This window comes from Phalacrocorax carbo, chromosome 8 (assembly GCF_963921805.1).
Source record: "Phalacrocorax carbo chromosome 8, bPhaCar2.1, whole genome shotgun sequence".
Classification (NCBI taxonomy): domain Eukaryota; kingdom Metazoa; phylum Chordata; class Aves; order Suliformes; family Phalacrocoracidae; genus Phalacrocorax; species Phalacrocorax carbo.
The window spans coordinates 26611874-26756052 of record NC_087520.1 but is presented as its reverse complement, the minus strand read 5'-3'; the positions used below and the strand labels follow the sequence as shown (position 1 = coordinate 26756052).

The 144179-nt window shown below is 40.1% G+C and overlaps 3 protein-coding genes across 3 annotated transcripts; all 3 read left to right on the top strand.

The window, feature by feature from the left end:
• The first annotated feature begins 42788 nt into the window (after positions 1-42788).
• MMP2 (matrix metallopeptidase 2) lies at positions 42789-78232 on the top strand. The gene is made up of 13 exons (XM_009511220.2): positions 42789-43128; positions 47504-47730; positions 49256-49404; positions 51544-51672; positions 53112-53285; positions 58791-58964; positions 61137-61310; positions 62472-62627; positions 64396-64549; positions 70272-70408; positions 72255-72414; positions 75759-75868; positions 77218-78232. Exons 1-13 carry the CDS (start codon positions 42985-42987, stop codon positions 77319-77321), a joined length of 1992 nt encoding a protein of 663 aa, XP_009509515.1. The 5' UTR covers positions 42789-42984; the 3' UTR covers positions 77322-78232.
• A 28884-nt stretch (positions 78233-107116) lies between these two features.
• LPCAT2 (lysophosphatidylcholine acyltransferase 2) lies at positions 107117-140959 on the top strand. Its single transcript, XM_064459368.1, has 14 exons — positions 107117-107444; positions 113712-113851; positions 114938-115155; positions 116470-116582; positions 119677-119737; positions 120946-121004; positions 122336-122370; positions 124753-124807; positions 128016-128098; positions 128665-128790; positions 129935-130088; positions 137021-137119; positions 138921-139062; positions 139336-140959. The coding sequence occupies exons 1-14, from the start codon at positions 107337-107339 to the stop codon at positions 139581-139583; spliced, it is 1641 nt and encodes a 546-aa protein (XP_064315438.1). The 5' UTR covers positions 107117-107336; the 3' UTR covers positions 139584-140959.
• Positions 130120-137008, top strand: CAPNS2 (calpain small subunit 2). The gene has a single exon (XM_064459369.1). It carries the CDS (start codon positions 131516-131518, stop codon positions 132383-132385), a length of 870 nt encoding a protein of 289 aa, XP_064315439.1. The 5' UTR covers positions 130120-131515; the 3' UTR covers positions 132386-137008.
• Positions 140960-144179: the final 3220 nt, after the last annotated feature.

The following is a 144179-nucleotide window of genomic DNA, read 5'->3' as shown; positions in this document are numbered from 1 at the left end:
TCAATGTGACTGTTAAAAATGCTGCTTTTGCTTGTTTTTCAGAGCCCACATAGTAAATACTTCAAGCCTAAGTTTTCAGTATTAAAAGGTAAATCTCTAAACAGAAAACATGCAAGCAGTTCTTAAAGTAAGTAGGCACTGCATTACTATGACAGAGCATCCGGGAAGGGTTTCCCTAGCTGGAGCCTGGCAGGTATACTGCCTGTTATGTGTCACAGTTCAGCTGGGACTCAAGCCACAGAGAAGTAAGAAATCTCCGTAGCTGTTAATGGCACATAACTCACAGAGGTCACTGAAAGCTTCTGTACCTGCCTTCTCTGGCATAAGCAAACTGGAAAGCATTCACTATTCACAATAATGTGTATCTCATTAAGCATTTTATTGTACTGACAACTATTACAAGAAGAAAACAGGCCCTTTGGCATCCCTTTAAAAGTGAGAGTGCGTTTTATTTTACCATGCTCTGATGCTGCTAAATATGCTTTCCCCTATCTATGCATGCATCAGCTGGAAGCACAGGGCTCACATGAGTAACTGCCTTCAAGCTGCACCCCTGAGAACAAGTTATTTGAAAGGCAGTAGAATTCAGAAGGGGATAAACCTGGAGCTCAGTTCTGGCACCATTGTCTGCAGCAAACACCACCTCTCTCCCCACACAGTCCATTCAATTCACTGGTGCCATTTCTCAGCTGAAGTACCCTCATTAAGCAGTTCTGAAACCATACTTCTCTTACACCTACACAAGTAACAGCGTCTGCTCTCTGACACCACAGAGAGCAGCAGTGGCACTGGAGAAAACGTGCTTTGGCTTTAGGCTTACTGGCAGCACCATGTAGCTTTGCAGGAACTTGGGAGCAACTCCATGTAAAGTGTAGTGCCACAACACTTCACCTTCCCAGTCTGATGCCAAATTTCATACCCAAATCAAAGTAGTATCTTTTTAAGCTGTAGAAGCTGAGGAAGTTGACAGCTATAGCTTTTTTTTTTCTTTTGCGCTTTCCTCTGTAACAGTCAGAACGTGACCATGGGGAACCTTTGCACCTTTAGTGGCTTAGTGTGTTCCTTCTGATTGAATCTAGTTGCGCAGATTTCTTTAGATGCTTCTTTTCATGTTATTTCCTTATATCCTCTCAAACTTCATCAGAAGAACACCTGGCAAGTATTAGCCCGTCCTGATATGCGATCCTTAAACCTGCCCTTTGTGCAGCTCTAGCTTTAATTAATATACCAGGGCAATAATGATCTCAGTCACTCTCAAAAGGTGACCGTATTAATGAAGCTTGCCTCCCTTATAGCTCGTTTAATTTCAGACGCCTCATCCAAAATCCCATTTGCCACTAGAGGGCACTTCAAACCAAGCTGTCACTTCGTATCCGTACAATTCATAAACGTGGAGGGTTATGCCTGGCCTAGAAAAAGTTCTTCAGGCTCCTAGCAAATGTGCACAGCATATCTAATATAACTTTTCTAACGTTAGACAAACATGAGTTTTAAAGAAAAGTCTCCTACATTTGCAGAGCCAAGCTGGGTCCAGACCATGTCTTGCAAGGCTCAAACGAGGCTGTAGGTAGCGTAAAACGGCTTGTTTTGTTTAACATAATTTGCACAAAAACGAGAACCAAACCTTTTTACTCACTATTGCTTAACAGATTCAATTTTACTACAATAAGCAGTAGTTTGTTTGCTGTTAAATTCTGAATTGGAGAGATTAAAAAGCACAAATCAGGACTGAAAACAGCTTAGAAATAAATCTTAGTGAAAGGAAAGCCTAGAACCAATTAAATACTACATGGAGCAAGACTAATCTGTTTATATTTAGATAACTGATGCCCTAATTCACCACAAGCACTGAGAGCTGCCTTACTTCTTAACAACTGTAAGTGAACCAGTTTTGTCCCATTTATTTGATGCAATATTTGTCAAGTTCTTTAAAAGCTTGGAATAGAAGTGCATGAAAGTCCTGCCCAAGGAGTGCTACAGTCAAAAACTAAAATCCTGGGAAAGCAAAGATTACTTTCAAAGTCTGGATGACATTTGACTTCTTGTCACTACATAAACAAGGAGTTTATTAATAAGACAGCAGGGTAGAGAGATCACCTTCCAGCCCTACAGAAGTGGGAGTGACCAGCTCCAGCTCCCTGAACAGTAGTTACCCAGTAGGCTGGAAATGTTAAGTAGGCTGGCTTTTACTTCTTGGGGGGGGGGGGGAGGGGGAACCACCCCTGTTTTTCTCCTGAAACTGATTTTCTAAGAAGCAGAAAGTACCTTCAGAAGCTCAAGCACACACTTCAGTAGAAAGGAGAACTGTAAAATACACTGAAGTGAAATGTTGGTGTGAGCACACCTGAAAAGCTGGAAGCTGGTGTCACTGTTATCTGACTGGCTTTCTCTCTTTATTTCCTAGGGGACCCACCATATTATCTAATGTCTGTACATAGAACTGGGAAGGGTTCTGTCATTGCTGCTTTTCAATATAGCAAATTTTGACACGACACCTTTACGAAAAAATAAGGGGGGAGAAAATGAAACTGTGAAATTGCAGTGACAATTTTCTTAAGTGATTATGAAGTCCTTGGACCCATCTGAAGTGAGTTCTTTTCAGAGGTACCTTACCTTAGTAGAACATCCTTGTTTCTCAACAGTGTATCACCAAAGCGCCAGTGCTGATCAAAATGTCATATATGACAAAACTCATATGAGATTTGAGAATATGTTCTGTGTTTCCACACTTAATCCAGAAAGTCATGTTCCCTAGAAGGGAAAACAACAAACTGTTATATTTTAAAACCATGCAAAACATATTTCCATAGATAAAACTACCATGTATTTTATACATTCTGTAAATCTGCTTTAAAGGGTGTTAATGTTTACCAAATCAATTGATTTCATTTCAAACACTCAGTCAACAAAAACACACTTAAAATTATTATAATTCCAGATTATTAAAATGTAAATAACTTTTTCAAACCTAATTTGTGTTTTGCCATATGCTTTGTAGATGTACTGTTCAGCCTCAGAGAATTCCAAAATTAGACTGGTCATTTTTACTCGCTGGCCTCAAATCCCAGCAAAACTGGACTGGGCAAATAAATAACCAACCCTGCAGAAGAATGGTTAACTGAAAAAAAATCTGTTCAATCTTTTCACAGCTTAGTTTATTTGGCTTGTCATTTGAAGGAAATCTGCTCATTCAGTTGCCAACACAACCTGACTATCACTATGGCAATATTTGTTTTCTTAACAAGACCTAGCTTCTGCAGCTGTGTAACTACAAGGCTCTGTTTTAGCTGGTTTTGTTATTTTCAAGGCAATTAAAATGTCAGTATTTGTGAAAACTTGAAAACATGCGTTGTGAGGGATCAAAACCTGGAAACAAGGTACAAGATATAAACTCTTACTACTTTCAAAATTCCTTGATTTTTTGAGGGCTGAGTCTCAATTTGTGAATGCCCTGGGTTGGCAATATTGATTCCACCACAATGTTTTCAGCAATTAGCCCCAGGATCCACCTACTGTGGATATATGGGATACACTCACACTTTGCAACAGAATGTGCTCCTTAAGGATATCTAAATGACTGTTCAGTACCAAACTTCCAGGATCCACTTGGTTACATTCAGGAGTAGATTTATATTCAGATTAGCTTCTACAAAACCTACTGCCAGCTACATGACTTCCATCAAACTCAAAAATATTTTAACTGGACACTTTCTGACAGTGCCCCTTTAAGTAAGCGTTGCCTGATCACAAGTAGGAAACAATGAGCAACCCCAGGCAGGGAGATAGCAGTCTGCTTATCTGATGAGGCTTCATTAGAATAGGTAGCTGCATTTTGTGGCAGAAAATCTAATTCCAATTCCAAATGAAGTAATTTGAATGAAAAGCAAAAAATCAAAACATAGGGCTCAGGGGAAGATGTGAAATATTTTCAGTGTTAAACCAAAGAAGTAAAATTTAATTTTGTGTCAAAGTTTGCCAGTTTGCAACTTGAAGGCCGTTGAAAGTGACAACAAAAAACAGAATGTCTGGCTTAAATTTCACCTTTTTTTGAAAAGGTCCTTACGGAAAAATATTAACCATCTCCCCTAAAATATCAAGCACAACTTGGCTTCAGAACCTATATAAACTTTCTATCAACTTGTCTTTGTTTCCCACTTGTCCAAGCAGAGAGTTGAGAACAGTGCCAGGGATCTGGAGACCTGTTAGCCGGCTGCCACCACTGTCTTCCCAGGGAGAGCCGCACAGCAGCCTGTTCCACTACAAGGGGTGCAGGTGGGGAAGCCTGGAAGGAAGCAGCTCTTCAGGAAAGAGCATGCAAAGTTCCTGCAGAAAGCATCTTCAGAAGGACCCTGGGAAGCCATAATGCTGAGGCTGTATTGCAAGGTTTCAGAAGTAACAGAAGGCCCTAGAGCAGAGGCAGCTCAGGCTGAGTCACCAGTCCTGAGGCCCTGAAGTACTAGATGTAGGGTTGCATGCACAGAGCAGTGAAGCTCCCTTCAACTGAGAAAACACTCAGAAACAAAGTTTAACACCCTTCCCCCCATTGCAAGTAATTCTAGGAAAAAAAATCTTAATAAACCTGCAACACAGGTTTAACCTAACCCATAAATTGTTTCCTTGCATTTTTTGTGTGTCCCATCTCACAAGAGTGAGACCCTGTGGTGCTTGATGGCAGCCTGGTCCACTACTGCTGCTTAAAGAGGTGTTTCACGTAGATAGCCAGGGGACTCACAATTCTTCTCTATGCAGATGGGGTTGAGATTGAGTGTTGTTCATTAGAAAGGTCATCACAGCATAACCCAGGTTTTATATTCCCACTCTAAGTGCTGGGGTTGTGAGTGGATGCAAGTGCTTTCACATCAGTGATGAGCCTCAGGACTGGAGTGAGCTAAGAGCGGCTGGAGTGGCTGCCTGCCAGTACTAATATGTACACAAAGGGTGTTGCTTCACCTTCATCACATGCAACTTTTACCAAAGATACTAAAACAACAGCACTGCACAGTCCTTCAGAGATTGGGCTAGCCTTGCAGAAATCTTTACAACAGTAAAAAATGCTTAGGGCCAACAAAAACATCACTGCACACATTTAAAACTTCAGAACACATTGGTTTATTGGCCAGAGGCCATGACCCAATTGTTAAGCATGGAAGAAGTTGTAGTTTAAGAAAAGACCCAAGCCAAGTTGTACTCAGGTCTGTCCAACTCTTGAGAGCAGCAAATAACAAGATTTGGGTCTAAACAGTTCCAATGTCTTTATGAACCCCACATTTAATGAAGGTTTCTGGGGAGTGCCAGTGCCCCACCTTGTTCTCTTTACTTCAGCAATGACACACCCATGGTATTCCCAGTTCTATCCTATGACCCAAAACAGTGCAATGATAGTGAACCACTTCATGTTTTCAAACCCTAGATAGGGTGATTGCAAAATGGTATAATTTTGTTTTTCTACAATACAGAAAAGTATGTGCTTCTGAAAAGCTAGCAAATTGTATATAGACAATTATTTAAAATATGTATTAGCCACTCTCCAAGCTGCAGCTTTGCTCCCGAGGTTGAGAAGGAAGCAATACACCAGGGAAATCTGATGTAGCTCACTTAACTGGTTTTTGCTTTGGGTTGTACCTAAAGGCACAGGCTTGCCTAAACAAACACCCGGGTAAGTCTCATTCCCAGATCTGCAGCACTAGATGTATGTTTCCACAGCAGATAGTTTTAGTGAAGCCTTATAAAGAAATTCTGAAATCAACTTGAATAAACCCCTAAGATTATTACCAACTCAAGCATATTCTCTTCCTGCCAAGAATCTGTTCTACTGCACCCAAGTTTCTCCCCAGTTTTCCTAAATTCATGAGAATATCACATCAGACACCACATAAACAATTGATCAGGCAAACTTTGCTAGATGTCCGTCAAAGATGTCCACATGTCACTAATCTGCTGGTCACTGAGCTACCTGAGTGTACAACTTCCAAAACATTCCTGCAATTCATCTCAAAGTATAATACCTTGCACTTTCTGCTATTAAAACCTTATCCATTTCTCATATTTCAGTTCTTGTGGTTATCCAAGAAATGGGTAATTTTCCTGTCTTGCCCACAGTAGGAGACTCACTGCGGCTTTGTCTGAACAGTGCATTACATTCTTAATTTCTGAATTTATGTTAGTTCTTAAAAAAAAAAAATATATATATATAGGGCAGATACTTGAAGAACCCTAGCCCTGTTTCTACCATACGCACCGGTGACCATGATCTTCCTGTAAAAGCTTTACATCATGCCCTAATCTCTATTCAGTTAAATTTACAACTTCAAAGGAAGTGAGCTTTTGAAGCTATTTCCTATAATCCCAACAAAAAGAGAACAGAGATGAGAAGTCTAAAATTTTGATACAAATTTGAACCAGGCCTCATTTGCAGTTGAAAATTGTCCAGCCAACGACTGTCTCCAATTTCTGTTCCTGGTTGTGGCTAACTCTATAAGAAAGACTATCAGGACTGTCTTCAGAAAATTACCAGATTACTCTGGAAGATCAAAGATATTGGTGCATTTCAAAGAAGAATCCCAAATGCTTGTTATCATACCTCCAAATCTGGTATTCACCTGTTATTAGAGAAAACAAAATAACCCAATAGATGAACACTTTGCAAAAGACAACTCCTTTAAACAAAACAAAAAACCTAAACCATGCCACGGCTGGCTTTGCAGATACATCTGTGATCTCATTATGGTTATTTAAGCTGAACATGTAAATTACGCAGTCCTTAACTTTCAGAAGGAAATCAAGGAAGAATAAAAATCGATTTAGTGATATAAATACTGGAAGCAATAAAGTCTCCATGTGATGTTTGACCTTCTAATAAACTGTGCTGCTAAATGATTCCTAGTTTCAGAGCAGTGGTTTGACAAATAAAAGATTGCTTCTATACCATACCCACGGGTAAAATAATTTAATCACTGTAGACTAAAGTCAGACTTTTGGGATAGGAGTTAGTAGACCAGAAGAGATCAGTTCCATACACATTTTTCTGAGTCTGCATTCATCCTAGGAATGCAGTGCTTCCTCTGATGTGACCCAACTATGCAAACTGATAAATCCAGACAATTTTATCCCTTGAAAATATAACTTAATAAAATCCCTACAGTTACTAGCTTTTTTAACAACACTCCGATCTTATAGGTAGTGGTAGAATATAGAAAGATGCTTTAGAGACTCTTGCAAGATTGGTGGTATCTTCTATTGTAGCCTCGGCATCATGCTTCTTGTCAACATCAGAGATAAAAAGGTTAGAGTTTTCTTGACCAAGTTGGGATGTGGGAATCAAAACAGTAAAAAAAAAAAAAAAGATGGGGGAAGCACTATCAGGTGCAAGTCAGTAAGCAACAGGACAGGAGAAATTGGGAGTTCAGTAGTACAAGGTCAGAAAAAGTAGGCCATAGGTCCAGTACTCTAGGGTTTCTTTTCTCCTTCAGATTTATGGAATCAGTAGTTTGTATTCCCCAGGAGGCCTGAAGTACTCCTTTCAAGTGTAAAAATAGCAATTCCAAAAGGGAATAGTTCAGGAACAAGCCCGTCCTACAGTTCAGTGGAGCACAGTGTGTGAACTCTTAAACAAGCTGGACCCCAAACTCGCTCTCCTGTGCCCACAAATCCTTTTATAATCCTGCCGTGGAACACAACTATTATACACATACATATGACAACCTCCAGTCAGGATTAATTTCTGGACAGAAAAACCCCACAAGCCAGCACAATCAGCATTGAGGCCAAACTTCCTCCTTGTTCTCAGATTATTTTGATTTCTATCTATTTCAGCATTTTTTGCACATGGATCTTATGTCTCTTCTTTCTCCAGCTGCATTTAAGAGCCGCATTCCAGTGGATTTCAACAGGGACTCAAAAGAAAATGCAATTTATCCCCAACAGAAGCAGCAGAAACAATCCTAAAAATATCCCTTAAAGATTCCCAAATATTTTCTTGTCTTCTGGAGGTCATAAAATAAAACAAGGGGGCAGTAGGGTCTTCACCCTCTTAAAATGTCTTTCTAGAAGTTGACCAGATCTGTCAGATTGAGACTATTTATTTATTTGAAGGTTTTTTAAATACTTTGAAACATCTTGTTAGTGAAAGCCCTAGAGGATGTGCAAATGAGAAATTGGGTTAATATAAAAAAAGTGAAACCTGTGCAGTTAACCTTTGATCAAATGCTGAAAGAGCTCAGTTTCATGATGTTGACTGAGGAATTAAAGCACTTGACATGTGCATGCATCAAATTTTATTCCCAAAGTTGAATGACTTATATATTGAATTTTACAAATGTTACAATCCCAATACCAACCTTCTCCCATACATGGCTGTTTGCCATGGTAAGAGGAAACGTACAGAGAGCTCCACCGGATCTGTTAAGGGTTATGAGTACCAGCCATACGGAGCCAACTCAACATAACGGAGCATCTCTTGTGACACTTTTTCCCAAATGCATGAGCACTGCGATGCTCCATGACTGTGTGTCACTGGGCTTTAAATGTCACTCCCTCTCTGCCCCTTGCTCGCAGATGGGGTACTCCAGAGCCATGTGTCAATACAGACCCTCACAGCAAGGTCACAATGCCATTGACAATTTGAGGTTTTTTTGCTGGGGGGTCAGGTATCTCACATAGAGGCAATTTGAAGAATGAGACATTCACACTACAAATCCTGATTCAGGTAAGAAGTGAAATCCCACTGACATCTTTGGGACAAGCAAAAGTTTAAGTACTCCTTCACACCACAGCACTATGCCTGAATGCCTCCATACTTGAGATCAAAAGTCTGTGCTGGTTTTCTAGTCAAGCTGTTTGCAGTTATGGATGAAGCATGAATATAAGATAGTGGGCGAGTGAGAGCAGGCTACTCACAGAAGGGCTTCCCTGTCACACTTGGGGCCAGAACTATGCCCATACAGCAGGGGCTGCTTCATTCTGCCGGCCTCCCAGCCGTACACACAGCATCACTGTCTTGGTGAGCCCAAATCTTACAGCCATGTGCTAAGTGCAGATACGATCAAACACCACCTAAAATGCAACATCCAAATCAGGACTTAGTTCAAGATCCGTGAACACTTCTACCAGCTGTAGCCAGGTGCCAATCTGAAAACCAGGAAAGCTGCTCATACCCAGAGTTAGTCCGGCCCCCAAAGCAATACTGCGTTATTGGGAGTTACGACTAACTGGGGCTACTAAAGCACTTCCAAAATCAGCCTTTGTTTTTCATGCTCATTCTTTCAGAGTGTTTCTGAAATATCACTCTGGAGTTGACTGCAGACATCTGACCTTAGGAAGGGTGCTTTAGAGCATTTACGATGTGTTAAATAACACTGTACAGACCTGCCAAGCCGTAGTTTCTCTGTGCCATGATAGTAGGGAACTCCAAGTCAAACGACAAAGCGCTAGCACTATTTCTTGCTCTCATTCAGCACTTACCCATCTGCCTGAATTTGGTATCAAGAGGCTTACGGAACAGAAACCAGCCATCATGACAAGAGCAAAGGAGAAACTGCTGCATTACAGCATTTCAAATGTGCTTTACTTTGCTTTTGTTTTTTTCCTTTTAAACAAAATCAAATGCACAACAAAGGCACTTTGCTTTTGAAGAGAAAATAAATACACAGTAAAACTCTTTGAAGGTCTCAGGAAAATACCCAAACATAAAACAACTTTGGATCATAAATATTTAGTAAAACAACTCTGTGGCTATAAAATGTCTTTCAGCCTGAGATTTCAAAGTACTGGTTCCCGTGGTGAGTATTGTACTCTGCAGTGTTTCTTTATGCTCAAAAACATCTCTTTTTGAACTGCCCAGTTCATACCATAAAGTATGTTAAGTTTAAAATGCTCTCTTATCTGCTTTAATAGTTTTTTTTTGAAACAGAGGATCAGAAGTTACATCAATCGCTGTAAGTAACAAGACAACATTTGGGTACAGAGCCCTCTAACTTTTTACTTCCATTACAATCTCTATGCCAAATATTTTCCTCTGCATTGTAGTAAAATATTTAAAGATGGCCTGTCTTTAAAATCAATTATACTTATAAAATAATCTTGCAGATAAACAAAATCCCTCTATCCCATACTAGTTTTAGACCAGAAAGTCCCATCTGACTTCAATTGTCTGATGGGCTGGAAAAACAAACTCCAGAAGCCCTAAGACAGGCCTAAATCACAGCATTTGTATTTGATGTTAAACAGAGCCAAAGTTTAGGGTGTCCATTACAGGACCCTGAACTGTCAGGCACTGACCTAAATTTCAGAGAAGAGAGAGCTGTAGTTGTACTGGCCAATTACTGAAAATACACAGGTATAATAAGACAACTCAATTCCTCTGTCCCCTTCACAGGTGAACAGCCATGGAAAAGTGCCGTTTAATTTCCTTCACACTTTTTTTTTTGTTGCTGCTGTTGATAATACAAACTTTTAACACTTTCCCAGCAGAGGTGTCTTAAATTGCTTTGCAATTTTGGCAAGTGTACAGCAATTTATCTAGCTAGACATTTGTTGCACATTGCCTGAAAGCAGCTTCCCACCAGAACATTCCTTCCCCATGAAATACCATCTTATGTCTCCCACCCCAGAAATCAAAGCACAACTGCAGGGGAGAAACACCGTCACCTCCTAACTGCAGCTGCTGTAAGGCCAGAAACCACTTTGCAGGCTTTCGCACAGTGATCACCTGCATTAACCAGAGCCTGGAGGACATCTTCATGTTACGAACTCAGAAAGAGTTTAAATTTCTGGTGAACTATTAGGGTCAAATTAATTTATTGTCTTCCTTTCCTCCGATTGTATATGTGGGCAGCTATTACCTAGAGTTTAGTTTCACTTGCAATGAAATATTCCAACTTTCTTAATGGATATGGCCTTTTGACAAATTAGGGTGGTTTTTTTTGTCCCCTTCTCCTTTTTCCTTTTTGAATATAGGACCTTCCTTTTTTAAAAGAGAAAAAAAAAAATCTACAAGACCTGTCACAGCACATCATGGCCACTTGAACTCCTCTAACATGCAGATCAGTCAAAAAAACTGCACAATAATGCACAACAGCAGATTAATTTATCAGCAAATTTAAATGGAGTCACATGCAAAAAAAAAACACCAAAAAAATTTTAAGGGCCAAGACAGACAGCAGTTACTGAGTTTTAGATTAAGGTACCTGTAATCCCTCTGTGCTGGAGCATACCAGATTTGTTCAGGTACATGATACAGGTGACCCACATAAGCTCTGTGTAGTTCCAGGTTGACTTCAGCCCTGGATGACCTTGTAGCATGGTGCAGGGTGAACAAAAAACAAAACCAACCTAAATCTAGTGATTGACTCCATGGCTGCAAGATTGGATCTTTTATTGCCTCAAAAGGCCAAAATAAAATAATTTATTCAGATTCAGAAAACTATTTGCAACTGTCAACTTCCAGAACCTGGAAAATTCTGATTCCCGCATTCTCTCCCTCTCCATCAAACAAATTTCATCACTTCTGGATTTAGGCAAGACCATTTTAAATGGTAAGGTAAACAAATGAGCTGTGCATTACATTCTAGTCCTATTAATGCACATTGCATCCATAATCAAACCACACAGAAACCACCCTTCGATTCGTTCACAATTAAACTAAGAAACATTCGGCATCTGCATAGAAATCCACACCCCAAGTTTAGCAGAGACAAACATTTACACACTGTAATCAGCAAATGTAATAGTAACAGTAATCTTCAAGACTATTTCCAAGACAATGCCAGAAGCACTCTCAAAACTTTCTGGTTTTCAAACTGAGCTGACACTAAATACCCATTTCAACTCCACAACTGTAGATATACCATTACTGACAGTGGTTTAGGTGAAGTTGGCTTCACAAATGAGCATGTTTTCCCTTATGCACATATAGTAAAACTGAAGATACAGTCAGGAATTCTCTCCATCTTGCCTACCTAGCAATGGCCATTTCATTTTGAGAATTTCGTCCCTTGCAGCCATTAAGAAATGCATGTTAAATCCTGAAGTAATTTATTACAACATTCTCTCAACAGAGTCCTGAGTCTGGAAAGCCAAACAGGCTCCTAAAGGCCCCATGGGCTAAAGGCAGAGGAGTCTACATTAAGGCTTGAAGCAGTAAAAAACAAAACAAAACAAACAAAGAAAAAGGGCAAACCCCCCCCCTCCACCAACCAAAAACATAAATTAAAAAAAAAAACCTCATCCCTGTGTCTTTTACATTGCCCACATAAGCAGCCCAGTGTTGATACTCTTCGTAATTAGAAGTAACCCAAATAAACTACTTAGAGGAAATGAGGAATCGCTGCTAATCAAAACACTTGGGTTCAGAATCAGCTGCTTCAACTAAACTTTGAACTCCTGTATGTTGAGATGACATTAATCCCCACAACAAGATACTAGATTTAAACAGGAACAAAATACTTGAGACATTACATTTCGTTAGAAAATGTTCCATCCTACATATTTGTTTTCTTTTCTTCTCCAATGTTGAGAAGTCCAGATACAGTGTCTGCAGTACCTCCAGGGTCTCTGGCAGAACTGCAATATATAATAAGAATAATAGTAATAATCAGCCCAGGCTCACTTATAAGTGTGTTAAAGAAACGCCACAATCATGATTTATCCTTAACCAGACTTGCACACCTCAAAATATTTGATTAACCTAATGAAAATACCCTGTAAATTTTCTAGGTGCCATGTCAGAAGTTTTTCTTTACTTTCTGAGGTTTGTTTAAGGTTGCCAAATGGTCAGATCAGTTTATCACCAAGACATCCCACAAGCACATAGGCCCAGAAATGCGCAGTTACTGGCCTCTTTTCCAGCATCACTGTTTTGTCTATGACCTGTTAGGTAAGAGAAAGATACAAGATACCTACAAACCTGACCCACAAAAAAATACTGCTTTTTGAGAGAGAGAGGGAACTACTACTAAGTTCCTTTGAGTCCCAAACATGGTTTATTATTCTTAGCCTAAAACTAGTAGTCCACTAGTTTTATAATGTTGGTCCATAAAGCTTACAACATCTCATTTAATGAAAGATATCTAGTTACTTAACTTCTGTGCTTGCTGGACACATCTGAGACTAGAATTTTAGCTAGCATAAACTATCACAGATCTGCTGACTTCAATGAAGGCATGTTAGGTAGTTTCATTTTCATAACATTTTTCAATATATAATATTGATACTATTCCCAGATATAAACAAAACCTTTTTTTCAATTAGCAACAGAAGAGCTTTTAAACAGAAAAATGAGAGTATCTGTTTGAAATGAAATTTTATAATAGAGATTTATAAAAGTCTTTTGTTCCCTAATGGGAGAAAAGAATGAGGAAAGTAAAACCACTTTGCAAAATTCAACATTACTCATGTTGTTTTTTAAACACACAGGAAAACTGATGCTAAAAATACCCATTATGGAGTAAAACTTACTTTGTAGCAGATAACACTTTCAACAAAGCCTCTGATACACTCCAACATTCATAAAGACTAATAACTCTTAAGTAAAAACAACTTTTCTGAAGTGAGGAAAAAGAAACCTTAGCTCCCTTTCAAATACAGGTTATCACTTAGATTTTCAGCTGCTGCAAATCTAGGTGGCTAAAGTGATTCCAATTCCCTTTGAATTTAATTGAGCTCCTTTTGAGTTACAGCAGCTGAGGACATCCCTGTAGATGTATTTGCTTATAGAGACCTAATGCAGCAAATATTTCAGGGAAAGGTAGTTTGTCTGAGAGAGCTGTGAGCTCTAAGTTAGATGTCTATCAGTGACCATAGGGATGGCTAGGAGCTGAAGACATTCATACAGTTCAGTTGTTGGTCATGTTGGGTTTATAAATATCCTGCCTGCTTAAAAATCAATGCTGTATTGCTTTGTAAGAGAATTGTTCTATTTCTCCAGAGAACTAGGTAGCAAAAGAAGGCACAGAAATTTTAAGTACATCTCTGTCCCCACTGATTACTGGGGATGCATAGCAGTCACCACAACAGAGTGCTCTTGGAGACATAAAGACTCTGTGTGCCTCTGAGAGGTTCACTGGTCCAGTTTCATGCACCTAGCCAAAACTCCTTACTGGGAATGCAGCTGCCCCAGGCTTCCAATGACAGAAGTGACTCCAGAAGTATTTGGTTTGCTCCATCAAAATGCCCTGCTATCCTTTACCCGGGAAAATAACTTTATTGCTTTCTTAAGTGACTTTAATGACGCTCAGAACACCTAGATGGTTTTAATGTTGGTATGAAACTCTACAAATAAAACTAACAGAAAAGATGTTTTGTTACATTTCAATAAACAAAAGACATCCAAGGCCAAGTGATCAATTCTGCCTACTACTATCCTGATGTAAATTAAGAAGTGGGGATATTTGTATGACATGAATAAAAGCCAGCCTTGATCTGATCAGATGTAACTGAGAACAGAATTTGGCCTACAGCTACAAAGTGTTCAAGTTTATAAATCTAGCTTTATCCTCACAAGCAGTCTGCACTGCACAGACACATGCAATAACATGTAGATTTGGCAAACAATGTACTACTGGAGAGGGAAATGTCCCACAGCAGCCTGTAATAACAAATTGTCACTGTTCAGGCTAATAAGAACAAGCACTTAGCAAAGTTGATGCGGAGAACTAGACTGATCTTTACATGGCAGCAGGTGACAGCAGTGACAGAGATTTTTGGAACAGTACATGGAACAAGGGGACAGCCGTCCTCCCACTGTGAGAGTGCCTTAGGCTGTACACAGAAGCATCAGGCTTTAATCTCCTCCATATTGCTCAGAACTGAGACCATAATCAGTATTAGATAAAGAGGCATTTTCAGACTTATTTACGTTCTGGATGGCAGAGAAATACATGCTATCATTTGAAGCCTTAGAAATCAGATGTGCTGGGGGTTTTGTGCATGTTTCACCAAGCATTAAAGAAACAGATCTCTCACTAATTTACTAAAAGATATGCTAGGCATAAAACAACTATATAATCATCTGTTTGTGGTGACTGCTTCTTTTCCTCTTTGATGTTGCATCCCAGAGAGTACCCGACTGCGGAATACCTAGCAGGATCATCGTTCTGCTGCATACCTAGAGTTCATCTGCTTGCTTTTCTCTCTCAGTTAAAAGCAGTAAGCCAGGCCTTTGTTTCATTAATTTCTTGCCCATGCTACACGGCCCTGTCTATTAATTTCACTGAGCTTAGATAGCAGAACGTACGAGTCAGAAAGAACATTTCTTACCACAGAAGACCTGAAAAGACCATTGCTTCGCCATATCTGAATGAGAAGTTGAGAAAGGGTAAGAATAAGGAAAAGAATAAGGGATGAGAGAGGAATGTTTTGTTCATGGTTAGACAAGCACAAATGGAATGGCTAGAGGTTATAAATGTTTGCATTTTTTAATAGAGTGCTGAAAGGCATTTTGCAGATAAATGCAGACATAAACTCCATGCTTTGAGGAGCTGAAAATTCAAACATTATGTTTTGGCCAGCTGTTCAGGGTGATGTTAGACTGTCTTTTAGGTTTCCCTAGAACAAAAAGATCCTTCTTAACAACTGTTGGCATGTCCAAAAACTAAGAGTTGATCTCTTCTATTGCCTCTCTGACCTGCACTAGTGAATGCAGGAGACTTGGATGCAGATGCTGTACAACAACGCCCTACCGCAGTGTGACCGAGGAAGCTCTACAGACTAGAAATCTCAGAGTTCCCTGTGTAGGGCTGACCCTGTAAGCCAGTCTGAAGAGGCCCAGTTAGTGCAGAATGCTTCTCTCAAACCAATATAGTACAGAATACCTATCCTTTCAGGTCTGCTTCCAATTTACTGATTGGTACAGCAGAAAATTATCTTGATCTAAAAAGACTAGTGCAGTGAGTTTCTGCTATGTCTGAGAAACTGAATCTCTCTCCAAAGTGGTGTCACTCCCAATGAAATTCTCTGGGACACACACAAAAACATTCCCAAATTCATGCCAAAAGGCATTTCCTGTTTCTCAGCCCTTGTATTCACATCCTTTCTTGGAGCTAAAGTTAACTTTCCTGGGTGCCTTTAGCTTAAGAACATAAGAAAGGCCATGACAGGTCCAAGAAGTCCCATCTAGCTCTCTTGTGGCTGTCCCTGGTGGTCAGGAGTACATGTCCAGAGAAGAACATAAGAGACAAGAAGCACATAGCATGATTTTTCTTTGCATGAATGTGACCAGCTTCTAAAGTCAGTGGGTCAGGAGCTGTCAGAGCTGGAAGATTCCTTTAGACCACTTTGACAGCAACTGATTGATCTGTGAATTCAGTGAGTTTAGCATGAACTTGGTAAGTTTAGTATTAGAAGTAGGATCAGATTTGGTATTATTTAGCATGACTGTATGCATATTCATTGACATTAACATTTCCTACCTCATCTGTAGGCTGTGAACATGAACTGCAGAGGGTCTATTTCACTGCTTAATGCAAGCGAATGATATATAGTCAGCCAGGTCACCTTGACACCCTTATTTTGAGGTAGTTCATAATCTCTCTTGCTCATAAGAGCTCACAGACCTGTACCATAAGAGTTTTCATCACCACATGTGCTCTTAATGAGCAACTCAAGCACCTGAGAAAACACAGCCTACTTGGCAGTTATAAAGAGCCATCACTTGGATCTTCTTCTCATGGTTCAGTGATGTGGTATCTGGCACACTCACCACATACAGTCAAAGGAAGCACAGATTTACCAATGTAGCATTTGGGTCACAGGAGAGCTTGCAAAACTGAGGGGTAGCACTGGCTGCCCTCCAGCTGTGTTCCCTTCACTGTGCACAGTATATGTATGGGACTCCCATATGCACTTCTACTATCAGTGTAAATGGAGCAAAGGACTTGTTTGTCTTGGATTAATTTTAAGTTTGGAACAAGGACAGTAAGTTGCAATCTCCTTCTTTCACCCTATTTCATTGTGTCACAATCCCATGCAAGCTTACCAAGTCTGATAACACTTAGCATGGATCCTTTCTCCTGGCACTTCAGCAAGGAACCTTTTCAGGAGAAAACCCGACTCAGATACCTCCAGAGTGGAAGCATTAATGCTTTTCAGTTACACACAATTCCAGGTGATGTGTACTGCGCCAGCATCTGAAAGTTACTGACAGTTGGCTGTAACAAACTTTGATAGATCTCAGTTTCTTAGATCGGATATTAGGAAAAACTTTTTTACTGAAAGAGTGGTCAGCAGGCATTGGAACAGGCTGCCCAGAGAGGTGGTGGAGTCACCATCCCTGGATGTATTTAAAAGACATGTAGATGTGGCACTTCAGGGCATGGTTTAGGAGACATGGTAGTGCTGGGTTGATGGTTGGACTTGATGATCCTAGCGGTCTTTTCCAACCTTAATGTTCTATGATTCTATGATTCACTTCAGACATTTGTGATGCCTTCAATAGCACTTGCTGCCTGCAGAGAAAAAAACTATCTTGCATTGGTTGACACAGAAGACATAAAAGATATTATAATGCCAAATCTTTAGAATATATCTTTTTCTGCCATTAGTACAGATTATTTTTGAGTAAATACAAGTCTGGAAAATATATATTAACTGTAACTTCAGCAAATTCTGTTGCAAGAGAACGGAGAAATTAACTTTCACCCTTTTTATTTGCCAGTTAACTTCACCCATGTATTGGAAGAATTTAGATGAATTTAACATTCTTGAATTATTTAGACTCCATATTCTTACAAATATTTATACTCAATATGAATCCAAGACAGTGTCTCCATCTAAAAATAGCATGCTGATTTGTGGCTTTGTAAACATGAGATGAGAAGTGAGAGCATTACAAACTACATACAGCAAGCGTGTGTAATTATGCTCATTAAAATACTCTAAGTGGAAAAATTTTCATTACCCTGGGATACAAGAGAAGCATGGCAGACACCCCCTGGATCCTGGCTGCAAGCAACTTTTACCAAGGCAATGTAATCCCATAGTTCTAGCAATTTGCTCAGCCTCTAAGGGACCTACTTCTAGCCCTAAAGCTAGAACCTGTCCATGCAGAGCTGGGGCAGATGTACAGCTGCTTTCCAAGAAAGCCCCTGCAAAATTACTCTGTGGGTTTCTGGGAGGCTAGTGGGGAAACTCTGGTCTGGACTTCCAAGTGTCAGAGTTGGAATTTGAAAAATGCCATGGAAAAACTCTAAACAGGACATTTAGGGTCCTGGTCTTCTAAGATTTTATTGTTTAAAAAGCAATCTGCTTGACTGCAAGCAGACTATTTAGTGTTGCCACTTAATGGATTCTGCCTACAAGTGGGATCTTCTGGAAGCAGAAGTATAAATGAAAACATCACCATCCCATAATTGCCATCTGTCTGATATTCTGTAGCTGCCTTCATTAGAATGGACATTCCACTTTCTTTCTAATACTGCCTGGTTTAGTTTTAAAAACATAAAACCTCAGTACACATTTTCTCTACCACACATTTAGAGTTTCCCATTCTCCCCTCCAAACACCTTCACATTGTTTCCCAAAGATGCCAGTATGATTGTGCCCTACAGAATGAGGGGGACCACAATCCTTTTCTCCTCTGAATGAAAGCACTGTAGGAAGAACTCCTGCAGTAATGTTTATTCAGCTGTGAAACAGTCTTTCAAAGGAAGTAGCAGAATTGCTAACACCTGAGTCATTTTATCACAGTGACCCAAAGTACCGCAGAATGTATGTCCTATACCAGCAGAGCAGAGGTGATCCCATATTGGCAAAAAACTGTAACCCCATGCTCCCTTGTTTGAAGAATGCAAAATCACATATAAATCAATAAAATTAAGGTTGTGCATCGGTTCTTCTTACTAGGCAATAAACACTTTGTTAAGCACCTGATTCTTGTTCTTTTCCAATCCATGTTGCATGGAAATGCACGCAGTTTCATGTCTTTCCTCTGGATAGGTGACGGTGCATAGCCAGCAGAAAATGGACACTCTGGAGAACACATACTTACTGAATGACTTAGAATAATGAAGTGATTGGAATTTAACAGTTTTAATGTAATCCCCCAATACACTCTCCCTCTAAGTATTTAGTTATAAACCTAATCTTCCTTGTAAACTACTCTGTCTTTGATTTCTCAGGATGTCAAATACATTTTCAGTATATTTACTCATTTCATTGGCACAGATATCTACCCACAGGAAACATGACATTTACAGTGAAACCAATCACAGTCCTAGTACACATGTTAACCATACCACTTCTGCAGTATCATAAGTATAATTCTTTGGCCTGGAGCAGAAGTAGAAATAAAAGATGGCAGAGAAGGAATCAAATTCAGATGGCTCCATAATGCCCCCTGCCTAACATTGTCTCATGGTCTTACCCATTTTCTGCACATGCATGACAGTAATCCAAAGGACTGTGCACTTATTAACTGGTCAACCTGTAAAAGAAGGTCCTGTTTGTGTTACTGAATTGCTAGCACTACAATGGAACAAATTTTAATCACATAAATATTAATTTTTTTAAAATTCATTTCATGTTGGTGTAAGTGCAGAAACTTTAGATTACGTCTAATTTTTTTTCAATTTGAATCTTCAGACAGAGTAAGAAATATCACCCCATTCTGCAGTTGCTGAACCAATTCAGGCTCCAAATGGTTAACCTCTCACAAAAAAAACCAAACACACACTAAAAGCCCACAGCATTTTTCCTTCTGGGCTTCCTCGCTCCAGTGAAACTGAAAACAGAAGTGCCAGAATACCACAATAAAGGCTGCTCTTACTGTATTTTTGAACTGACTAGAAGAGACACAAAGATCAAGAAACCCTGTGAGACATAATAAAAGACAAGCACTTGAAAACTGAATTGTGATGTGGCCACCAGAAATACTACTCTCAGAAGCAAAAGTACTTGCAAGGGCATCCCTAGAGAATGGACTGCCAAGCCCTGGCTCAGCAGCTCTTCACTTTTTTCAAGCTAGATTATGCAAGAATCTTCTGCGAGCGCATGGACAAGAAAAGCAGCAGTGGCTTTTGTCAAGCATCAAGCTATCATGAAAATCTAGGAATTACCATATTAGATTAGGCTATGCCCCCTATCAAGTTCCTTTTAGCCATCATTATTCCCAGATGCTCCAGAGGAAGCTGAGACAGTTCTAGTATATCATATTCCCCAGGAGACCTTTCCCCTGTTTCCCATAGTCAGCATTTGGATGAAGCACTGAAGCATCAGAGAACAACTGCTACTTCTGTGCTCAAAAGAGCTCAGAGGAAATGCATATAACTTGGCCCCTAACTGGTAGGCCTCTGGATCCTTTCAGAGTAATTCATGGCTAGCTCTAGTCCAAAGAGCATCTCATTCATAAATATTTTTAATAAAGCAATGGAAGCCACCCACATTCTACTGGAACGGTATGGTTTTGTGTTTCTGAGCTCTTGAACCATTTCAGAAAAAAACTGATGCACACCAGGATCTTCTTGAATCTCATATCAGGCAGTAAGTGATATTTTGCATAGTGAGCTGATTTATTTTTTAATAAAAAGGAGTCATCCAATTAAATTTCTTCTATGAACACACGGAACAGTAGCCCTGCACTCAAATGTTTATGTAAGATGAATACACAGCTCAGTTTTCTCCCCTATTACCTTTTCAGAGGCAGCAAGGCAGCCTCAGGCAGGCCTCTGTCTCCTTGGGAACGTCACTGGGGAGGTGTACTACTTCAGACTTCTTCAAAATAGGAAAACATTTCAAAACTAACCATACACTTTAATTACTTGAAATTAGAAATTCCTGGTTTTGTGTGTTTACAGCTGAAAAATGTTAATGTGTGCCAGTTGTGTCAGAAAGTTTGATTAAGCTGTTTAAACTGAACTTGAAAAAACTTACAACACTCCAAACACTCTATGATCGGAGTATCTTGGAGGGCTTTCCAAAGTGACATGTAGAAGTCAGAACCGCTTTAGTAGTCTCCTCACTGTTCCCAGTGGACCACAGCTTGCCTTGCAAAGGCACACACCCAACATAGTTGGCAGAAGAGGTTTCTATATGGCAGTTTTACAAAGACTAAGTAGCATCTTAATCACATCTAAGGTCACTATCTGAATGGTAAACTGGAGTTACAACTGAGGTTCAGATGAATATACCTGCTGTGTAGTGGGGTATATGCCTAACTGGCAGATATGAAATGAGATAAAGGTGAGGCTGTATGGGTTAGATTCTTTTTCAGTACGCAGAAGAGCTGTGTTAGTAGTTTTCTTAGAAAATTAAAGACTGAAAGAAAAGAGCATCAATAAGAAAGTGTTGTTCGACTAAGTTCATAAGCAAAATACAAAGAGAACAAAAGTTCTCTTTTTCTGGCCTAACAGAGATGATATTTCCATAGATATGTAAGGCTGATGATGAATGCTTGCTACAGAGCTCTCCATGTGTCATAAAATATGAGCAATAAAATAAAGTCAAAGAATTGAAGAGACAAATGACAAGTCTCTGTGCATCATTAATGAATGATGAGGGCAGAAAGGCAGAAGATAACCCTCCATGCATATAATAATGATGTCTTTGACTGGTGGTTCTTCTCTATGTCTGCACATTTAATAAGATGTGTTAGAATTAAAAATTTAAAAATCAAGCCCATGTGCTCTATAAAATATGAGGAAAGAAGCAACTCCAGCCTAAGTTAAGATCTTAGCATTGTACATCCTATTAAAGAATGCAATGTGTTGATTTATGCAAATACTCATAAATGAAGCATGGCAGTATTCTAATCCTGATAACAAAACAAGTCATACAGTCAGTAATCTCATGTCTCATTAAAGGAAGAATTTTGATACTTAGCAAAGAGTTGGTAGTCCACAGAAAACTATCTGTTATGTATCAAATGATATTTTGTCAGCTGCTTTATACCTGAAGCTGCTACAGACACCAAGCTAACTAGTAGGGCACTGTATTTTTTTCCTGACCTTCATGCATTACAGAGAAGACACTGAGAGTTCACATTTTGCTTGTAACACTGTCCACTGCAAAGGAGCTGAACACACTGTTTAATGAGCAAACCCATGTGGTACAGCCCTTCCAGTATCGCATGTACTTTCTAGAGGAGAAATGAAAGCACTACAAGTGACAACTTTCTTTTTGCACAACTTTAAGAAGTGTTTTTATGCTGTGGTCTCTATTCCACTGACATACAACCTAATGCTATGCAATCCAACGTGCCTCTACTGGGAGTCAAAGCTGCATTTCAAACTTCCTCCAGGACTAATGACATATCCACTATGTTCCCACACGCATCCTCGGACAAACACAGACAAAGTATTTTGGAGACATCTGAAAAGCCAGCCTTAAAAGGGTGATGTTGAAGAACTGGAGGGGTGGCAGTGGGACCTCTCAGCACTGGTCTCAAAAGGCAAGGAGATATCAGCAGCCACAGGAGATATGCTGGGGTCCCAGTGAGAGTTGGAAGGAAAGCCAGCTTTGTGCTGTTGATCGCAGGTGACCCAGAAGACAGTCAGATTCATCTGAGATTCCAAGTCATGGCTTCATGAAAGGGATAAAGACCTGCCTATTTGCCTGCTTTTTGCTTACTACAGTGAGGATACAACCACATATTCAAGTCATGGAATCCATAAAACTGTGATCTTAGGGAGACAACTGCACCTCTGTAACATCCAGGTTGAGAGGGATTATCAACTTCCTGAGTGTCGTGGTTTAGCCCCAGTCAGCAACCAAGCACCACGCAGCCGCTCGCTCACCCCCCCCCGCTGGGACAGGGGAGAGAATCAGAAGAGTAAAAGTGAGGCAGCTCATGGTTTGAGATAAAGACAGTTTAACAGGTAAAGCAAAAGCTGCGCACGGAAGCAAAGCAAAACAAGGAATTCATTCACTACTTCCCATGGGCAGGCAGGGGCTCAGCCACCTCCAGGAAAGCAGGGCTCCATCACGCGTAGTGGTTACTTGGGAAGACAAACGCCATTACTCCAAACGTCCCCCCCTTCCTCTTTCTTCCCCAGCTTTATACACTGAGCATGACGTCATATGGCATGGAACATCCCGTTGGTCAGTTTGGGTCAGCTGTCCCGGCTGTGTCCCCTCCCAGCTTCTTGGGCACCCGGCAGAGCACAGGGAGCTGAAAAAGTCCTTGACCTGTGTAAGTGCTACTCAGCAACAGCAAAAACATCTCCACATTATCACCACTGTTTCCAGCAAAACTCCAAAACATAGCCCCATACTAGCTACTACAAAGAAATTTAACTCTACCCCAGCTGAAACCAGGACACTGAGAGATTACCACCACTCACCACTCCACACTGGAGCTGGTAGCTCCCCAATTTACAAAGGGAGAGAAATAGCCTCTTAAAAGTCAAACAAGCCACGTGAGTACAGCAGCTATTTCATCATTCTGTTGACTAAGTATTTAGTTCTTTCCCAAATATTTCCAGTAAGACCAAACCGAAAGGCACCTGATGTTATCCTAACCACACCCCAGCCATGCTGGATTGTTTTTGAAACATCCAGCACCACTGTTTGTGGATTTTTTTCTTTTGTTATTGTTATGGGTAGGTTAAAACATGTGGGGTTCACATCCTACTCTCTCTTGTTCGTATCTACACAGATAGCTGAGGTCACTTCCCCACATGCCTTTGTTGCCTATCACATTACTGTCATCCCCATGTCTCCTTCACTCAACTACTGAAAGTACAAGAAAGAACAGGCAGCTATCTCCAGTAAAATATGCAACATTTCCTGTATTCCAGATATTATAGGCACAAATTAGGGTGCCAGTGTTACACTCTGGGACAGATTTCACCAGGCCTGGCTTCTCTGCCACCATAATCTCAGCTGAATTTGCTGGCTAAATGGCGTTGACAATTGTTTTGTGTTACCAGGCAGAAAAAACCCAAATCCCAAATTTGCCAACTCTAGCTCTGTATATTAAAGTTGTGCTGAAGAGCACAGACATGGCGGATATTTCCTGGCTTGTCCAGAATCTGGGAATGGCGCAACTCCCCTTGAAGTTAATTTGATTCCATGTTTTCAGACTTAGGACAAGTATTTTGCAAAGCATGCAGCAGTGTCTGTTTCCCGTGGGCTGGAGCCTCTAAGGAACATATACATTTGAGGAAGAAGAGAGGTAATTTTGGAAGTGTCTGATCTGAATGAAACAGTGGGTGCATGCTGCTTAGAAGTCTGGGATGTGGGTAAATCATAGGGTGGAGGGCCCCCGACTTACCTTAACAACCACTTAGCAGGTGTCTGACTTAAATCACAAACAACCCAGTGGTTAAAACACAACAGTGTGGATTTTGTTATTACAGCAGGTGCTAAATGTTCTGACCAAATTTGCAGAAACAACCAACTAATCTCTGAATTGTTTTGTACTATTACCTTGACAACAATAAAAAACTGAAATTAAAAAAGTACTGGTCACAGGAGTTTCTTTAGTAAAGTAACCAGAAGTAGAAACAGCATGATCATGATGGTACTCAGAAATGCCATAGCACTGAGTTTTACACTGAATGCCAAGCACAAGCTGTGCCTCGGGAGAGTGTGCTGGAGGGGCAGAAAGGAAAGCGGGTGTGTGCAACCAAATGATGGGGTGAGGCTGAAGTCCTGGAGGAGAAACACATCATAAAACAGGTAACGGAGTAAGATCATGTCACACCTTTTAAAAAGAAAGACTCACAATCCATCATGGTACCTCTCATACCTTGACATATTTTTTTTACAAACACCATTAACAACTCTTCTTCCCCGCCCCCCTCCAAGCTTTGTTAGAATTTAAAAATTATAAAAACGTGCTTCAATGAACCATTAGTGTCTCTCAGCATCTTCCAGGCAAAGTCTACTCAATTTACAAAGCAAGAGATTTTCTTTTCTCTTTTTTCTTCCGTGCTGCCAGCTCTGCAAATGCAACCTGGAATCAGGAGTCTAATCCTAAGTGCTCAAGTATCATTAGCAATAATAAAAATCTGGTAACTGAAATTTACCTGAGAGTGATGCTGTTAATGTGCCAGACAGAGCAGAAAACCAGCTCACTTTCCAACAACAATATTGGCTCTTAGTTCTTAGCAACGATGAAAGCTCACTTCTGTTAAGAAAACAGATACATCAGACATATGGGGAGCAGGTCTAGGGGGCGAGTGCCTTTGTTTTATAGTCATTTCCCCCACTGTAACAGCATTTAAGATGTTACTTGCAGCATATAAACTAGAAGTAGGATGTGCATGTGGGCATTGTGTGAGAGACAGCTGGACTGAGTAAAGCATGTGGCTTTTATACAACAGAAATCTTAAACCTTAAAGCAATTAAAGGTCTTTAACCTTGCCCTGTTCCCCAGTGAAGTGAATGGCCAACCTTTCAAGGTCTGCAAGAGGAAGAGTCCACCATCAAAACTTTCAGGAGTAAAACACCAGGTATTTGTTTTACTACACAAAACACAAAAGCTTTTGTTGTAAAGAACTCATAATGTTAAGGTTCTTAGTTATGCAATTTCCCTTAGGATCTAGAAATTCCAGTTTACTACATAATGAGAACAAAATTATTTTTAGCAGTACATTCCATACAAAAAAGACTATAAAAAAAAAAAACAAAACAGAATGAGGAGAGAGGACGGGCAGCACCTTTAGCCCACAGGGGCAGGGAGAGAGAGAAACTTTGCTGGGTTGTATGATGAAAGGTTCTGCCCATGCTTCAGGGGAGTATATTACACATCTTCTAAATATACATTGCTGCATAGCTCTCAGAATGAGAAGCAAGTAACAGACTTCACAACTAGTATTATATGCCAGTAAGAGGGGAATGATTTTTCCACATAGCCTTGCCTATTCACACTTCTATTACAGCAGTGTACTAACACTGAACAAGCTCACTTAGCCAGCCCAAAGTTACTGTTTGGTGAAAGTGCAAAGCAGAACAAATGCAGTAAAATTTAAATCCAAGCCTTGGTGTCATGGGAGAGAAAAAGGTAAACTTCTTATAAAAGGAATTTGGAGAATGGTGAGTAAGAGCTGTACTGAAATAATATTTTTAAATTATTTTTATCCAGCAGAATGACAGAGCTTGTCACTTCTATGTAGTATAAATGACTGAATAGTTGGGATGAACAATAATAGCATGGCAGATTGAGTCAAGCCAAGATTTTATTCTTAGCTCTGCTACCAATTCATGCAGATAAATCATTCAAAGTCTTTGTGCTTTGACTTTCCCATCTGAGAATGGAGATATTCAGCTTAGTTCACAGAGGTGTTGAAATGTTGATCATTTTTATGCACACAGCAATGTGAACTCATTGGGTGAAAGGTGCTTTAGAAGTATTAAATATTCTTCTTGCTATTACGCCTGCTTTCCTCTTCGTAGTGCTATTCTTTTGACTGAACTTCAGTCCATTAGAACTTGACAGTATAGAATTTACATTCTTTGCAATGATAAATGCACTTAATTCCCTTCAAGCAAGTACATTCCAATTCAGCGTTTAAGCATAAGACTAATCTCTTTTGTTTCACACGACTATTGAGTAAAAAAAAGTGTTCAAATGCTTTGTCAAACTGAGGCCATAAGTTTCTGCAAGAATAAGCAACAATTGGCAGTTGAACCCTGTAAATTGAAAAAATATCTCTTCCAAATCTTGAAGAAACTATCAATAATTTGGTTTCCATCCCACCAAAATGGATGTGGTATAGTAGCTCTACACACAGGTTTAAAATAAATAAATACATACATACATACAAATTTCCCATCATCATTTTGACTGTTCTTCTGGAGCTGCAATATCCCGTTACATCTTGCTCTGACTGTGGAGGGGAAAGCAGCACTAATTGCAGGTCTGAAAAGTTTGAGGGAAGAGACAGATTCTTCCCTTCATCACCCTTACAGGGACCAGGTTTTCTTTTGCATTTATATCAAGTGTGGTGCATTTCCTAAAACTATGAGGATCTAATGCACTAACAATGTCTCTGACCATTCCTGCTGGCTTCCTGTTTTACATATCAATATTTCTTACACAGTCAAACAATTGATCCAGAGTATAAAGAGTTTTGTGAGGCCTATGAGATATAAATTCATTAATTCCTCTAGGGGGGACATGCAGTGAAATAAGCTATATCAATGCATATTTCATTGATTCAGATCTGTATATTCACATTAGTAACAAGCGATTGTTATGAATCAATTCCCATGATACCTGCAATAAACCAGAAAGTAATATAAACAGTGCTTACTTAGACTGGTGTTCCTGAGACATTGTATTAGGTCAGAGACTCACTGTGATGAGGGCTGCAACATTAGAGATCATTAGGATTCCATCTGACTTCAATATAAATATGTTTCATTGATCAGAATTAAATCCAGAAGGCTGAGGATGATCCTTTTTTCCCCCCATATCAAAACTTTGAAATCTTGTGATATGACAAGCCAAGCAGTCCTAGCCCCAGCTCTACACACAATATCAGGGAACCTTAAAGGGCCTAATGAACTCAAGTGAAACAAATGAACATGGAATTTCTGTACACACAAGCTAATGCACCTATGAAACAGCCTAGCACAGAACACTCTACAGGTAAGTTGTAGTAAGACTGAATTAATGAGCAACATACACACAAATATTCCTTGAAGTGGTTAATTCTGGGAGGGTAAATCTGGGCCTGTTCTGTCTGAAGCAGAAAACCAGAAGAGATGGGTGAAAATCTCCAATGGACACAGGATGCAAAACCTAATAAAGCATTTGAGTAGTTGGGATACATAAAGAGTCCTCCTTCCCCCAAACTCAGGTATTATTAAGGTAATCAGAAATTAAATTCCACCATCAGGGAAGGTATTGGATCAGTTCTTTTAGAAATATGGTAAAGATTAACTTATGCACAATTGTCAGTACAAATGCTGCACATCACTATGCTGAGAAAGGGGTGGAGATGGAGGACTGGGTCTTGGACCAAGAGTGTGAAAAAGCTTCTAGTCTTAATTCACAGAATCACAGAATCACAGGTTGGAAGGAACCTCAGGGATCATCTAGTCCAACCTTTCTAGGAAGAGCACAGTCTAGACAAGATGGCCCAGCACCCTGTCCAGACGACTCTTGAAGGTGTCCAAGTGTCCAAGTCAACCACTTCCCTGGGGAGATTATTCCAATGGTTGACTGCCCTCAGTGTGAAAAATTTTCCTCGTGTGTCCAATCAGAATCTCCCCAAGAGCAACTTGTGTTCATTCCACTACGTCCTCTCCATGTGACTCTGTGTAAAAGGGAGCCTCCATCTTCCTTGTAGCTACCCCTTAAGTATTGGTACATGGAGATGAGATCCCCTTGAAGCCTCCTTTTCTCAAGGCTGAACAAACCCAGTTCTCCCAGCCTATCCTCATACGGCAGGCTTCCCAGTCCTTTGATCATCTTGGTGGCCCTTCTCTGGACCCCTTCCAGCCTGTCCACATCCATTTTGTGCAGCGGGGACCAGAACTGCACACAGTGCTCCAGGTGTGGCCTGACCAGCGCTGAATAGAGTGGGATAATGACTTCTTTCTCTCTGCTGGTGATGCCCTTTTTGATGCAACCCAGCATCCTGTTGGCCTTCTTGGCCGCAGCAGCACACTGTTTGCTCATGTCGAGCTTCCTGTCCACCAGGACCCCCAGGTCCCTTTCCACAGAGCTGCTCTCCAGCCAGGTGCATCCCAGTCTGTGCTGCACTCCTGGATTATGTTTTCCCAGGTGCATGACTTTACACTTCTCCTTGTTGAACTTCATAAGATTCTTGCTGGTGCCTTCTTCCAGCCTATCCAGATCTCCCTGCAGAGCAGCTCTCCCTTCTGGAGTGCCTGCTTCCCCACTCAACCTGGTGTCATCAGCAAACTTCATCAGGCTACACTTGATCCCATTATCTAGATCACTTATAAAGATATTGAATAACATTGGGCCCAATATCAATCCCTCGGGGACCCAACCTGTGACAGGTTGCTACTTGGAAAAGAAGCTATTTATCACCACCCTTTGGGTGTGGCCTGTCAGCCAGTTCCTCACCCACTGCACAGACCACTTGTCTAGGTCATAACGCACTAATTTCTCCTAGAGGAGACTGTGGGGGACTGTATCAAAGGCCTTGGAGAAGTCCAGGTAGACAATGTCCACTGCCTGCCCCATGTCAACCAGGCAAGTCACTTTATAGTAGAAGGCCACCAGGTTTGTCAAGCACAAGCTGCCTTTAGTGAAGCCATGTTGGTTTTTCCCAATCACGCGCTTCATTTGACTTGCGATGGCCCCCAGGAGGATTCGTTCCATAACTTTCCCAGGGATTGAAGTAAGGCTGATGGGCCTGTAGTTACCCGCATCCTCCCCCAAGCCTTTCTTGTAGGTAGGGGTAACATTTGCCTTCCTCCAGTCCTTTGGGACATCCCGTGTTCTCCGCGTCTTCTCGAAGATTATGAAGAGTGGCCTTGCGATGATGTCAGCCAGCTCTCTCAACACCCTCGGGTGGATGGCATCAGGGCCCATCGATTTGTAGGGGTCAAATTCCTGATATAATTCATATACTAACTCTTCCTTCACTGATGGTGGGTCGGTGTTTGGGTCAACTGGGAATTTCGTTCCCAAAGCCTGGGACCCAACAGTGTTGGTAAAGCCAGAGGTGAAGAAGGTGTTGAGGACCTCTGCCTTTTCAGCATCATTGGTGATTGACTCTCCTTTTCCGTTTAACAGTGGGCCTGTGTTTTCCTTCTTTTTCTACTTAAGATCTTTTTGAAAGATCTTTATGTGACTTATTGACCAGTTCTATTAAATTGTAGATTTTGTTTAATTTATTATGTTCTGTATATGTACCAAGTAGCTTTTCCTGTGGGTTGGTTTTGCTTGTTTGTTTCTGATGGTAAGGTCACAGACTGGCCTCCGTACACAGGATGGGGAAATTGAGCAATTCCAAACAAACACCTAATCCCACAGAAAGGCAGACCCATCCCTTAGTAGACCAGACTAGATGATAAACCTTGAAATACAACCCACAGTTGTAAAAACAAAGCCAAAAAAGTCCTCTGATTTTTTACCCTGAGGAGGCAGAGTAGCCAGCAAGACTATGAAGTCCATTCAAAGAACTTCATGGAAGTCGTTGCAGTAATGGGACAGCAGTATAAGTACTCTGGATAAAAAACATATTTCATAAGAAATTCAGGTGAATCAAGGTGTTCAGTAAGACGAAATAAACTGAAACAAATTCAACTGCTATAAGAAAACAATGCTCCCTGGTACAACAGATTTAATATACAGCAAATTATTCTGCTACATACTTGCTTAAGTCCAGTTATAACATAGGACAGAAAGAGATGTAATTGATCACTGCACCAGTCCGAACTCTTCAAAAATACATGAATTTCACCTGCACCGTCTGAGTGAAAGCACTGCCTCAGTTTCCCTTTATGTGAAATAAGAATTCTCCACTCCCTTGCCAAGAGTCCTGGAGTGACTACCTGATCCATACACAGCATTTTAACACCCCATCTCTACAAATAATAAATGAGAATATAAGTATCATACAAACTGTGTGTCATCCCCCCCTTTCATTTTCCCCCCTACCAATACAGATATTTTAAATATTTGAGGATTTTAGAAGGAAAAAAGGGGGCAGGAAGGTGAATCAACTGACTTCAGGCCCCTCAGTCTTACCATTTTTCCAGAGGCTCTGTTTTAAAAAAAAGCCCATTCTGTTCTCTGAATCTGCTGTAATGAAATGGAATTTGCATTCATCATACAGCACTAGTGGTCAAAGGGAATCACTGTCTCTATCAAAGATTGTGCACTTTAAATCCTTTGCTAGTTCTACTGCTATATATTTGATTTTAATTAAAAATCTGTCATGAATTATAAAAGACCAGATCTTCAAAGTAATTAATTAAGGCCCCTCAGTGTCTGAATACTAACATTATAATGACAAGAGAGATGTACAGTGCCTATCAACAAGCGGCTGCACAGCAGCAGCAGCAAAGGAAGCAGAACTATTATTCTGACCTGTTCAGGATTGCACTTGCCGATTGTTACAGCAAGGAGATCTCCCATGAATACAAACGTAACAGCAGTGGGGAGGAGTCAAGCTTTGGCGTGGCACTGTTTGTAAGTAATGTGCTTCTTCCCAGAATTTGAGAAATGGGTCGCTCAGTGAGGTACTGCTTAGGGTCTGTCTCTGAAATTTGAAAAGCAGAAATTCCATAGCTCTGCACTATGGGGCTTAGGAGCTGGTCACAAAATCATGTCAACTTAGCTCTTGCTCTTGCTATGTGTGTAGCAGTGGCTACCTTACTAGCTATGGGCTAGGTCCCATCATGCTTACTCTCCTCTTTCATTGCAAGGTGCCTCATTTAAGGGTAACAGGCTCACTGACAATACAACGCAAGCCAACATCAATATGGATGGCAGGATCTGTCCCCAGTGCTAATTACAATCATGCCGAGTTTATCAAGCTTAAGCAAATACAGAAGCATGGGGAGTTCATTCTTCTGCTGAGCCACCAGTGATCTGGAATTTCTTCTAAAGGCAAGTTAGTTCTGCACATTTTATCCACAAAAACCAGTTCTTTTTCATATAAAGAAGCCATTGACCGGATGATACTTGATAAAGTAAAATACGAATGAACATAAAATAGGTGTTTTTCACACATTGCAACCAGCCGGGCAAACTCTATAGGTAAGCAATAACCTTCTTTGTATATTACCGTGGAATTGGATGCTTGAAGATAAGAGGAGGAGTCAATATGTGAAAAGGGAGAAAAAGGAGAAGTATAAAATCAGATACTAACAGTCATGTTTTTCTTTGATGTAATACAAACTGATGCACTTCTTTATATTTAAGTAGTGTGTTGGGTTTTCATTGGAAACAACCCAAGTTTTCTGTGCCCTTTACAGACATGCTGTCCTCAGAGAACACTGATAACTCAAAACTAAAAAAATCCTTACTCAACATCAGCTTGACTCACTTTCCAAAATAAAGGTTTCCTCTTACTCCTCTGCAGCTGAAAGCTTGACACTAAAACTTTTTTCTCACCTCACTGCTGAGGAGCAGTGTAAACTTTGTTTTCTCTCCACAAACCCCAGGTGGTGTGGGCAGCCAGCCCTCTTGGAGCTAAAAAGCAAGGCTCTTGAGGAAGCTAAAGCCATCTCCTCACGCTTTTCTTTCCTTGAGTAGTTTATCTTGATAAACAGACCAACCTGATTTCCTTTAAATTCAACAGCCCTATAAGCCAGAAGGGAGTTCTTCAGACTCATTTAGAAAAACATTATCAAAACACACTTTCACAATATTCCACTCTAGTCGTCCAATTTATGATCTTCTCTATTATTAATTGTTCTTGCATAGAAACTATTTCTCTAAGTATTTTCACAGTTTCACCATAAGGAATTGCCTTATATTGCGCTCCATTTATGGCGATTTAGGAATATTTCCCCATTCACATCCCTCGCATTATTAAACTACATCATTTTTAGTGAAAGCACTATACTTTTCATTTTACTGGCATAATTTTCACTGAAGGAACATTTAAATTAGTGACCTTAATGGTTAATAGGTCAGGCATATGCTACTTACTATAATCAGTCTCTAAATCGATATACCTAAAATACATAATTTTTAAATTTTATGTATTCTCTCTCTGAAATTTAGGGGTGACCAGCAGGCAACAGACAACTTCAAAAAACAGAAGTGGTTGAAATTAGTTTCTAACCAAATTCACAAAGGCTTTATGATTTCTGAACTAACTAGCTAGCAGAATGATCAACAGCAATGAGTAATTTGAATGCCCCAAATTCAAGGTACAAGAGCTCACAAGATGTCAATTTATCCTACCAGATACTTGAAATAAAAATAGTTAAAACAGGTAAGAATTACATTGGGAAAATGTGTAGGGACAAGAGATAATTTTATCAAAGGACTCTGCATTTTAAACCTTCTCTAGACTACCTAGCAGTGTTAAGAAGCACAAAGAAGTTTTTCCTGGTGACACATATAAAGTTGGCCTGGGGTTTTGCCTGAAGCAGTTCAGCGTATTTCCTCTGAACTAATTCACCCAACAGAAGCTTTGCAATGCCAGTTAACACCAGCTGAGGACACAAGCAGGAATTCCTGGTTCAGGCAAAAGCATAATGAACAAATGCAATAGAAAATGCTTTGTCCACAGTAACAGATTTACTTAAAATTAATTTCTAATTCAGTAGTAAGCTAACAAATTAAATCCATCTGTCAACAGAACTTCACATCCTTAGGACCTATCTTCCCAAAACAGAAGGGATGAGAGAAGCAAAAGCAAAAATATAATCGCTACCTTAAATGCTGAAGATCACATCTGGTACCAACTGTTGACCCTTTGTACATCGTCCTGCTCTCACCCCTCTATGCATACACACACATACACACACACAGAGATTTCCAACAGTTTAAAGACTCCCTCATGTGGTGGTCAGATATGGTGAATTAGATCACTGGAGTCTGAGCGAGCCGCTGAGCAGGCAAAGAGCATATCCAGACAATTAATGATGTGGGTGTTTAAGGCTTACGATCTGTTAGGATCAACTCTTCAACATACATGTCTTAAATGAGCTCACTTGCCTGCAATATAAATGAGTTCTCACTGAAGTTATTAAACCCTTTAAACTCAAAAGGGGTCTGCTGTGACTAATCATTGTTTCCTGGAGACAACTTCACTAAAACAGATAAACTGCTAATATTATGCCTTTCTCTGTTCCTAAAGGGGCACACACCTCCATCAGTCAACTCCAGCAGACACCCGCCATTTCTGTTACAGGCACCAAACAGCAGATACTTGAACCTTAGTGTCTTGCCAATGCCAAGCACCAGGAAGAATGTAGTCCCTTACTGTATTAATACTATTACTTGCATAGATGGTCCACCCTGAGCAGAGGTACCGCTAAAAAAGTGCAGTGAGTAGATAAATAATACAGATGCACCTCAGGTTCAGTGGGGCTTCGGTCTGGCACCACACCTTGCTACTTTCTATTGCAGTGCCCTCCTACAAGTCAGACACAGTGAAATGCACCAAAATCCATCCTTCAGTTTAATCCAGTCCTATGCTTTCTTCCATAAGCTCTTCATTTTCCTGGTCCTTACAAATTCCTTTTTCTCAGACAAGAATAAAGAAGGCACTGGAATGATGATCCGGGAGAAATTACAGAACAGGATCAGTGCAAAGGAGAATAAGTCACAAGACAACCCTGGCACACTGAGAAGGATAAATGGGACCTGGCATAGTCTCATGGGACCCTTCCTGAAGCCCAGGTAAACTTCTCCATCACCTGAGCTTCAGGTTTTCCAGCCGCTTAAAAGTTCTGAATCATAGAATCATTAAGGTTGGAGAAGATCTCTAGGATCATCAAGTCCAACCATCAACCCAACACTGCCATGTCTCTTAAAACATACCCTGAAGTGCCACATCTACGTGTCTTTAAAGTACCTCCAGGGATGGTGACCCCACCACCTCCCTGGGCAGCCTGTTCCAATGCCTGACCAATCTTTCAGTAAAGACATTTTTCCTGATATCCAGTCTAAACCTCCCCTCACGCAGCTTGAAGCTGTTTCCTCTTGTTCTACCGCTAGTGACCTGGGAGAAGAGACCAACACCCACCTCACTACAACCTCCTTTCAGGTAGTTGTAGAGAGTGATAAGGTCTCCCCTCAGCCTCCTCTTCTCCAGACTAAACAGTCCCAGTTCCCTCAGCCGCTCCTCATAAGACTTGCTCTCTAGACCCTTCACCAGCTTCTTTGCCCTTCTTTGGCTGTGCTCCAACACCTCAATGTCCCTCTTGTAGTGAGGGGCCCAAAACTGAACACAATATTCAAGGTGTGGCGTCACCAGTGCTGAGTACAGGGGCACGATCTCTCCCCTGCTCCTGCTGGCCACACTATTCCTGATACAAGCCAGGATGCTGTTGGCCTTCTTGGCCACCTGGGCACACTGCTGGGTCATGTTCAACTGGCTGCCAATGAACACCCCCAGGTCCTTTTCCTCCAGGCAGCTCTCCAGCCACTCTTCCCCAAGCCTGTAGCTTTTCATGGGATTGTTGTGACCAAAGTGCAGGACCCGGCTCTTGGCTTTGTTAAACCTCATACAGTTGGCCTTGGCCCATTGATCCAGCATGTCCAGGTCCCTCTGTAGAGCCTACCTATGCTCAAGCAAATCGACACTCCTGCCTAACTTGGTGTTATCTGCAAACTTACTGAGGGTGCACTCGATCCCCTCATCCAGATCATTGATAAAGATATTAAAAAAACTGGCCCCAACACTGAGCCCTGGGGAACCCCACTTGTGACCGGCTGCCAACTGGATTTAGCTCTGTTCACAACTGTCTGAGCTCGGCCACCCAGCCAGTTTTTTACCCAGCGAAGAGTACATCCATCCAAGCCATGATCTGCCAGCTTCTCTAGGAGGATGCTGTGGGAGACAGTGTCAAAGGCTTTGCTAAAGTCCAGGTAGACAATGTCCACAGCCTTTCCCTCATCCACTAGGTGGGTCACCCTGTCGTAGAAGGACATCTGGTTCATCAGGCAGGACCTGCCTTTCATGAAGCCGTGCTGACTGGGCCCGATCCCCTGGTTGTCCTGCACTTGCCTGGTGAGCTCACTCAAGACGAACCGCTCCATAATCATCCTCAGTACCAAGGTCAGGCTGAACAGGGCTGTAGCTCCCCAGATCCTCCTTCCAGCCCTTCTTGTAGATAGGTGTCACATCTGCAAGCCTTCAGCTGTCTGGGACGTCCCGTTAACCAGGACTGCTGGCAAATGATGGACTGTGGCTTGGCAAGTTCCTCTGCCAGTTCCCTCAATACTCTAGGGTGGATCCCATCCAGCCCCATGGACTTGTGAGTGTCCAGGTGGAGCAGCAGGTCATAAACTGCTTCCTCCTGGATTATGGAAAATTTATTTCATTCCCTGTCCTTGCCTTCCAGCTCAGGGTGCTGAATACCCTGGGAATAACTGATCTGACAGCTAAAGACTGAGGCAAAGAAGGCATTTAGTACTTCAGCCTCTTCCTCATCCTTAGTGGCAATGTTTCCCTCTGTGTCCAATAGAGGATGGAGATTCTCTTTTGTTCTCTTTTTGTTTTCAATGTATTTGTAAAAACACTTTTTGTTATCCCTTACAGCAGTGGCCAGGTTGAGTTCTAGCTGGGCTTTTGCTTGCTAATTTTCTCTCTGCAGGACCTAACAAGGTCTCTGTACTCTTATTGTGTTGCCTGCCCCTTCTTCCAAAAGCAGTAAACTCTCCTTCTTTTCCTGAGTGTCAGCAGAAGCTCCCTGTTCAGCCAGGCCAGTCGTCTTCCCTGACGGTTCATCTTGCGGCACCTGGGGACAGCCTGCTCCTGTGCCTGCAAGATTTCCTTCTTGAAGCCCAGCCTTCCTGGACTCCTTTGCCCTTCAGGACTGCCTCCTAATGGACTCTCCCAACCAGTGCCCTGAACAGGCCAAAGTCTGCCCTCTAGAAATCCATGGTAGTGGTTCTGCTGACCCCCTTCTTACTTCTCTGTCATGGTTTAGCCCCAGTCAGCAACCAAGCACCACGCAGCCGCTCGCTCACTCCTCCCTGGTGGGACGGGGGAGAGAATCAGAAGAGTAAAAGTGAGGCAGCTCATGGTTTGAGATAAAGACAGTTTAACAGGTAAAGCAAAAGCTGCGCGCGGAAGCAAAGCAAAACAAGGAATTCATTCACTACTTCCCATGGGCAGGCAGGGGCTCAGCCACCTCCAGGAAAGCAGGGCTCCATCACGCGTAGTGGTTACTTGGGAAGACAAACGCCATTACTCCAAACGTCCCCCCCTTCCTCTTTCTTCCCCAGCTTTATACACTGAGCATGACGTCATATGGCATGGAACATCCCGTTGGTCAGTTTGGGTCAGCTGTCCCGGCTGTGTCCCCTCCCAGCTTCTTGGGCACCCGGCAGAGCACAGGGAGCTGAAAAAGTCCTTGACCTGTGTAAGTGCTACTCAGCAACAGCAAAAACATCTCCACATTATCACCACTGTTTCCAGCAAAAAAAAAAACAAAAATGTAGCCCCATACTAGCTACTACAAAGAAATTTAACTCTACCCCAGCTGAAACCAGGACATTCTCCAAGGACTGAGAACTCAATCATGTCATGGTCGCTAAGCCCAAGACAGCCTCCAACCACCACATCTTCCACCAGTCCTTCTCTGTGAACAGCATGTCAAGCAAGGCACCTCCCCTGGTAGGTTCTCTTACCAGCTGTGTGAGGAAGGTATCTTCCACACACTCCAGGAACCTCCTAGACTGTTTCTTCTCTGCTGTGTTGTATTTCCAGCAGGTAAATTGAAGTCTCTCACTAGAACAAAAGCAACCGATTGTGATACTTCCTCCAGCTGCCTGTAGAACACTTTATCTACCTCTTCATCCTGGCTGGGTGGTCTAAAACAGACCCTCAGCAGGATATCTGCCTTTTGGCCTTCCCCCTCATCCTTACCCATAAGCACTCAACCTTATCATCACAACCACTAAGCTCTACACAATCAAGCACTCCCTAACATACAGAGCCACAACACCACCTCTCCTTCCTTGCCTATCCCTTCTGAAGAGCTTATAGCCATCCATTGCTTCATTCCAGTTATAAGAGTCATCCTACCATGTCTCTGTGATGGCAACTAAGTCATAGCTATACCTCTGCACAACGGCTTCCAGCTTCTCCTGTTTGTTACCCATGCTGTGTGCATTGGTGTAGATGCACTTGAGCTGGGATATCAGTTTCACCCCAACCCTGGCATGCCACTCCTAGGCTCCTCTCTAGTGGGCCTGAAACACTGAGGACCTAAGAACACCACATTGGCTCTTCCTGACAATTTTGATCTGTTATTTCTTTTTGAAGAACCCTGCTAAAGTCAATGCAAGTCCACCTACATTAATCAAATTGTTGTTTTGCTTCCTAACCATGAAGATATAAATTGTCAGTGCAGAACCTGGAAGAAGTAACAAATACAAGAAGAGGTTATATACACATACCACAATAGCTGTCTTGGAGACACACATCCCACTGCACCCAGTTACAGCCAGCTGACTGTAATCAGATGATCGGCTGCTTTCTTGAGATCTTAGTTGTCCTGATGATTATCTATTTCTTCAGCCTAGCTACAGGTTTCAATATAAAACATGAGAGCCCACTAGGAATAAATCCATCATTCTCCCATGGACTGTGATCACTGACACTCCACCTAACATATTCCTCTGGAACCACCAGGAAATCATCAGCTTGTAATAAAATTTTGGAATTAGTGACAGTAGGAATCGTTACAGTGCATTTCTGGAGGGATGACTACTGTCAGGAAATTACCCAGGACACCATCTGAAGTCTAACCCTGAAACTGCTGAGTGCTCCTGAGTAATTTTAAAAATAATTTTCTGAAAACAGAAAAATTCGTTGATGAAAACAGCAAGTTAATACATGCTCATGTGTCTCTTGGCATAGTCAGATCTACTGAGACATGTAGCTTACAGCTCACAAGACATCATTATTCCCTTTTTACTGTTATTACTGAAGTATGTCCTCAAAAGAAGCATTTGCCATCTCAGACTGTGTGGTTTCTGCCATACAGTTCCTATTAATGCAAGAAAGTAGGCATTTAAAATTCAAATCCGGCATCTTACTCATAAAGTAGATGATTAAGACTTTCAATATGGAGTGGTTCTAACCTGAAACAAGCACAGTAACTAGGGAGGAGCTTTTTATGACTCAGGAGAGATTAATGTATATATCAACAAAATATCTTACCTAATGTGGAAGTTAGGCAACACTGAAATGATTTTTTTCCACAAATACATAAAGGCTATAGTTGTAGTTATAACTGTATTCATTTTCTGTAGTTAATCCAGAGGTAGCATCTATGCACAGAAAATATCGCATAGAGCGAGCATTAACATAAGAGAAGTGAGATCACAGAATCACAGAATCACAGCATGGTAGGGGTTGGAAGGGACCTCTGGAGATCATCTTGTCCAGCCCCCCTGCTTGAGCAGGCACACCTAGAGCAGGGGGCACAAGACTGTGTCCAAGCGGGTTTTGAATGTTTCCAGGGAAGGAGACTCCACAACGTCCCTGGGCAGCCTGTTCCACTGCTCTGGCACCCTCACAGGAAAGTTTTTTCTCATGTTTAGCTGGAGGTTCCTGTGTTCCAACTTGTGCCCTGTGCCCCTTGGCCTGTCATTGGGCATTATTGAAAAGAGCCCAGTCCCATCATCCTGACACCCACCCTTTAGATATTTATAGGTATTGATGAGATCCCCGCTCAGTCTTCTCTTCTCCAGGCTGAACAAACCTAAGTTGCTCAGCCTTTCCTCATAACGGAGGTGCTCCAGTCCCCTGATCATCTTTGGTAGCTCTCCACTGGACTTGCTCAAGCAGTTCCCTGTCTTTCTTAAACTGGGGGGCCCAAAACTGGACACAGAACTCCAAATGTGGCCTCACTAGGGCAGGGTAGAGGGGGAGGATAACCTCCCTCGATCTGCTGGCCACACTCCTTTTAATGCAGCCCAGGATGGATACCGTTGGCCTTCTTGGCCACAAGGGCATGGTGCTGGCTCAGGGTCAGCTTGCTGACCACCAGCACTCCCAGGTCCTTCTCAACAGAGCCGCTTTCCAGCAGGTCAGCCCCCAGCCTGTTACCGGTGCATGGGGTTGTTCTTTCCCAGGTGCAGGACCTTGCACATGCTCTTGTTGAATTTCATCAGGTTGCCCTCGGCCCAGCTTCTAGATCATAACCCAGACCTAGGTTACTCTTTCAGCTTTTCCATAAAGTTGGTAGATGGCCTTTTGTTCCCTTCTCAGTGGGGCTTTTCCCACTTTGTTTTGTATTGCTTCTTTCCTTAATTTTTAACTGCTATGAATCTATTCAGAAGTCACTAATTAATGTTAGAGCTAACCTCTTCAGAGTATTGAGTGTTGAGGAATGTTTATGCACTAAACACTAATAGCAGTTAAACCGTCAATCTGTCAATGTCGAAATACATCAGTTCAAATGTTTGAGTCTGTCTCCTTGATTTTAAGCTTATCTAGTCTTAGAACAGAAAACACATCACACCTTGTCTTTTCAAAGTCAGTAAGAGTGGTAGGATCACGGAGCAGTTTGGGCAGTAACAGACCTCAGGAAGTCATTTAGCCTAACCTCTGGCTCAAAGCAGAGGCCTATCAGCAGCAGAATTCCCCTACTTTCAGGATTTAGCACCACTGCATTCCTAGCCTGAAAAGCAGCACCTCTGTAGCCAGGATGATCCCACGGGCCTTAAAGAGAAATATAAGGAGATAAGAAACCTTTTACCGCAAATTTAGTCATAAGACAGTAGGACTTCTACTCTCACAAAGAAGCATCAACAGCATTTATTTTGCATTGTTTATCTGAAAGAGGGCATCTCAGTTAGGATCTCATAAACTGCTACTGATCTCATGCAGTAATGGAAGAGAATGCCTTTCATTGAATAGTCAGAAACTCAATATATGGGTTCACCCAGTACCCATAAATCCCATTTTCCATTACATATTATGTTTCCTAATTGAACATAACTTGCTCAACTGCTCACTATCTGAAGTAGTACCAGCAAAATTGCAATCAAAGATGAGAAACAATGCTTCACTGCAGGTCTGTACAGTTTCTGTTACTTTGGTGATTTTTTTTGTAAATATATTTAGAAGGTGACCTCTACCAGCTCTCACTGCCAACAAAGATAAGAAACAAAATACGGTGAGATTTTCAAACTGCACAGACCTCACAGCTCATTCAAAAGTTTCCTCATCCATTTCTGATTTGACATTCATTTAGACACACTGAGAACTGAGCATTCATTAGATTTCAGTGAGGCTTATGAGTGCAACAGGAATGTACCAGGACACATTTGACTTTAAATGGCTTCACTGCAGCTTCCTTCTAAATGAAAGCTACTAAGCCATCATAAATTACACTAAAATTCTTATGAAAATTATGTGTTTCTTAGGCTTTAAGATTTACAGCAGCCCTTGACCTACTGGAGAGCACAGCAATAACTGCAGAATCTTGCAACAAAACATAATATTTTTACTTGCTCATTTAAGGATAAATTAAGAGTAACTTGACACATCTAGTGAAGGCTTTCTTAGCCTTTGTCCTCTTACAGTTTCACGTGGCCAGACACAAATATCAGCTGTCATCACAAACAAAGCAGGAGACTCATTCCCCACAACCAAGTGCAGGGCTGTGGAAAAACTGGATCATATTTTCAGGACTGCCATTTATTAAAGCAACTCCTAGAAATGACTGTGGGTTTTTTGCTGATGGGGAAAAGCTAAAAAAAAAAGTTGTCATTTCAAAGCTGAACCATTAGGGGAAAGCTGTAACTCAAGTGCCATTGGAATCATACATGAAAGGGCATAAATACAAAGCCATTTGCTTACAAAGCAAGCTCCATTCACGTACAAAGTTGCCGCAACTCTTCTTTCTCTCTTGAGCGTTAAGTGCTGCTTTCCATGGCTGATTCACCCAGCGGCAGTGCATACAGCTGCTGTGTTGGGTTGTCAATGGAACTGTATGGGCAGCAAAAGCTCCTACTAATGCTTTCTCCCTGAACCCCTCATCCCACCCTTTGAAATTCTTGCCTTTATATGACTATTCAATTCATGAATGATGGGGTGCAGTTAGCAAAATAGCTTGATATTAGCATAAACCAAAGAGCTGTCAATATTAACCATATACAATCCAATACACCAAACACCAGCAAAGTACTTCCTTTTCATTAACAGCCCTATTTGGTAACAACAGTCATATCCGGAAAACTGTCATTTAACATTCAGTGGAAAGCTGTAACCACCTTTATGCTGATATACAGCTCAGAGGAACCTTGATGGCTGGACTCATGTTTAATAGAAAGTGTTCTGTGACACTTGGCTGGCCAGAACACAGTTTGCATTCATGCAGAACTGCCAGCCTCCTGTCTTAAGAAGTCACAAGCCAAGACCCTAGATTAGGGATATTCAGCTAAAAAAAATTTGCCACTTGTAATAACATCTCAAAGCTGACAATATTATGAATGACATAATAAAAAGACTGTCCATAACAATGGCTGCATTTACAGCAGAACTTCAGACTAAGGCAGCTGCACCAGCAGACCAAACCTCCAGCTTAAGCAAAACCTGATTTTTGTACAATTCCCCTGACGTCAGTTATTGAGGATAATTTCTATTGCTGAATCTGCTTGATGATCTCTTACCCCATAGATTAAGGTGATATACCGTGCCTGTTGGTGGCAAAGCCTCAAGCTGGTTTTAAAACCAAACAAGCCACAAGAATCTTACTCAGAGAGCTCTGCATGCACGTTCTGCACAGACCAGGGAGGGAGCAATGCTCACGCCAAGTGCGGGTGAGCCCTGTGTACACAGACCTACCGTTTATGTAGCCTAAGCAGGAGAGGGACAAGAAGCCTCACTTGGCTGCACTCCACCGTGCAGGCTCTGCCTCAAAATCCATAATCAAAATGTTTACTGTAAGTCACTGTGTAGGAGTGTAATCACATATGACTAAAGCAGATTATTATGTCTGTGGCAAGAAAATAGGCTAAAAAATAATAAAAATACTTAGCTAAGAAAATAATGTTTAGAAATTTTTTTTCTAATTTAAAATATATGTGGGGCACTTCATCTTCAAAATTAAGTCAGATTTGCTTTTTGCTGCTCTCTGGCATAGCTAAACACTTTCATATATGCAAATGAGGAGAAAATGTGGCCTCCTTCAGCAGTAATAAGTATCTGCCTGTTGCTACCTTAAAATCACAGCAATCACATCTGGTAACTGCCCTTTTCTCATGTTTCCACTAGTTTTCAGACTTCCTCTTGTGGTAGCTTGAGACTGCGCATCTGGATGTTTTAAACATACAAAGGAATTGCTAGAGCAAGCAAAAGAGAAAACGGTGCAGAGAGTTAAGATGTGCAGATAAGCAACTGGTGCACTGTGCAGCTAAAGTAACGGGCAGACAGTTGGGGAAAATCTTTTTCCAAAGAGGAGAGCGCAAGTTTAGGCAGAATGAAGACTCACATTGTCTGTGGCTTCGTTTTTAAAGTACTATTCATCCAAGTATATCTTTTTAACAAAACCTTAGCTGCGCCATCACCAATCATTAAGTTTCCTGGAGACAGCACTCCCAAAACAGACAAAGAACTAGCAGTGGTAAGTGTTGGTTTCATCTTTGCTTCAGATTTATGTTGTTGTTTCATAAGCAGATGTTTCTTTCTTGTTTCAGCTGAGGCTAAGGAATGACTGTAGCATTCTCTCCCCAGAGTCTCTGGAAGCGCTAGCTAGCTAGCAAAGGTATCAACTTTCAAAAGTTAAAACTAGAGCCAAGTAATGTTTCCTCTCTTAAAATTTTTTAAGCCAGCAAAGTAAGTCTTTTTTTTTTTTTCCTTAAGTATGAACATACAAGATTATTTCATGAAATCATTGTGACTATAATCAAAATATTTGAATGGTTAAGAGGGGAGAAGGCAAATAATAGACATCTAATTTTTTATGTAAATCAAGTAGAAGTGAGGACTGTTGAGACTCACTTAATGTATGTATCACAGCTTCCAGAAGTTTGTTTTCCAGATTGTTTACCGTGCATTGCATAAACACAGCTTTAAGGGACAACTATGATTGAAAGCTGGCTTGAGTTTCAGAAGCCATTGTAACAAGTTTTGACTTTGAAAAAAAAAAATCTCATCAGAGGTTTAATGAAATTCTTTTTTCCAAAATCAATCTGGAACAAAAAAAGGAGTTTGGATTTCTGTGACATTAGCAAGTTATAACTATAACTCTACAGCATTTTATTCTAACCTTATTTTAGCCCTGTGGACCTTCATAAAAATGACATTATGGAGAAGTCCATTTAAGGGGAGATTGAGATGGATTATTCTTATTTTAGCATGTAAATTATAGACATTTCTCTTCTTCAGCAGTAAGTCCATTCTAAGGAAGATTGAGATAAATTATTCTTATTTTAGGACATAGAGGATTGAAAGTTGGTCACTTTTCTTTAGGAGTTCTTGTGCATCTTGGGAAAGCTTGCCAGCTTAAAGAAGGGCTGGGGGAGGGTAGAGAGAGAACTTCCAGATGGGAGCTGCAGTGGAAAGTTTAGGAAAAACAGACAAACTGACCCAAAAAGGGCACTCCTCAGCCTTTAAGAAAACAAATTCACCCAAGGTTTTGCCTTAGCAGCACAGCAGCTACAGGATGGGGGGGGGCAGTTCAAGTGGGAGAAGAGAGTGGGGTCACACATGTCTATTAGTAATTTAACCACTTGTAAATAATCTATTTTCTTAGACACAGCCAGGCTTTCATTCAATAACAGCAATCCACATCTCCCCTCATCCCTATTTCTTTCTAACAACCTATTTATTGTGTGTACTCAGAGGAAAATTACAAGCTAGTTTAACACTGCACGTCGTCTTTGTCATTTTTTGTAGTATCCTTTGGTAATGTTAACTGGCTGCCTTTCCCTCACACCCTCCATCAGAACAGCCCCAACACTCAGCATCAGAACACAAATTGCTATGTTGCAGCTGGACCCCGTTTCATTAATGGGCTGGATCAAAATTCCAGATCACCACAGCTCCCTGCTGACTTTGGGGAAACTGAATTTTGCAGCCTAGGCCAAGATGTGGTTTACATAGACACTACATTTTCTTCAGGATTCACTTCTCACAAAACAGCTGGTTATGTTCATTTTTCATCTTCAGTAAAATCTCCATTTTAGGAAAAAATGAGAAGGGTTAGCTTTTCATTTAGAATCCCAGCAAGTAAAATCCTCTTCCATGCCTCATTTCATATTTTTGGCTGTATCTTAATCCCAAACCTAAAATGGCAAAAGCAGCATCCTGCTTCTTCAGTAAACATCAGTTCTGATGTATAGTCTGTATTATATCATGGTACCTCATTGGGAGATGTAAATAGAAGCATAAGAAAATCTATCAAACTACATTAAAATGAAAACTGGGATAAGAATAGACCATCCATACTGGCCTGTTTGATTATGTTCTTAATGGATTTCACATAATTTCCACCAGGCCCCATTAAGCATGAGTAGACAGCAGCTTAGTGGTAGCAAAGGTCAAACTATCCTGTGGCCATTATTTGCCAGTGCCACAGTCTCCACTGGAGAAATACCACCACATCAGAAGTTATAAAAATCACAAAAAACTGGGCATAGTCTGTGCTTAGTCAGTAGGTGGATAGAGGACATTCTGAAGGAAATGGGGTAACATCTTGATTAAAACCTTTTTCTGAGTAAGCTCTGAACCATTTCCTGTGCAGGGAAGATGAGGTACGCCTGGACTTAATGAGGCAGTGGTGAAATCCAGGCTTGACCAACTTGCAGTCATCAAATACCCTTTGCTATATTTTGCTGATGCAGTGGTCTCACCCCCAGTCTGCTGGGTGAACTTCAGTCAATTAATTAGACACAACAAAGTAAGGTTTCCCTCAGGAATACTTCCTGGCACAAGAACTTAAATGTGCAGTCATTTTGTCAAGTTCCTTGTAATCCTCAGTTAGAAATAATTCTTTGATATTTCTGATACATTTTTTGGCAAATATACCTTTACCTTATTTAGAGTGTTTTCTTACCTTGGATTTGCAGTTAATATTTTGGATACAATACCCGAAGGATGCTTCTTCCTCTGCTCCAGAACATTTTAATGGAAAGAGCAGTAACTTGCAACCTTCCTGTCTAACAGCATCATTGGAAGGGTGTCTCTCAGCTCCGTGCCATGCTAAGCACCAGCTGGGGTGGCCTACACATCAGTTTGGGAACACCTGCCATTTGACATGGCTGTAGCTTTTCTTTCAGAGCTAGGCATAAAGTATTGCAAACCCAGACTTGAGTGTGGAGTTTCCGAAACCTACGTGCAAGAGAACCATAAGATTCACTTTCCTGGATAAAGCCTACAATTCCAGATAATTTAGTCAAGCTGTTTAGAACCTGTGAATGAAAATAATTAGGTAATGATAAGTTATTATCATTATAGAAGTACCCAAACTAACATCTTCATCATAATCCATTTACCTGCTCCTTAAGGAGGATATAAATTCAACAATCTAAAGCTGTACATAACCTAAACAGTGTGACTGAGCCTGTCTGTGCAACAGTCCAAGCTAAGGCAACAGCTTGAGCTACAGGTTTTCTCAAATTCAGTCTGGATCCAAACACTGAATCCAAAACCTCTAGCTAGCCAGCAGTCTGTCATGTGGCCATATTCATAATCTCCAGTTAGGAATGGAGTTGGTAGAGGATTTTATACAGTTGCTGAAGATATAACTGGAAGTTTCCTCATTTGCTTCTTGTCACTCTTTTTCATTTGAATGACTGTTTTTATGGCAGGTTTCACCATGTGCTAGAGACTGCCAGGCATTCTCTCAGGGTTGGTCCTTCCCCCAAGAAGCTCACACTTATTCTGCCAGTCAACACTGAACTTAAAAGAAAAAAAATACTAAAGGGCTTGTGTGAGCTCACTTGTGTATTGCACAGAAGGTGGGGACCGTGTATGGATATTCAGCACCACAGCTGTTTCTCTATATGTTTCTCTATAGTTTAGTTTAACATAAATACGCCACTTACCAACACATATCTGAAAGACATGGCTGCTTACCTGGAACAATTGCCGGTGAACAGACTAACCCCCATTGCTCCTCTGCAATTAGAGGCAATGGCAAACAACAGACTGACTTTTTTTAAAAAAAATTTTAACTGCACTACACCTTCTAATTAGGTCATACTGATCAAAACGGAAAGTGGAAGAGACTTGAGTGTGTATTATTTTAGATAAGAGATTAAAATAATGGGATTTGCGCTGCCTGTTTTGATCCTTTATGACCACTGTTTTCTAAGGAGAGATAATTTTGTGATCTGCCACCATGGTTGTATCAGAAAGACCAGTCCGGTGGTAATCTGCTGGCGTGTTTGATGGTTTTAAGTATGCAGATATTGATTGGCTGAAGCGTGCAGGCAACTGAGTTGTTACCAAAGACCTTCTTCCTCAGGTCTTTGCAATGTTTGACTCAAAAGCAAACACAAGCAACATTCAAATAGTTCTATACAGTTTGAATAAACAATGTTTTTCTTTTTTTCAATTAATGTTGTCTCATTTCTGTGGTTGCTTTGATACCTTGTCAAGTTTCTCAAAAATCCATAGAGTCTTCCAAGAAAAAAAATACACAAAATCTAAAACTGTAAGCAGATTTCTACATCATAAAGAAACCAAAAATGATAAACCCATTTTTACTTTGTCCTACATTAAAGCTTTATGCTTCACTTACTAATAAAGCAATTCATTAAGTAAAGGTGATAGCTAATAGTGGAAATGATTGCTTAACTAGCAAAGCTGTGTGATCAAGGATGGTTTGTGTCAATTAGGAGATTCTGCTGGTGTCTCAGTTACTAATAATAGTAATTTTGAAAGGAAAACTTGCAAATTACAGACAGAAAGGTAACATGGAATTACAGTATTTATTTGTAATGACTATTTCTTTTATGAATTTTTAAGTCTTTGTTCTGTGCTTTTTTTTCAAGCAATACCTGAATAAATACTATGGATGCCCGAAAGACAATTGCAATTTATTTGTCCTGAAAGATACTTTGAAGAAAATGCAGAAATTTTTTGGGCTGCCTGAAACAGGAGATTTGGATCAAAATACTATTGAGACAATGAAGAAACCCCGCTGTGGTAACCCAGATGTAGCTAATTACAACTTCTTTCCAAGAAAGCCAAAATGGGAAAAGAATCATATAACATACAGGTACTGAATGGTGATGGCGGGTTTTGCTCATACATAGCCACAGCATTTTTAAGAACCAATCAAACAAGGCTCTTAGAAGTGGAGTAGCTGCTTAGTGGGCTAGACAAGATTTCTTGAATTAAATTCTCTTTGTGTTTGGATAACGTGTCTGAAATTTCAAATTGTAAAATTTCAGGAATAATAATCTAAAGATCAATTTTATGGTTCTCATTGAGTCTAAAGAGGTTTTGGTTTTATTCTTTGCTCTGCTGCAAGCATCCTAAGGGAACTGGAGCAGGAGTATCTCACCTGCCCCTCTACACAGTGGGGACCATGGTACTTATTGACTGCCAAGGCCGTGTAGGAGGACAAACTCCTCTGCATTAAGCAGTCATAAAAAAGGAGGTTATCCAATAGATTTTAAAAGAAAACAACCGTATTTCAGATATATACAGACATGATTTAAAGAAAACCTATTGCAATAGGCTTGGAATGTTTTAATTTCTTACTCTTACTCTGAAGAGGTAGGGACCAATACAGCTCTCACTGAAGTCAGTAATAAAAAAAAAAAATCTCCTTTACTTGGTCTGCTGCCTCCTCACAAGTTATGACCCAAAGCATCTCTCATTCTGCTATCAGCCTAAGAAACACTGAAAAAACCTGTGGCAGCTCTCGCAGTCCCCTCTTGTTGACTATGTGCTTCCTCTGATTTTTTCTCATTCTCCTTAGACACAAAGTAGTTTCCCTCACTATGCACAACCCTAACAGCAAAGAATTGGAAATTTGTCTTTACTTGGAGATTAGCTGGCTATAATATAAGGCACTAAGAAGTCCAATTAAAATATATGAAGAAGAAGAAGAAAGCATTGCACTTAAGAGTTTGTCCCTTTCTCATGTCAGGTCTATGGCTCTATTTTACATGTTTTTACCTCCTATTTCCCCATGTATCCTATTGCCAGCGTAACAAGTAAAGGATTAGTATTCAGCTGGGCTGAAATATACAGCTAACTACAAAGGTGAGGGAGAAGGGCTGTTTTAATGTTGTTATTATTAAAGAGCAAAACAATCCACACTTGAAACTTTCCAAACGTTATTGAGCTCTTTTTCTGGCAGGTAAATCTTACATATCAAGATGTGCTTGTATGTTCATGGCTAAAGCGACAGTACAACTTGCAAGCTAAGTAGTCTACAAACATGTAAATCTCAAATCTAATGGAGCAAAAGAACATAAAGTGATGCCTTGCCAGCACCTCAGCACTGACGCAAAACCCTGAATATTTTGTGCAAGGCCCTCTGCCATGCAGGCTTTACAGCCTCTGGCTATATAATTTTCTTCATGCTGCTGCATCAATTCCAAAGGAAAATAAATAGTAAGTGCCACATCTAAGCATGTCTCTGAATCAAAGGAAAGTGTCTAGATCTTGTGTGGAGCAGTGTTAACCTCTTAACCGTTTTCACTACTGAGTCTAATTAGCATTTTAATTAGTAAGCAGCAAATACTAGGAAGGGATTTACGTGTTATTTAACCCTTTCTCTTACCTCTAAGGATTATAGGATACACCCCAGATTTGGATCCTGAGACAGTAGATGATGCCTTTGCTCGAGCCTTTCAAGTCTGGAGTGATGTCACACCGCTGAGATTTAACCGAATAAATGATGGAGAAGCTGACATTATGATTAATTTTGGCCGATTGGGTATATTTTTCTATTTTTACATATGTTTTTGGTTTTGTTCCTTTCATTACTCCTTAATATTGGAATGATCTACCCTCAATAAGTAGTACCCATGAGCCTTTCTGGCAAACCTTGTCCTAGTTTGCACTTGGCTTACACAGGCTAAGGTCTAATTTCGCTAAGATCTTTTTTTCTTTCTTATACACGAGAGAGAAAGATAAGTATTTATACAATATCCTTATACTATATTTATTTTTCCAAAAGAGAATCACTAGGGGCAACATTTTATTTTTAAATTTACAGATCAGAAATAGAACTGGTAAATATTGGTACAGATCTTAAGATGATGTGAGCTGGCTTCCCACCACAGAAGAGAATGGAACGCCATCATACTGCTTATTTATAGCTCCATACTCAGTTTTCCAGTGATAGTGGTGGAGGTTCTAACATACTGGAGCTTAAAAATGGATTTGTGGCTTGCAATTTTGACTCCATAGCTGGTGGCTGTTCTTTAGCCCAGCAAAATGCAGGCTTTCAGTGCATTTTTTGGTCTTGAAGAATTTAAAAATATGGATCATTAAGCTGAATTATGGTTTGAGTCCAGCTGATGATAGGTGACTTGATTCATTTTCACTGTGCATGCCTTCTCAATTAATTTTGGTTTCCCCTGAAAGAATGTTTATAACTTTTCAGTGTAAACCTGGGACATTTTAACTTCTTATGGACAATCACAGAATTTTTAATACTAATGAAATACTCACGCAGCCAGTCACTTGGGAGGTAGACTTTGGAAGTGAACTGTTCAAAGAATAACCAAGCTTTTTGTAAAAGCCTCCATTTCAAGTTGATTTTCTTTGCTTTAGCTACTGATGAGTTGACCTCAAAAGCTTCAGAGATTCTGTGCAGAACTCAAAGCTTTGGATCCTCATCCAGGCTGGCTTGGTAGGCAAAAAGAACTCTTACAAAAGCAGAAGTGTTTCTGCTGGATTTAGTCCTTGCTGGTTATAGTCAGCTCAGAAACAGTGGGAAAAGAACCCCTTCCACATTCATTCATTCTTATCATTTTATTGCACGTCAGATTCACAGGAGCTGGGACATCCACAAGGTTTTTCATTTTTAAGCTTTCTCTTAAGCAAAGGATCTACTTTGAAATAAACAGGAGTAAGACATCTAATATATGTCAAAATCTTCTCCTTGACAACTGACACACTAGCCTACTGAAATGAGTGAACTGAACTAGTATTAGGAGAGTGACACCAGCACAAAGTCAGTGTAACAGAGTAGAGAATCAGGCCTGTGTATTCAGTGCTTCTGTTAGATGGCAAGGCATCAGATCAAAAGGCCTGAAATGATGCAACTGGAGACGCTGGCAACCAGCTTTGATGCACAGGTCAGTGTGGTGGGAAAGCTATGAATACCAGGGTTATGCCCTTGCCAGCCTGCCTTACCCACATGCCGTGTACTTCCAAGAAAAGCCTACAGTGTAATAACAGGAGAGCTACTTAACCTGCTGTTGCCCTGTGAGCTGCCTGAGTCTTGGAGTGGTTGATGTGGAGGAGGAATAGGCTCATTCACAGGACTCAGAGCACTGCATAAGAGCTAGCTTTCCAGAGGCTCACTACTGAGACACTCAGCTGATTTGTTTTCCTGCTTAAAGTAATGTGCACCCTGCACGAAGAAAACAGCACAGCAATCTGAGGTGCAGCAGAAAAGAGTAGCCTGCAAAAAGAAATCTGCCTTTACTTTCCAATCTCTGTGTCGGAGACTGATCCAAATTATCTGAAAATACCTCTCATCTACAATGTTTATTTTACAGCTCCTACCCGTCTCCATTGAGAAATAGCAGAATGTATGCAGTCATACAGCTAAAGCAGAATATTTCACTTCCCTTCACTGTCTTTGATTCCCTTCCACAATACTTCCAAGATATAAAATCACATGCTTTGACAACTGAAGCACTGACACTTAATGTTCTTTGTAAGAACTGGCTTCCTCCCTTCTGGTTCAGTCTTGCCAGCACAGCCCATACCAGTGACCTCACTCACTATTCTGCTATTGTCTTGGATGGGAAAGTGCACATGATAATCATCATTCATGTATAGGTTCTGACGGAGTTGAGGTGATTAGAAAATGCTCTTTTTTGTCTGCTTCCTCCTGCAGAACATGGTGATGGCTATCCATTTGACGGCAAAGATGGTCTCCTGGCTCATGCCTTTGCACCAGGGTCAGGAATTGGAGGAGACTCTCATTTTGATGATGATGAACTGTGGACTCTTGGAGAGGGACAAGGTACCAGACCTTTTAATGTTTCAGAACATATGGCCTGCTGGCTGCTATGTTTTAATGATGTTTCAGGCACTGCACTAAATGTTTCCATTAACATGTTAATAAATGTTAGGAGATGAAAATTAATTTATACAAATTAGATTGTTCTCTACAAAAATGTTTAGGTAATTCCTAAATAAATGTTAACTAGGATTTCCTTTTCTGTTCCTCTACTGTTGCCCCCTCAAAAACTGAATTAATAATGGCGTGATGCTGCACATCCGTCATGAACTGGGGAAAAGTACAAAGTCATGACTATGATTTTGAGTGCTTCAGTTCTCAGAGACTCAGACTACAACATCTTAAGTTCATTTGTAAGAGGCAGACTTGCCAGTGCTTTTCAGCTGACAGACCCTTTTTAAGATGACTTAAGCTGTGGCTCCAGTTGTTAAAAATGGAACCACCCACCTGAATAAGGATTTATATACTCACGGTATCTGTCAAAAACAAATAGAATATACATCCCCCATGCTGATAACTGAAACAAAATTAACATCAAACAGCCAATTAAGAACATCTCCAAGAATCTTCAACAGGCAGTTTGCCATACCCTTTAGAATAAAATAACTGAAGATAATATCACCTGAACTAGATAAACAAGACCAAGTATTAGTAGTTTTGAACCTCTTTTTTCTGCTTGAACTTTGCCACAATCATATAGTGCTAATTATAAGTCTTCAACTGTAAAATAATTTGGAAAAGTTACGAGTCTGCCTCAGATTAACAAATAACAGGAGGAAAACGTTTTCCATATTACTAGAAATACTCCACAAGCATCCAGTTAGTTACTGCCATTAAAAGAAATGCTATAGATAAGTGAAGTATCTATATGTTAACATATATTACAGCTCCAGTACTGTAGTCTTATGACTACATGTGAAAAACTGAAATAAACCCCAGGACCTGGGTGTGTCTGCGTTACCACCCTATCCCCCCGTGCAGCAACAGATGTCATTTGAGTCGAATTGGAAATATCAAAGTGGTTTATGAGACACAAGGCATGTTCAGCTCATGCTTAACTGCTGCCTGGAACCTTTCAAGCTATACTGAACATTTTAGACCATATTACGAAAGAAACTAAATTACTAAACGTATTAACAGCATGTTTGTAAGTTCGCATTGCCATAGTAACAACAACATATATATTTTTCTGGGCTGATTTTAAGGACTGTTCATTCTAACACTTCACCATGAGTAATATCCATGTAATTCTTTCAAAATTACTGGTTATTATTTCAGCTATGATCATCTTGCCAGTAGACAGACCAACAACATATTGAATTTCAAAGTGGAAATGCAGACTGCATTTCTATACCAATGTCCTCCAGGAAAAGATGTCCAGAAACTGTATTTTCCATATCAGTTGGTGGCTAATTTCACCACTGCATTTACTCTCTTTATAGTGGTTAGAGTGAAGTATGGAAATGCGCATGGTGAATACTGCAAATTTCCCTTCTGGTTCAATGGCAAGGAATATAACAGCTGCACAGATGCAGGACGCAGCGATGGATTCCTCTGGTGTTCCACAACCAAAGACTTTGATGCAGATGGCAAATATGGCTTTTGTCCCCACGAGTGTAAGTAGATCATTGTTTCTACTGTTTTTTTCCTGGTAGACTGTTCCGTAATTATTTTGCCCACAGACTTCTTGTACTTTTTTAACTCCCTTTCTGACAGACTTAGATTTGCTGCTCTTTAATATCTTCTTAGTATCTAAGTAGACAAATAAAGGTTCCCTTGGTATAGGAGAGTTTGTAACTAATGATGACCCGGGCCAGGGCATTTTTCTAAAAACAAGGACATACTGAAGATATGTCTGAGGCAATGTCGGCCCTATATATACACATCAAAGACACTACAGGTTCAGTTTCATGATCCAGGAAATACAAACACCTTTTAGAGTAAGGATAGGGCCAAATTTGGAGATGGAGCACACTAAATGACAGAAATCTCTCCCTAAATTGCAGGCCATTCCATTAACAATTGCACTGCATCTCCTTCAAGAGCAGTAACTGAAAAACTAGCAGTTAAGGATGAAACCCATTAAGCCAAACCTCTAGAAATTCACATACCAATTTTACCCACTGGCAGCCCAGGTCCTCTGAGTCTGGGAGGCCTTTTAGTGCAACATGACACTATTATTGTCACAAATCACCCTTTAAATGACTTCACACTGCTTTTCAAAAAATGGCTGCTACTGCTGTGTCATAAAAACTAATAAGAGAGTTATGAAAGGACAAAACACAAAGCAATGGAGCTTTTGTGGGACACATGTTAATCCTGCTTGGAACAATAGTACTAAACTTGTAAAATACAGGCTATAGGCAGTCAGTACAAGGAAAGAAAGGGCAGATTGCCAAAAGAATCACAGAATCACAGGTTGGAAGGAACCTCAGGGATCATCTAGTCCAACCTTTCTAGGAAGAGCACAGTCCAGACAAGATGGCCCAGCACCCTGTCCAGACGACTCTTGAAGGTGTCCAAGTGTCCAAGTCAACCACTTCCCTGGGGAGATTATTCCAATGGTTGACTGTCCTCACTGTGAAAAATTTTCCTCGTGTGTCCAATCAGAATCTCCCCAAGAGCAACTTGTGTTCATTCCACTACGTCCTCTCCATGTGACTCTGTGTAAAAGGGAGCCTCCATCTTCCTTGTAGCTACCCCTTAAGTATTGGTACATGGAGATGAGATCCCCTTGAAGCCTCCTTTTCTCAAGGCTGAACAAACCCAGTTCTCCCAGCCTATCCTCATACGGCAGGCTTCCCAGTCCTTTGATCATCTTGGTGGCCCTTCTCTGGACCCCTTCCAGCCTGTCCACATCCATTTTGTACAGAGGGAGCCAGAACTGTACACAGTGCTCCAGGTGTGGCCTGACAAGCGCTGAATAGAGTGGGATAATGACTTCTTTCTCTCTGCTGGCGATGCCCTTTTTGATGCAACCCAGCATCCTATTGGCCTTCTTGGCCGCAGCAGCACACTGTTCGCTCATGTTGATTATGAGAAAATTAGTGATGCTTAAGATGCAAAGCTAAGAAGAGATGTTCAGAGTTTTGTCAGACCAGGAATGCACAAGCACAGCCCAACATGTCACAGGCAAGCTTCATCAACTACTGTAAAAAACCATGAGTGTGCATTAATATATATGTGTCAGTTAAGGACACATAACGTTCCAAAAGGCCACAAATATGTCTATGTAGAAAAAGTTCTTATACCATGTCTTCAAAACTTCTCTGGTATCCTATCCACTAAATGGATTCCTGCTTGACAAATTTTGGGATTCGTCAAGTTCATTTGCAAACCCATACAGTTTCCAATATAATACTACAAGTTCTCTGCATCAAGATGCTACTGGTTTGCAAAGACATTCTGTTTTGAACATATCGGTCTTTTAGCCCTAACATGACAAATTTCCAAAACCCTAATTGCCCATTATAGATCACATCTAGAGCTCGGATGTACCATGGTGACAGCTATTTATAAGACTACAGGGGATGAGCAAGTAGAAGTGTAAACTTTTAACAGACTTCAGTTAATTTAAAAAAAGTTATCATTAGTTACATGACTTTCAGAACTAGTTTCTTTAGCCCAACATTTACTTCAGTAGATTATATGCGTACACACACACATACCTGCTCAATCTTGTTTACCTAGAACTTTACCACCTCCTTCATTCCCCTCCTTTCCCCAAATCTCCTCTCCCTCAGGTTAATCCTGAGCTGGAAAGGAACAAAATTGGGCTTATTTCTTTAAAGTACCCCAAATGCTCATATATAGGGAGAACAAAGCCTGGATTATAGGTAGCTGGACAAACCGAGACCCACATACCCTGACTGATACCTTTGTAAAATCCTGAAGTCATACATGACCAAAAATGTAAGCAGTGAAGCACTCTCAGGGAGAGTTGGTTCTGAAAGTTGATGTTCCTGGAAATGCTTGTGTCAAGGTTTCTGAAACAGAAGGGGTTTGGCCTTTTGTTTCTAATGTAGTTGTTTCGCAAGACCCTTGAAAAGTTATACACAGATGTTTCTTATTAAATTGTGAGCAGCATTGTTCACTTATTATTCCAAGACAATATTTGCTAAAACCCCGCTAATAAATTCGGATAGGGGAGGATTTACATCATAGAGTCTCTGTTGGGGGCAACATTTCTAGTCGTCAGCATTTGTTTCTCCCCCATATAATTCACTGAAGTTAGTTTCAGTTCTTGTCATAGAACCACCCTGCATATTTGGAAACATTTTTAAAGGTATCATACTGCACCAGGCTTTTCTAAAGTTAATCCCAGATCTGTACCCTAATTTTGTCAACTGATTAAACTACCAGTTGTCAAAGCAGAATAAGGGAAAGCAGAAAGTTATCTACATACTACACAAATCTTACGCAGGTGTGCTGCACCTCTCCTTTACCACATGGGATCAAGGGGCCTTGAACCTCTCTCTTTGCCAAACTCCACTGACGTTACAGGAAGTCTAGGCTCATTTGGTCCTCTGATATCCAATGTTACCGGTATCTGTCCTCTGTCTGTACCTCCCTCACACCAGTCACAATTCTTGTAGGCATCTGCTCGACTGCTCTCCCAGGCAGAACCCTCATGTAGCTGCAGCTACCTCCACCTTCGGTCTGTGCCACAGGGGTTTTAGCAGCCTTCCAGCCTGAGGTTTCCTTATATCACAACTAGCTGATTTTTCTGGGAAGAGCTAACAGTGCAGTGCAGCTCACAGGTTAGTAATGTCCGGTCTGAATCTGCTCTCCATCAGCATATCTTCACTGATTTTTAAACTACTGAGCTTACCATGACGCAGAACAAGAGTCAGACCCTTTAAGATCCCCTTACAAGTAAATAAAACTTTTGTTTTGTTTTGTTTTGGGAGAAACTGACCTAGTCTCTGTCTTTAACCTTAGTTTACATTAAAGCAAGTAATTTTCTCATTAAGGCAGGGGAAGGAAGGGAGGATTTGAAAACTTAATAAACCATTGTTGTTACCATCACATGATGTTACTTCAAGCAAAATGAAAAACTGCATTTTGACTGTGACTCAGAAAGACTCCATGCAAAGCAGTAAGAGATTGACTTTCCATAAGGTTTTTGCAACTTAGCCACATTTAAACCAATAAAAAAAAGGACTATTAAAACACAGAGTTTGCCAGACCTAGAACTGGGAGCAGCTCATGTGGTAAATGAGTCATCTAAACAACTCAGTCTAATTTTGCCTTCCAATTCTATCATTTCTTTATAAAAAAAATAAAGTCTTTCTCTAATCACGATAGCCACAGTCCTAGTTGGTGGATGTTTCCTAACTTATTGCAGCAACTGAGACAAATACAAACGCTTGCAGCTTGTTCTTTTGGGGAGGCACAGTGTGTGTTGCAGTTATCCTGATGAGTGCCTTTTGCCTAGAGACAGGACCTGTGTGTGGCTGCTTCCATGTCCAGGATGCAGAATGATACAGATGAGAGCTCAGCCAGATCAGAAGTTCAGCGAACTTATGTGTATGAGCCAGGCCTGCAAAGCTCCAAGTCCTCTCCTTACTGGGACTGGAACTTACCAGTTCATGTCCCTGATACTGTGGCCAATTACTGATTTAAGTGGAAAAGGCAAAATGAATCATCTGTGTCACAATACCCCATCATTAGAACCCTTCCCAGTCCCCTTTCAGCTAGAAAAGGTCTTTGGTTTTTATTTATTGCTACACTAAAGAGTGAAGCACGCTCATAAATAACATCTCTTCCCATCGATGTATCAAACTAAGCAAAGGCAAAACCCCTCAAATCCTACACAAACACACTGAGTCTACAATGGCTTTTTGGTCATCAAAAATTACAATAGCAAAGTCAGAAATAACCTGCCAAACCTTCCCACATACATGTTTGGGGTTTAGCTCTAGGTTTAACTGGGGGAAGGAGGAAGAAAGGTGTCCCCTTGGGCACCTTAAAAAAAGGTCAGATCATGCATACTTTACACTGGGAATTCCCACAGATGTGTTTCATTCTGAGGTGCTGTTCTTAAATCTCAAGGGGAAACAGCACATGGCTGCATGAAGGATTTTTTGTCTCTGTTCAGTGCGAGGCCTGGCCCAGTTTGTTGCTCTCTCAGTTTCTGCTCACCAGCACATGGTTCTCATAGACGCTGTCCTACCATTAAGGATTCCCACAGACAGAGTGGCCAAGAGAAAACACAGGCAGATTCACAAGATGTCAGATGCTTCAGGCCACCTGCATTTTCATGTAATTCAATCTGGACATACATTTTTTTAAATAGCAGCATAAGAAATTTTATCTGTCTTCCTCTAGATATTCCAGAAAATTTACCAAAACCCTAAAACAGATCCCAGAACTCTTGACTCAGTTTAATCTATACTCCTTCATCCACAAGACAGATTTCTGTTTCTCAGGGTTGAGCAGTGGGGCCTTGTTTGTGTATAAACAACCCCTAGAAGACAAATGCACTACATTCAGGAGCATTAACAAAGCAAAAGATAAGAGAAGCCTCGAGCGTTCAGCTTTGTCAGAGGAGTCATATTTGTCCTCTCTATTGAGTACCTGAGCCCAGCTGCATGGATTCTTAGAAATGAAAAGCAAAGGTAGAGGAAAAGCCTACAAGGTATTATCTGACTGCAGTTGTACAGCATGGTAAAGAAACTGAAAACATGCACCGAGGGCTGTTAGGAAAAGTGATCTGGTATGTCCGTGGCTCTGTACAAAGTTTGCCATTCTAGCTAACAGTTTTGATGGAAGGTGAATGAATCAGCAAAGCACTAAGGAACATGAGTGACTTTCCCAGCATCCTCTTTCTAAATGTTGTTTCAAGAAGGGATATTAATTTTATGTTCACACAATTCAAACCACATTAAAACAGCTTGGTAGAACTTTCTTCATTCCCAGTTCATTTATAAAGATCAATTTGTCATTCCTTTCTATACACTTGTGAGATTGTAACATCCCTAGTCTATCTTGCCAAAGCATTTCATTGTTGGCTGTCTAACTTCTGTCAAGACCTTCGCACATTACCACTGGCACATTGTGATCCCTCGTTGATACTGAGCATTACGTATTGATGTTTTTCTCTTTCGTTCTCCCTACAGCACTTTTTACAATGGGCGGTAATGGTGATGGGCAGCCATGCAAATTTCCCTTTAAGTTTCAAGGCCAGTCCTATGACCAGTGCACAACAGAAGGCAGGACAGATGGATACCGATGGTGTGGAACCACTGAAGACTATGATAGAGATAAGAAATATGGATTCTGTCCGGAGACCGGTATGAGAAGTTTGCATAAAACAATGGCCAATTAGACTGCGTTAAGTAACAAAAGTCTCCTTTTGCACATTTTCACCAGAGCACACAAAAGTTGATGAGAGTTAGGCACGATCTCAGCATCAATGGCCAAGGATGCTTGGAACCTTGAGGTCCATTCAGGAGGCTTAGAACAGGAGTGATCTATTTAAATGATAGGGTATGCCATGGCACACCAAGTTTATCAGGGATACACAGATGTCACTGAACCATAGGACTGAATGTCTACCACTGACTGCAGGATAATTACATGTAGATTACAATTTAATGGCCCTGGAAGAGAAGTCTTATGTGACGGAAGAAAGCATGAATAATATTTTAGTTTAATACTTACCATTTACACCCAAAAAAAGAAATCCTGTTTAGTATGTTAAGCTTGAGTTAACATATCTTTTCAGCAATTCAAACGAACTAAGCGAAACGGTTTAGAGAGGCAAATAGATTTCTGCTTTCTTTACAATTTTTTATACTTATTAACTTGAGCTTTATTACAGAAAGGAATAGAAAATAATTTATAGCCTTGTATAGCTTGGCAGGTGTTCAATTTTAGGATACAGACTAGAGCTATAAATATTTAGACTGTGACTATGGCAGTTCTAAAATCTCATGTTTTTAACAGAGCCAAGGTGAAGCTACATTCACTCTGTAGCACCCTGAAGCTACATTCAAACTTACATGCACCTTGTTTTTTGAGTCTTTTGAAAATGCCTAACTATTTCCAACAGGGATTTTATGTACTGATATTTGGCTTCCTGTTACTTTTGATAACCAGGTGTAACCCTTCAATTTTGCCTTACAGATATTTAAAAAGAAAAATAAAAGAAAGGATCAAATTCATTATAAATTGCTACACAGTTAGGAAGAGCAAATCAAAAGGATGGTACATCAAAAAAAGCACCAATATATCTAGAATCAATATTTCCAAAGTCCTAGGTAACACAGTCTCTATCACTGGATCAAAACAATACACTTAGTTTAAGCCTTTTTTTTCAGCATAAAAGGTTATTGCTTGAGGTAGCTGTGATTTCTTTTTTGGTTGTTTGTTTGGGTTTGGGGGTTTTTTGTGTGTGTGTGTGTGGTTTGTTTTTTTTTATAATTTCTGGTTTATTAATTAATAATCATGAATGCAAAATACATAATACTAAATAAGAACACAACCAGCTTTGCCTCTGTGTTGCTTTCCTGTACCTTCCCAAAAGACAGACCATAATTTGAAAGGAACTATAATTGCCAGGTAGCACTATAAATTAATTTAAATGAGTTTTATATTCTTTTCATATTCTGTCTATGATACCTACTTTAAAGTGTGATTTTACATTTAGTTAAACCCTCTTCCCTCTAGAAAATACTTACACATGCATATAACAAATGTTATTTCTTATATATATTACTGCCATATACTACATAGATTAGAACACACTTAGGGGAAAAACTTTCAAGTTTTTGCAAAAATACTGGTTAAAAAGAAAAAAAAGTCCCCCACGTTTGATATCTTTTTCTTTATAAAATATTTAAACCCATATGCTGTTAAACTGCACCCTACTGTCAGCATAAAACAATTCCTCTATTTATTTGATATGATTCCTCTTCTGGACCTTTTGTTTGTTTGCCTGTTGGTTTGTTTTATGGTGGGTTTTTCTGTTTGTTTTGTTTTGTTTTTTTACTTAAAGCTCGTACTTCAGGGGACATCTACTACCCAGGTGGATACTCAACAGCCCTTTAACCTTTCTGACACTAAAACTACCTTCAACCTATTTGAGACATGCTTTCAAACATCACCAGGAAAGACCATCAAAATGACAGCACAAAGATACTTGCTGCACAGTTACCCTCCACAAAATACTCTTAACTGTTGCTTTCTCAGAGCTGTGAACATGAGTCCAGGGCTCATTCTTATTCCCGCCAAAACTACTGGCAAATTCACTGCAATGGCAATGTCTACATTTTTTCCTTTTCCTCTGTGACAGGCAATTTTTTTTTTCAAATATAACTTTTAATCTTACTCTTCATGTTCTTAAGAGGATTGCAGATTTCTCCTTGCTTTCTGTTTTTAATGTGCAGTTTAGGAGAAGACGCATCAGCTTAATCTCACAAAGGGATTCCCTTCTCACTGTGTTTTTCTGTTGTTTTCCACAGCCATGTCAACCGTTGGTGGAAATTCAGAAGGAGCCCCTTGTGTTTTCCCCTTCATCTTCCTTGGCAATAAATACGACTCCTGTACAAGCGCAGGTCGCAATGATGGCAAGCTGTGGTGTGCTTCTACCAGTAGCTATGATGATGATCGCAAATGGGGCTTTTGTCCAGACCAAGGTAACACAGTTTGTCAGGGCAATACAATGGTAACAGCAGATTGACAACACCAAGTACATCACACTTAGGATGATTTCATTCTCATACTTGTCACTCCTGTCTGGTTACAGCACTTCTGAGCACAAAATCTGAGCAAAGCCCCAACATTCAAATGTAAGACTGTCGTTAAAGAGTCAGTCCCAGAGCTCATCTGCCTGAAACATTCAGATTTTCTAAAATTATAACAATGAAGTACCTTTCCAAAATATAAAAAAAACCCAAGAAACCAACCAACCAAACCCACACACACCCCCACCCCCATTTAATAAATAAATAAATGTTTTTCTCATGACCAGTTTTTCCTTCTAAGGCTAAAATCCACAAGTACTATAGTATTTCACTAGTATGTAATAATTATGCTCTGATATTGGCCAAATTACAAACAAATTATGAACAAATGCTAAATGTAAAAAATTAATATATTTGTGACTGATATTGCCAAAGATGAAAAACATGTTTAAAAACTGAGATTGACAGTGTAAAGTTTGTATGGTGAATATCAGTATTTAAAATTATTTTGGTTAATCTTTGTCCTTATTTGTAACATGACTAAAATTAAATATAGCAGAGGGCTTTTTACAACATTTTACAAACAAATGCTAGATTCAGGATTTTCTTTTAGGAGGAAAATAAGTGCCAAATTTCAGAGACTGTTTGGGCAGATAAAAGATTTTTTTTGTAACGTAACAATATTTGGTACCACAGTACTGATTTAGGATCTGTTCACAGACACACAGATATACAGACCTGCTTATCACTTGCATGCCATTTCATGACGAACAGTAAGAACTAAGGTCTAGATTGCAAGTTTAATTCTTCTATGCTTAGAAAAAAAAAAGTCTGATTTTATTTGCTACACTTCCTTTTTTCACAGAAGTATTAAGACTCTAGTCAAAGTCACTTGCATGTGAGACAGCAGCAAACAAGAACTACAGAAGAGATTTTAGAATCTCTCTAATGTAATGTCATTTCTGGCCATTGGAGGCTGTAAATACTAATTATGAAATTTATTATTGGAAGATCTTTGATGGGTAGCAAGCAAAACATAAGACTATGAATAACCTGCGTGGTACGCTTCTCTTTAGATGCAAGCAGCTAATACTATCTTGTTATGTTATTTAGGATACAGTCTCTTCTTGGTTGCTGCTCATGAATTTGGCCATGCTATGGGATTAGAGCACTCTGAGGATCCAGGAGCTCTTATGGCCCCTATCTACACCTACACAAAGAACTTCCGACTTTCTCAGGACGACATTAAAGGGATCCAGGAGCTATATGGTAAAGTCCTCCCTCATCAGCAGAACTCATCAGAAAAGCATGCAACACAGGCTGAAATCTGGGACACAGAACTTGCAGTAAATTACATACTGCACAATACCACCAAGGCCAGAAACATCTGTTCCTTTCTCCCTGCTTTCTTCATGTTATTACCAGGGCTCCTACTTCAGTCAAATACCACAATTTAAGGATGAGGGGTCACTACATTTACTGAACTAACAGGAGTACCCAAACTTCCCATAACCAAGCTTTTACATGAAAATTTCTAATGCCTTTACTGGGACAATGAAATGCTGTGCTTTTCTCTAGCTTGAAATAACTGATGTGGGTGGGTTTTGGTGTTACTGTCTACAACACTCTAAGCTTCCCAGACTGCAACTCCTTGCAAGAGGTGAAGGACGTTGTTTCCTGTCCCAGCTTGGAAACAGTTCATATTGCCTTCCCATAACAATTCAAGCTGTACTGTCACAATAACATTTGCAGATAGTCTGCAGGATACTTTGACATAAATGTGTTTGGCAAGCTCCTGGAGGAAAAGTGGATTTCAGCATTTTTATTTTGGTACATTTTATTTTTTCCAGAGATACTCTTAGTAAAATGCAGAAGAATTATTAAAGTTCCTTAATTAAAGTATATATTTTCTACCTTGTAGAGGCACAAGTATACTACAGTCAGTCCAGCAGTTGAAGAAAATCTATACCATTTCTCTTTCTGTGCTTTTCATTTTTCTACTGAGATATCTTCTTAATTGTAAGTTACTATATTCTACAGTATTCAGCGCCTTGAAAATGATAATAAGAATACGCCAAAATGATTGCCACATGAGACACATTTTTATCAAAAATCTGATTTGAATTTGAATCTTTTTTTTCCCTTGTTCTCAGCTGCTTTAATTAAGACTGGGAAATGAGACATGGGCAAGGTTAAGTGAATTTTCTAAGCTCTCATGGAGTATCTTTGATAGAGTTCAGAATTTAAACCAGTTCTCTCAAGGCACTTTTCAAAACCTATCTTTCTCGCCTCCTAATTAGTGATATAACCCTTTACAAGCTAATTTCTATATAAAACATGTATTCAAAAAAGCCTTGGTTTTCTTCCGTTATTATTATCTCAAATCAGCTCAAATCACTTTGTTTCATACAGGAAATCAAACTGATGTCTAAGAAAAATGGCAAATGCCTCATAAGGCAATACAGCAGCAGCCAAAAAAAAAAAAACAAAACCAAAATAAAATAAGCCAGATGGCAAAGTGCATGTTCTACAGAGCATATTTTGATTATTGATGAGGGCATAAAGATCATACATTTGTCTTTGTAACTTGCAAAATATTGGCACTTCTAGAACGAAGAGAAATCCACTTTAACATCTCTCTCAGCGGAGTTGCAGATAATTCTGAATAGAAGGGCTCTGAAATGCATTTCTCTTCTTTTTAGAAGCCAGTAAAATAAAAATCGTAATGTTAACATCTGAACCCAGTACAGTCACTTCTGAATATCAAGTTAAATAGGCAGCTCAACATGGATAGACACTCACCCAGGCACAGTGTCTTGAATGAGGCCACACAGCAGATTAAGGCACTGCTGGAAACTAAGGCCTTCTCCGCTGCGCTCGACGACCCTTCTGAAAAGTTTTCATTATAAGTTTTTTCTTCATCAAGTACTGCCTCCAAATTATTCCCTTTCTAGAAATTATGATAGTTCATGTTCTCTGTGTAACCTGTGCAGCACTGTATTTCAGTGTAACAGAGTATCTCCGTTCACCATTGCAGAAGTATCAACCGATGTCGAACCTGGACCAGGGCCAGGACCAGGGCCAGGCCCACATCCAACCCTTGGACCTGTCACTCCAGAGCTCTGCAAGTATGACATTGTATTCGATGGAGTCGCACAAATTAGAGGAGAAACATTTTTCTTCAAAGATAGGTAAGTGAGATAAATGCTTACAAATGGGGCCTCAAGTGGAGGTATCTGTCAGACCCATTTATTAAAATTTAGATATTTATTACCAGGCACAATCTCTGCCCTTTCTTTTGTGTGTTCAGACACAGAAAAGTGTCCTAATCAACTCCTGAGGGAAAGAGAAGGCAAATTCTGGCTTTATGGTTAAATAATACAGCCTTCTTTGCCACAAGGGTATACTGTTGGCTCGTGGTCAACTTGGTTTTCAGCAGGACCCCTAGGTCCTTTTCCACAAAGCTGCTTCCCAGCCTCTTGGCCCCTAGTATGTACTGGTGTTTGGGGTTGTTCCCCCCAGGTGCAGGACCTTGAACTGGCCTTTGCTTAACTGCATGAGGTTCCTGTCATCCCATTTCTGCAGGGGTCAAGGTCCCTCTGCACGGCAGCACAACCCTCTGGTGTATCAGCCACTCCTCCCAGTTCTGGGTCACCAGCAAACTTGCTGAGGGTGCACTCTGCCCCATCATCCAGACCATTACTAAAGATTTTAAACAGTCTTCTGCCCAGTACTGACGCCCAGGGTCTACTGCTAGTTACTGGCCTCCAGCTAGACTCCACACCTCTAGACGTGGCAAATCAGCCAATTTTCAGTCCACCTCACTGTCTGCTTACCTCACCCATATATCGACAGCATCTCTATGAGACTTTTATTGGAAACAGGGTCAAAAGCCTTTCTGAACTGCTCGCCCTTCATCTACCAAGCCAGCCATTTCATCATAGAAGGTTATCAGGTTGGTCAAATATGACTTCCTATTTGAGAAACCATGCTGACTGCTCCCAACCACCTTCATGTGCAAAAGATTGTCTGTAATTAGAGATAGGTGAGATGATGATGCCATAAGTTCACTTTTTCTCAGACCTACTCTCAAACTTCTTTAAGAGTCTGGATTTTTCAGCTTCACTCATTATTTTAGGGAGTTTTGTGGTGGTTTTTAATTTCTGGTTTCTGCCCGACACTGGGATTGCACATGCCAAGATGCTATGACAACGATAGGGCTGGTGGTATTCTAGCTAAAATCAGGACAAGGAAATGCCACAAACCTCACAAAAAAGCCCGCTCTCATGATATTTTCTGCCCAATTCTACAGATTAGAGAGCAAAAATTAACCCTAGTGTCAGTCTTGTTGGCTTCTGTGGAGTCACACAGGGGTTGCCTAAAAGGGTAAAGTAGCTGGGAGACACATCCAAACTTCTAAATGCTTATGCAAACCAGATACACCCCCAAAATCTTTGGAGATTTACCCATCTGTAATGTTAATCACAAAATTAGCAATGGAAGAGATGTATTAGCCAGTCTACTGCCTGCCAAAGGAGGATTCATTCCCTATAAAATATTTCTGGATGTCTTTTGTAGCAAAACCTACAAGGACTGTAATTCAGCAATGGAAATCCCATCACTTTCAGTGAGTAGAGCTCCAGAGGTACTATCCTTCCTGATTTCATATAGTCTGTACTCTGGGGGAAAGCATCAAATCTGATTGCAGGAAAATTTCCAGTCTCAACTTCTAAAAACACCACTCAAAAAAAGTAGTTCATCCAAAGCTAGTGGCAATAACCTCAAATGCCTCTTCCACCATGGAGACACTCTTTAAGCAAACCTTCACTTTTAGCATAGCTTTCATTACGATCAACTGGTCCAAAGAAGATCAGTTCCTTTCCCATGTTCATAAAGGGACAATCATGGAAATCTGTGAGCAAAGTCATGTTTAATTAAGAGTGGTTTAATCCCCTTGAGCCCAAAAATCATAAAATAATAGTGTTATGTAACTCACGACTGCTGTAATAACATATCCAGGACACTGGTGTTTGGGATAGGCTCCATGTGTGCGAGGCCTCCAAGGCAGAAGACACAAAAAGCATTTTTGATGCAAGGGCAGAAGCATTCCTGATAAAATGGAGGTGGCTGCACAGCTGCAGCTCCCACTGCCTTTGCCAGGGCCTGTATTACCCAGCTGCTCAGCAATGAAGAGCATCTCCTAAGGACTCCAGGACTTGGCAGCACCATGGTGAGATACAATAAAGCTCCTTTTTCCCTGCCATAAATTAATGCCCTATTTGAAACCAATTATCCTCAGTTACCCTGAACATTCTCCAAAAGACGCTGAAGGTCTGGGCCCATGCATATTCACTGTGCATGCCTAAGTCAAACACTGTCTTCTATCAGAGAGGAACATATAGAAGCATCTGAAGCTGATGGAAGTATTACGACTCACCTGTTCATTGCTCCTTGCCAGATGTCAGCTGAAATTTAAAAGGAAGCAGGAACCAACAAGGTTCCCCTCACAAAACAGAAATTTAATAGTTATTTGTACCTCCTGGTGGTGTAAAGTCCAGACATCTCCTCCAGATTTAAATTTTCAGGTAGAAGATACAATGAAGGATTTATTACTATGCTGCATGGTTTAACTCTACTCACCAGCTCTTCATATCAAAAAAAATCACAGTCAGTTGGGTAATTTTACAGGCTATGGTATACCATAATTCCTTCAGTGCATTTCCTTCTAGTTCCTATCTATGTGCTTTGGGTTTGAAGTTTGACTTAATTCTTATCACGGGTTTTGTGTTTTAGCGATGCAGAAATGGGATTTAATACTTCTGGTTATAAGAACACAATGTTCCCCATTTCTATTACAGCTGCTAGGGGCACAACATGTCTGTGAGGATACCTGTGATACCTTTTGTTCTATTCGTCTTGGCCCCATCAGCAACAGGCTAAGACTCCTTACAATCCAGTTATCCCTGCTGGCAAGAAACAGCCCTTTCTTGGCCACAAAATGTCCTCCCAGTACCAACAGATCAGCCTCACAGAAAGCCAGCAGTGGACCCTTCCACCACCAGGCTGCACAGAGTTGGCCCCACCACCCTGGCCTAACAAGTGTCAAAAACACTTTTGCTAGCATAGTCATCAGAGCACTAAAGTATTCACCTCAGCTCAGTACCTTCAAAGGGAAAAACATATTCTCACAGCAGGAAAAAAACCTTTCATGTTCCACAATACTCACAGCACACTGATCCTCTTTTGCTCACTTGTGGGCCTTGTTTTCAGCCAGACCTCCACCTTGCTTCTGCTTTTGTAAACTGGTAATGACGCGAGGCGTGATTCAACAAGGAACAATTTTAAATCTATTCTTAAATCAGCAAAGCGATTGAGTATTTTGTATAATCCCAACAAAATAGAAGTTTTTTGTATTCAGATACAGTTGGTCAAAGAACTATGCAAATACCAAACCAATCTGTAAAACTGACTCATGCTTTATCTAACATGCAGCAAAAGCAGACAATTGTTGAATTGTTTTGCTCTGGAATGGCTTTGCCCGTCAGTCTTGCAGCTTTCCAAATATCAGGCAAGCACCATTATGACTCACTATTGAAATTCAAAAAACAAGTATCTATCATGTGTCGTGTGACTTTTATGATTCATGAAAATTACCATAGCATCCAACTGTCATATTACAGAGGCAAAAGGAGTAAATAGCAAAAAGGAGGTCAGATCAGACTAATTCTTTCAAAAAAGTATTTTTCTCTCCCCCTTCAAACCAAGGAAATAAAAGGGAATTACTGGAGGTGCTGTTGGCCAAAGAGAACAGTTGAGCTTTTCCACTGGGCACAGAACCCTCCAAGCAAACAGAGTGCCTGAGCACAGCATTTACACAGATGTTTTTGTTCAGAAAGTGAACAAGAATTCAAACTTCTGAAGTTTACCAAGATATTAAAAAAGACCCACTGATTTGGTCCCTTTACATAACTGAATAATAATAATAAAAATAACTTGTGATTATGTTAAAATATATTGTAAAATACTGTAACAAAGTATTAAATCTGTCTATAAACATAATATTAAAATGTAATCTGAGTTAAAACATGTTGGCATGTTCAAAGTGAAGTGAGAAAGCCAAATAATTAATTTCACCATTTCCTCAATAAGATGAGAGCAAATAAAAATTCCTCATACCTGATTCAAAAACATAAAAATTCAGCTTTGACAAAGTTTCCCTTTCCATGAGAAAACCTCACCATTTTAACAAGTCCCTTGAAATATGTGCCTTAATAAAAACCTGGTGTTTAAGTTTCAATTGGCTCTGGAAAGTTTGGAATTCAAGCAGATAGTGATTATTAGTGCTGACTAAGCCATAAATCAGGTCCAAATCTGAGTGAGAATTCTGTAACTTGGATTTTTAAAGGAGCTACTTTTATGAATGCAGTGTTAGAAAGATTTGTTTTGATTTCCATTTCATATCTATTGGATCTGCTCTTCTGTCTAGTAAGAGATGCATGAAACAAGTTATTACCTTTTAGAGTTTCACATGTGTTTAAACACAGTGAAGAGCAAGAGTAATTAGCTAAATGCCTTATTCCTTGCCTCATTTTTAAATGAAAATTATTGAGTTTTGCTCAGAGATATTTTTGTACATGTTAGAAATACATACGTGTATGCAAAATTAGAATAAGTTAGCATGTTACTGTCTTAATTACTAGTACCATATGTCAGGTTAGATTAATATATATTTTTAATTAAGAGACAAAAACCAACACACTTGCCAGTTGTATTCTTCCTCATATCAAAACCTACAGAGTATCATAATTCAGTATGCAGCAACTAATTATAGTTGCAAATACATTTCAAAATGTTGTATTTGTCTCTGCTTGCAGTCAAACTTCTCTTCATAAAAATACAGCAATTTATTAAATTGATTTAGGACTTTCCTGAAAAACTTTCCTCCAAGTTTTAGGCAAAAGCAAAATTCAGTTTCAGATTCTGGGTTTCTCAAAGGTATAATTATTCTAGGTAGGAATGGGCAATGACTATTTATACTCTGCACAAAATAAGATGTCAGTAACACCTTGAGCTTCAGCAACATAATAATGGTAAAAGCTGTTTGACTGGAGAATTTAATAGCCATAGCTTGGTGCAAGAGTGATTCCACCGGCCTGCTGATTTTTCATTTTATGACCATGGCAAAACTTTTGTTCCACTGGGGAAAAAAGTTGTTCATTCTACAAAGGAGGAAATAGCAGTACCATTTTTAATACCAAAAGGCCTCAGCACAAAGCTCTGCCATTTAAAGATAATTACAGCTTTTTAAAGCGTAAATCAAATTATGATCCTACTTATACATAAAATGGCCAATAAATTACCCTTTGCATTTCTCTAATGAATATTTTTAGTGCTAGCAGTTTCTTTAACAGCCAAGCTCACTTCCAAGCAGTTTGATATACTGTTATTAAATTTGAACTTTTAGTCACTACAATAGTAATTGCAAGAACAATTCACGGAAATCAGATCCCTGCTTTTGACAAATGCTCATCCATCTGCTCCATACACAACAGCAGGAGAGCTCTAATAGTTTAAATGCCTTGCAAATGAGTTTATTTGTATACTCAAAGCACAGGACACATTTTGCCCTGATGCAAAAAGCAACAGGAACTCCAAAGCAATCAATGCAAGCAATTTCACCTGCAGTCCAGCATGCAGCTTATTGTGCAACTGTTTTAGCAACAGGCTTCTAAATTAATTATTCGGCTGTTTGGTCACTGTAGGAAAACAGTTACAAGCGTGTGTTGCTGCTAATGTGTGTGTGCGCATGTGTGTATATGCATGCTTATGTGGCCTTTGCCAGAAATTATGAGAAACAGATGTGCTGCTGAATTAGTTCATTGTAAATCTTGTACAATTTTCTGATCTGCTCAGATTCATGTGGAGGACTGTAAACCCCCGAGGAAAACCCACAGGTCCTCTTCTCGTTGCTACATTCTGGCCTGATCTGCCAGAGAAAATAGATGCTGTCTACGAGGCCCCTCAGGACGAGAAGGCTGTATTTTTTTCAGGTATTGGTTTTAAGTTTTAAAATGTAAGTATCCTTCTGCATAAATATTGCATTCGAGCTCAGTTTCCTCTGAGTTGTAACTGGGCCAGGAATGGTCTGCCTAAGTCAGCATAGCCAGCGGGTATGAGTGACAGACCTCAAGCATCCCATGCTGAGGATTTTAGGACAAACGCTGGATCTGAAATACTTTGAATAGCATTCAGCCTCCATTACAACAAAGGGGAGCTATAAGCACCTAGAAAGGTACATTCAACAATAAGCAAGACTAAACAAGAGTCATTATTTAAAACAAAAAGCAGAAACAGTGGGAGCTCTGTTTCATCAGTCACTGATCTGGTTTTCTTCTGTTTCCTCTCATTTTAAGCTACTGTCTCGGTACAAGTTGCTTGAGAAGATTAGACCATTTTTCCCCCACGCCTTTCCTTGTCTTCCCCCCTTTTGCCAAAGACTGACTTCCACCCAGGCTTCCAAGTATCTGCCTTGGTGGCTCATCAGGCAGAGGATACAGGTGGCTATGCGAGCTTCCTCCAAGGGAGAGGAGGATAACAGGAAGCGCTATGACCGTCATAAGTCACACATATGGGTCAGCCGTACTGGCCAAATTAGTGGAGCTGGGAGGCTGTTTTCAACATGAAAAACTGAGCCAGCAAAAACTGGGCTCCAGTATCTACTAAATGCATGACTAAACATCTCCAATCACATAAAAACCATATGGCCAATGCTGCTACATTTTCTGTACAGAAGGGAAAAAAGTAATAATAATCTATTCCACAGGTCTCAAAGGCCATTTACTTTAGTTTACATGGAGGAAAAAAACCAAAAGCTTAACAAAGTTTTGTTTCAGCCAAGCCAAAACACTTTAAATATTGCATATACTATACATAATCCTATTACATCTACACCTCTCTCCCTCTATAATTTCCAGGAAAATGTAACTAACCTGCTTTAAAAAAAAAAAAAGAATAAATAAATAAGACCTATCAAACAAACCAAGATTGGTTTGAAAGTTATCTGTAACCCAACTATCTTAAAATACTTAGTATCAAGACCCACCCTTTGCTCCTGAACAGTGAAATAGTAACTTCTCAGGAGCTGAAATGCTACATTACACTTTTCTTATATTAATACTTTACTTTCTTTCCCACTAACTCTCTCACAGAATCAAAGAAATGGTCTTTCACAAATGAATCTTCCCACTGCTTCCAGTGAATCCAGTGAGGGTACTTACTAAGTAAATTACAATTCCATGTAGAGAACACAGAATCAGTCCTCCACTAGTACAGATTTGGAGAGACAGTAGAAAACATCATATGACAAAAGACAACTCTGGGAAAAAACTACCTGTTAGTTACTCATGAAAAATTTCTGAACAAAACAAACCATGGAGGTAAATTGCTGAATAAAACAAATAAAGAGTGAGCATGAGCTGCTGCATTTGACCTCCAGGTGCCCATGCTTGGTTTCAGACCACCTTCATAATAAAAAAAATACCCATATTAACTACTTGCTTTAACATAACGCCAACTGTATGGTTTTTAGAAGTAGCTGCACATTAGACTAAGACATATCTTCCTCAAAGATGGGGCAGCCAAGAAAAGAGGAAGCAAGAGCAGACTGAGGTGATATATTTTGCTGAGAGGCAAGAAACACTTGAGAAGCAAAAGCAGAAACTGTAAGCACAGTACACCTGCACTCTAATGTAGTGCTTCACAGATGGTAAAATACTAGAAAGACTAGTAGTACACTTAGTGCAATAAAAAGTCCCATAACAAAGCATAAAAGAAGAAATATTCCTCTGTATCTGATTGATTAATAGTGTGTGTTGCTTTGTTTTCTCCCCTACTTAGGAAATGAGTACTGGGTTTATTCAGCCAGTAACTTGGATAGAGGCTATCCAAAGAAACTCACCAACCTAGGACTACCCCCTGATGTGCAACGTGTTGATGCTGCTTTTAACTGGGACAGAAACAAGAGGACATATATTTTTGCTGGAGACAGATACTGGAAGTAAGATGCATTGAAGGGGTGGTGGTATGCTGTTAGCCGAGCTGTGTCTCTAGGGCTGAATGCACACTGAGGTTCAGGAGGCAGGAGCCAAACACAGGGGTTTCATCCTTTGAGAATACAAAATTCACACTGACAGCACTGGTGAGCAAAGATGCCAAACCAGGGAGTAAGGCTAGGAAAGCGCTTCAATACACCAGCAGGAAACTAGCATGTATTTGAGAAAACAGCTTGCAAGGGAAGTAGATATCTGGGAGTCTCTTCCAGGCCACTCACCACTAACAACCCATACCTCAACCCCTATGTACCAGCAACCACCCCACATCAGTCTCAGGTTCTTAAGAGAGGCAAGCTGTTCCTTCTGTCAGCTCACAACTGCTGGGAGAAGGCTCTGAAAGAAATTCCTTCAAAATGGACTGATCTCCAATCACTTGAAGCCAAAAACTGTACCTTTGGAATTCTGTCACTAAGCCATCAGGTTTGGAGGCGCTGAATATAAGACCGCAGTGTGACCAGCACAGCATGCCGGGGATGACTGTAAAGCCTTTCAGTAGCTGATTTACCCCTCACTAACACATTTGCTCTACTAATAGAGTTGGCACTGAGGAGATCTGAGCAAACCACAAGAAGTGTATCTATTAGTACTTTGGGGAAAGTCTTAGCTTCAATTAATTTTGACAGTCTCTACAATCCTTTTCATGTTTCCAGTACACATGCAGGGAAGTTTTTGTTGCAAATAACACCACAAATGTGATATTCCACAAATGCCTGTAACTCTACATTGTAACTCTACCTCTGCACTGAGGTTCCTGTTTGAAATACTGTATGAGAAGCAAAATATGGTGCAATGTAAGCAGCCAAACTCAGGTGGCCTGCTACCACACTCCGTCCAAGAAAGATTTTGGACTCTCAGAACAGGGAGGAATGCCCTTAAAATGTCTCAAGGCTATTACTGCGGTAGAATTAAATATCCTACATTACACCTGATGAAGAGTCTACTAATTCTATTTAATAGAATTTCATTATAATAGCTGGCAGGAAGATCTGGCACAAAAGATCACCTTGAAAAGCAGAGGCAATTTGGTGCTTTGAGGAACTTTGTGAGTTACCTCTTTACTGCCTATCAGAACGCCATGAGAATAAAACAGAGACACTAACTCCTGCTTACACCATCCGAGGTTTCTTCCAGGGACAGGACTTTACTTCAGGAATGCAGACATTACACAACAGGCTGAAAGTTGAACCTTTCATGAACTGACAATTTAGGGGAAAGATGAACATCAGAAAAAACACCAGATTTCTAAAAGATTCTCCTAGCTATAAGGGTTCCTTCTGAGAGATGCTCTATATAAAATAGCACAGGAGGTCTCAGTATAATTGAGTCCATTTTATGTGAACATTAATTTCACGTTATGATTAAACTGGATGAGTGTCTCTATTATACCCTAATGGCTGTGGATTCCTGTAAGTAAATAAAATACCCTTTCACAATTGCCACCTGATTATAACTTTCAATTACTTTGAGGACAGTACTCTTCTCCATTATCTAAAGAAAAAAAAAAGAACTTAAAAGCTAAAGAATGTTATTCATTTTTTAATGTCATATTGTAGAGACCATCTTAAACATTTGCAAGTAGTTCTGATACAGCCATCTGCAATACTTCAGATTCCTACCAAAACCAACAGACTATGAGTTAGCAAAGCTGCTGGTCTCCTCTGTACCAATTGTTTTGATTAATTGTTCTCCAGGGCCTCCAAGAAATTCATCACCCTAATCACAGACAGTATTTCTATCAAAGGACCTTATCAATTTTACTGCAGAATGCAGGAAGCAAAATAAATTTAAGTGATTTCTATCTGGGTAAAGAAGAAAGCAAGCAGTTGACAAGTATTTCAGAAGAAAATGCATCTGTTTAACAGTGACCCTATACGCCTAAGTATGTGGCTGATTTATTTTATACAAGGACTTTGCCACATAGAATCAAAATAGCTACATACCATAGTCCTTCCTGTGCCATTATCACACTTACTTTAAACGGATTTTTTGGAAGCTTTCTCCTCTCCCTCTTTCCAGCTCCAAGCTATTTTAGTGTTATTATAGCAAGATTGTTAGGCAAAGAGGAGTTTTGTGAGGGAGAAGAGTTGGCTCAGATTCCACAGCTGAAGTTTTAAAGCTACTCAGCAAAGTACTAGATTTTCTTTAAATATCTGAGGAAAAAATAGAAAGCATTTTAAATTAATAATTTAAATTGTTTTTGACCAATGTACTGCTCATTTGTACTGGTGTAACTTTGGATATAATCCAAGTAGTTCCATACAGCAATGAAGGAAAGGTAACCCAGGACACATACAGCTATGGATAAATAGAAATCAAGAACATAAATGCTTCCCTCCCTCCAGTACTAGTCAAAGATGACCTCTCTGAAGTCCACTGCTCCTGAAGAGGTGCTGCCAGGGTGACTGAGGCCTCCCATGCATTGGAAGCCTGTATCCCATGTCACCATTCCTCAGGACATCTCTGCTCCTCCTGCTCAGCACTGACTCCCACCTGTGAACCAGAAAAATAGGGAAACCAGGCCACAGCCTTGCTCCCTCCATCTTCACACTCAAGTGGAAAGCACACAGAGTAAATGGACTGATCACCTGCAGATGTGGATACAGACATATCCACTTCCTTCTGAAGGACACTGCAAACTAGATCCAACTTCCATGGAGTTAGGTGGATTTACATCAGCTGAGTTTTTCCTCTTGAAAGCATAGATTGTGAAAGCCGTTGTGGTTTTGTTGTTCCTCCACACCCGCCAAAGAAAAGCATATATTTTTATCACGGTATTTATCTGTTGATCATGACAGAGAGAGAGACTCTGTGAAAATAATTGGGGGTTTTCATGAAACTGTAGGGAATATAATTAGTAATTTAATAGCAATACATCAATTACATGGACTACAAGCATATTCAATACTAGCATTTCAAATAAGATTTTTAAAAGACAGCCATTTCACACTGAAATCTGCTATCTTCAGATGTTGGCTGCTGCCTAAAAAAAGTTACCATTCCTAGAACTATGTTTGGAATTTTAAAGCTACATTTCTGAAAAGGGTTTTGCTTAGGAAATGCATTTTCAATTCAGCAAGAATTGCATTTCCAAAAGGAAAGATATTGAATTTCATAAGGTTTTAAAGCTGGGAATTATTATAATGAAATAGAAATAACATTACAATCTCATTTATTACATTTCTGTTAGATTGTTTTATATAGTCACATTTGCTGAGGACTCCCTGAAAAATTAATGTTAAAAATTAACATTAAATATAGATTTGTAATGTAGGGATATAATTTTCTTCAGGTACAATGAAGAAAAGAAGAAAATGGAGCTTGCATCCCCTAAGTTCATTGCTGACTCTTGGAATGGAGTACCAGATAACCTCGATGCTGTCCTGGGTCTTGTTGACAGTGGTAAGCTGTAATTCTGACTTAAGCCACTAACAAGCTCTCTTATTTGTCTGCTGTGAAACATACTGGAGACCTCAATTTTCTGTGGTCCATGAGTAGGAGCCAAACTGAGCCAAAACGCCATTCAGCTTTGCAAACTACTGATTCACACAAACTTTTTTTGCCTCTATTTTCCAATTTGATATCAGCTGATGAATAGCCTACCTAATCAGTTTAAACTTTTTAAATTAAACATTTAGGGAATACTACCTCTCTTGAATATTTTTATCCAAGCAAATAATAATAATAATAGTTATGCTCATTTCCCTTTTCGTGAAGGTCATTTAATTTCAATCTGCTACTACTCTTCATCATTTACTTCTTTAATGCTGATTACTTTGCAAAGCTTAACAAGGCAAGACATATATTTTATTAGCATCTTCCCCCTTGTCTTCCTTGCTTTTTTTTTTCTTAAGAAAAAAAAGCTGTATACTGTCTTGTTTAAGTGTCTGAAGCTTCTTATTGCTTTCCATTGCTATGTTGTACAGGTCTAGAAACCCGCTATACAAAAGTCAGAGAGGACCCGGAGGGAAGTAATGTGTGATGCAGTCACTTTTATGTCAAGATGTCCCTGAGGCTCAGATCTGGGCTCATGTTGGTTTTCCAATTTGGGCATGGGGAAAACTAGCTCTGTGGAGAATTCTCTTTCTAGTATAGTTTGAGACAGAGACTAAATTGACCTCTGCCACCCAATGCCTGATGCACAGGATGTCCTAACACCAGAAGGCATGACTGGGCCAGTCCCCAGGTCCAGGTTTGGACATTTCCCCACTTCTTGACAGCTCCATAGGTTCCCCAGTACCAGCATGCAGTCACAGCACCATTTCAGCATCATCCTGCTCTAGCACAGCCAGAACTCGAGTATGATAATCTCCTTGATCACAGGCACAAATAGGTTGTGTTTTGCTCTTTTTTTTAACCTCCTATCAACTGCAGCTGAGAGCCTGGCCCCTGGTTTTAGGTGGCCTCATATTTTGCACAGATACATGTAAATGCCTGGAAGCACCACTGGTATCACAAGTCTCGACTCAATTATATTTTCAACATCTATTTTGCCAGCAAACATTTCTTCCCCAAAAATTCTGGCTCCCCAAATGGTAACCTGACTTCAGGCTCCATTTAACAAGGTCTCTCTTTTCCAGGATGGGAATTTTTATGTATTTTTAAAAGAAATATTTTCTATTGTGTACAAATATTTTGGGAAATAAGTTTTCCAGTTCATTAAGCTTCATGAAATCAAACAGATGAAAAAAGCTCTGATCAAAAATTATGTGCTCTACAATCTGAGTATGCTTTTTTGTTTACCTTCACAGGATACACCTACTTTTTTAAAGATCAGTACTACCTACAAATGGAAGACAAGAGTTTGAAGATTGTTAAAATTGGCAAGATAAATTCTGACTGGTTGGGTTGCTGAACTGTATGAGACATTAATAACCAAATATTTACTTTTTCGTTATATGCCTTATCTGTAATTAGAAATAGTTCTGAATGCTAATTACTGGACCAGTCTGGTACTGGCACCAAAACATTAAGTACCAGTACTGTACTCATCAGATAATTTAAGAGTGTTTGCCTCCTCAGTATACAAAAGATGTTTACGTATATATTCTGGTACAATTTTTCAGTTTTCATGCTAGTCAGAGTAATGCTAGTAACAGAACATCCATTATTCTTTATTCCCCTGGTGCTTAAACAAGGCATTGAAACCATTGGAGACTGGATCACGCCCCTGCGTTATACACATCCCAAATAGGCTCAGACGAGATGTACCAGCAGTGCACTTTGATTTTTTTTTTTTAAATACAACTCTGTTATAGAAAGAAGGTTTGTCTTGATGTTTTTCATCCTCTTGCGAGTTTGATCATTACTTCCAGTTATTTACATAATAATGCAGAAAGACTGTCAAAGGCACAGGTTGCCTCAGGATTTGATTTGTGTTGTTGCATGATGGAATCATGGCAAGAAACTGTGTTAAAGTATTGTTTTAAAGTACTTTTTATTTTAATACCTTAGTTAAATTTAGCAATTTGCTTCATGCACTTTGTTACTACTACATAACTTGTTTATATGGACAGAACGACTCAGATTTTTGAAGTCAATGCATTATACATAAAAGTCAAGTATTATTGTTTAACTTGTTTTATTTTTCAGTTCTTCATAATATTGGGGTTTTGTTTGGTTAGGTGTTTTTGCTTATGCACTGGGCAACAGAAACTATTCTTTACACAATCTGATGGCATGTTTCTCATTAAAAAAGTAAAACAGAAAAGAATGTCCCACACATGAAGTCCCAAAAATACAAATAAAATCCAATTACACTGTAAAGACTTCTCATGGCCAGGCCTCCTTGTATCATTTGAAATCAGAAATCCAGCAGCATGTTGCAGTGAAATACCTGTCACAGGAAAGACAGTATTACCCCAGAATTTATCTGCATACTGGATTTTTTAGGAACCTAGGTTTTCTCTGTTAGTTTTAAGATGTAACTGCAGCAATTTACATTAAAGAGATTATATGGTCCCATGCCTCCCCAAAGCCTGCAGCCTTCTCAGAACAGTTTACATGCCCATTATCCATGCTCTTTCTCCTTATCAGCAGGCTACCTCACAACAACCCAGCCAGGAAGAGTCAGCATAGGCACAGCAGTATATGTATCCTGTAGGGAACGTAGGCTTGAGAAAGAGAGATGTAAAACCTTACTCCTGCCCATGAGATCAGACACCATTTGGTGAAGGATCTTACCCAGCTCCACACACATGAAACAATTTGTGAGGTTCTGTGGACTGCATTATGCAAACGGTCAGCTCAGACCCTCTGCAACACATGTCTCACATTGAGTCCATGATTCATAGACCTGGCTAGTAACCAACTAATATCTAAGCCAATGAACAACTGGTTTCTTCTCATGTCATCTATAACTTCAACAATGCTTTCCTGTTCTAAGCAGAGTTATTTACAATAGTATTCTGAAAAGATACCGCTTCTAAAGTGGCTGGATTTGCCAAGTCATATTTCCCTTCCACACTATCCAGATATAACTCCCACTTTGGGAAGCTGTTGATTACTACAGACAATTCTCACCTGGATGAACCAGTCCTATTTTCACCTATGCCAAAAGAAAAGATGGCTTATCACAGAACCAAGTTTGAAATTCAGAATCTCCTTATCTCCTTCTGAGCATCCTCATTCTCTTCAGAAATCATTCATTGTCTTCCCAATTAGTCCTGCACCAGAGTCAACAAAATAAGGCATAAAACAAAGTAGTTGCAATTGCAAAATGTTAGTGTGTGTGTTTTTACAGAAACCTGGCAACCTTCTTAGGATTGCACGATCTACTGAGCCATTGCAGGGATGCATAATCAGTCCTGACCATAAACATCTTCCTACACTAATGTTGAAAATATTCTGTAGCTTTAATGACTACCAGGAGTTCCTTTTGAGCGTTGCAATAATTTGTCCCTAGAGAATTTAAGCTCTGTTTTAAGCATCCTCAATAACCATCCCATCAAGATTTTTATGTTCTTGTGTCAATAATGCCCCAAACTGCATGCTCTAGCATCTGTATTTAATGTGGAAGGGTTTTGAAACATAGATGTACTAGAGGAACATTTGCAATGGGCTTTTTCAGATCTGAACTTGCTAAAGCACATTTCAACTGTTGACTGAAATAGTTTCCTTTTCGTCAAAACTTACATATATGTTTTGCAACATTGGCAAATCTACCAGCTTACCTTCTGTAATAATAAAACCATAATCCTACAAAACTCCACACAGCTGGTGGGTTTAAGGAATTCTGCTCAGCTTCTCATTTTGTTCTTGCCTGTGTAGGCAAGACTCCAATGACTGCATCACTGGCAGAAAAACAGAAAAATTTTCTATCCTTAAACCAACTCTCACTTCTTTGGGTTCAGTTTCAGACTGGCAACCCTAAATTTATCACTTGTCATTTGTAAACCATCTGTTTCTGTTGATGAACTGTAACATTTGCCAGGTTATCACCTACATGTATCAGACCAGCTGGAAGAGTGTACTGACCCCTTCTCATTAACCTTTCACATTTGACCTGTGAAATGCCAAAAGTCACAAAATGTGTCCTGAAAAGGTCATTGGCTCTAATTCCACTTGTTGGTAGCCACTTTTACAACCTTACTGTTGGAATGCAGAAACAACCTGCACCACCTCCAGGATATCATCTAGCCACGATAACTGAGAAGAAACTTTAAAGTTACTTCAATGCATTTTGTGCAGTTAGGGATGCTTTTCTTTTTCCTATGGCAAAACTCAAGAAAATGTACATTTCCTCAATTATTTTGTACCTCTTCTTTCCTGTTTGCAATGAGTCAACCATGAGGTGGAAAGTTCTTGACTGAGCACCACTGCAGCTCTGCCTGTACCCGAGCATGTCCCACGCCAATCCGTCCCACTGACTTGCTTCCCTGTTTGACTTGGACCTGCCCCATTACTATGGGCTTCTCTGGTGTTCCCTGGACTCTTGGCTGAACCAGATTACCCTCGCCAGCCCTGCTCTTTTTACCTCTATTGGGCACTGCGAGACTGTGCCCTTGTCAGCGAGGCCACTGCCCTTGTCTTTCCTTTCCTCACCATGTTTCTCCTAGGACATTTTCAGAACTGAATCAAGATTTTTACCTAGCTTCTTTACAGAGGAAGAAACAAAGGCCAAAAGTGTAAATGTTTCTGTCAAAGCCACACAAAACTCAGCACCAAACTCTATCAAACCTTTACCTAACTTGTTCTACTTGCACAGTTTTATAAAATTGAAGTCAGGTTCACTTAAGACTTTTTGGTGTCAGGGTGGAGTTGCACAGGTGCTGCACAGGGGCTTGTTGCAACATGGACAGAGCTCAGACACTCTTGCTCTTTGAGCTGAAGGAAATTTTCTACCAGTTATGAGCAGGACAGGCTGTACCCACCCAGCAGGGCCGTTCCAATCCAATGGAGTAAAGGGCAGCGGTTTATTAACCACTCTGTCACAATACATAAAAGGCAGCCAAGGCCATAACGAAATGACACAGTTTAAATACTTAATAGAAGCCTGAACTGTGAATCATGCTTAACAGTTTGTGTCTTACTAACACTCTGTATTTGTTAAAAATATGTTTTCCTCCTGCTATTCTGTTGTGATTTAACAAAGCAGTGGTTGGACCCATAAATTTAAGCAATTGACTGTAACTGTGCTGTTCTTTAAATCAGGAGGAAGTAGGTCCTTTGGGCCCATTTTGGACAAATTATTTGTATTTGCAAACCCAGGCATGAATGTTTTTAGCAGCAAAAACTAGGTGCTTCTGCTTTTGGAAGACATGAAGCCACCATATGAGTAGGCATTGGGCTCTGTGTGATCGCTGCAAATGCAGAGATTTATACCTGCAAGGGGAAACAGACTTGTTCCAGACTGGTTATATAAACTGTTGCTAAGTACTAAGGTATTTCAACATAGGGAACTACAGTAGGGACAAAAGCATAAAAACGGAACAAACCCTCAAAACAACAACAAAACCAACAACTCTGAGACGCTGTCAGAGAAATAGCAGAGTCAGGCAGAACTGAAGGTGTCTCAAAAGCTGCCCGCAAGGTTTCTGCATACCAAACCTGTCAGTTCATAGTGAGTCATGTGCTATTACTTGGAATGCATCTCCTGCTAAAAGACATTGCCTTCTAAAACATAAGTGAGAGCAAAATGGCATCTTAGGGTAAATTGGCCAGTTCTGAGATTTACACTTGCACACAAACCACCATGATTTCATGCACAACGAGCCAGGAAGCTGGGTACACAGCTTCCCCCACCCCGACTGCAGCAACAAGTCTTTACCTGCAAATATAAATTGGCTCAAATTTTCCAGGCATATGATATTCAGTATAAACAAGATAATTCAACAACATTCATTCATTCTCATCATTAGAATAAAAATGTTTTTAATAAGGTCTCCAATTAGTCTTTTCTTAATTGAGACAAATATTAAGAAACCCTGTTGTTATTATCTCCAAACTCTTTAATCTAATGGAGAAAGATACGACATGAACCACTGCCTAGAAAATAACAGAACCTGAAAAAATGCCACTTTATTAGTGGTACAAACAATAAACTTGTGTATCAGGCTACCAAAAGTGAGAGGTGTTTTGTTTGTGGTTTTCTTTGTTAGTTTGTTTGTTGGGGAGTGGGAGGGGTTATGTCTTCAGATCAAGACTCCCTGCCTTTTTGGAGAATATCCTTAACTCAAACGTAGTCTTTCTGGTGTTAATACAGAATATTTGAGAAAAGAAATCCTGGCCTGGACCAAGTGGGGACTGGATTAAGTGAACCAATAGCCTCTTCTAGCCTTCAACATCCTTAAAGTTATATAAATTAATTTCATAGTCTAAGAAGTATATAGAATAACTTCTTAAAATTATAAATTAAGTATGTGCCTTCATGTGTACATGCATATACACACACAAAGAAATAGCTCATAGATATATCACAATATCTTATGTAATATTAAGGATTTCCTATGAATGTTAGAATAGGGTATTTCAGTTCAAAGAGACCTACAACAATCATCTAGTCTAACTGTCTGAATGCTAATCGACCTTCACCTGCTTAGCACATTGTACCAGTTTTTCCTTTCTCAAAAAAATACACCACATTCTGAGCAAAGGACAATACAGTGAGTAAAAGTACAAGTATTCAGTCTGCATGGGTGTTCTTCCTTGGTAGCTCTAGTGGAGATAACTGTCAAGAACTTCAAAATAATCAGCAGTTTATTGGTTTTATTGCTCAAAGGACAAGTAATTTCTCCATAGCTGCAATAGCTGAGTCAGTGACCATTCAACAGGTCATAGCAGCTTCTGCCAACACTATCAGGTCAGTCAGCCTAACCAGAACTGGGAGGACTGCACCCACACTGCCTGCTGATATAATAATCTCTGGATCATTCTTTCACCTCTTTTTGCAAATCCCCAAACTCCTAGTATACTTCTAAAGTTCAGCTTCAGCCAACTTCACCATACGCATGCTCAGACTACCAGACAACGAACAAGTCACTCTGAAAAAAGGGAGACAAAAATGAAAGTCCTTGTGTCAGTACAGGTCTGCATTTCCCTTGCATACCTTGCTGCAGACTCTGCACAATGAACCAGAGGGTGACAAAACAGAAAACCATCGAGATTTCAGCTGTCTGTTACCGCCCAGTGCTTTCCTCTGGGACTTCTCAGAACTACTCCTGGGTGACTAACTTGCTTTGCTGTTAAGAATTTGCTGGCATTGCCAAAATAAACTTAAAATTGTAAGAGGATAATTGTTTTAATATACATTAGCCTGGAGCTTGGCAGTCTGTCCCTGGAGTTATTTGGAGGTGGTCTGCACTTCCAAAAAGACAGGAATTCACAATATTAAGCTACACAAGTTGGCTTGTTTTTTGTTTCTCTAACCACTGCTCTAACCTTGGACTGCTTCATAGCTTTATTCTGTCTTCCCTATGCCTATTACAGCAGCCATAATATTGCTGCCAAAAGGGCTGAAGCTAGAAAGCAGCTTCACGTTCTGCAGCTGGGTGCTAGGCAATGATGAAGACACAGCACCTCCACTGCACAGTTTCTAATCACTACTAGCCAAGGTATTAGGAAATGCAACCACAGGTCTCCCTTCCAGTGTCATATCATACAGTTAGTTAAGCCACAAAGACTTTCTTCTGTGGTCGTGCTTACAATAGACAATTCTGGCCACTGCCTCTCTCCATTGCTCTCCTTTGAGTCCCTTAATGTGACTTACGTGCAGTTCACTGCTACAGGACGGCAGCTGACTATTGCATTAGACAAACTAAGTTGAAGCAATTTACCAAGAGGCAAGTCCTGCCTGCAAAAGGAAGATAATCAGTCTGCTTCTTCTGTGGTCAATGCACTAACTGTTGAATGTGGTCCTCTAAAGAAAGAGAGTGATTTCTCACTATTTGAGGACTTGGCAAGGCTCATTAAACTCTTGCATTTTCATGCTTTTCCATTAAGAAACATGTACTTTTCAAGATCACTGAGAATTCTCTTGTTCAACAGCATAAAAATACAAAGTAGGAGGACCCACCCTGAAAATCCTTTTTCTGTTGTTTCCCATGTTGTCAAAGAGACTTCTATTTATGCCCTTTTGATATCCTCATTTGTAGGACTTTGTAGGACTCTTCTTCATGAATAATGCCTTTCATCCATTCTTATATTTAGATGCCTTCCTATGTAGTACTGCACAGCACTGCCTCAGTCATCTCTCTCTTGTCTCCCATCACTAATAATGCGTGTACCATTATGGCTTGATTCTATGCTCAGATAGGTAAATTCCAGTTCTTCTCACTTTCATGCAGTGTTCTTGAATCTAGGAATATCCTGAAGCTAAAAGGGAATAAGTTTTCAACCGAAAAGTTAGGGTACCTGCCTAACAGATCTTCAGCTTTCAGTTTTGCTTTGGCTTTTGCTTCAAGCAAGTTCTTTGAGATGATGCGTAATATATCAAAGCACTCCTGACCTTTACAGATTTTGTTTTGGTTTCACTGCACTTTTATCACCTCTTTACCCTTTTGTTCTTTCAGCTTTGTTTCTTACATAAACAACTAGACACTGGGACCAGAAAAAGAAATTGGCAGGGAGGAGTTAACCATTACCTGTAAATCATCAGTTCAAACACACTGTAGGAAGCAAGACTATGTCACCTTCAGATATTTTTGTCTACATACACTCTTTATTTTTGCATGCAAATTCTGTACTATGACCAGAAAAACTGGAAATATTACACAGTAGAAGTTACAAGCAGATTCTGTGCTTGATTTCCTGTCTTTTTTCAGTGAAACCATGAGCTTAAATAGAACTTTTCCATTTAAATCTCAGGCTGTTACTACATCCGCTAGACAGACTTCTTTTCAGCTTTTGATTCCGAGTTCAGAAAAAGGGAGTTTCAACTATATGTATTCGAGCCAGAGAGGCCATATAAGAATTTTATTGCCAACTATTTTATTGTATATTTATTGTAATAAATATGTAGGTATGTATGTATATTCATATTTGCATAAAATACTGTATACCTGATTAAGCAGAAGGTCACAGTTGAGAGTGAACATTTGGTATGCATTCCATGGCAAACTGGCACCAATACATGTCCGTATGTCAGATCTCCTAATGTCTAAAAGAAACAAGACAAAAAGTATAGCAGAAACTGGAGAAATGAGATAGAATAGGGTGAGATATCTACTCTATCTAGATCTCACAGAAAATCTGTTACAGGCATAGGAAATCAATAGCACATCTGGATTTAGGTTGTATTTTCTAAAATATTTAGGAGCCAAAAAATTGCAGGTGAGCCTAAAGTAGACCAAGGCAACCACCTCCTGCTTAACCCCATAAAGCATTTTCAGGAAAGTCCAGCAGGCGTCTAGCCACATCATTGGCCACGTTGGTTTTGGCAAGTTTTAAACATAACACACACTGAGATTGCATTAAATTGAAGACTTCAAAACAACATTACTTTCCGTCCTTATCGCAATAGAGTCGTGCCCTCAGCAAGTACTCTTCACTTTGTCTACTGTAAACACAGCCCATCTTGCCATGTGGCAAACATGCTTTTCTGAAAGATAACTAAACATTCAATTAAAAAAATTAGCAAATTTAAACCCTAGAAATTTACAAAATCCTTATATGCAACTGCAAACAAATAAAGTTGTTAAAGAAGTGACAACTCCAGAGCTTCACATTTCCTATTCAGGATCTGAATCTGTATTTTTTCTTCATGCAGGAGTCCCCACTGACTTTTATGGGTAAGAATGTAGTAAAGAGCTGATTATTCACCATTCCCGATGTTTTGGATTGAGGTGTGCGTACTTCCGAACAAAGACAACAACATTAGGCACAAGCAGATTTTAGAAGGGAAATGAAGACTAAAATCTTAAATTTAAAGCAATATCAACATTTCATCATAGGTCACTTATCTGGTATCTCTCCAAACATAGACATTAACTATGCACTCATACACCAACCCAATTTGAAAGATGCTTGCAGATGGCATTCTTATCAAGTTACCTTCAGTACAATAAATATAATTGATTTTTCCACTGTGTTAGCAATTCTTCACATTAAATTACTGAAAGCCACACTCACCAGTATAACCAGAAAGCTATTAAATATGGATTGCTTATAAAGCTATGAGATCTTTAGTCTCCCATGAAATAGACACTGCAGTGGATTTTAACCTGTTGAGGGCTTTCAACATGCTAGAGCTAATAACCAAACCATGCAAAAGCACTTCATGAGTTTTCGCAAGATACTATGACAGGAAAACACAACTAGACAGGCAGGGTAAAACCGAGCAGGCAAACTCTTGTCCAGACAAAGCAGGAAGCTTGCCTGGCCAATCTGACATCCCCTTGTAGTCTTGTCTATACCATTATTTTTCCAACTGCTAGCTCCTTACCTGACACACTTCGGTAAAGGCAGCAATAAGAGAAATTCTGGGCACATTTTTTTCAATTGTGCATACTAACCTCCCGTGACATAAAAGAAATTTTTTTTTTTTTCCCCTCACTGAGACCATGTTTTCCACCAAGACAGGCCCCTGCATTCCGGGCCACATGTCAGAAGCTCAGTTTTCTGGACAAAAAAAAACAAAAATCAGAAAAAAAGAAAAAAAAAAGAACATTGGCTTCAAAGGTAGCCCATTAAACTGGCCAAGGAAGCCTCCATCAGCTAATGATGCCAACAGGCTAAGCACTGTGGGCTCCCAAGGCTGCACATGGGCAAGGACCCCATCTTGGTAGCTTTGCTGCTTTCACAGAAGTTCTGCTGCTTTCACAAAGAAGGAAACCCACCATTTTTGAGAAAAGGATTCCATACACTTGTTCCCAACCCTCCCTAATTGAACAGTGGCTTTGTCCCATCATCCTTCCAAGACACACAGATGTCTGCAAGAAGGGTCAAGAGTTATGGTACAGTTAGTACCCGAGGCTGCCTTGGCCCAGCCATGGCCTCCTCCAGTGCTACGCTGGCTGGAGAGAACCACACGATGGGCAACTCCAAGAAAGAAAAGCTGGGTAACTAATTCTGCTGCTCAGCTACCATCAGAAAAGCACCCTGAACACCAGATGAGCATGACTGCTGACTGGTACTGTGCAATTAACTTTCCCAGTGGATAGCTTTTCTCCTGTGACCAAGAGGATGGAAAGAAGGAAGGAAAGCTTAAAATATGACCATCCCAGCACCCGTTACAGGAATGTGCCAAAATACACTGGAGACACAGGGCTACAGAGAGCATTAAATAAAAACTATTTGCACCCACTAAATGAGTTCGGAGAACTTATTTTCAGTAATTGACAGAATGCATGACTCCAACATTTAAGTCTGGATTCAATTAGGGAGAAAATCCCATAACTAGGTTCCCATAACTAGATTCAGGAATGTGAAAAGTTCCTGAAAACACAGGAAAGAATACTCCTAAAATTGAAAGCTGTGTGGATTCTGAAACCTCACAGGGCCTCTGTGCATGAAAAAATGAAAATACTTCTTTTTAAATAATTCTAGTCCTTGAAAAGTTCTGCTCCATAAATTCTAGCCATGCAAAACTGGGCGTGTTCTCTGAAAATGAAAACTAACATAATAAATGTTGCTAAAATATATTATGCTTCTAGGGCACACTGGCAGCTTTTAGTGTTCCTGAGAAAACTGTGTCTATTCAAAGGTTGTTACACACAGGCATTGAAGTCCTGAATTCATGGGCAATTTTTCTTTTATGCAGTTGAAGTGGTCTAGAGTCAAGGAAACACATTCTTTCTCACCTTTTTAAACTTTACAGGTAAACAGCAAGCCTAATTCACCTTCCTCATCCCTCCAGAATATTTCATTCCTCCTCATTAGTATTCTAATCACTGCTGGCAAAGGCTACGCTTTATGGAACCTGAAAGGCTTATGAACACACATGTTACAACATCCATTTAGGGGCTCATTTTTGAAATTAACTTCAGCTATTTTCATGTGGTGGACTGGCCTTAGTTTCTCTACTTAAAAAATTAAAGACAGTGATTCACACTTTGTAAGCATACTATGAATCCTAACTAAAAACTTGGTTATATAAGTGCAAAGATCTCTCAAAGCTGTAAAAGATTCCAGACTCCCAGCTCCATACCCCTTCTCAGCACAATACAGCCCAAAAGAAGAATCACCTTCCCACATTTCCTAATCACAATTTTATGAGGAAAGAGTCTCTCTTGTGTTTCACGCTCTTTGCGGAAACACATTCTAGTTTTTCAAAAGTGAAAAATCACCCAAAATGGACCAATGGGAAACACCCTGTTGTTTTCAGGTATAGCTTGAATGCCATGATTAGCAAACCATTTCTATTCCATTTTCTCATTTAGGAGATACATGAGTAAAATTAACTGCAGCAGGTAAAGTAGCTCCTAGAAACAAAGATGCTGTTTTAATTCCTGTGTCTTCATAGAAGATGTAATTCCCTTGCTTGTCAATGCTAAAATTCTTAAGAATTATATTAAAATAATGGAGTATGATCTGAATAACTGTGGCATGAGCAGAGCTGCAGCAGATACCACATGTCACACTGTGAAAATGCCAAAGGAAACTCTGCAGAAATTACGGTGGAAATAATATAATCCAAGTTCAGGAGACTTGCACAGTCCTACTTTGTCCTAAGTTTGCAAATAGGCTGCATCCTCACTAGATCCCTACATACAATCCCAAGGCAGGCAGCTTATTCAGAAGGGCACTTATGAAATGTGGATGTGAACTAGAAGTGTTCCCAAAGTTCAAGGAGAGAAAAGCCTCTGCAGTGCCAAGAAGTGGCTTTACAATAATTGATGGGTTTAGAGCAAACCAAGGGAGAGTTATTGCAGTTGACAGAGCATTGCTTCTAGTTTGATTTTATTTCCAGAGTCAGCAAACAGACTGTCGTAGACAAACATTTGAGAAGAAAGAGCCATTCTGAAATACTTCGCTTTAGGTAAGGTTTTCCGATAAACTAGACTATTGAGTCCAGTAACCGGACAAACAATGCCACTTGCAGGCTAAAATGGATCACTGCACCAGCCACCCTATGGAGCTCGTTCAGTGAGAACTAATGAAAAACTCCTTCATCACACCCAAACCCAATCCTCCCCCAAAGCAAAATCATGGCCCCAGAATAAGCCTGTGTACCCAAGGCAGCACAGAAAATAGCTGTATCCCTCTGAGTCCTTGATGCAGAGCAAGAGACTGCCAAGCAGGAGGCTTGCAGGATTTTGTTCACTTTGTGTCAGTTATTTTGGGGTAATAGCAAGCTATTAAAAAAGATAAAGGGTATTTAAACATCAAAAGGAAAGCATGTTTTGTTGGCAATAAGTGTGAAAATGCATTTTCAAAGACTTTTCTTTAAAGAGAGGGAGAACTGCTGTACAACTCTCATATACACTCTGCTATATATACACACTCTACTCATTTAGAGGAAGCTTTTTCCTTGAGTTTGACTGTCCCTCCCTCCTCTCCATGTCCCTCAGGCTCTGCATTTTAGTGACCATCCCTTCAATGCAAAGGAGGAAAGTCATCCAAAGCCGCACAGCCTTCAGCCAGGAGAGGGTGGGGAGCGACTAAGACTGGTTCAAGGCATTTCCTCATTGTAGGAGGTAAGTCCCCCACAGCAACTCCTGCCAGTCTGAAGAGCAAATATCGTCTTTATAGCAGCACTGTGTGCTGCCAGTAAACCTCTGCTCTGGCCCACGTCTCAGCAGTATCTCAGCCGTGAACTATTTATATTCCAACCCATTATCTGTACTTTTTTTCCAGACATGCACATTGTTACATTTTTTGTTCTTTAAACTGATACCACCTGAATGTAATTTTAACAGGTCATCTTACTGAAATTCTCTAGTATAATTCAACACATGAAAATGTTTATTAACTCTAGAATTACCTTTGCAAAGTCATTTTTTAGAGATTTACGCATGTGACTAGCATGCCAACTTCTCAGCCCGGAGAATGGGAAACTAGGCAGCCTTGCCTCTGTGAATAAAAGGTATGGCACAACAATGGCATCTCAGTGAAAATGTAGTCTGAAATATCATTGTGTGCTTGAGAATTGAGTAGATGCAGTGAGAAATCCTGCTAATGAGGAGCAATGATTGCTGCACACTCACACCCCTGTCTTTGGAGAACGGCAGAGGAGGAAGGATTAATCCAGTCTCAGATCAACAATGAAACTACAGAGCTACCAAGCAGTAACTTTGCAGGATTAACCAACATGTATAGAGGCCGTAAGTGAGGATGACCACAGAAAAAGATCAAAGGAAGTGGTAAAATAAATGGATATCTGAGGTAAGCGGCCACATGGTTCATCTCCACAGAGATTATGGCTCTATGTCACCTTGGGAAGCCAGCACTGGTCTCGTCTCCCCCATGTCATCCCACCATGTACATCACTCAGCACTCACTGTCAGATCCTGAGGGGCAGCAACATAAAGCTACACTAAGAGTCCAAAAATCATTCTTCACAACCAAAGAGCTTTCACAGCTGCTACTGCATTTAGGCAGATACCAAAGCTTCAAGCATTATGGAAATATTAACAAAGTACTGACAGTATAAAATAAATATTCAAGCAGCTCAAAACTCAAACTACCTTACTTGAACTACCTAATGACATGAACTACCTTGTCATTAGAGGGGCAAGCAAAGGTGTTCCTTCTGCTATTATTTGCAAGGGGGAGAGGGGATCACCAGAAGAGGAGTAATCATAGACAAGGTAACAGATAAACTATTACTACAGACAGAACTACTGTATTCCATTCCAGCACTTGGCCATGTTTCTCACAACTATGGACAGTTATCAGTGTATAAAATCAATTCACAACATAGACCATGCTCCTTGCAGGCTCTTTACTGCAGCAGATGTTTGACAATAAGCAGAAATTTAACTGTGCCTCTATGGCATTTCACTATCTGGAGCTGAAGAATACCACTAAATACTTCACATTTATAAAGATTAATTTATTCTCCCTTACTGTCTAATATCCATCACGATCTAACCTATATTGGCAAGAGCTCCCCATTTCCGTGATGGGATGGGTGCATACTATTAACGTGATGAGGTTTTATCTATATCATAGTACTGGTGGCTATTTACAAACACACTTTTAGTTTATCAAAATGCAAGATTCTCTTGTCGGGGGTGGGGGGGATACACTGACCCAGAATTAAACAACTCCTTAAACATCCCCTCAAATTTCAGCCACTGATCACTACATCTATCACAGTCACTTTTAGATAGACAACAAACCTTGATTTAAAGGCTGTAAACAACAGAAAAATTACCACATCCAATCACTGTCTATTTAAATAGTTCTGTTTCTACAATGCCATGAATGACAGCTTATTTTTCATCCAACATGAAGGATACAAGGAAACCACAGGACATGACTGGGTTCCAAATCGTGCTGTTTAAGAACTATGTGCAAACATACAAACCCTGGTAGCTGAGCGCCTATCCAAAGCCCTGTATCAGACCTCCAGAGCCCAGGAATTACACTGTTTATACATGTGCACGGAATTCCATGCACAGGAATTTCATATCCGAAATAAAACATGCTTTCAATGAATTTGTCCATAATGTTATTTACTCTTCAAGATTATTGACTACAGATGTGTTTCTTAAAATGCACTTTGCATTAGTTTATAGATGGCAACCTTGTTTTATGATATTCACTAACTCTGGCTCACCCTGGTGCGCTAAGCAGAAGTTAGAACTCCTTGGTCTTCCTAGAACCAAAGCATTTGACAAGGTTAACTTCACATTTTCACAAGTCAAATTTCAAGAAATTAAATAACACAACTATTCATATTTAATTTTTTAAAAAGCATTTCCACTTTATTATCATGTCCATCTTTTCAGGTGAAGACATGAATGAGGTCCAGACACGTCAACCTCCAGTGAGACTCAGAGTCAAGGAAATTATTCCTCATTAGAGGAAGAAGTAAAAAGATGCTCTTGCTTTCATCAACTTGCAGTACTGCATGTGATGGACAGGGGTGGAATAAATAACTTTAAAACAGATGGACAATCAATTACTCCATATTAATCCCTGTTCATTTTATCAGTTACATCACTGGCCTACAGCAAAGCCTACTTCTAACCTCTCCAAGGCTTCTGATGTGAAGCAAGACAATGAATGAGAAATAATACAGCTTACGTACAAAATTATTTACACTTTCTTATAATTATTTAGGAAGTCAGCAGCATTTTCTTTCTAAAGCCTTTACACCAGATTTACTCTTAAAAACCAAGAACAACAGAAAAGCTGTTTTAATTAAGTGCATTATATCCAAGCAACAGAGACAGACAGCAATTTCCTGAAGAGTTGAGCACAAATACAAATACAGTCTACTGGCACGGGTTTTGTCAGTCTAAATATTTTCCAAGCAGCTCTGTATGCAATTGAAAATAACATCAGAATAAATCTAAATATTTTAACATCAGGTAACATCCATTCTAAAAAAAATAAAATAAAATTGCATGTTCCTAAAAATGAACTAGATGGCAACAGGAAACCATAGAAGTCAGACAATGAGATTGTGTTTCTCGGCACAAATATTTTTTGTAATTAAAACCTATTAGTCTCACATCGTTATACCAAGGAGTAGTTCAAGAGCTTTAAGTAGTAATAATAACAACACTTCCTACATCAAGGCACATTATAATCATGAACTAATTAATTCGTGAGCCACTTCTGGGAACTGGGGCATTTGCTGTGGAGCTGAGGAGTCTGAGCTGCCACAGGAAGAGGCACCAGATCCAATGTGTCACAGGACATCAGTAATTGTTTACATTATTTTTTCTCTTTAATGAAGCACAACAAGCTGGAATGTTGTTGCACAACCATGTGTGCTAAAATACCTGGCTTTTTATCTAAAAGTTCCTTAGACATGTTTCTTTTCCCCTCAGAAGCATTTAAACTCAGCCGCATACTTTGTGCTCAACCACGCTATGACACAGACTCTTCATTTTAAGCTATCCAAGCATATTCAGAGGCCTTGACATACAATTCAACTTATTCATGCAAAGACGGAATGTTTACTCCGAGATAGAGAACAGGAAGATGAAATCTCAAAAAATAATCACAGAATTCTCCAGTGTTTCCATTCTTCCTTCATTAAACTACTTTCTTCTATGACATTACCTCCAAGGGAGATGTGCCTTAGGTCTGTGTGAAAGTAAGCAACTTTGCTTTCATGGAAAAGCGCTGTGATGCCAATTTAAGCCACAGCAAAACAGATCTAAACCAGCTTAAGAACCAATCCAACCTCACTGAATAAATCACCAACAGACTTAAGAACACTGCAACTCAAGCCTTTTTCTAGCCCATGCAAAACTAAGCAATCACCACAGCACTCGATATAATACAGGCAGCAATACTGTTGTTGTTGTTGTTGTTGTCGTCCCTTACAATATTCCTCCTTAGAAAGAAGGAAGAAACAAAGAGAGAGCTCAGTGTGACAGATAGCAGTTGTCTCACCTGAGAAACCACACAAAACCTCTCAGATGTTATGTGGAAGATTAGCAGCAGAAAAGCATAAGCAGAATATAAAACTGAAGTGGAGGCTCTGCCTTTCATTCTGAAAATATTATTCAAGTGATATTTCAGCAACAGATGGAGTCACAAACTGGGCCTGTTACGCTCCATCCTTTTTACTTGTCTTCCTGCTTTGTTCCTAAATTGGCCCTCAAGAAATGCAAATGAAACATGTTGAAATGGCCACCAAGGAAGACCAGTTATATTTGCAAACATTTGTAAAAACAATTACAGATACATTTTCAAACTTTCAAGGCTCTAAGCTTGATTTCTTGGGAAACTAAAAAGTTTTCAAAAACTGGGAGAGTTAGTAGAGTTACTGAGGAAGACTTCAGGCAAGGACAACACTAGCCTTGCATTTAGGAAGGGAAGTCCTTTGACATCCCCAACAGCTAGCACTGAAACACAACTGACAGCAAAGCATTAACACCTCCAGCATCCAACTTTAATGCATTAATGGTTACACTAACCCTTACCAGCCCCTGAGCAGTGTTCTAAGTGATACTTCAGGGTGAAGTAAGTGGATAAAATACTATGAAGGAAGCGGTGAATAGAAAGCATTCCTATGGAAAAACCTAAATGTTTTCTACTAAGGAGTGATAAGCACTCAGAAATAAATCTTGTGCCATACCATATCTGCTAAGAGTAAAGCTATAAAACCTGGAGCAAGACATAAAACAAGGAAGACGCAAAATGAGCTTACTAGCACCCTTTTGAAGGCTTTGGCTTCCTCACTTCTCTCATTTTCAAAATCTGAACATACATAAAAACATTGTGAAAATCATTCTTGCTCTATGGCCACAAATGGCAATCCAACAAGCACAGAGAGGGGTTTCAGAGATCTTTATTCCATATCTCATGGCCTAAACTGTGTTTTAGGCTGCTTGTAGGATTTACCACTGTGGTGAGAATACATTTTTTAATGAAAAGGCAAACACTGCTATTTACACGGACAACACATTTCCCTGCCTACTGAAACACAAGCTCTTAAGAAAAGTGTTTATTGAAATTTAAGTATAATAAAGCAGTGGTTCTGTAGATTTCAGATATTCATGGCAGCACATTTTCCTTCAGAGGTTCTTTGTTTTGCTTTATGATTCTTGACATTTCATATAGCACATTATGAGCTTTTGCAGAGGAACAGCACTTTTACCAGAGCAGCAAATTGCAGGGGTGGGGGAGGCTGATGCGAAACATTATTAAAAGATCTTCCTTCCAAAATAAGAAATTAATGCAAAGGCATAAATTCTTTAGAAAAACATCAGAAATAAAGGAGGGATATTCCGATTTTTAATAAGAAACTCACCTGTGCACCTGTCTGTTATCTCTACTTACTATATGGGTCTTCAACGGTTGGATGAAACACTGCACTGTGATTTAACAAGACAGTACATATAGTTTAGAAAACTTTCCAGATTTCTGTCATTTATATGTCAAAAGACTCCAACGGACATGGCTAAAGCACTGTTTTCCAAAACCAATTCCAAGGAGTTCTAAGCTCCCATACCAAAATCAAAATCAGATTTTATTTAAAATATAGCCATTAATATTCTCTTTTGTAGCAACACTGAGATTAACATTACTTTTAAATCCTGATAATGGCAGCTTCTGGAAATGATTTGTTGCTCTGCCTCTCCAGCCCATTTAGTGACTGCTTTGATATATAAATTGTTAGCAGATCTATACACTCTGAAATTCTTCAGAGCAAAAGCCATGATTCTTCTTTGACTTCATAACTGTCAGAGCCATCTCCCAAATATCAATACATTTTAAACTAGATTTATGTTGGGGTAAAGCTCCACAAATCTCCATAAAGTCTTTTTTGGTTTGTTTTTGTGCAGTTTTTTCTATCTTTCTTTCTTTCTATTGGTTTTTCCCCATCTACTGCCACTTTTCGATTTCCACAACAGTGGTGCACTGTATTTATTTGTAACCCCTTCCATGGATCACATGATCCATTTTAATGGCACACATCCTTTCAAATTACCTTCCTTTGTTCAATTAACATACTTTATCTAATGTTCACTCTCTGCCAGAATCCCTAGGGTATTCAAGTATTCTTCACTCTGCGTGTTTTGTATGTAGACAGCAATGAAGCTAGCAGTTTCCTTAAAATTTCAGGTTCATAAATCCTCAAGTAGTTTGTTGACATAAAGTGCCTATACTGAACCATTGGACTACTGGGGTGATGACTAGCACAGCATAATTTAGCCTTCCAAAAATCCCAGATCCTTAGTTTTGGAAACTCTGTATTTACCTAATGCTTCCTGATAAAGTAGCCTGATCCTCTTCCTGCTGAAATGAGTGACAGAATTGCTACTGACCTCAATAATAACAAGGTTCCAACACCACTAAGCCAAGGCTTTATTATTTCCAATCATTTCAGTACAAACCACAGGCATTAAAAAATGTGTCTCCACCTCAAAATCCTTTGGGTGTGAGGCAGTAGATAAAACCACTTTGCACTGAGATAGCACTTTCTGTTTCAATGCATTTCACAATTATGTCTTTCAATCTCTTCAGTAAGATAACCACATCCTTCCACAGACTGGAAAACCAGCAGAGTTGCTGTCATTTGCCCAGTGAAGCACGGGTGAAACTCCAACACCTGGCCCCTGCAGGTCCATGCCTCTCTGCTGCTGCTGCTGTGAAGTAAGCTCACAAGTCTCTGTAACTAACCACCATTTCTCTTTATGAGAACTGAGCTACAGCTACATAATCCTTTGTTAACATCTGCATCTGTGATCTGATTCCACAGAAAAAAAAGAGGTTATTGTTTTAGTGTTCAAGGCCCAATACCAGTCTGTTGAACCTGCCTCACATATTAGTGTAAAAGCTTCTCCAAGTCAGCTGGGTAGAGATTAGGCAGTGTTTCAAATCTTAAAGCACACTTCCAAACACAAACCTTCTTTGAAATAAGGAGTTCCAATGCTTGGGCAAAGCACCTGTATTCGGCATCTGAACTCTCCTTGTTAAATGCATGCCCTTCCTCAGAGCTTCCCCCACCTTTTGGCTTACCCCCAGCTTTGGTGAAAATCAGCAGAAAAAGCAGAATGTTTATTCTTAATGCACAACTAGCAGCAGGTCCCTGAAAATCACCAAGTTATATTAAGCATTTTCCCTAGCATTCACTCCTTTTTGCAAGATTCTCATTGCTTCCACTCTTCCTGCCCTTTTCCTCTAAAAATATTTCTTTTAACCTATACTCCAACACTCACAATACATCTCTGTTATATGCTTCATAGCAAGATTCTAAGCTGTTCCCTATATCATATCAACCTTATCTATGAGTACCTGTGTAGAAGAGACACTTCCATTGTCTTCATGGGTCCTGACTGCCAAACAGCATGAATACTTGGTCTTGCTTTAAATTACCCAGCTGTCTCACAATTAGCAACAAACCTGCAGCATTTGAAAAGATAGCCTGGTTCAGGGCAGATTACATTAGTGTTAATTGAGCTCACAGATATGACTTCTACTGCTCTCCTTATAATCTTGCAGCCATACCTGTCTTATCAATGGCATTAGAACGGCTTCAGTGGTAGCACTTAAAAAAGCATCCAGACACATGTTGAGCAAAGCAGCTATTTGTTGATGTTACAGAATGGACAATTTTTGGTCATGTCCAGACTTACAACAACACACAGGGTAAAATGGACTTCATGGTTTGACACAACCCACACTGTTTCCTGGGCTTCTCACTGTTTTTGTTCACTCAGTACCATGATCTTCAGCTCTCTACTGCTAAAGCAAGTCCTTGATGATTTTCTCATCCTATTTGCTGTAAGAAACCCATAGACTTCAACAAAATTATCTAAAGTTGGAAGGCATCTTCCTACAGATGCTAGACAAAAAAGGTTTATTGCATGACTTTCCCCCCTTAATTACAGTTACGAATGTCTTTCTTGCCTCAGATGCCTAAGCTGAGTCACAGTGAGCTGGTTGGAAATGCCTCACATGCTCTTGCTTTTTTGTTCTCAACTCCTTTTTATTTCAGCCTTGAGAAAAGGAGGCTCAGAGGGGATCTCATCACCATGTACCAGTACTTAAGGGGTAGTTACAAAGAAGATGGAGACTCCCTTTTTACACGGAGTCACATGGAGAGGACAAGGGGGAATGGAGACAAATTGCTCTTGGGGAGATTCCGATTGGACACCAGAGGGAAATTTTTCACAGTGAGGACAGTCAACCATTGGAATAATCTCCCCAGGGAAGTGGTTGACTCGCCACATTGGACACCTTTAAGAGTCATCTGGACAGGGTGCTGGGCCAACTTGTTTAGACTCTGCTCTTCCCAGAAAGGTTGGACTAGATGATCCCTGAGGTCCCTTCCAACTTGTGATTCTGTGATTTCTTGTAAATATATAAAAAGAAATGGCCCATCTGCATACTTGCTCTCCTACTATTGTGGTGTACTTAAAACTTTAAATAATATGACAAAGATATGACTTGAGTATCTTTCTGACATATGGATGGAGTTCTGGAGGGCACATAGTTGTGGTAAGAAGGGTTTGTTTTCCTCAGCTGGATACACATGAGTTATACATCACAGTGAGGCGTATCATTTTACAATTGAATTTGCCCTATTAAGACTCTCATACCCGCAGATGCATAGCAGAACTGGGGCTGCATCTGCCAAATAAGTTAGGAGACATTAATGAAGCACACAGAACTCTGCTGCTGTCCAGAGGAAAGCTGATGGTAAACCAACAGACACAGTCACATGGTTTTGTTATATAATTTTGGTCTTGACTAAAACAGCCAAAATGCCTGACTGTACTGAGAAAATGTCTGTAAATGAGCTTGTGTTTAAAGCGGAGCTCCCAACCTATGATTGTGCCAAGACACCCATTAAAACTCTTTGGTTTGGAGTTGAAAATAAACAGTGAAGAGGCCATAGACCCTGTCTGGTGATTAGGAAAGGAAGGGGACAGATTCTAATTTTACTTAATCAGAGTAAGATACAGCTTTACTCCCAAAACCTCCAACCTGCATCTGTTCCAAGCTCTGCTTGTTGCCCAGTCATACTCCTGTTTGCATTATAGTTGCTAGTAGTGCAGGAGAACTGTTGCCACACTCAAGGACAACCTTGCCCTTGTGCTGGTTCTGCCCCTGCAGAAGCCAGTGGTGAGGAGGGGGTGGAGGTGAATTGTGAAGGTTGTTACAGGCAAGATAATACCAAAATAAATAAGCTAAGGGTAGCCCTGCTTTCTAACAGGTCCCTCCTACCACAAGCCTGAGGTAATCAGAGACTGGGCACATGGCCAGGCAAGACTAAACCTCTGCAACCGATGTCTGCTGAAGCTGTTGAAAGACAATATAAAGGTGGTTTTGTCTCAGCCATCTGAGACAGCCCCAGAACTCTGTTCACATTGTATAAAGAGCCTCAAGAATCATGGACTTGTCTTACTATTTTAGGTATATATTGGAAGTTACATCATTTGACGCTCTTAAACTCAGTTGGACACTGTACTAACACCTTGAGCAAATGCCTTAGTGTGTTCCCAGATACTTCGGGCATTTATTTATTTTTCATATTAAGACACAGAGTGAAAACATTCTTTAGAGGCCATACTATACTGTAAATTATTAAGAATTTGTTCTAATACTGACAGCTTAAAAATTGCATGGGCTGGGTTGTGGAACTTTAGAGCTGGAAGGAATCCAGCTCCTTCAAACACAGGAGCTGGAACGAACCGAGGTAACATCAACAGAGGCATAAAATAATCTAGCATACTGAACCCTTTGTTCATTTTTCTTTCCCTTATTCCTTATTCTGTGTACAACTCCTGAAATTATTCTTACTATACACTGCAAAACAGAAGCTATTTCAGAAAGACAATGGATGTGAAACTGAATACATTAAATATTTAAAAATATAGTAGTGTACTAATAAATTATAAAATTGTCTACACAAACAGAGAAATCATTGTGCTAACGGCAGCTTCCCATACTGATATTATATTATTACAAAAAAAGGCTTAAAGTTGTGGTCCTTGTATTTAGATGAAATAACATTGCATTGAAAGGGGAGGCTCAAGAGGAGAGATACTTTAATTGAAGCATAGGATTAAAGTTAAGAAATGGAAAATTCTGATTACCAAAGAAACAGTTTCACTATGAGTAAGAAATAAACATACGCAACAACCTTTAGGCTATGGGAAATTCTCCCAAGCAGTATGCTGAAAATTGCATTAGTTGAGGTACTTCACATTCATCTGAATGTAATACTTGTAAGCATACCATGAAGGAAACTCTTGCACTTGCAGTGGATGGAGTATTATAAATAACTTTTCCACATCTAGTTTCTACGGACAATAGGATCTACAGTGGCATGAAATGAACAGACCATAGCCTAAACTTCCCATAAAACAAAAGGAATCACAATATTTTATACAGGTCAGTGTATACTTATATAAAAAAGTTATCTGACAGCAAGCTGCTTTTTATGACATTTTGCAGTAACATACTGATGACTTAATAGAGGCTGGATAAAGATGACTAGGGATTTATCGCCCTCTTGTGAATTGGAAAAAAGTTGCAATCTTTCAGAAAATGAACATGCAGTTGTTGCTACTAAAGAATCCTGTAGTACAAACAAAGCTGTACAATTAATAAACATAAATTTGGATTACTAAAGGTAGAACCACTGGTTACTGCAATAAACTATAAGAATTTTATCAGAAAAGGATAAATCAGAAAATTAAAAATAATTCAAATTCAAATCAGACCAAACAAGTTATTTTTTCCATTTAAGCAGGAAGGTAGCAATCTAATTTCCACAAAATCACTGCCTACAGCATTGATGTCAAATGACACAGACTAGCTCAAAGGTGGGCTAACCCTCCCTGATGGCAGTCCCAAAATATCCTTCAATTTCAAAGGGAGCAGGAGGATCAAAACATCTATTTTTGCCATGTGGGAGAAGAGGTGGCCTTTCAGCTGCAATGAATAACCACGGGTCTAAGTCTAACTTTGTTTGCAGACCCAGTGAAGTTCCCAGAGTCAGGACAAGGGGCATCTTCGTCCAGCACAGCAAAGCAGAGTGGAGTGCTGGACTCTACTTCCACTTTTAATTATACCATGTACACTCTACTTCCACTTTCCAGAAGAAAACAGGCTAACTAAATAGTGGGAAGTCATCAGAAGTCTACTGAGTTATTTTTAACGATCTTCCTCTTTGTGGCATTTTTTTCCCTGTTGCTCTGCCCCCACTCAGGGTATTGCTGCACCTTTCTTTCTCCCTCTCCCTCTACTGTCCCTCTTCTTTCCCAAGAGATCACTGAAATAATGGTAAAAGCCATAAAATGTTCAGGCAAAGCCACCACTCCTCATCTCACAAAACTCCAGAGATAAGAGAAAGCAAGGGTCAGCACCTGCTGTTGGACACCAGGGTTTCCATTTCACACCTTGCCCTACGTCTCCGGCCAGCTACATCATCCCTTCCCTCTACTTTGCCCTTCTTCATACACCCTTTACTAACATTTCGGGGGGCTGAACCAGATGACCGTAAGAGAACCCTTCCAGCCTAAAGAGTTCTATGAGTTCTTACTCCTACATGCTCCTCTACGTCCCCTCATAAGATAAAGTGGCCCCTGTACACTACCACCTTCCTCTTAGGCTCAGTCTATCACACAACTGTAGGGTTTCCCAGGCAGGCATAGGCCTTTCCTGGGTGCATGCACAGCACATGTTAACACAACACAAATTAATTCTGTTCTTCTATCACCACATCTAATAACAAGATAGCTTTCTCCTGTACCTCTTCAACAAAGAAAGTTTACCAAAACTCTCTCCTGAGATCATTATCAAGCCATAATATTGAGAAGCCAAGTGCCATTTGATTGTGAATAACAGAGGACTTCCATTATGAGAGGCAAAAATAACAGCCTTACAGTAATCTGAGAGCTTCTGTGTTGGTTATGCTGCCTTCCCTAATTTATAATAAACAAAGCATAAATCCTATCCAAATGAAGGCATCACCGAGTCCTACTAGGACAATGTAATAACCATTTCCATGAAAAGCTATGTATTAATACCACTTAGCATAATAAATATTTTAAAAGATACTGCAGTAAAGAATACAAATTCACCTATGTCTTTCCTCTTCTTAGTAGTGACACTTAATAAACACAGCTTTATAGCTACTATATTTAAACCCAATTAGTTCCATATATTTCCAGCTTAATAAGAAATAATGCATATTCATTTCTGCTCATTAGCAGTCAGTATATAACTCTTAGCTAATGAACATTCAATTATGTTTCTTGAATACATTGTGGGATAAATTCTCTTTTTGTTGCTCATATCAGTTCACTTCAATTCAGTTGCTTCTAATTAAAATTCTTTTGCCTCATGTAGACAAAACTGGGTTTTTTGGAGTCCCTGGAGATTCCTTTAAGAGTTCTGTTTTATCTTTATGTACAGTCAGCTCCCTAATTAATGCTTTAAATAGGGTAAACTTTACCAAGGCTCCTGGGTTCAGTTCAAAGGGAAAAAAAACCCACTTAATTTTATATCTCATTCTCACACAATTCACTGGAGTCTCTCTTTTTCTTGTAAATCTACTTTTTTCTTTTGTTTTCAGGTGAATTCAATAATCGGGGAAGGTGCCAGTTTGAGAGCACTGGGAGTTGGAGATCCCCCATCATCAGTCTACAGCTTTCCTTACCCAGAGAAACAGAAGAGAAATTCTTGTCAAATTGTCCAGTTCCTCAGGAGAGGAACTTGAACAGGAGAATTCTCCAAGGGGGCATACCCAGTGGATTCCCTGAGATAATACTACCTTTGTTTTCACTCAGCATCAGCAAGACCCAATGCTATTTTTTCCTAATTTGTTAAGAGAGCTAGCTCAGCAATCTATCTGCCTGTCTAGGACCAAAAATCTAAAACAAGTCCTACTTACTCCACTGGGACTAACAACATGCAAGCTAAGCATTTACTTAAGTGCCTCCCTCCCTTTGTGGAGGTCGTCATCAGGTATGACTTGCCAACTGAAGTGACTAGTTTCTTACCTCCAAATTTACTTGCCTTCTGTCTGTTACACAGTGCAAAGAGAAAGGAATTCAGCAGCAGCAGTTTCAGGGAACTCTTAGCATGACGTGTTCCTTTCTGATACAGCACCCTAGGACTTATTCTTGGACTAAGTTACCTACATCTATGGCCCGAATTCTCACACTTAACAGACTGGGAACAGCAACTTCCCTCTAAAAAAACCAGCCAGAAACAACTCTCAAGTGGAGCAAATCATTTGGAAACTTACCAGGCAGATGCTGTGTGAACCCTGTGTGCATCCATATAAGGGATGTAACACCAGCACAGAAAGTCTAACATTTAAGGAAGAAGGGAAAGAGGCAGAGAAAGGAATTTCTGTAAGAGGAAACATCTAGGAATACCCAGGAGAACGCTTAGCTTTAGGGGTACAGTTCTATTTAACATTAAATGAAAACTCCAAGACACATGTATCTCTGCAACTGTCTTAGAAGGAAAGTCTGTCTGGGTTTGTGTGTAATTACATGCATGCGTACGTGTGTGCCTGCTTGGATGGAAACATGTATGCCAGTCAGCACATCCTCCAGCCCACAGCTACCTGATCACTGTGAAATGAACAGTCCAGAACTGCTTTTCTTGTTTGAAGCCACACCAAAACAACAAATTCTACCAAGGGATGTGCAGAGCTAGATTCCTTGAAGACTGAAATTGATTGATGGAGCCCTAATGAATTACAACATGTGGTACCCAGCCCATTGAACATTCCCGTGGATGGCATTTTTTTATTCAATGCTAAAAAGATATTAGTTTCAAAGACTGTCAAGTAATGCTTGGTTCAGTTACCTTCGATAATCAGATCTCTTTTTTTCCCCCCCCAAAGGTCTGTCATTTAATTTGTCCTTTATCAGTACAGATCTTGAAACAGTGCAGGGCAATTCTAATTCCTCTTTCACAATAAGTATTTTGTCTACTATTGCAGCTGATATTGTCTGCACAACAGACCATGTTTATCCCTGCAGACTTCATCAAGGAGACAAGTACCTCCACACTGCTTAGCACTAAGTCTGTATTCCCTCAGAGCCTCACGCAATGCCTTTCTGATTCAGAGATACAGCTATCAAAAATGTTTATGGCTTTTTATTTCAAAGTACCTGTGGCAGCCTGCCACAGCGACATTTACATAGCATGATACTGCAGTTGTATGTTGCATGGCCAAGGCACAAAGACCTTTGAGGACATTTGGCTTACCAGGATAACACTGGAAGACTGTCCCAGGTGGAAAAAGACAAATGTGATGTGACTTGCATTACACTTTTTGGCTGCACTGGTCCCTGGAGAAATCATGCTGTCAGCTGCACCCAGATTTGCTCTTGGAAGACATTAGCTGGCATTGTTCCAGGAGGGAAGCAGAGACTGAACTGGCATTAGGGCACCATGGCCTGGAAAGAATTAAGTTAAACTGACAATGGAAACACATTGGGAATCTATTTCTCGTCTCATACTAATTTTGCACAAGTAGTTCACATTTAACATCACAGAAGGAAAGAGGAAAATCAGAATGGTACTTTGCACGAAGAAGTTTTGTAGCCGTTCCTTGAGAAAAGGTTGTTTTTCTTACAAGCAGCTAACAGCTGCTGCCCCACCTTTTCCGTGCAGCAGTATTACAAGACTCTGGCCACCAGATGGCGGATTTTTGCCAAATTCAAGCAGGAAGCAATTCAAACACAAAGCAGGTTTTCAATTTCTGTGTCAAAAATGCCTTTATGATCATGTTAAAACAAATAGCCCCAGTCAGAAAAATTAAACAGAGAAATGTTAAAAAAGGGCAACTTCTTTAAGCTTCTGGTTTAGCTAGGAATTACTGACAGAAGATCTAAAAAAATATTTGCAAGGATGTTACATTCTGCAGTATATGATTTTGTCTAGCCCACATTTTATAGAATCAATATATATTGGAATTACTTTGAAATCACTATAGCTTTATTAAAATCATCATGATAAGAAGATATGTTGAACTATATTTTTACAAATGCCAGGAAATAGAGTAAACTGTCCTAAAGGCAGCTATGATGGGCCAAGATCTCAGTCCAGTTTAAACTGTATATGTAATTTATATTAAAAACTATAAAGCTTTGTCGTTTTTATGAGAGAAGACTCCTTATCTTACACTATGGAAATGTTTACTGGGTTTTCACGTATTGCTAATATGATTCACCCAGATTGTATATGGAAGCTACACCAGCTCCAGAGACACTATTTTTACAGTTTCTAGGCAGAATCCAGACAATATAGGGTAAAGCTGTTCAGGGAAAGCATACATCTTTCCAGTGACCTGCAGAACTAAAGCTGTACCTTCAACCTAGAAAAATAATTAGTAGCAACCTAATGCTACTGTTTCCTCAATCCTGTCTCTAGTACCATATGCACCTCTGGTGAAGGAAGGGTATTGAGGTGACCCCAGACATCAGTTTCACAAAAGCTTGGTGGTATTTTGTATTAGTGGACCATTGCACCAAATGCACCATGGTTGATTTACCATAGAGTCACAGATTAAAAAGGAATTATTATTCAAAAGAGATACATCTATTTAGACAAAAGAATTACATGTGGTCGCACCTTCTCATGTGTTCTGAACATTGAAACTTTTTTTGCACTCTTTGTATCTTGGTGCCTACAATGTTAAGACTTTTTGATGGTGCTATGGTGAATAAGCCTTAGAAGAGTAAAACATTTGTAATCAATATCATTATTTTTAACAAACGTATCACCAGAAACATTCTTCTACATTTTAAAAGCATCATGCCTGTAAGGCCAGATGTCTTAGAATTTCCCAGTTCTAGAGGTACGATCACTATCACCATCTGATAAGGACAAATGCAGTGTTTCTTACAACTCTGTACGTAAAAAATAAGTAATAGTTCAGAAATGGATCTAAGTGTTATCATGAATCACAGTGTGAGTCACAGGGTCAGGCTAGTGACAAAAAAAGCAGTGACTGTATAGGGATTTATAAATATTACATGTTAGATGATACAAATTAATCCTTCCTGCCCACTCATTAGCACTGGTCAGTCCTCCCAGGGGGTAGTATTTCCAGTTTGGGTACTTCAAGAAAGGTGTGGACTCACTGGAGAAAGGCCAGAGGAAAGCATTAAGAATAATCAGATATCTAGAAACTGTGACCTGGGAGAAAAAAACCCTGAAAACACTAGATTGTTTAGTCTAGTGAAGGCTTAAGAGAAGCATAACACTGTATGAGCCTGCAAAAAGTAGCTGCAAAGAGGAGAGCGAACAGTTCTTATGTCTACCAAGAATGGACGTAAACTGCAATGAGAAAGACTCTGCTCAGATACAGAAAAAGTTGTTCCATGACACTACCAGGGAAGTGCTGGAACGGATCAGCTAGAGAAGTCAAGGGCTTTTAAGAAGAGCTTATACAATCATCTGTCAAGAATGATGGAGGTAGAATTGATCCTTCTCCTCTGCAGTTCCCCCCAGGCTTACTTTCTGTGACAATTGTGCTGACCTGGTTCGTACACAGCTCTTGGGTTTTTGAGAGCACAGTGCTGGCTGCAAGGACAGGAAAACACAGGGATATACCCTGGAAACCAGCCAAGGGAAATCCTACACTCCTCAAGCTTCCATTATACACAAGCTTCGGTTAGCCCAAAGATATCATTATGATTACTCCTTAAGCACCTGCAGTTGCAAAACACAAATAATAATTTTATAATAATCAAGTTTTATTAATTCTGATGGTATCTTTGTGGAAGCCATGACGTCAAACTGGGAACTGAACTGTGAGACATTTATAATTCTTTTTGTTACAGCAATACAACACAGCAACACACAGACTAATCTTGTGTTAGGAAGCACCAGTATTTTCGTGTGAAGGACAGATATGTGACAGGGAAAATCACTGTAACAAAACAAAGCATCTCAAACAATATCGTGGGAGAGGCCAGGAGCCAGCGGTCTTAGACCCGCACGCCCTGTGCAGGCAGAGACTGGTGGCTCACCCCCACCATTGTAGCAGATTACCATGAGAACCTAAAAGCATGTTTCCTAAATATGGTCAGGCTGAAACTTTTGGGTTGAAACCAGAAGCAGCGGCAGCTGCGTTCGAAGGCATGTAACTGGCAGGAGGTGCTAGAGCACGGTGTGTTTTACAGCATCCCCCGGCCTGGCCGTGGCCCGCCCGCCCCAGGCGGCCCTCGGGCGGCGGCTGGCCCTGCGGGGCCAGCTCCTGGGCACCCCGATGTGCGGGAAGAGCTCCCGTGGGTACCCAGCACCTTAAGAAAGGCTGCGGGAGAGCTCTGGACCTCACCTACTCTAGACCAGAATCTCTGTATCAGCCTTCTGCAGCGGTGGAAATGCATCTTTCTCCTAGAAATTACTTTAGTTGTACGCCACGACCGCGTTTGCCTCTCAGATAACAGACCGCGCTGATCCTGAGCGGTCAGTCCTTATGAACAACCCCACTGCGACAACCCACAGCGAGCATCGCCTCCGCCACCGGCGCTGCGGCGTTTGCAGGAGGCGAACACGAGTTCCGCCAGCGCGGAGCAGCCGCGGAGGGGAAGGAGAGGGCGGGCGGGGCCCCGGGGCTGCCCGGCCGTGGCGGCGGGCGGGATCCCCAGCGCCTCCCCGGGGTCTCCGCCTGGCAGCGCCCGCCTCAGCACCCTCTCCTCAGCAGACAGCCGGGGACGACCGAGGCCAGCCGGGCCCGCCCACACCTGCCCCGAGGCAGCCTGCCCCGAGGCGGGGCTCCCCGAGGCGGGCCGGGCCGGGCCGGGCCGGGCAGGGCAGGGGTGCCACGGCCCCCCCCGGCGGCTCATGCGCAATTGCCCGCGGCGGAGGCAGCGGGAGCATGGCGCCGCGGGTGCTACCGCTGCCCAGGCAGCACTCCTTCTGCCCGCCCACCGTCCCCAACCCCTTCGTCCACCCGGGGCGCCTGAGCGCCGGGGACAAGCTGCGGGTAAGGCTGGCGGAGCGGGAGTGAGAGGGCGCCGGGCGCGCCCTGCCTGGCGGGCCGGGGCCGGGGCCGGGGCCGGGGCCGGGGCCGGGGCCCGGGCCGCCCGGTGTTCGGAGGCGCATCAGCGCGGCGGGGGACGCCGTCACCCCCAGCCCACGCTGGTTCTGCCGACGTGTCTAAACCCGCGTTACCGTCCCCGTCCGAACCAAGGGATCGTCACCGATGCGGTGGGAAGGTCAAAGACCCCTCGCGATGGGAGAGCGCCGCTGCGCGAGCAGGCGCCGAGTATAGCCGGCGCTGGCTCCGGCGGGACGGCTGGCTCCGGCGGGACGGCTGGCTCCGGCGGGACGGCTGGCTCCCGGGGCGAGCGGGGCGCGGGCGGCCGCCGCGGCGCCGCCGGCCCAGCCCGGTGCCCGGCACCGAGGGGACAGTAGCACTCCCGGCACTCAAGCGAACATCTACGGCTCTTATCTTCTCCAGGGAAAAGCATCTAGTACGAAGACTTCCTTCCCAAGTACGGCGTAGTTTGCTTCCTGATCTAGTCTAGCGATAGAGAGCAGAAAATGGGCAAGCTATGTAAATGGCCAAAGCAAAGACGCAATAAGGGTTCAGTGTAAAAAAAAAAAAAAAAAAAAAAAAAAAAGTCACTGTATTTTGACATGAAGTTCTGCAAGCCATTGCTCCTCAGAGTCCGCAAACTGCATGCTTCCCCTGCACACTCATGCACGCACACGCACACGGGCTTTTTGAGCTGTAACAAGTTTTTTAAAAGGTTTTGCATGATCGTTACAGATAACACGTTAGTCCTAGAGGAAATAGGAGTCCTGTTGGACTCCGTGTTTTGCATCATGTTTGAATTTCAAGAATGAAGCACTGTCCCTGTATCCATCGTGTCAGGTGCCTCAGCTTTAGAGCGCAGATGTTGGTAACTTCTCTCTGATATGATACGCTAAAATATAAAATAACTTTTTTCAGAAATCTTGTTTCAGATGCTTAAGTCACTTTAGGCTGTTTTTAAGCCGGGAGGGGAGAGTTAATCTCTTGTTTCCATATTGCAGTGTGGACAACAAAAAAGGTATCCCCAGTTTCACTGGGTTACTGTCTGGTGTCACTGGGTGAACTGAATTAGGTTTCTGAGCTGAATGCTGTCCCATGACAGCTGGGTACAAGCTTGTGTACACATAAGACTTAGAGGGTACTTTTACAAATTAAGAAAGGAAACATTTCTGGGCTTTGATTTTTAAAAACATTCTCTTACAAATTGAGCTGATGAGCCAAATATGAACTGACAATTCAGTGAGGACAAGGATGTTGGTGTGTAGGTGAACTTCGAGCATTTCCTCAAGTTTTCTGCTGATTGTTATAAATATCTGTGACTGACGTGCAACTAAATATTTTATGTTTCATATAGCTCTTCAAGTTAGAAACAATGTTTGCCCTGAAGGTAACTGGGTGGAGGAAATGTGAGAAACCTGGAAAGCAATTTCAGATCCTTTTTTGCCCTATGTTTTACTAGCAGCCTGAAACACATTTCAAGTGCATCTGAATCAGTAGCTGCAGGCATGAACCCAAGGTAAAGAAACCAGATTCTTAATGAGGTTTGAGAAATGAATAGCTTTCTGTGCTGACTGTTCTTTGTAGAGGACGCACAGACTACTTTCAAAAGCTTGCAATTTTAAGCTACAATTACCATTTCAGATTAAAAAAATATATCCTCCTTTTTTTCCTTCAGGAGGAAGGTATGAAAACCATGGTATGTCTTAAAGCAAGATACACTCCATACATAACTCCACAATGCACCTGGAAGGAAAAGCACCTGGCTGGGTCAGGGCCCAGTACTAGCAAGCTTTGAAGCAAAATTGCAGTAGTCACAGAATTTTAAAGCAGAAAGACGCAAAAAAGACAACCTTTTTTTATTGTGTGTTGCTCCCCTCTGTTCTTTTTCCCCTATAGTCATAGAGACCAGGATACTTCTTACTGTCTGCTTTATCCTGTAAACATTTGCTCCTCTTTGCCCAGCACTGTGTATCGGATCAGCTGGGAATTGGAGCCTTACCAGAGAGCTTTACTATAAACTTCAAACACGGGAAGTGTCCCTTCTCCGTCCATTTAAATCAAGTGTAGCGTATCTCCATTCTTGCATGTTAAAGGATTGTTTTATTATATTCCCCCTATTCTATACTATTCCTTTAACATACACTGATAAAAACAGATAGCATTTCAAAACCCTCTTTGGGAGCCCAAAGCTGGATTTTCGTATGTTGGTGAACTCCTTGAATGTAAAGGCTGCTGCTGTCCCCTGATGAATGGAGCTTGAAAGTGACACAGGCTAGCTGTTTGCATTTCATTCACCTTCAAATATAAAAATAGGCTGTAGCCAGGCTGATAAGCAGAGTGAGAAGATTTTACAATTTTTTGCCAGCCCTTGTATTGCTAATAGTTTACTAGCCAATGAGATGTTTGTCGTTCTTTAGAATGTGCAAAACAAGGATCAGTTGTGCTGTGCTGAACATCTGCATGTGCCAAATAAGAGTTTAAAACAGTTGTTCAGATACTTCTGGTTTCCATCCTCTGACTGAAGCTGGCAGCAAGCCATTGCTGGGATTTTTTCCTTTTGTAGTTTCAGTTCTGTTCATCCTGATTGCTCACCTGCCCTCTCAACTTCTGAGCTGCACTGCAAAGCACAAATACTAGTTAAGTCATGACTAGATTTTCCTTTATTGAGAAGAGATGCTCCGTGGATTTATGTAATGGTGAACTATGTAATGGCACAACTGGCACGCTAAAAGCAAGATATTTTTAAGCTAGACTGCCTGGCGTAGAGCTGTGATATACTCTGGGTGCTCATGGAACACCCTGTCTTGCTAGGCATGTACTGTTTTGGGAGCCAGTTCATCTGCTCACAGTTTCAGATGTCAGGGGAGTTCAGCTGGAGCTGGGCTTCGTTCTGGTCCCCAGCCTCCTCTTCTGCTGCTTCCTGGATAACTTGTCAGCAGCTGAAGTTGAGCAAAATTTCAAACTGGGTTCTGTGGCTTTCTGATAGACGAGCTTTCCCCCTTCCCCAGCTCCTGACATCGATGGGAGTGTAATCCCCTGTACTGCTTAAAGGTCAGTTGGCTGTGGGAGTCTGACCTGGACAGCACGGACTGTTGCAGGTGTCTGCAGCTACGGCAGTGACAGGCCATGCAGTTGTTGCAGATACCTTAAATACAAAGTACGGGGGTGATTCCAAATGTGGGAGAAGGTTCTTTGGATGACTGAGAATAACTCTGCGATTACTGGTTACAGAAGGTGGAGTGGCTCTGATCCTACTTAGTAGTTACTAAACTTTGAACCTGTATTTTCTTCTGTATGAAAAGATATAGGATACCTTTTATTTTCTGGCCTACCTTGACCTTTCTCTTTTCTGTCCTTTTCTTACCCTACTCTGCAGCTGATGAAGCAGAAATCAACTGCCTCATTACACAGTGACCTAGAAAGCCAATAGCTTGCATCAGCAAATCAGTACCACCTGCGCATCTGCCTAAAATAGATTAATGAATTTATTAAAGTTTTGAGGAAAGGATCACTTTGCTTTTGCTATTGCATCCTTTATTTTTAATTGTAGGTCAGTGCATAAATATTCTTCCTTTTTTCACAAAGAAAAAAGTTATTTTAAGTCAAAACACACTGACGTACGCTTACGCTGCCCATTCTGCATAACTGAATGCAGCTGGAATGTTGAACTGGGGCTATGGATGGTAATACAAGAGGACACATATGGAGAAGAAAAGACACATCTGATTTTGGGAGGCAAGCAAGGAGTCTTGGTTGGTTTAGCTTGCTTCCTGAATTTTCAGATTCACCACAACTGGCACCAAAGAGAGTGGGAGCAATAGATCTCCAGGACCAAATCTCTCATACCCAGCTACTGAATCCATTTCTGGATCCAGAGCAGTCCTTTTCCTGTTGTCCATGAGGTTATGGTCAAAATACCATAGCTAGCTATATACAACTTTTATATAAAAAGACCTTGTATGCTTCAAGAAGGAAACAGTCATGTCTGAATGTTCACATCTCTCCTGGAGACATGTTACGTGTCAGTGCTTACAGAACACGAGCAGCAACACCATGTACCTGCTTCTCATCCTTATCCTAATTTACACTGTGTATCCATGATCATGTTTGGTGTGTCGTCACTGTGTCTTTTGTAACACAGAACTGAGTCCTGAAGGCCTAAAATTCCTGTTAATCCTCATCAGTATCACAGGGTTTAGAGCCAGAGGCCAGAGCCTCTCCTGAATACTGATAAGAGGAAAGTAAGAGGAAATTATGTGAAGATGGAAGGAATTTGGTGGGGAGGAAAAGGACCATGTTGATGAAAGGACAGTTGGAACTAACCTGCTGTTTTAAAGAATCAGATAGGTAATATGCAAAGATGCTTACTTTGCATAGAAGCCAAATATACTACAAACATTTGTTCCTTTCTGAAGAAAAGAGATACATGAAAATCCATTGTGTTGTTTAACAGTCATAGCTCAAGCATATATGTTGCAAACTATTTTGTAAAACTTAGTTATTATTAAAAGCCTTGCTTTTCCTGTACAGTAAGTAGTCATTGCTAAAGAGCTGACTAGAAAGGCTGATTTTGAGAGAGGAACACTGTTATTCAGATGTTGATTTTCTTAAAATAGTACAGCATAAAAAATAGTAAGCTCACAAGCATAAGCATAAATATCCTTTAGTAACTTCCACCATACTTCTGAGCTGGTGGAGCTGTCAGTCTGTGACCACTGATGCACTCCCATGCTAACTTTTGAGGGGCTTTTAGAAACAGCCCAAATGAAGAGAAATAGTCACTGTTAGAATTCTGCTTAGGTGTGTATTGTCTTGTGCAGATGTATGTGCACAGAGCTGATCCTCCTCAGTAAGTGGTAGCTGAGCTGGATTAGGTGCTGAAAGGAGTTGAACCATTTACTAGTTTACCAGGAATGCTAGGCTATGACTTCCGCATGCTAACACAGCTCACCTGCCTCCCAGACCTGAGCTTGCTCAATCTGCATAGTGTTGCACCATAAAGCCAACCTTCAGGATATAGTTTCTAACCTAACTTACGGGGGTGAAATAATTAAGATTTTCTTCCTGCCCTGCCCAGTATCACAGCTGCCTGTTAACAACCTTGTGCCAATGCACCTGTTTCCTGGAGCTGTGCACAAAAAAATGCAAACTAAAAATTCCTTAGGGAAGATATTTGAGGATTACTTGCAACCAGGGCACATTAGTGTTTCCCCTTCACCATAGTCCTTTTACAAATGCATATGAAGAACTGAAGAAGCTATGAACCACAGTGTTGCCTTGGATCTGTTTTATACCAGGCTTCTTAGCTTGGCTGGCTGTGACCGTAGCACAACTCTCTCAATAGTTTCTTTTGCGTCAAGTTAAAGGAAGATAAGAACAGTTTCCTGATTGTGGGGTAGAAAGGGAACTTAGCTTTCTGAATTTATTCTGAAAAATTCAAGGAGGTCCTAGCGCAGAGGTTAATATCCAAAATGCTTCAAACAGGAGGCAACAAGTTAATCTTTGTAATCAGAAGGGTTCTGCTCTGTGTTTACTGCGGGCAGTGAGCCAACCACTTCCAAAGGCAACAAGACAAGAGCTCCTACAGCAGCTTCACGGCACTGTAAGGTCTGAGCCTTTGCCTTAAACCGCAGGTTCACTTTTACCAAAAACTCCATTTTGCTTAAGTACCAACTAGGGGAGATAAAGCTGCGTTGCGTGTGCACTACTCCACGCAGTAGCAGTGAGGATCACTTGCAACAACAGCGTGACTTGACACAAGATTTGTTGTTTTGAAAGGGCAAGAGTACAATTTTGTCATCTTAACAGTCCCAGTTGGCTTCTAGACAGGCAGCTAGTTACAGAAGACTCTGTATTGGAGATATCTATTAGCTGGGCAGACTCATTTGAGCTGGTTGTATGCTGCATACCAAGTCTAAGTATAAACTAAAACCAGCAAACTGTTTACCCTCTCTGTCTAACAACATCCAAGCCAGAAACTCAAATACTCAGATATTCCAGTCCTACCTGAAATGGGAACCCAGAAGTGAAGAACAAAGAAATGCTTTGAATGACTGACTTCCCCATATGAACACTGGAATCACTAATGCTTTCCTTACTAAAACACATAGCAATAATGTTAGTATTTTAAAGTCCATATACTATAACTACACAGATATCTGTGTCATTCCTGTTGATATGATTTCTTAAGATTTTTCTCCTCTTTTTTTCTAGACTGTTCTTCAGGGGATTATTTTGCTCCCCCTCCGTGCCATATGCATTGCATTCATTTTACTGCTAGCATGGCTGTTTGCATCAATTGCAACTTTCCGTCACCATGGAAAAGGATCTGTGCCACTTCAAGGATGGAGAAGGTAAAATATTTTTGAAAACTCTGTGCTTGTTTTTTTAAATAACACAAAGCCACTGTCTAAAGCTTTTTATTTCCCCCTCTCACTCCTTTCCTCCTTTTGATTAAAGAGGAGTCCTCAGTGAAATCTTAGTTTTACCCATTTAGGTGAAGCAATTTTTTGATGAGTGTGTTTTACAACAATATGGATTTGTTTATAATGTATTCCAGTTATAAGGGAGCTTTTTAAATAGGTAGATTTTTAGTTTTCTTGAGGCTAAAGAAAATCTGATAAAATCTGTAGACTATTTGTAAGGCAGGACTTATTTTAGTAGTAATTCTGATAGGAATATTTAGGAAAAGAAAGTCATTAAGAAAAGTACTTAGTAATATTATGTAGGCTGAGTTTCTGTGTAGCCTTTGTCATTCCCTCTATGCTATAATTTATGACAAAATTAGCTTTGACAGCTCCTCTCTTAGCTATGTTGCCCTTGAACGGAGTATTTTACAGCTGCCTCTGTGGGTTCTGGGTTTCAGTTGCCCAGCCTCTGACCTCAGAGTAGTGACATTGCCTTCAAGTTGCAATGCACTGCAGCTGCACGCAGATGGAGGAGGTGCAGGAAGTGAATTCTCACAAGGCTGAGAGATTATGGAGATCCCATGAAAGGAACATGACCCCTGTTCCAGTAAGGGAACATTGTCTTTTAATCTTACTTGCTAAGACTGGTAGTAAAAGAACAGTATCAGAGTTAAAGAAGTTCTTACAAGAAGAACACTGAATCTGCTAATTACCCACCCTCCCCTTGCATTATTGTTATGCTACAGTGCTACAAGATACAGCAAGAGAAATAGCGTACCTTGGAGCAGGGCTTAGTAAGATGCTGTACGTTGCCTTATCATTAAAATTATAATCTGGTTTCAACATGAAAAGGTGATGTTCCTTTCCCTACTTCCCCTTTAGCCCTACACTCTCCTGTTGAGTAGTATTGCTACCCTGTGCCTGGCCCCAGTGCCGGTGAGAACTAGGAAATCTTTCATAGGCCTCTGGTTTAAAGTACAAAAGAAATTCTGACTGTAAGATGGATGATATTTTTGTGTTTCTCTTTACAAGGAGGATGATCCAGACAACCCTCTCATGCCTAACTCGTACCTTGTTCTTCGTAATGGGTTTCCAAGTTAAAGTAAAAGGGAAAATAGCAAGTCTACTGGAAGCCCCAATCTTTGTTGCAGCTCCTCATTCAAGCTTTTTTGATGCCATTATTTCTGCCCTAACTGGAATGCCATCAATAGTGACTAGAGCAGAGAACCTGTCAACTCCAGTATTTGGCAGTAAGTATTTATGAAAAAATAAAATCTTAGAACTCAGCAATTTGATGTGAGGCCAAAAATCTGATCTCTGAAAGTGATTTAAGGGCAAACTTTTTAAAATCCTTAGGTTCCAAAGATATTGACAGATTATCTCCAGTTAAATCCCTAGGACAAGTTATCTTTCTGAAATTATGCTGTTTCTTTTCACAGATGAAATATAACATCACTTTAAATTTGCTTTATACTGAAAGCATGTTTCGTAACTGGTCGGGCTAGAGGCTTTCTCTTAAAGTTGTCCCAGTAGGTAGCTTGAGAAATCTGTTCGACTGCTGCTTTTTAACAGTGTGGCCCACAAATGTAGAACATGGATTAGTGAAGATTATTTCAAAACAGACCCAAACTACAGCAGTCTGGAAAATACCCTATTTATAAGTTGCAACTTGCAGGCACTGTTACGGTTTTTTTTAATGGGAGTCAAACCAGGAAAGAATAAAAGAGAAGTTACTCAAAAAGGAAATGCCGAGAATGGAAAAGATCAGATGACTTACCAGATGACTTCTATTATTTTCTCCTCTTTTTGGCACAAAAAGAATTCCTGTTTGCATTATTACTAGAATCAGCTGTAGACTTTCTGCTCGCTGTATGTCTCTTATCTCTATAGGACTCTTAAAAGAATAAGCCAACATTAACCCAAAACTAAACTCAGCAGGCAACACAGAAAAGTGTCTAGTAGGAAATAAACTGACTGATAATATATTGACCTTCTGTTAAAAGCACAGGAGTGGGACACAGAAGATAATTCTTCCCCAATTTTCTCATCACATCTCAATAGGTCCACACGTTCTGATGTAGACTTCTGACAAAATGAGGGTTTTTTTTCCTGTCATTTACACACGAGCTGTGTATGCTTTGTAACTGAAAAGGGACATCTTAGTTCTTTAGCATATGCTCAAACTACTTGCTGATTGCAGCCTGCATGAGTTAGGCCTGGGTGTGGCTCATGAGCAGAGACCCTATCACGTCTTTTCCTTAGAATTGTGTGGAAACGCTCAGTGAAAGGTAACAGCAATATTAGCAGAAAGTGTTTGGATGAATTTGGCATGTTTATACCTACTGTAAAGCTCCTCAGCTGGCAGTGTAGATATATCTTCTATGTCTTACTTCCTGTTTTGCAGAATGAGGAGAATAATAATAGTCATCTATTTAGTCTGAAAGCTGTTTGTGCAGACTCTCCTAGTATGAGAGTAACAATTTTTTTGCTGCAAGGGAGCCTTGAACCCATGTGTTTTCTAAGCACTAGTGTAAGACAAATAAAATTTTTTATCTCTTTCACAGCAATTTTAAATTCCCTTCAGCCTGTATCAGTTTCTCGTCAAGACCCTGATTCACGAAAGAATACTGTCACTGAGATAACTAAGCGGGCACTATCAAGAGGCCAGTGGCCGCAGGTAATAAATACACTACTACTGATCCATTGTGTATTCATATTCCATATTCACTGTGCTTCATAATATCGCAAGTGCCCAGCTGAATAGGATTCTGTTGAAGTATGAAGGTAAGTCAGCTCTCAGGTATATGACTGGTTTAGGAAAGGAAGATGAGAGGCTGGTACCCAAAAAGTTTTGCATGACAAATGGGTTAGTTAAAATCCAGCCAGTACCAATTGCTGTTCCAAAGTGCAGATGTTCCTGGCTTTCTCTTCTCCCTATTTAAGTCTTAACATGCTGTTTTCAGTGTAGCAGATGACTTGGATTGGTATACGTGAATCAGTATTCTCAAGCAAACTAATGTGCGAGAAGCTATCACAGAGCTGCATGTGCAACAGTTCAGGGATGAGCAGTTCATGAGATGAGTAACCTGGGCTGTCCAAGCTCCAGCGTGAACAGTACTTAAGCTGACAACATCAGTTGCACATGTGAAGAATAGCTGAGGTGAAACTCAGTTCAATCTTTAGGTTAATAATGCAGTAAACCCAAAACTTTCAGATTAGTCTGAATTGTGGTAAGATTTTAACATGGAAGCAATAGTAACTGATTCTGCGCACTGTTTCCATAGTCATTCCTCAGCAGCAAGCTGCTGTTGCACTTCTAGGCCTTGGACAGCTTTCCAACCTGAAGAACTAATGGAGCAGGGGTTGCTCTGGAGGGAGGAACACGTTGAGGCAGCAACTCTGCTGCTCTTACAACAGGCAGAGGGCTGGGATGGAAATTGCATCCTTTGCAAGGAGAAACACCTGGAACAGCTTTGAACCTACTAACATCTCATTTGGCAGTGCTTCTCCGATTTCTTCTGTTGCATTAACTGTGTTCTGATGTTGCCGACAAATACAGTATCCCTACCATGCTGCTGGACACGTACAGTCAGTGATATGAGACCTTCAAAGATATCCTGTGTGGTTTTATGTATAAATTCATGCTTTGTGTTTTTAAATAGTTCTTGTTTTCTTAAGGATTAATTTGCTTAAAAAAATGGAAAACTCAAAAGAAGTGACTGGTTAAGTAGCTAAAATCACAAGATCTGTTCAGTTTGCCGCCTCCTAAATGATTGAGAAGTTACCTTCTCCTTCACTTTTGTTCCAATGAATGGCTCTTGAGGAAAATTAAAAGAGGCTAGTGAAAATACAGACTTCAAGAGCAGGTATCTCTACAGCAGCTAGACCTGAATGCACTGCTCTGCTCTCTGAATAGTCCCTAGAAACAGAACATTTGAGTGTAACTGCTTCTCATCCTGAGGGAAGACCAACTCTTGCCACTTTTTTTTTAAATGGCATTATTTAGACATTTCCTAGATCATTTTTACTTAGCAAGCACCTTATAAAAAGCTTTTTAGTTAGTATTTAGACTGCTTTAATCTGACTCATAAATGCGTTTTTCTAAGCTGCCATAAATACTTTTAGAGCCTCTGATATTTTTTTCATTTTATCAATTATATGCAGGATTTTAAATACACATATGTCAAAGCTAGGAAGGCTTTTTTTGTAATACTGTGCTTACAAACTACACTGATGCTTATGATTTGCTGAACTGTTATGAAGTGATTTCAGCAAAGCCCTCGTAGACCCAATCTCTGCTGAAAACAGCATGGGGGGGAAAGGGGAATTGGCCTTACACCAATTCTGTACTTGGGATAAAAGCTAGATCTATATTGCGGCATAAATAGTGTATGAGTCAAGTGATCTGGGAATCAACAGGACTGAGTCAGCAGCATTGCTTGGGAGTGTCACTGGGTGATTCCTAGTCCTGTGCCCTGGCCACACCTTCCTCCTACTCTCTCTCTTTTTTTGTTGTTTTTTTGACCACAAGCTGATGTGTGTTATATCCTCTTCAGAGTGCCTGGGCTACATTCTCTCAGCACAACAGAAAAGAAGGAGTAGCTGGATTCCCCATTCCCTCTGTCTAAAACCAAAACCCAGGAGGCTGGGCAGCACTTGTGCTCATTAACAGCATGATGTTCTGATTAGTGTTTCTCCTAACCCTGTACCAAAACAAAGGGGAAGGAGGGAATGATTACTTACTCTTTGGTCAGTCACTAATATGTTTCCTGGGGCTTATGACATAGGCTAAGCAGAAACATACCCATTTTTCCGTCCATAGCACCAGCAAACAATTTCTGATTACAGAATGCATAGTCAAGCTGTAAATCGGTATGTGCAGCTGTCTCTGTGATCCTAGAACAGCCTGTCTCACTTGGGTATGACCCAGTGATGCCCTCTTTCATCTAGCCTTGACCTGTTCATTTGGACTGAAGTGGGAGCACACCCTGAACATTCTTTTGATCGAGACCTGTTCTTGTGCTGAGGGTTTTTGGTTTTTTTTAACGCTGCTTATCATCCTGTGGTGATATGAGAAACATAAAGCTTCTGTGTATCCTATAGGGAGCTGGATTTGATGTGACTGCACATCTAACCTAGTATCTTTCAGACACTAATTCAGAAACCTTCTGGGTATTTGGTGTGCCTGAGTCATTCAGGTTCAGAGGCTATGTAGTGGTGTCTAGTGCCTTCAGAGCTCTGCGTCACAGATATACATAGTCTCTCTGCCTTTTGCTGCTACCCCTCAAGCTGTGATCTTCTCATCACAGCTGGCATCTCGACTCATGTTGATAGCATCAGTGCCTGCAAAGGCTCAAGTACCTTATGCACTTCATGTCAGCCCAGACTCTTGATGTTTATACACCCAGGAGTTCAGTAAGGAGCTACAAACAGAGGAACAATTCTGATATCATTACCAACACTAAATATGTCAACTGAAACACTTAAAGGCTTTTGTACCATATTTCTGAACTGATAAAGGCATTTCCCCAGAACTCCTCTCTTAAAAAGCTTTTTCCAAATCAAGATTATCAGGTCAACAGGTTAATATTACTGTAAGCATCCTTCATTTACTTGTTCCTTTCCTTTTGAAACAGTAATGATATTCCTGTGATACAGTGTAACATGTCACAGCTTGCATAGAAAGTCAGCTTTTATGTAACTGATGCTGAAGTATAATCTTTTTATGAAATGCATGTGTATATATGTATTTCTTTCTCTTTAAATCGAAGATACTGATTTTCCCAGAAGGCACCTGCACAAACCGATCTTGCCTGATCACATTTAAACAAGGTGAGAGATTTTGTTGCATTGTTGTTGAAAAATAATGTGTGAAATATTACTTTGGTAGTTCTAGTAAGGCCTATACTTCTGCAGGTACGTCATCCACAACAGCGCTGTAGTAATGTCTTACATCATTGAAGTTTAAGTGGCGTTAAACCCACTATTTTGTACTAGTCAGCTTACTTTTCTGATTTTTGGTATTTTGTAGGATGCAAAATATCTGTGATGTATACTCTTTGTTGGCTGGGGTTTTTTTATGGGTACAGTTTTAATCCAGTTTACTTACCCAGGAACTTGACTGATAACTGTAAGATGAACTACCAAAATACATGCTACTTATGATGGTCTTTTAGCTCAACTTGCAGTCATCCCATCTTAGATTCCTGTACGTTTTGCCATGCAAGATTTAGCAACTAAATTATGAAATCTCTTTGGTAGTGCTTAGCAAGGCAGACCAACACAGAAAGGTACTCGATAGCATCACTGATCACTGGATTGCTGTGCACTTCAGTTAAAGCCATGTTGCTCTCGTTTCTTACTGTTGTACAGTGTCTTGGGTAGCAAAGTTACAGAACCAGTACTAGATGCTCAGATCCATATCACTTATGAAGATGATCAGAAAAAGAAGGGTTCAGGAGACACTCAGTAGCCTTGTGAGCATCTCATCCCTTGAAATGAATGTCAGTCAATGGGGAGATAATACACAGAAAATGAGTTTGAACACAGTAGGAGGTGTATATTTAATATAATAAAAAGAAAAAGGGGAAAAAACCAGAAACACAAACGATACAACCGCTCACCATCTGCCGACCAACACTGCTGGTCCTCAAGCTGCAACTGCTGCTTCCCTCCCCCAGCCAGCTCCTCCCAGTTCACATACTGGGCGTGACGTTACATGATATGGAATATCCCTTTGGCCAGTTTGAATCCACTCTCTTTCGTCCTCTTCCTCCTCCTCTCCTTGTGATGGCCCTGAACACACCAGGAATCTTAGACAGCTTTCTCCTAAACCATTTTCTGACCTGACATCTTGCTAGTCACGCTGCTGATTTCAAAAAAACCCAAAACAAACCCCACAGCAAAAAGAACACTTCCCATTCTTTTTGCCTTTTTCAAAATTGCTCCTTCCAGATACCATGTCTTACGTGAATCACTTAAAACTCCCAACTGCTGTATTAAGCTTAGCCTTTACAATCAATTCTAATTTGTGGTGGCAGGTGCCTTTGTTCCACGAGTCCCTGTACAACCTGTGTTGCTCCGATACCCCAACAAGCTGGTAAGCAGAACATTCTTCTATCACTAACTAGTAATGCAGAAGTCAAAATCCTAACTTAAACGGCACCTACGATTAATATTTTGCATTGTCACAGAAGAATTTTGTCATTGTCACTGTCACTGAAGAATCACTGTTACTATCCCGAGCTTTAGCACTGGAGAGCTCCTGGAAGCAGCTGGGCTTCCCAAGTGTCACCATGGTGTAGTTGCTGTTCTGATTGTTAAGAACTTACTGCTGGGCTTCTTAGCTGTATTTTAAGAGGGAGCACGGGAAAGTATTGCAGCGGAAGTTAGAAACTTCCTGCAAAGCCACAGAGCCTGCACTTTGAAGTCTAAAATGTACACCACTTCCCTACTAGTCATTACTTTTTGTTTCAGCTCAAAATACTCTCACTGCAAAGGGGCTTGCAAAGTTTGTGCACAAAAGCAAAGCTGAGCCATGCAGCGCCTCCAACACCCCCTCCTTCAGGCACCTCAGGAGGGCAGCTTTGCAGAGGGTTCTTCTCGTGCAACTTTCCCTTTTTTTGCCAAGTAAATGTTTACACTTTCTGCCAAGTATAGGGGTACAGACGTATGGCTCTGCTTCACTGACGTGTAATGCTGGGGCGTGAGTCTAGCAGCTTGTTAACCTTATTTTTTTATTGGTATTATTATTATTATCTGGCCATCCAGCAAATCCAAAGACCAAACTGTTCATTCCTAATGGTTTTTAAGATTAAAAACAAGTGATTGTTATTGTTGTTGTTGTTATTTAGAAAGTTGCCTTTGTAAAATCCTTTTACAGATCAATTTCAAAGCAGTGAACCACTAAAGGGGATTGGTATCACATTTCACTGACAGGGATTAAGGATCTGCAGTATACATTGTAAAAATCATACATAGGAAGTAATAAACATAGAATAAGAAAAAGGCAAAGAAAAAGCATGGTGAATTACCTATTCAGAAATGTCCTTAAAAACTAAATGAAATATATTTTTGAGGGTGCCTTTCTAAAGGGACTGGTGAAGTCCTCTGGGAAAGTCTTATTAGATTATTTTTTTCCTACTTCTGTTGTTTGGATCAGAATGAATGATTTAAAATATCTAAGAAACTATATAAACTTTATTCCCAATTTTTTATATTATCAAAAGTCTGCCATGCTTATTTCCAGAATTTTAAAGCAAGGGATCCTAGTTGTCTTGACACCTTTTTTTTGTTTTCACTACAGGACTTAAAACCATCATCTGCTTTTACTAAACTTGTGCCTGTTTTATATTGTAACGTATCTGCTCTCTAACTTTAATCTAGTTTTGTCATATATTTCTGTGGTTTTTTGTTTTTTTTTTTCCTTAGGATACTGTGACCTGGACGTGGCAGGGCTATTCATTGTAAGTTGCTTAATCCTAATTTTCAGTGTGTATAGAATTTTTTCCCTCCATTCCTAAACAGTCCACCAAACAGATTCAGCTCAGCCAAGACACATGCTTTTCTAGATCTGTTTTTATGCGGGAGAAATACTTGGGGATAACGCTGTCATGCAGTCAGAATGGCTAGAGAAAGGGTTTGCAAATGGCGAAGCGTTATTTCCAGCTCTGCCACTGTTTTGTTTAAGTTTCTCCTGTTTTGCACATTACACTAGAGCAGAAGAAAGATTTTAAGTTCTTTTTCTTTGGGGAGCAATCATAGTCATCAAAACCCATAGACGTTTACCATTTCCTACATGGTATACACACAAGAAAAAATTATCCCTTCTGTTTATTCATTCCTCCATCTCATTTGAAGTAAATGAAGATGAGCAAAACAAGTATGACTTCCCCATCTTCTCCTGTTGTAACAGGGATTCTTCTTCAGATTTTTATTTTGGCCCAAGCCAACAAAAGCAATTGTCCTGAGATCCTAGGGAAGAGGCTATATATAGTATCTGGCATTGAAATAATGACAAAAATTTCAGCAAACCATTTAGGCAATGGATCTCTGTTTATTTCTCAATGCAGGTGGCGTTCTAATATGCCAAAATATTTTATTAAAGTATTAAAAAGCATTTACAGCTGCACTGAAAATACTTTCCACCTTATAAACATACATTAATGTGGATTTGCAGAATCCATATGCCATATTTTCATGTGGAATATGTAGTGTATCCAAGTACCATAGTACTGATTTACTAAGTGACTAAAATTTTTAAGGCAACTAATTTTGAAGCATGTCTGAACAAGTGGAGCGGATCATAAGTGCCTTTTAAGCTATCATTAGTTATTCCTAGCATCTGCATACCTGTAGAATGGACATTATGAAAGCTGACCTAGATGAAAATGTCCATCTCATTTAGTTTCCCAAGAATTTTTTGCTGTTTTCATTACTGCTTTTACAGTTATCAGCATACTGAGAGTAATGAATATTGCAAATTCAGTAGCATACTACAGATTTCCCCTATGAAGGATTTATGCTGGCAGATTGAAGAGGAGCTACATCTTCAGTTATGAAAGATGGTGTAAGATTAGGTGAATAAATAAATTATATCAGAGGTATTCCTGTGGAAAGGAGGAGGCTGCCCATTCACTAAAAACTGAGAACTGCTTTAAGCCTGGTGCTGGTTGATGAAGGCTCAAATTGAAACCTGTGAGAAGACGAAAGGAACAGCTTGGCAAAATCATGGGAAGACAAGAGATGGATGGGGTAGAATCTAGAGATTCTTAACAAAAATAACTGGAACTGGGAGAAGACCATCCCCCACACAAACCTTCAGTTCACAAAGTGCAGAACTGTCATGCTTTTTGTGAAACTTCGTGAATATTGCGGCCAGGATGGGATGGTACCAGTCTCCTCCTCAGAAACCTCCTGAAACCCCAGCTTTCACTTACTACTTCTTTATTACTTTTGTGCCTTACTGGGAGGAAAACCTAATGTATAACATATAACATATGTACGTAACACATAATATTTTAAAAAATCAGGCGTTCAGAATGGATTGCTGCAGAAAGTAGAAAGTATCCCTTAGTTCTTCTGCCTTTTCCTTCTCTCTTTTTATTTTGTCCAAAACAAAAGGAGAAGAAAGATTGCTTGAGGGTTTTCTACTATAATTTACCTGATTTAAAGTAAAGAGCAAATGTCTGTTTCTCCTTAAAAATCACAGTGAAAAGAGCAATTCAAGAGGGGAAGTGATTATGCTTATCCTCTTCCCAGTTTCTTCCTCCCCCTACCTGCTGATACTAAAATTTATGACTTTTTCTAAAAATGCTGAAGGTCCTGAACATACTGACACTTCATTAATACATTCATGTAAACACTATTTTTTGCAACACTATAATTTGCAAAAAGGCTAGCGAATACTAACAAATGCTTGCTTCAGTTCTGCAGAAGGAAGTTACTGGTCCCATTTTGCAGATGAGAGAATAAAAGATAAAGTAAAGCTACTTCTCAGAATCAAAACTCTTCAGGCTTTAAAATCCAGGATGTATTCACCTCTTTAAAGAAAAAGTAACATATACGTTTTGCTGGCCAAAGAACTGTACAGTATTGTTAATATGCACAACAACAGAAAACAAATTGCCTGCCCAGTGAGCAAGTAGCAGATGTACACAGAAGCACTGTAGAAAAAAATGTTGAAAGCAACATTTCAGGGAACTTCACTGCAAGGTACTTGAAAACCTTACCCAGTATTGGCTGTGTTTTTGTCAATGCTTTTAAAAGTTTCGTCTACTGACATGCAAATACTTTGTTTTTTAAGTAAGTAAAATGTATTATTCTTCCTCTTTCTTTCTTGCCTGCAGAAAAGAGTTGTGCCTAATGACGCTGTGTCAGCTCTTCACAAGAGTAGAAGTTGAGGTAAGAATTAGCAATATTTTTTTACTACGATAAAGCAACCAATTTATTCACATTATTTGTCACTGTTAGTGAACAATAAACAAATGTCTCAGAAACAAGAACAGAATTGTGGTAATATATTTATATTTGTTGTCCATTTCTATGCATCACTTTATCTGATGAGTTCCTGGAAGAAAGCTGTCAGAAATGCCTTTAGTTTTAAAGCATTATCACCACGTGCATTTTACAGATGTTAAAACTAAGAATTCTAGTATGTTCTGTTAAAGGTAACAACTTCTCTCTTTAATGCACCTTCTCATTTCCCTTCTCCCTTCAAAGCATCCATGTCTTCCTCACCATCTTCCCAGACTGAACTCTAAAATGTTTTCTGCAATGAAGAGCTTACTTAAGGACACTAGTACTGGCACTGGGGAGAAAGCTGAGCTTTGTATAACGAACCTCTTCCCTTGATCATTAAAATCAGCTGCACAGCACAAAGGCAGATGAATGACAACTGAAACAACATACACACTTCTTTGTATCTCTACGCTTAGTCCAGCTGCTCCCTGTCAAAGAGTCAACATTCGAAACACAGTAGTGAGGAGCCATGTAACTGAGGTGCCATCAGTTTAAGTGTTGTACTTCACATTCCTTACCAAACCACAAAGGATTGTCAGTGTGGACTAAGTTTGTTTAGGGGCCTGAAGAATGGGAGAATTTCAGACAGGTTTTGCTGTTTATTTGCAAAACACAGAATTCAGCAAAGTTGTGCAAAGCTTTGTGAACACAACCTGTGTTGCTACTACTAGCAATTAGCAATATGGCGTTTGTTGTGAAACAAATTCATTTTCAAGGGAGCACCTTGTTACTGTATAGTACGTGCAGCAGACATATTTATAGAAGGTGTACTAAAGAGTCAATTCTCCTAATGATTTTGTGCAGAAGGACATATCTGTGTAATTTATGTATGTGGGAGCAAGAATTAGTTAATGTAGCCCTCTTAGTAGAAGGTTTATTTTCCCCTACTTCAGAACAGAACTCAAACTTGCCTGTTAGAAAATGAATCTCATGTTCTGAAAGATTAAACTGAAACATAAAAAAACATGCAGCTTTCACAGCAGCATGTGTCCCCAAAGTGGAACTAATTTCTTAGCATCAATGCAAAAGTCCTTCCATTTCTAAAAAGAGAAGGGGCAGAATTGTTTGGGGAAGGAGGGAATCGGACTACTCCTTTTAGGAGCGCACATTTCTGTTGCTGTCCCATACTGCAAGGAAGTAGCCTCTCCACTCCAGTCAGTCTTGTGCTGCCTCTACCTACTGTGCATGAACAGTGACGTACTCCTGTAGTCCGAGGGAGTATGTGCATATGTGTCTACTCATATTCTAACAAACTGGATACTGAAGATTAAACAGTGAACCTGGCAGTGAGTTTTAGGACTGCAAAAGATACAGCATTTGGCAAATTCTGTAAGAAGGTCAAAAGCAGATCAGAGAAGTATTTTTCCTACTGAAAGAGCTGTGAAGAATTTTCTAACAGGACTGCAATCTGACAGGGAAGGTATACCTACTAGTCTTCACCAGATAAGCAGCTGGCTATATGTGAGATCATGCATGCCACCTCAGGAGGCCAAGAAACCAAATTCTCCATCTCCAGACATGGTTTCTGGTAAACCAGTTTTGTGAATAATTGTAGGTGGGTTTTTTGAAGGGGACAGAGGTGGTATTTAACCTACCAGAAATTCAGGTTGCTGTCTGAGCAAGACCTCAGCCTCAAATGATGTAATGACCACTTAGAAGACCATGCCCCATGTTTGCATAGATAAACCTCTCAGAGTTATTACTTCATCACACCTAGTGATGACACAGCTTTCTGCATCTGTACAGTGTGCCTGTGCTTCCTCGATTTAAGGGTTACATGACTTCTGAAGGGGAGTTGTATAAGCAGGGACATGTCAGACTTCAACAGAGTTTGCAACTGCTTATAGAAGGAATATCTCAAACCTTCATGTGAACAGCTGGACCCCTGCTGTCCTTGCAGGGGAGAAAACTTTTAGCCATAAACAGAAAATTGTTATGGCTATTTGACAGAAAACCTATTCCATAAACATACTTTTTTTAATCAGAGAGGCAGCATTCCTTCAAAACAAAGACTAAAAGGCTCTTCAGGATGGACAGCATTTATATGGGCAGTTACTGCTATATTAGTGCATCACCAGCAACTCAATGTAACTGAAGAAACATATTGGCACATAATTAGCAAGTGTGCCTCCCAGCGAACCATGAGCAACACCTTATACTTTATTCTAGAATTGCTGTATTCTAGGATTTAAGGGCAAGATTGCAGGGTGGGGAGTAGCAGAACCAAGATAAATGATAACCATAACTGAGAAAAGGCATGCTAAACAGAGCTGCAAGTAAACACTGTAGACTGAAGTGGAAAGAACAAAACACTCGTACACACACACTATTTTGCAAACAAACGGATGCTAATTCATGCCATGTTAGATAATAATTCATCTGTAGTACATTTTTAGTAGCATTGAGTAAATCCTGATCAGTAAATATGTTGCAGTTTAGATATCTGGGGTGTTTTCAAGGTTTTGGAGGAGATGGGGTTGTTTTGCTGGGGTTTTTACTCTCTGCTCGGAGTTCCAAAATTTTACAGTATTTGTATCCAGTATAGTACTCTACTTACAACTCAGAACTAAGATTCCTTAACATTTTTATCATGGAGGAAGAACTTACAGGAAACTCATCAGTCATGTGCTGACAAATACAATTAACAGGTATGAGGTGGGACTGCAGTATGTACTTAAAAACATAATAAATCTTACATACACTATTCCAGTATATAACATCACTTATAAAGAATCTTTGAGAAGGAGCGTTCAGTATTTCAGACTCACATTCTTACAAGTGTAGTATTTAATTTTCTAACTAAGTATGCATTTGTTAAAACTTCCTTTCTTTGGGGGTTTGATTTTTCATATTAAAGCAGCTTCTACCAATCTTTAAGAGGCAGATTTGACCCAAATCTTATTTGCATGGCTAAGGCAGAAGAGCCTGAGAGGTTTCTAAGGTGGTTGAGACCTCTAGCGTTCAGTTCCTTCATTGCATGGCTCATTTTTTAGCTCCTCTTTTTCCCCCTTTCCAAACAATAACAAGAAATTATCCATGTTGCTAATAAAGTGGTGACTACTGAATTGATTGGATAACTCATCTCTTTCAGTTTCTGCCTGTTCATGTTCCTACTGAGGAAGAAAAGAATGATCCCATTCTTTTTGCCAACAGAGTCCGGCAAACCATGGCAACGTATGTAATCCGTCATGAATAAAAATCTTTGAGAACTTTTCTTTTATATCCAGCAATTCCATATATATCTCGGCCATAAAGTACAATTTAGTTAAGTCCCAGGTATTTTTAATAGGAATTGCTCTAGATTTTCACTAAGAGGTGTCAAATTCATATACTAAAACACCCTGATTGTTTTTACATGGACCATAAAGAAGGCTGTCTTACATTAGAACATAGTATGTTCAATTCATGGAAAGCTGGAATAAATTGCTCCCATATTTGCTTGGCAAGAATAAGCGAGTGATTTGTTCTCCAAGGTTACTGGGCTGCATTTACAAGATTGTAAATCTTAAAACATCATGACGCTGCCATAACATAATTTCACAGTATGGTTTCACAGTTTCACAAAATGGTATGTATTGCTTTTTCCTACTTGCAGCAGTGCAAGAATTAATTTCTTCTGTATATTAGCATAAAAGCCAAACAGACAGAGAGGGCAAACAGTCAACTAAAAGTAATTTTAATATAAGAAATTTAATATAAGAAATATAAGAAATGTTTCTTTTTCCTTAATTTTGTTCCAGTGCTTTGAATGTGCCAGTCACTGATCACACTTTTGAAGACTGCAGACTGATGATTTCAGCAGGACAGCTGACTTTACCCATGGAAGCTGGGCTGGTGGAGTTCACCAAAATTAGCAAGAAACTCAAGTAAGGGAAGTTTAGCTGTTGGAAGCATAATTACTGCAGTGATACAGGTGTTGATGGCCACCTATAAAAGGATACGTTACTTGACAAATGACTTGGCCATGTGTGACGTAGTGTGCTTATGTACACAACTTAAATTCATAAACTATATGGACATCAGAGATGAGGAAAACCTCAGTACAAACTAATCCCAACTAATTTTTGTGGGCAGTGTTACAAGAGGAAAAATGCATTTTTCTAATCTTTTAAGGACTTATCTCACCAAAAGGTGAGGAAGATAGAGCAGTAGCTATTTGAAGCACCTGATGGTAATCTTGGTGCCCAATTTAAATTGCTTTTGTGGAGATGCACAGACAGTGTGTGTTAGGAAGTAAAAAAAAAACTTCTTTCCAGACTCAGACTTCAGCCAGGGGCTTACTTAGTTGTACTGTGCAGCCATGTTTCCCTAGTGGTATTGGCTTTTTCTGCCTGGATACAGTGGTATTTGAGGACAGGACCACTTAATCATACAGTAACTCCATCAAATAACTTGGCGTGGCTGTGGTCAAATCTGAAGTATGTGCACAATAAATCTTGACTTCTTACGTATTTGCTATATATCCATTTATAGAACTCTGTCTGGGACAATCTTCAATAGTTACATGGCAATCCTAATCACTCTTACTGAGATGCAGTGGTGTATTTCTGCAGAGAGATCAAGATACTTTTCAGGCTGTAGTGATACTAGTGTTTGGGTGGAAAGCTAGTTAATAGAGCTGAGATCTATTCCCTTCTTTTAAGGCAATATTCACCCTAGGGCATGATGCATCAAAATAATACCACATTTGAATTCACGGTAATGAAAAGCTCTCTGCTAGACTAGCCTAGTAACTGGACAGATGATTCTAGGTTTGGGAAGTTACTCTAAGGAAGTCTGATATACCGAAGCATGGAACTGCCTGCTTTTAATATAAATAACCCAGGGGAGCAGTATTAATTGCTGTTTTCATATAAAATATCAGGTTGGAACTACAGCATTTCTAATGCTGTACATGCATGCTCTGTTTGGCTGTTTTTCATCTTTGAACACTGTAATAACTCCTACTGAAATTCCATCTGTCCAAGATCTGCTGTATAGAAATATCTCCTCTCCCTCATGTTTGCATAGCCTAAAATGGAATCATGTCAGAGAGCAGTTGGATACCTTTGCTGCTATTGCAAGTGCTTCCAAAGGGGGAAGAATTGGAATTGAGGACTTTGCGGAGTACTTGAAGCTGCCTATTTCAGATGTCCTCAAAGAGCTGTTTCTACTCTTTGACAGGGTGAGTAGTTGGTTAACTGACTTGTTGACAATTTTTTTTTTTAAATCACATCCCAAAAGGATAGTTAATTCATTATATCCAGCTTAGTAAATGCTTCTTGGTTAGCAATTCCCATAGGCAAGATAGGTGACTCTTACAGTTTCCTTCATAAGTTTTGATGGAAAAAAGCTGGTCAGTTTGTACCTTGTGAGATGACAGCCATCTCTTGGACCAAGCAGCTGCACCACCATCAGATGATAATCTTCATTCTGGGAATAGCTGAATATTTCCTTTTGCGTACCCCAGATTTTGAGCTTATGTAAACTCTGACAGCTTAATTAACTGATGTAGTTTTAAGTGGATAATTTAAGGCGGATTGAAGCTGACCACAGCGTATGTTCCTGCTGTGTTTGTGAAGGGTGCTGTTAGACACTATAAGGACTCCTCTTGCCTACCTCCAGCCATAAAGGAGGCTATGCGTTAATGTGATCCTTTAGGCTTTCCTCCATAGTCATGAGTGATCTCTCCCATTTTCTACTTCTCTCTGAAGACGAGAAAAATTGCTCTGTGGATGCACCCCTCTGACTATACCAGAAACATCAGTGACTAGAGTGTAGCATAGAATTCATCTTACTTCTTGGCACCCAATATGTGCTACACTGCAAGCAGCATGTTGTACTGCAAGTGCTTATGAACTGGAGTTTGTTTCTTACCATAGGACCTCTCCCAGCTCAGCATCACTCTTCCTGATGAAGTTAGCTTTAGCAGTACACCTGTACTTGGGAGGTCATTGCATTGTATATGCCGATCAAAATTTTTTCAGGATTTTTCCAGATAAAAAAAAGGTATTACAAGCTCTAAAATAGAGAGGAGTCAAATGTATTTCCTTAATTGCTGAATGCATTGAAGCTCTAGCAGAGCTAGGTACTCATCCTTTCTTAATTCTTGCCTCCCCATCTTGGACCATTGGCTCCTATGAACATATAGTCCGAGTCCTGAAGCACAGTACATACAATAGAAATATGGTGTGGCAACCAAAATAATTATGGGCGATCAAGGCTCCTCTCACTTCACCTATATGGCACAACAGCGTCAGAGACTAGAATTAGCAATGTAATGCTCAATTCACTAAAAAGTTGAAGGCATAAAAGATAGCAGGAACAGACAAGACTCTAGTAAGCTTTTGCTGCATTTATCTTTAAGGAGATCAGCATAACTGTGGAACAGTCACACTAATGTGGCAGGGCTCTTTTCAAATTGCTGCAGTTATGAGCACAGGTATTTTGAGACTTCTGCTCTGTGGCTTTTCAGCCTCATTGTTAAAAAGACTCCTCAAATCACATAAAGCTAACTACGCAGAGAAGAAAAGAAGAAATAGACGTGTATCAACAATTGACAAAAACTACTGACACCTGAGATAACTCTGGCAGCTGGAGACATGCACAGACATGGTGAAGCGTAAGCACGCAGATAAGCTGTGCTGTGCCCACGCCCAGCTCAGACACAGTACAACTTCGGAGAGGTACAGAAGAACAGGATCTCTGAGTAACTCCCTTCAAAAAATCTTCACAATGTTCCTTGCTAAAGCTTTGCTGAGTGGAGGAAGTGGTAGTGGTCATGGAGGGAGCCTTGCACGTGGCCTTGGAGGTCTTCTAACAGGAGGTGGACATGGAGGGAATCTTGTAGGACTTGTCGGAGGTCTTGTCAATCTTATAAGTGAAGCAGCAGCTCAGTATAATCCAGAGCCACCTCCACCTCCTCACAATCATTTTATGAATGTGGAAGCTTATGAGAGTGAGGAGATCAGACGGTTTCGTTGCCTTTTTGTCCAGCTGGCTGGAGATGATATGGAAGTGTCTGCCACAGAGCTAAGGGACATCCTGAACAAAGTCGTTTCCAGGCATCAAGACTTGAAGACAGATGGCTTCAGCTTAGACACATGCCGTAGCATGGTCGCCGTCATGGACAGTGATACAAATGGCAAACTGGGCTTTGAAGAGTTTAAGTATCTGTGGAACAACATCAAGAAATGGCAATGTGTATACAAGCAGTATGATACTGATCAGTCAGGCACTGTTGGGAGAGCTCAGCTGCCGGATGCCTTGAAGGCTGCAGGCTTCACCCTGCATGAACAACTCTGCCAGGTGATCGTGCGCAGGTACGCTGACGAGGACGGTAGCATGGATTTCAACAACTTCATTAGCTGCTTGGTACGACTGGACAGCATGTTCCGGACCTTCAAGTCCCTAGACCAAGGTGGAGATGGACAGATCAAAATGACCATTGAAGACTGGCTGCAGCTGACCATGTATTCATGAAGGCATAGCAGAGAAGAGTAAGCTTTGTGTGGAAGATATACATGGAAGACTACAATCCCGTACTATAGAACTGTAGTCTTTCTGTTGTTCTAAGGCAGATGTAGTTAGTGGTAGATAGCTCAGCTTACAGTGTTGCAATTCCTCTTCTGTGTGCATTAGTCTGCTTTTCTGAAGGGTTTGTGTCAGTTGGACAGCTGCGTAAGTCTCTCAAAACTATCTCTGCATCAAAGTTTAGTTACTTCTTCATGTAAAGTGGCTTGTATATGAGTATACGTGTTATATAAAAAGCTCATAAGTTTGGTGTTGCTTTGTGGTGTTACTGTTCCGATTTGTCAGCATTCACTAGGCTGGAATAAAGCTGCTTGCCTGAAGGCAATCACTAGTAAACAGAGTTGTGCAGTTATTCCTAACAAGGGGGAAAACATGACAATTACAATAACTGTAATGATGAATGAATTCACATAATCATATTTAATTTCCTTCTGACCTCTGCTTTTTCATGCTTGTCTGCTGAAGCAAAACCTGAGTGGTATTGTCACTGGCCAGGACAAAATTGAAGACTTATATAAGGCTACTCGTACAACCTTTTTCTCCATCCTACAATTCTGTTAACTAGTCTTTTCTCTCTTTCCTTGAAGCCTTATTATAGTTATAATGAGAACAACTTAAAATACTGCGTTTATATTTAGAGAAGCTTGCTGTAATAATGCAATCCCATAGCAGCCAGCCAGCCAAAATCAACCTCTGGCTTTCTGAGTTAAATTTTATCAGGGCACAGAGTCCCACTAAAGCTAGTTATGCAGTTCTGTCCAAGACATCAATTTTTGAGTAAAAAAAAAAAAAAAAAAGGAATAATGTGAACTGTCAAATGTACATTTCTTCAAATTAAGGATTACATAGTTGATGAAAACAGCTCTTGCACTGCAATGTAACAAAGCAGAATTCTCAGCAGGGCTGTGCTGCTTTAAAAGAAAATTGTGTAGGGTGTGTACCAGCTGACTGGAATGTGAAAGGATGAGTGGAGTAGCCCAGCCTGGGCACTGTGTACTGCACTGCGCACAGTCTCCAGAGGTAAGAGTCTACATGCCCCTGCCACTCCCCAGGGAGACATCAGTGACTAATTGAGAAATACCACACAATAGCTGCAGGGCATCTGAATACTAATGTGTTTTGGTTTTGTTTCTAAATCTCCATAGCTTTGATTTCTAAATCTTGCAGTTGGCAGATAGTATTTTCCAAACTGATGAAATCTCCTGACTGGTATACTTGCAGAGGCCTTTTACTTGCAACTTAGGAAAAAGTTAACTTACAACTTTTGCCCAGACTGTTTTCCTCCTGCTCTTTGTTTAATACCAAACTGGGTGACAGAAACAGTAAAAATAGTTGTATTGTGATGAAAGAGGTCAGTTCCTTCATAATGGCATTCACCCCCCTCCCAGTTATTCAGTGAAAAAACAGAGTTATTCACAGTGGCATTTGGGCTCTGAGTAATAGAAAACTGAGCATGAGGGAAAGTGTGGTACCTCTACGTGAGCACCATCCTACCAGGTTTGTTTCAGAATTTCCCTTTCTGACTCGTTAGGACTTGCATGTAGCAATGGGCAGTGGAAGTTTGGAGTTACAGCAAAAGCTTCTTAGACTATGAGCCGGGATATGAACACAAGAGGTGCATCTGCAGTTCCTCCTCAAATGGTCCAGCTGTAGCTTTTTTGTGGTAGCCTTGTAAGTGACTCATGGTTTACTCAGCTAATCAGAACAGGAATGACCAGTGCACACACATATACATACACACACTTGATTTTTCCTGTTGCCTTACATAGTGAGAAAAAAGTTTTGGGGCAGTAGTACTTTAAACTTTATTGACTGCATCTGTCTTGCAGAGAGCTTTGCTCACTGCATAAAGTTTACTGATTATCCAGCCCGAATCTCCTTGTGCAACTCTTAAATGGAGACTGTTCACAACAATGCAAATTTTAGTGTTTAGCAAAGTGTAAGATTTACTGTATTATATGAAAAACCCAACAACAAAACACTAGTTACCATAGCATGCTATAGTGAAAACAGTAGCAGAAAACTAGTTACCTTAAAGAAAACAAGGGTTGTTGAGGGTATGCTATGTTTCAGTTATTTTGTGTAGCATAAATACAAATATATAAATATTGATGTTGTACTTTGCTATTTAGAGAACCGGAGCTCAGCTCACGTGTTTTTTCCTTAAAATATTATTGCATGCATAGGCTGCAAAAACAGCTAGATACAGATAGAAAGACTATTGCAAGTTGCTCTTTTGCAGTGGTGCTACATGAACACTGAAGGATTTCTGGCATTTTCAGTTTAACACCTATCATTTCTCCTTAACCAAAATGCCAGAGCATCTGGAAGTTAGCCAGCATCCTAGGGTTTATTAGAGCTAGTCACAACATGATCTTGCAAGTATAGTAAGTTTATTTCCTACTCAGATGGCTGGAGTTCTGTGTATCAGATTGCACTCAGTTTTGGTTACTGGGGTTTAGCACTTTAGTGAAAGTAACATGACCCTTATTAGCTCTTGTCATTTTAGCACAGCCAAAGCTGTGTTAACTGATTTCAAAAGTTATTTTTAATGAGACTATTTTATTTAAAGTTTACTTCCCAATTCTTTTCCTGTGATACTAATACTTCTTCTTTAAAAATAAATTTTAAAAAATATTCTAATCGCAAACAGTCCTTTGCTAAGAATTCAGCCTATAAAACTGTCCAGAAATAATATTCCATGGAACTTTGAACAATTATTATCTACAGTCTTGCTTCAGTTGTTTTAAGAGTTTAGGTTTATAATGATAAATGTTAAAAGTTAGATCTACTATCGTTATGAGAACTATGATGCAGCCAAAATACTTAAAGTCAAACTTTGCAGCACAATAAGAGCACAGATTTCTAAATAAAATAGCATTTATGAGAGAACATTGTCCTTTTCTAATGATTGAAAACTGTTGAAAGCTATATCCCTTAGACACACATGAAAATAACTTTAAAGACTATTCATATTTTTGCGAAGAAGTTTCCTTAAAATTCACAGGCCTTTAAAGTACAAGATGTTCAAAGGTTGTCTTCAAAAAAGATTGGTTAGACCATTAATATAAGGAAAATCACACTTCTCCATGCAAAACAGTCTTGAATTGGTGTTGAAGGCTAAATAAAATTGTATCTTAGTGGTTTTAAATCCTGTCAAATATATAGCTTGACAAATAAAAGTTAGTACTGAGTCCATTATTACACATATTTTGTTAATCAAGGACTATCTTAAGACCTACATTCAATGACAGAAATCCCTATTTCATAGAGCCCAAGATTTTCAAAGCGCTCTACAGAGCTGCCTTAGCATTTCTCCACTGGCAAGCTCCATATTCCACTATTCAGCAGCAGAAAGTCAAGAACAGAAAGGTTAAGGCTGGTATGCTCAAGTGGGCATTAGAAGTTGGTAGGAGAGCCAGAAATAGAGTCTAGATCTGGCTGTTCACTACAGATTTACCCAGGAGACCACCCCTCTCGCTTGGCTGAAAAAGTTTTGTGCTGTCCTCAGACTAAGGGAGTCCGCTTCTTTAAAAGTCTTTTTCTTCTTGAAATGTACAACACATCCACAAAGGGAACTCTGCTTTACACTTTTTTGCTTTTAAAATGTTTTTTATGAAAGTCGTGTTTGTGAATGTTCAAAACTACGAACTACTAGTAATCGCTACTATGTTTTCATTACCTACCATGTGTCCCTTCACGTAACTCTTGTATATGGCTTCTTCCCCAGACTGGGTGTTTCCCAAAACCCTCAAGAAACTTTCAGTGTGGTCACAGGAACACTACTGACTTAAGCATATATTTCAACGGGCATCTGCCATTTTCCTGATCTGCAAATATAATGTAGCTTACACAGAATTAATCACGAATCCCATCAAAGCAAGCTTCAAATGTTTTGTTGAAGTACCTTTGTAGTTAACACATTGAACTGTTCATTCAGATTAGAACTGGAATTATCAGAGAGGCTGTTACACTGAATTCATTGCATTTGTGGCTTAAAAGGTAGGACAATGTAGTGGCTTCAAAATAGCACGTAGGGCAATGCATTCACCTCAAAGAAAGGCTTAAGACAGACCATGTAGATTTACTGCATCATCAGGCTGTACTTTCACTGGCATCTATTTTACTGCTAAAGGTTCCCAGGAAGAACTAACTATAGGCAACAGCCTCACTGTTGGCCTGTTTATTCTAGGATGTTGCATTGGGCTCTGGACTTCAGCAAGTGCCAGTGCTACATGAACTGTTACAGTTACCTTAAAGACATGTATTCCAGTTCTCGTTAGAGGCTTCTTTGAGGTCATATACTAAAGAAAAACTTGTAAGTTGTTTTAAATCTTTTTTGTTTGTGTGTTTATAAGATAGAAATTGATACCCCATTTCTAGCTATTGAAAATACATATATAGCTACTTCAGCCCTAGTATTACATATATTTAGTGAGCTGTTAGTATTTTTTTTCAGGAAGAACAAATACCTCTCGTGTTGTAAACTGTCTTAGTGCATGTTGTATAGTTGATTTATACAACAGCTTTTAAAGCAATTTGCTATATTAACTATAAATACTGCCATACGGATTTTGGTTACAGAATGGAGACGGCACCATTGACTTCAGAGAATATGTAATTGGTTTGTCTATTCTTTGTAACCCGGCCAACACAGAAGAGACTATTCGGATGGCATTCAAGGTGAGTTCAATTTAGTGTGAATCTACAAACCTGACAAATCAAGACTGACTGTAAATCTGTTAGCTTTCAAATCATAAGTTTACAGCTTCAATCTGTTATGCAAATGTGAGTAATACTCTTAAACCAATTGACATTTAGAGTCTGAAGGGGAGGGAGAGAATTGCAGGCATCAGCTTCATAGAAAAGGGTTTCAAAAGCCATGTGAAGGCACTAATGAATATGTAACTTGGCAGGCTAACTCCAAAAATGATTCAGCAGCACTTGCAGTTTTTTCGCCTGAGGTTTTTTCTGCTGTGGTTCTTCAGTGTCACAAGTAGACAATAGATGGAGCAATATCCTCTTATGGGTCAAGCAGTGACTCTACTGAGAGTCACTGTTGTTAACAACGAGGAGGGGGAAAAAATCAAGAAAGGCTATTCAGGACTGGCAGATCCAAAACTGGGCTGCATCTAAGATCATCTACTGGCTTCTACTATGGCGTCCTGATAGTACAAGCAGTCTAGGAGCAGTAGCTCCTTTCAGATCTCAGGTACAAACAGGCAATATGTGGCCAGAGATGCCCAGGTTGTGAATCCCTGAACAGGAAAATGCTCAAGTGACTTTTTTTTCAGTAGATCTTTGACACAGATTCAGTTATTTTACCCACTAATCTGTTCCTACGAACCATACTGAACAATATATTGAGATACGGATCATATTCATCTTAAACTGGATACCTTTTAGTGCTGATGCATACTTGGGAAATACCAGAATTTTTAGGGTAATCCATTATATCCACTGGCTGCTTGACAGATAAGTGCTACAGCTGTTCAAAGTGATTTGTGCTTTTTCACGGATGTTTTATCACTACAAATTCCTAGGAAGAAGCAAGCCTAGCAGCAATTGTTGCTGTTTCATTGTTTTGTTTTCTCTTCAGTATCTTAACAGTTGCACTGATTATAAAATTAATAATTTAATTCCCAGTTTCAGTGGGAAATGACTGGTTCAGCTGGTAAAAGCCTATTTCAGTCTGAAATGCAACCATAGGTTTCCTTTTGCCACTTGTTTTCTCTGCCACTAAATATACTTTCTTTCGCAATGGGAAAGTTTGCCTGTAGCCAGTACTTAAGAATTATAGCCATCCATCCCTTGTATTTCTCAAGGGGTTGATTCATAGCAGATGCTTACTGTCATTGCACCGGGAAGGATGGGATGATCAACGTACACCTACTGTCTGCATTCCAGTCACCAAAATTGCTTGTTAATCACGATAATTCCTTAGTGGATGACAGATCACATATACTAAAATGGAGGTATTTTATGTCAGAGCATAAACTATGGCAAATTTAATCTGATGGCAGTTGTGCCATAACTTAATGAAAATTAATACTAAAATCTGCGATGTTCCACTATACTGCGGCTGAATCCAGTAGACCCTTAGTGTAGCTCATGGTGACAATTAACATAAACTTTGTTTACATTTTGTTTTTATCAGTTTTGCATGGCTTTTACTACTGATAATGCTGTCAGGTTTGTTTGTTGTTGCAGGTTTGCTATATACTTCTCCTATTAGAGAATATTCTAATCCCAACTATAGCATGTACATTGCTTTGCTAAGTGTCTGCTTAGTCTCCTTCCAGGGAACATACATAAAATCTTTTGCAATAGAAAGTAACTGAGATGCAACCAGGCTCTTCAAATCCCAGGTGTTGTTTGCAGATCACCTCCTGAATACTAGAAACCTGATATGGGTGGCTGATGTGTACCAAAGGTTCACAGGCAAACTGATGCTAAAGTATTTCTACCATAATGTCTTTTCCAGCTCTTTGACATGGATGAGGATGGCACTATAACAGAAGATGAGTTTGCTTCTATCATTCAGTCAGCTCTGGGTGTGCCTGAGCTTGACGTTTCTATGCTCTTTAAAGAAATAGATGCAGATGAAACTGGGAAGCTGTCCTATGGTAAGTTATGTCCTTTTGTAACAAAGAGGACTCTGATAGTCATATTGACAGTGAGAGTTTCCTACCTTTTTTCTCCCTGGAGTTATCTGATGGTTCTCATATCCTGTTTCTGGGGAAAACTGTTGAAGCACAGACATAGATACTTTATGCGATTTGCCTGAGGTGCTTCACAGGAAAGTAACTGGAGATGAGCTTCAGTAAAAGGAGCAGGCACTGAAATTCTCTTTGATCCTGTTGCTGCAGGATAGTGTCTGTATTTTTTATTTTTTTCAGATGAGTTCAAGGACTTTGCATTCAAGCATCCAGAATATGCCAAGCTGTTCACTACATACCTAGAGCTACAGAGATACCAGTTAGATATGTTGGAGGAGGATGACATTGAGTCACCTGAAGTCAAACGCAGTCCAGTTAGAAGGAGTACAATCCCAGTCTCAGAAACAACACCAATTGCAAGAAATAAAGTCTGTCCTGAAGGCCATGAAGAGGATAACTCAAGTACCTCTGACAAAAAGGATGACTGAGAAGAGTTAAAGAAATCATCTCTTGAATTCCACAGGACTTCCTCCCTACCTATTCATAAGCACAATAGGTATAAAATAGAGATGGAAGTTACAATTTAAAAAAAGAAGTTTCTTTTTTTACTTTCATATCAGGAGGAGCTATTCCTGTTGAGTGTAAGGGAAAAACCACTGTAACTATTCTGTCCTTGATGTCAGTATCACAATACTGGGAATGTTGCTCACTGTCTTCCAAGTTCATGCTTCTACAAAAGTACCAGATGTGCTAAGAGGCTCCAGCACTGCAGTGACCTCTCAGAAACGAGACTGAGGAGTCCACTTGTGTAAAAACAAGTGGAGTTTTTGGTGCTGCTCAATTCCTCTACATCCCCAAGATGTCTTAAGGGGAAAAAAATTATGCCAGAGTGTTTTAATTTGCATTATCCCTTAGTCTTTCTCAAGTTTCCAAGACACACAAATGAGTTACGAGAAGTTGAGGGTTGAAGCTGTTTTTTTCTTTTAGTTGTCCTTAGATTTCCCTTAACGACTTGTGAACTATAAAGCCTAAGCTTCTAAACAAGACATGCTGATGCACTGATGTTAACAGAAACAGCTTTAGCCTTAAAGGCTAGTTAAAGATGGAAGTGGCTGCACTTCTAACAACAAAAAAACTAATTGGAATTCCAAGACAGCAGCTCACAGTCTACAGGAAAATGCAGACAATAAGACCCAAGAGTTAATGGACTATTTCAAAATAAGTAGAATGTTGTTTACAGTAACAACTGTTCAGGATCACATTAGAAGGAACATTTCAAACTTCAGCATATTTTTATTCTAGTAATTATCAACAGAGGAATGTGACCGTGCTCTGCACAACTTAAAAGGCAAATATGCTGTCAAGCCATAGTTCTAGTAGTTAATATCTACTCTGAAGTTATCTCCTAGAAACCATGTTTGTATTACTGTGCCATTGCTCAATATATTATTTGCTGCAAAACCAAGCTCTTCCTAACCAGCTATTAGAGTATGTGTTGCCTCAGTCCCCTCTAGTGCACTGGAAATTGGGCCTTTACCTTTTCCCATTCTTCATCTGAATGCACTTTATACAGTATTTAAAATATATATGTATTTACACACGTAACTTCTAAGTAAAAAGTTGGAAGGGGTGGAATGACAGGATAATTGCAAATTAAAACTGAGATGAGCAAAGTCTAGAATGTCTAGTACCATAAATAACCAATTGTCAGCAGGTTTCGTATGTAAAATGGTAACCTCTGCCTCTAAGTTATTGCTTGCATTGTGTGGCAGCAAATTCATTGCCATGTTTAATCTTTCTGTGTTTATAATTGTGCCTATCCTGTTGTTTCATGTGCTTAGAATAAATCTGTATTTTTAAAAGACTTTATTTGAACAGCGAAGCCTTTTTAGTACAGTGGGAAGGGTACTCTGTCTACCTTAAGGGGCTGGGGGGGGGGGGATTCTAGGAATGTAAACGAACAAAAATGAATCAAATGAATGAAAAAAGTAATTCCTTGTGATGTCTTACCTTGATAAAAACAATACAACCTGAAGTTGGCATTTTTAGTTCTGAGTGTGATGGCACTTTTCTTTATGGTAAGGGTGGAAAGTTAGGACAAGACTGATGCGTTTCCAAAGATTTACTTCTGCTGACTATCTCAGCAAGAGGGGATATGATGCAAAGATTTGCAGGTACATGGAGAGGTACAACCGGTTTCTGATGGAAAATAAAGCATTGCCATTTACAGGTAAAATGAGTAACCGCAACCATAGTTGAGAAGTAACAGTCATGGCTTTGTGTAATAGGAACATTAGGAGAGGATTTTCTTTCATTTTAGAGAAGAAGCAGGAGTTACCCTAACCTGGCTGTACAGTTAGCTGCAATACATGTTAATTCCTTGGGAAGGATGCTTTTGCCTTGCATGTTAACCAAAGTCCTTAGCTTTTCAACCAGCAGAAACCTTCTCTAAGATGACTTCTATTCCAACCAGTAACAAAAGGATAGATGGGCAAAGATGACAAAGACAACCACTTGGAAGTCTTGGAATACCAAGGGTGCTTTACAGATGCTCCTGTTGAATCCAGCCACACGGAACAACTGGAGCACTATGCTGTCCAACAGTGCAGCATATTTAGGACTAGTGATTTTATAAAAACCTGCAAATCACCCAAGTGCTTTGCAATTAAAGCTAAAAATATAGTGTGTGTTCCAATAGTTTAAGGAGGAAAGGCCACAACTGGGTTTGGTATGTAGCAGTGATTCAACTATGCTCTGAAAAGAAATCAGCTAAACATTAGAGACACTAACTCGATATACACACATCTGCTTGATGCGCGGGAAGGGAATACATTAATTTCTAGGCATCATTGCGCCTCAGGGAGCTTTAAAAAGGACCAAACTAAAAGCAGTCTGCAATAAAAAGGCATTACATTAAGCGGCAGAGCAGGAACTAAACAGAAGGAGAAGGTTAAAAATACTAAACAGAAAACAGTTCTCAATCAGGCATTGAGGGATGACACCCTTCTACCTGAGGCTTCTTGAGGTGCCAGTTCTTAATTCTACAGAGTGCTTAAGGATCATTTTGAGTCCTGTACAGAAGAGCTAGAAAGGTATATTTGGTTCCCTGTCACTATTGGAAACATAATTTATTTAATCAGTGTGCCTCTGTCATGCTGTAACACGGATTTTATGATAAAACCTTCACAGATACCAGAATAAGACACTATAAAGTATCTAGAAACTCTAGCAATCTTAACAAGGGCGAGAATAAGTCAAGGACAAGTCTCTTACAAGAGGAAAACACAACAAATCCTCAAGAACAGAGGCTCATGGACTGCAGTTTTTCATGTTTTCTGATAACTTTGTACATACACTACAAATAAATCTCATTTACATTTTTTACAAGCTAGGCTCCTGTTTCTGAACACATGAAAGGCAATGGCCAGTCACCTGGAAAAGTGGACCTTCCTTGTTCACCCTGGGACAAGGAAGATATTAATACTGTAAATCCTGATCAATTTGTTTAATGAAGGTGAATCAACAGGGTCTCTACTGGCCACAGCAGAGGTTGATTTCTGAGGGAAAGATCTTCTGATCCAAAAAAAATTAAAACTGTATTTGTACTTCCTTTGCTGTATCAGTGGCACTCTCTAAATAAATACAGAAATAGAGCTAATGCGTCCAGGTTTCATGTCAGATCATACTGCTATAAGGTCTGGTCCTAAACTGCCAAAATGACATAGCTCCCGGCTGGTTGCTGTCCATTGGTAGAACTGTGAGGCTCAGTAACACTGCTGGAAAGCATCCAAAAATGGATCTTCTCTTTTCACAGCCAATAGCTGTGCAGCATCCATTAGAGGTACCAAGCCAGGCAGTGGCTGCTCCTTCTGAGCTTTTGTACTTATCTACATCAACAATTCAGGCACCAAATCATATTCCCGCCATGTTCCTGCAGGTGTTGCCTCCTCTCCCTTATCAGCTTGCTCCATAACATGGGGGGAAAAAGGAGGTCAGTGAATCCCAAATTGCTTGCAAGGGACATTCTGCAAGATGGCTGTGCACTCTGCCTGTTCAACCACTAATGACCATTCATAGGACTGCTGCACAGGGTAAGGGCTGCTTGGGAACATCTGTCATCTGCCCAGCGGTTTCCATCTAAAACAAAATGTTGCCTGGGTATCAGAAATCTGAGAAACATTTGTTGAGATCGGTTTTTTTCTATGGTGGTCAGCACACCAGGGCCCTATTCCTGGGTAATTCCTCAGGCACTATGCCAGTGCAAATAAATACACCATTCTGCCTGAGCAGTCTTCTAGTGGTGTTTGCATAGGTGCCAAGGGCTACTCAGAATGCATGGATGTGGAAAATCTGGGCCTGGAGCTTAGAAACTAAATGTAACAAATGTCATTACATATGCAAACGCACCCACAGTCTTTGGACAGTCTGCCTGTGAACTGTTTGACCACAGCCTTTGACAAGGAAAGCAGCCCGAGATTTCATGCTGAGAATTACATAGCTCTCACTTTGAGAATGCCAAAGGAAAAAGTTAAAGATCAATTTTTTAAGAAACATTTGGGAGGTTTGTAGTTACATTCTGTATGATTTGCTAGGAAGGTTGGACTCTGGCCAGTGGCTTTTGGCTTACGGTTTTCCTGTCTGTTTTGCATGCCTTGGAAAAGCCTACCTGTCTTTCTACTTTCTCCCTCCACGTTTCTGCCTCAAATGCAGCCACAACCATCAAAAGCTGTATTCCAAAATGATTAAAGTAAAGAAATCATAAGAATAGAACATAAAAATCACTGAATTGGGTGGGATTCAGTGGGCACATGCAGTACTCAGGTATTACTTTTACAGGCCTGCAGTAATAGCAAACTTGTCAAAGGTTGCAAGGGATTTTAATGACATTTAATTAATTAATTTTAAATCTTTACTCAATGAAATAACATTTCTTAGACTGACTAGCAATAGGGACACGTTTGTCAGCAGTGCTTAAGTTGGCAGACTCTCTGTTACTATACATAGCCAAAGAGGCAGAAAGTAAACATCTTATAGGATTAGCAGCTATGTTCATAGCTGAGATGAAATTTGGACATTTCATTAGT

Bases quoted from the DNA above. Each gene is read 5' to 3' on its own strand.
- CAPNS2 (XM_064459369.1), top strand. From the start codon at position 131,516: ATGGTGAAGCGTAAGCACGCAGATAAGCTGTGCTGTGCCCACGCCCAG.
- MMP2 (XM_009511220.2), top strand. From the start codon at position 42,985: ATGAAGACTCACATTGTCTGTGGCTTCGTTTTTAAAGTACTATTCATC. The intron at 51,673-53,111 runs GTACCAGACCTT...CTCTCTTTATAG, and splicing joins GACTCTTGGAGAGGGACAAG to TGGTTAGAGTGAAGTATGGA. The intron at 53,286-58,790 runs GTAAGTAGATCA...TTCTCCCTACAG, and splicing joins TGGCTTTTGTCCCCACGAGT to CACTTTTTACAATGGGCGGT.
- LPCAT2 (XM_064459368.1), top strand. From the start codon at position 107,337: ATGGCGCCGCGGGTGCTACCGCTGCCCAGGCAGCACTCCTTCTGCCCG. The intron at 121,005-122,335 runs GTAAGCAGAACA...TTTTTTCCTTAG, and splicing joins TCCGATACCCCAACAAGCTG to GATACTGTGACCTGGACGTG. The intron at 137,120-138,920 runs GTGAGTTCAATT...TGTCTTTTCCAG, and splicing joins CTATTCGGATGGCATTCAAG to CTCTTTGACATGGATGAGGA.